The sequence below is a fragment of the Trematomus bernacchii genome, unplaced genomic scaffold, assembly GCF_902827165.1.
Source record: "Trematomus bernacchii unplaced genomic scaffold, fTreBer1.1, whole genome shotgun sequence".
Taxonomy (NCBI): Eukaryota; Metazoa; Chordata; class Actinopteri; order Perciformes; family Nototheniidae; genus Trematomus; species Trematomus bernacchii.
Window position 1 is genome coordinate 28139033 of NW_022987739.1, and position 144179 is coordinate 28283211.

Below are 144179 nucleotides of genomic sequence, written 5' to 3' on the forward strand. Positions count from 1 at the left end.
TATTTCCCTCAAAGAAAAAAACAAACATGCCCTGTTGTCTCAAGAAACAAAGTGCAAAAGGAAACATCCATTGAAACTCAGTTTGCTCTGTGATGCTAGTTCAAGCCAGATACTTGGCATCTCATCTTGGGTGCAAGTTCATCAATGTTTGGGGTCAGGCTCTGAGCTGAGGAGACCCTCAGGATTGAGTGAAGGTGTGCGTGCAATATACCGGCGGGCCAGATCTAATAGTAATTAGAAATTATCCTGCGGGCCGAAATTAAATCCACCAAGGGCCTGATTTGGCCCCCGGGCCTTGAGTTTGACACATGTGATCTGGAGGGACCCGAGTAGCAAAGTCAAGTTGGTAAGAATGACCGAAAAGAAAAGTGACTAAAATATCAAATTTCATGCAGAATTCAATACAGTTTGTATTATAAGAAGAAGGAACAAAATCAAAACAAATGTTATTGGCAAAGTCTTGGGAAATGACAGACTGAAACACAAATAATAAAGCCAAACATGTTGCCATAATGACATTTAAAAACCTGGTTTTAAGATGAAACAATTGCCATTAAATACAACTTATTCAAGAGTTTCAACATGAGTGATAATTTAACAAGTCAAAATGTTTACCAGACATGTAAAGTGTTTTAATGCAGAGCAACGCTGCCCTCTTGTGTTGGGGTAAGACTTCATTGAATACAGGATGACCTTTTCAGTGTGTTTTATTGTCATTATAGAGCTATATCTTAAATGTAAACTTATCTCTAAAAGAATAAAGTCAGATAATACGTCCTAAAGTTTTTTGAAACAGCATCATTGTGTGTCCAAGCTCTGTGACTCTCCTCAGGAGAATAAGGACCTCTTGTTTCCTCTTAAACCCGCCTCACTGAACACTTAAACAGGTGTGAGTCTCCTTGTGATGTCCCCAAACAGTCTGAAGAGGGACATCCAATAATAGTGCACACACTGGTTGTCATGGTGAAACCCTGCAGAGGTGATGTCATCATGAACCAATCAGCACACAGAGTGGTAAAGGCAGAGGTTACACACAAGGAAGTCTGGAAAACACATCAAGTTGAGATGCAGAAATCCCTCACAAAGTTTTACTCATTTTAACATTTAATTGATTTTCCTTCTCCTATAAATGTTAAAACGTAACTTGTTTTTTACAGAAACAAACATTTAATTCAAGTGTTGTGTGCTAATGAGAGAAAAGAGCTCTTTTACACGGGCATATGGGCCACATTATGCTTCATTGGTTGTTACAGTAAAGCCAAATCAACATGGATCTAAGTCTGTATCAATAAGGGGATGTGTTTATTGGATGGGAACGCATTCTTAAATGGCATACTTTTTAATGAGAAACTAAATAAATGAACGAGGAGAGTTAAAGATTTTTTCAAGTAAATCTCAAACAAATCTAAATTCAGCTCTTTATAAAAACCTTAGATCATTTTAGAAAGCAAGTATATACATCTTAAAGATTAAATGGAGAGTTTAATTGTAAATATTTGTAGTTTTGCAGGTCAGGTCAATCATGCCATAATAATAATAGAATCATATAAGTGCATTATCAAATTAAAACAACTTTCTTATTACCTTTACAATTCATGTCAGCAAATACTACAAAGGTTTTCCTACACTTTATATCAGGGGTGTCAAACTCAATTTCATCTCGGGCCACATTAGCATCATGGTTGCACTCAAAGAGCCAGTTTTATATATAAGGCTATATAAAAATACATATAAAATAATGTATTATATTACATTATTGCCTCTGCATTGGATGATTATCGGATAGGGTAATAACTTCCTAATTAACTACGTCTGAAAGCAGAAGTCTAGGGCAAACAATTGCAAGTCTCTTCAGTGAGAATGTCACAAAATGATTTAAAAAGAAAAGTGACATTTTGAGAAAGAAATTACATTTTGAAAATATTCTGAGAAAAAAGTCAAATTTGAGATGCATTGTGGGACATGTAGTTTATGGGCAACGTGCTTCTGTAAATCGGCATGTAACCGTATAATAAGCATATTATATTATTTGCAAGCTCTTGTGGGGCCACAGAAAATGAAGTCACGGGCCAGATTTGGCCCCTGGGCCTTGAGTTTGACACCCCTGCTTTATATGATGAGGATGTTGTTCACTTCAGGAACACATGGCAGCAGATGGTGCTATAGTGAAACAGGTTGAAAAAAGGCTTCTAAAACGGCTCAACAACTCAATAACATGATTATTTAAAGCAGCACAAACCAAAACCTCCACAATTCGAACCAACGTGATATAAAACTGTGTCCTTTCTGCAATCTTTTTTTATTTTGCAGTGAGAATTTCAGATATTTCCCTAACCCCATAAGGGTATTTCCCCAAGCTGCTGTCTTGATACCCAACATAACAACCAGCAGCATGTTTTCCCATGGCTCCCCGGCTCCACGCTGCTGCCTGAGAGGCGGACGCAGCGTGGGACACGTCGCCTCACGTCGCCCCTCTCTCAGTGCCAGCACTAGTGGCTTTAATCCTCCGTGGCGTACCTGGCAGATCGCTCTGGCGACACCGGCTCACGGCGCTGCTGGCTGCCCGGCCCGCACACCAGCATCCCCTCTAATCCTCCCCCAACCCCCGCCTCCACGGCCCAGAGCCCGGAGGCTGAGGGGGAGAGCAGGGCACTGGAGGTGAAGCAGGATGTCAGTCACTGCTGGGCATCTCCTGACACTGGAACTATACTCCACTTATAAAGCATACAAGTGTCTTTGTGTGTGCTCCTTCTCTTCTGGGGTTGTCTGACGTCTTCCTCATCTTCTGTGGGCCGACTCATTTGACCTTTACCTTATTCTTACTCTTTTTTTAACCAATATCATATTCTGTATTTTATTTACTTGCAATATTTTATCAGTTTTATTGTTGTTGCACTGTTGGAGGAGCCTGTGACCTAAGAATGTCATTGTCATAGCAACACTGTAGCTATGCACACATGACAATAAAAGCCTTGAATCCTTGAAATATTGGTTTTGGCTATCAACAAATCTCTTGTTTTTGTATTGTCCTTTCTTTTGTTAGTACTACTTCTTATTTTTCTATTTGTGTTCTACTTTTCTGTTGTTGTGGTTGCTCTTCTTCTTCTGCTTCTTCTGCAATGTAAAGGGATACCTCATCGTTAAAATGAACATTGTACATCTATTATTCACCTTGAATTCTTGAAGAAAAATACGTTTTCTTTGGTGCAAAATGGGAATGTTTATTAACAGAAAAGCTATACCAAAACATCATTTACACACTCACACAACTTGTGTCTTATGTATCCAGTCATATGCTCAGTACTTCCCAAATAATTTTCTCTGAAACATTACTATTTAAAACACTTTCATCAAAACCACTACCATCCAAAGCTTGCACAGGTTCATGCACGAGACAGCAATGGCTGATTTACTGAGTTTTCTGCCATTTTTTTAGATTCACCGTTGACATTTTTCTTCAAGAATTCAAGGGAAAATGCAGCTAGTAATTGTTAAAATATACAAATACGCAACATGTAGATATGAAGAACTCCATTGAAACACCATAAGCAAACCACCACAGAGAGTTGATGTGATAAGCGGTTATCTGTAAACCCCTCCTCTGCTCCTCTTCCTCGTCTTCTTCCTCCGTTCATCATAATTTCCCCCCGGCGAGGTCAAAGGTCATGTGTTGGAGAGGGGCCTGGGGTGAGTGGTGTGAATGGAGAGCCTGGGGACAGTCTCCGCTGGTTAGGGATTAAGTTGCTGCCGTGTGGAGAAAGGCGGAGGCGTCGCAGAGTCACACAGAGACACTCATCAACGCACATATTTTCTTGTGGAAGGAAAAACTCTGGTGGAGTAATGATAAGCTCCTGGAATCACAGACTGGGGCGCACGTGCCGAGAAAGGTATTAGTATCATTGTTCAGGACGTTTGACCGACATGCATCACTCGGTTAACTCCTGACCCAAACAAATGTGAAATATCTGCTTTTTCTCACGCCTACAATGTTTGATTTAACTGTGAATGCTGGTTGGTCACATTATTGTTAAAGTCATAACATGTATTTATCTCACTTAGCAGGACCTTAATATATCATACTGTCTACAAAAGGATGTTGAATTCAGAATGTTTTCATTTTAAGTTTGCAATTGGAATTTAAAATTGAATTTTGAATTTGGAAATGGAATTTGGAATTGGGATTTGGATTTGGATTTGGGAAATGGAATTTGGAAATGGAATTTGAAATTGGCATTGGAATTGGGATTGGAATTGGGATTGGGATTTGGATTTGGATTTGGGATTGGGATTGGGATTTGGATTTGGATTTGGATTTGGGATTTGGGATTTGATTTGGATTTGGATTTGGATTTGGGATTGGGATTGGGATTGGGATTGGAATTGGAATTGGGATTGGGATTGGAATTGGAATTGGGATTGGGATTGGGATTTGGAATTGGAATTGCGATTGGGATTTGGATTTGGATTTGGATTTGGATTTGGGAAATGGAATTTGGAAATGGAATTTGAAATTGGCATTGGAATTGGGATTGGAATTGGGATTGGGATTTGGATTTGGATTTGGGAAATGGAATTGGGATTTGGATTTGGATTTGGAATTGGAATTGGAATTGGGATTGGAATTGGGATTGGAATTGGGATTGGGATTTGGGAAATGGGAAATGGGAAATGGAATTTGAAATTGGAATTGGAATTTGGAATTGGAATTTGTTTTGTGCACTTACTTATAAAGACTAGAGGCTTGACTTGGCAGAGCAGCTCTATGATGTACTACAGCAGTTTCTTCCTCATCATTTTCAGGTCATCTTGTCCTGGCTGTAACAGGTGGCAGCTGATCAAACTGCGGCACAAACTGGCAGCTCAAAGGGAAAGAGGATGATCTTTGATGTGCAGAGGCCTCCATCCTGACCTCCGTCCTGACCCCTCAGCATCGGCAGCTTGCTTTGCACTCGATCCAGGAATCAGCCACAGAGAGCACAAATCATTATTTCTACTTCACAACCATGAACCTTCCTTCAAAGGCCTCCCAGCCGACCAAGATGAAAGCTGCTGTTTGATTGTCTTTGGTCAGTTACCGTGACTTCTCATCTCCTCCATCCCAGTCCTTAAAAACCCAAATTCCTGTGTCCGGAGTTGTTTAAAAGAATGTGGCGACTCCGTTTAATGAAGCCGAGCCAGGGCTGCACTAATTAGTCAAGTCCAGTAATGGCTGGAATCCCCCTTTGGACAAAAGCAGCCAAATACCTGATGGCTACCAATCGTGTTCTCTTCTTCATGGGAAAAAATGCTCACGATTTATTTTGCCGACTGCCATGTCCCCAATTAAGAGGGACAGTTGAGGGGAGATCACTGTAGCAGCATTGGTTTTAGGTGAAATACAGGGCATTTACTTCACATCATTCTTTATATCTTGCAAGTCATGCAAAAGTTTTCCAATATACTGCATTTTTATATACAAAGCCATGTTAGGGAAACTTCCATCCTACATCTGCTCCCTGATCTCACGGCGAATTGTAAGTGGCTACTGCCTGAGATCGCATGCTGTGGTTTTATTAAATGTGCCAACTGCTAGGACTGTCTTAGGGAAGATAGCATTTAGATGCGCAGCTCCACTGTCCTGGAATAGTCTGCAATTGAAATGGAAACTGAGCAATCTGGTGCCACTAAATGTTTTTAAAGCTCGGTTGGATGCTACTCAATCGGAAGCTGTTGGTACCTGTGCATGTGGATAGTTATGTAAATTGTAATTCCTGTAATGATGCTGTATGATGTCCTTTTGTTGTTCTGTTTATGTTTTTAATGTTTCATGTGGAACCTACTTGAGCAGGTCTCCCTTGAAAAAGAGATCAGTGATCTCAATGGGATACACCTGGATAAATAAAGGTTTGAAATGAAATGAAATTCTCTTTCTGCAAAATAAAGAGCTAATAAAAGATAATCTGCACACTCAACAGGTGTGTCTGAGGTTGGGCTCCAGACACACATTTCCCCCCAACCTGAAGTGAATATACAGTCCCAAAATATCGTCTTTGTGCTTTGTTATCATCTATATCTGTTAAAAGCATAATAAAAACACCTGGAAAATGTTAAGGAAATACGTTTTAATTTGCTTGCCCTAGGAAACAGTCACAAGGATTGATTTCAACACAATCCATATTTGAGTTAACTGTCATCTTTATTGTTCTAATATTGTTATAAAAAAAAAACGTCAACAATAAATGCTGCAGCCCATAATCTGTTGATGAAATGCTTTCTGATGTCCACATTCCTCAGAGTGATACCAATTATAAATGCTGACGCAGCAGTTTGAGGCTCTGGGCAGAAATGTCTTTGATCATCGACACAAAAGGACACATGACTTGAAAGGATGTCTTCCTCTTTCTCTCTCTGTGTGTGTTGGTGTTTTAAAGATTTTAAAAGTTTTTCCTATCTTTCGCAAAATGATTTTATAGCCCCTAAACGAAAACAAAATGATAATGCAACCGATGTTATATTGATAGTTTGATGCGATAAGATATCACAATTACCCAATTTATTTAAAATGGAGTTGACTGCCTCAGTTTTCATCGTTTTTCTAGATGTGTTGTCACCTGCATTCTGAGAATTGTTCCAAAGCCCATTCCCTTAAAGGTATACAAAACACTAGTTTGTCAATACCATTCAGTGATATCCAACAAACCAGATTTTTTTTTTGTCCAGGTCTTGATCGATGATTTGAAATGTTTTCGTCCTGCTCACAACGTTTTAATAAAATAAATATTTCTCCAGCATCAGTTCCCAAAACAACGGGTGACTTACAGAGAATCCACTGAATTGATTGTCTGACTGATATAAAAATGTGAGGTTTTCCAAACACAGATATCTTGATGAACTCCACACACCTGACTTTATTATTGGCGGGAATCTGCTCCTATCTGGAATGAACAGTTTCCACGCTATAATTAAAATATCAGAAACTTCCACTCATGCGTGCTGTGCTATGTGCGCCTGAGTGGGAGTTTTGTCCTTCCTCCCTCTGCCCGGTTGGGATTTGCTGCTCAGTGACCTGCCTCCCTCCGCCTGGCTCCTTATAGCCCCGGGGAGCAGGAACCAGGACGAGTGGTACGGACATCGCCGACGGAGACCGCAAACACGGTTCCCCTTTAAACACGGTCTTATGACTACAGCCTCACAGAGAGGGGACCAGCAGAGAGACGGAGAGCCTGGGACCACTGACGACCGTTTCACTGAACACTGACCGGGGACAGGGACTGACAGCCGGGGAAACACAGGACACACCTGCTGAGGCTGCATGAGAACAGCTGGAGTTACCCGGATATTACTCACCTGTGCGCAGGTAGGAACCGCACCTGTCTGTGTTTTGACTTAGCTGAGACACCAACGGGAAATCATCACGATTCTATTTCTTCTGAGGAGGAACAATGATCTCTCAATTGTGCATTAAATTAACCTAAGGTGGACCTAATGTAATGGGAGACTACCCCTTCTATCCATAAGAGCTGCCATAAAGTGTTTTTTGATATTTTATTGGCTATTTTGAGCCTATTTTTGGTAATGTTTTGTTTCTCTGTGGTCATTTTTGAGTCCTTTAGGGTTTAGGATAGTCTACTTGTGATAATGCTGTGTCTATTTGGGGTAATCTTGATCACTTTGTCTCTTTTTATGCTGTTTTATGCCATTGTGTGGTCATTTTGAGGCTTTTATTCTGTATATTTTTGTGCTCAATTGCATGCTTTTGCTGTTGTTTTTTGGTTCTCTGCTCATTTTAGGGTCCTTTTTGGTAATATTGTGCATCTTTATGGTCATTTTGAGTCTTGTTTGGTAATGTTGTGTCTCTTTGTGGTCATTTTGCATTATGTTTGGTAGTTTTGAGTCGCTAGTCGACCTGACTACCTAGTTCTGGGGATATTTTGCAGTTGATGTGCAGTGGGCCCTTGGCAATTTGGGCCCCCTGTAGGCCCTTTCTTTAATCTATCAATGATTAGTAGGCTACTGATTATTATATTTCCTATTACTTATGCAGCTCAGTAAGAAGTATTTAGATCATTTACTTAAGTAAGAGCAAGATTCGTATAAAACAAGGTTAAAAATGACATCAGAAGTGAAGAAATGTTAACCTCAGTCAAAGTCTCTCATAATAGTGATGCAATACATTGTGTTGAATTGTAATGCATTCCATTAAACAAGCATTCTTTTGTAAAGTGATACCACAATATCATCACACTATACTGAGAGTTGGTATTTGCCTGCTGCTTGACCTCCCTGACCTCAGTACTTATTGGCCTTCTTTTTGTCCTACAGGATTACGTTTTTCGGCCCCTTGTTGCAGCCCGTGGACTCTCCCCCCCCCCCCTCCCCCTTCCCTCCTGCAGCTCTGAGGACATGTGTCGCCCGCTGCTGGCTTCCCTCGTCATTTGCTTCTGGTTGGTGGAGAGGAGCCGGTGCAGCAGCAGCCTTCAGGACGGCATGGGAGAGCTGCACAACCGCTTCTCCGTCAGCCTCTACCAGACGCTCACCGAGACGGAGAACATCTCCAACCTCATCGTGTCTCCAGTGAGCGTGTCCCTGTCTCTGGGGCTGCTGCAGCTCGGGGCCCGGGGAAACACCCTGGCTCAGCTGGAGGGGGCCCTCGGATACAGTGTGAAGGGTAAGGAGTGTTAGAAAAATATCACTCGTCACCGGCTAGAGCTTCAATATCAGGATCCATGTATTTCTGATCCTCTCCAGAATGGAAGTAGTCATCACATACAGAGCATCAACTAGTTCCTGAACAGTGTCCTTCACATGCTGATATCCAAGAGAGGGAGTTACACAGTCACAAGATGGAGGAATAGAAAGCAGTATTCAATGTTTACTTCAGATTAGCTCCACGTCAGAAATGATCATGCTTGTCATATGTCTATCTCCATAGAGGCTGAATCATCATGTTAATCACATAGCTATCATATGCCTAAAACAGTCCTGATGCTCTTCTAGGTAATCATACATCCTGTCATGTACACAGCTACAGTTGGGATACCTTTGTTATCATGTTACTCTCATATTAGAAGAGTACATTCAGTATTTTCCCAACACGGAGCATCCCAGATTTTGTATATGCAGATGAAGGTGGAGTTAGTGGGAGCAGTGAGGTTGTTAGTGGACCTCAGTGCTGTTGGTACCAGGAGGTGTGGAGCGGTGCTGCTGCTGCCTCAGAGCACAGTGGTGACTGGAGCCATAATACCTGCCTCCACACCAACTCTAATCTCATTAAACTACTCCTGCAGCTCGGCCCGGGGTCGAGAGGTCAGCGCGTTTAATTACTAACAAAATGAGAGTTGGAGCTGCTGTTTGTTTTACCTTCATGATGTGATGATGCATGTCACATATCCAGGGATGATGATGAGCATCATAATTAGTTTTTGCATAATCCTGCAGTGAAATGCTGCGAATTCAGTTGCAGAAAATCCGTTTTGGAGTTATTTTCTGAAGTGGTGTGAATTATATTTCTTTAAATGATCAATTGATCAAAGCAGATGATTGCTGGATACAAAGACTTCTTAAGAGTTTGCAGTACTTGAGTGGTTTGCAGCTCTGTTGCACAAGAGCCATTATTGTGCAGAAAGCTTTTAATATAGAGAAGTAGCCCTGTAGAAAGAAACGCCTCCTTTGGACTGCTTTGTTTACTTCCGTAACATAGTGACATCACTAGGTAACACTCTCACTTCTATTGGCTAGCGCTCCAACACATTGTACGATAGGCTAATCGGCGGGACATCTCTCAGCGGTTGACCAAACCCAACAGAGTCGGCCAGCTAACCAATCAGAGCAGACTGGGCTCTGGTTTCAGACAGAGGGTGAAAAGAGGCGCTGCAGCACAGAAAAATAAAGAGCTTTTTGAACATTAAAGCATGGAGACATGTCCCAGTAGAGACACTACATACTGATATGAACCTGAACCCTTCTCATGAATGTCCTACAGCTTGTAGTGAAACCCCACGTCTGACCTGTTCTCTTCTCTTCCTGCAGATGCCACTGTTCAAAACTTCCTGTTGCATTCGCACAGCGACATGAGGAACAACAGCCAGGGGATCTGGCTGCAGCAGACCTGCACGCTGTTCGTACAGAGCGGCGTCCAGCTCCTCTCTGAGTTCACTAAACATGCAGCTGTGTGGGCTAACACCAGCGTGGTGAGGGCCAACTTCAGCCAGCCCAACCCCAGGCAGCAGGAGAGAGCGGGGAACAACCACGGTAAGAAACTAGCTTCATAAAAACTGTTAGAGTAACATCTATATTTATATCTTTGTATTAAAAATGAAAGGAATTAGCATGTGTAATATCAAATGTTTGCTTGGAGTGAATCCACAAAGGATTATTATCCGGTCTCCAGCTTCATAGTAAAAGTATTCATACTGCAGTGTAGAAATACTCAAGTCCTGCATAAACTACTTTTTCTTTTACTTTGCATTTGGCTGTTAACTTGAAGTTTTTTCTGCCTAATTCACAAAACTGTCACATTACAGGGAAGTGTGTTAAAGGCAGATACACATACCATAAACAACGTTTTTGTTCAGCTTCTTCTTATAATCATTTTATGACACTATGAGAAACATGTGGGGAAGGGGACAGAAACAAAATATGCTGTTTTTTTTGTTTCCAATAAGATTGTAATCCCTGATTTTCAGAAATGTAACAGTAATCTGATTACATCTTTTTTAATGTCAATGTAAGGCAATACAGTCACTTGTTTTGCGTATCTTGATTTCATAATCATGTTACTTGTAATCAGTTACCCCCAAAGCCTTATCCAACAATCAGGGGACTTCTAGCTTCTTAGAGATGCATTGAAAGCTACAAACCTTCACATTAAGGTTGTTCTTCCGTTGCTCCCTCCAGACGAGCCCCTCCAGTCGGGCAGCAGCAGCGGGGAGCTGTCGGGGTCCGGCGAGGCCCAGGCGGAGGCTCTGTGGTGGGGTCACCGGCTGCAGATGGCCCTCGTGAACACCGTGGCGTTCAGGGGCGTCTGGCAGAAACAGTTTCTGTTCACCAACACTCAGAACCTGCCCTTCACCCTCCCTGACGGCAGCGCCATCAAAGTGCCCATGATGTACCAGGCCACAGAGGTCAGCTTCGGTAAGAATCAATCCATTAAAAGAGAGGAAATATTTCCTTTTTTTTTCTGTCATTCAACATCAACACAACTGTTATCTTAAAGGTCACCTATTGTGCAAAATCCTCTTCTTCATGTCTCTTCTACATCAACATGTGTCCCCTCTGTGTCAACATGTGTCCCCTCTGTGTAAAGAGACTCTGAAAGTTTCAGGAAAAAAGATTCTCTCTCTCTTTGTCCTGATCCATTTATATAAAAACCTGTCTGAAAATGAGCGGATCAGATTTTGGCCACTTTATGATTTATATTGGCTTTACCTTATCACCTGAATCTCCTCCTAGAGCACCATTGTGTTCTTTTTAAACAAATATCTCTCAGAGGGGCGTGGGGAGGGGCTCCTTATTTTCATCTAAAGTAACAGACAGAGAATCAGCACTTTTGAAACAGGGCTGAAACAGAGGGGATTATGGGATGCTGCAATGATCTGTTTGGTGTTTGGAGCCAAACACTTCAGAGACATGTTTTGTATATATCTGAGACCTATAATATATTGATGTAAAACAGTATAATAGGGGACCTTTAAAGTGAATTCCCAGTAAATAGATGTGTATTATAGATATCGTTCTCATTTTATATCATTGTATTTGTCATATCTTTGGATTTTGGGCGATTTATTAGGTAGAGAGTGATAAATCTGAAGGTGTGTGTCCCCCCCACCCCCCTCCTCAGGTCAGTTCAGGACGGCCTCAGATCACCGCTACACCGTGCTGGAGCTGCCGTACCTGGGCCGCTCGCTCAGCCTGCAGGTGGCGCTGCCGAGCGAGAGGAAGACCCCGCTGTCCTGCATCGAGTCGCAGCTCACCGCCCGGCAGCTGGCATCATGGGAAACTGGCCTGCGCAGAACCAAGATGGACGTCTTCCTCCCCAGGTTCGGATCATGCACCCTGATACACACTCAATCTATCTTCGATCTGTCACATACTTATGTATATATAATACCTTGCTTTATATCTTGTTATTGTTAATTTGTAAATTCAACATGTATATTTTCTACTTTCTTGTTTATTTATTGTCTTCTAATTTTTATTGTACAATGCCATGTCTTTTTATGCTGCTGCAACACAAACATTTCCCAAATTGGGATCAATAAAGTACTTCTCATCTCATCTTATCTTATCTAGGCTACAATTCAATTAAGTATTTTACCAACAGTGTGGTAAGCCAATACAAAAAGTTAAATGACATTTATAAATATGGTCATTTTATAGATTTTTTTTTGGTCTTGTTTATTATTTATTTTAGATTGTTCTGCATTGGGTACATTTAGGTACATTTTACTGACGATACACACTTAGTTTTCTTGAGTAACATTTCCAATGCAGGAATTCTACTTGTAAAATATATTTTTTTGAGTGTGATATAAGTACTTTTAATTAAAGGGGACCTATCATGCAAAATGCACTTTTGTACGTCTTTTATACATGAATATGTGTCCCCGGTGTTCCAGGGAACTCACCAAGTGTCAGAAAACACAACCCTCTCTATTTTCCTCCATACCCAAATCTCTAAAAAAGGGGCTGCAACGGATCTGATAAAAACTGATCCAGATTTGAACACTGTCCTGACATCAGGACAGTGGCGCTACGGCTATTGGGCCAATTCCACCAATCAGGAGGAGACAGCCACGGCCATTGCCGTTCGAAAGCGCTGGAGACGCTGTAGTACATATGCCAGGCCTCTAGGTGGTGCTGTTCTCACAGAATCAGCCCTTGCAAAAACAGATCTAAAAAATGTCAAATTGAGCGAAATGAGGCATGGCTAAAATGCATGATCTGTTTGGTATTTTGAAAAAAAAAAAGTATAAATATGCCTTATATAGGTATGGTCCTACACTATATTATTCAAATATAGCATGATAGGTCCACTTTAAGTAAAGGATGGTTATACTTCTCCCTTCATAATTTCAGATGTATTAACATGTTTCTGTCTGGTGTTCACAGGTTCAGGATGCAGAACAAGTTCAACCTGAGGTCGGTTCTTCCCGCCATGGGCATCAGCGACGCCTTCAACCCAACAGCAGCGGACTTCTCTGAAATATCAGGTCAGTACATCAACTCATGTACTCAAAGGAAAAGTACGGCATGAAAAAACCCTCCTAGTAAATGACTCGTATTAGCAGCAAAATATACCAAATACCTCAAAATGTACTCGGGTCACACAGGAAATACTGACAGCTTTTTTTTCTTCCTGCAGCGGAGGAAAGTCTTTATGTTTCTGATGCTTTCCATGAAGTGAGGATAGAAGTCACAGAAGACGGGACGAAGGCAGCTGCAGCTACAGGTGAGAAATTCCCTGCAAAATAATGAGACAAATGTCGTCTTAACACGATTCTACTGGCCTGTAACCATACCTTTTTTAACAGATTAGGTTATGGGATGGTGCGTTATTTTCATTTCTTCTCCTTGCAGCTATGGTGCTTCTCAAGAGATCCCGTGCTCCTGTCTTCAAAGCGGACCGGCCGTTCCTATTTCTGATTCGACAAGTCAACACAGGTATGGATTACATTTTGTAAATACATCAAACTGTTTCCCTCTGCAGTTCGCTACTTAAAATAACACAGAACGTTTTGCATGTTTTAACTCTAAAGGCCCCACGTATAGGATTTGAATATTTCAGATCTGGCGCCCCCTAGTTGTTAAATCAAAAACTACACTGCCACAGGGACTGAATGCAACAATGTGCAATCATTTATACGGTCTGATTTTCTTTCAAAGAAAAACCACAAAGGAGTACTTTACACTTAAAACTATTACAAATTACATCAACTACTTTTTATATGAATTATTTACTTGAAGTTACTTTAAATTCTTGAAGAACACATTGCTTTTCTCGCATGCCTTCATGCTAAATGAGGAATCAAAACACAGAAAAGTCTTAATGAACTTATGAAAAGTAAATGGTGGCTGGGTTTATTAAAAAAATCTGTGAAATGACACGTCTCATTCAGTATGATCCAAGTTTCATTTATCCAGTTGTGTGCTTACTACTCCCTCTCTGTGGGAGAGAAACTCCCTCTGAAGGGAACTTTGGGATTTTAGCCTTTGCAGACCATTTACATGCACAAAAAAACAACTCATTACACAAAAGGGAAACCCCCCAAAAGCATAGTAGGGCCTCTTTTACAATCACAAATATTCTTCACAAAGTGTCTTTTAGGAAGACGAAGATTCTTTAAAGTGAATAAATGCAAACCGTTGTTTTCTGTTTCAGGATCCATCTTGTTTATGGGCCGAGTGATGAACCCAGCGGACCAAACACCCTAAGAATCTCACACACACCCCCCATTTCACTACTGGTATTTATTTGTGGACCAACGGGAGGGTCCACGCCACGGACACTTCAGGAAGAGGGATAATATTTTTGTACATGTCTGTAAATAAAATTTTAATACATGTTTTTACGCCGAGGGTGTTTTGGTCCTTTCTTCCGTCATCAGGGTATATGCAGGAATCCTGAAGTCAAATGTAATACCTTTTAAGACCCTTTCCATACATTTTAAGACCTCATCGCCACTTGGAGTTCTAACCGGTTACATTGGCGACACACTTTACCTCACATTTACTATATACAGTATTGATTGTCCTTCCTCCTTATCTTCCAACCATTTGGACGCAGACTTGCATTTCCCCATAACGATGTTGTTTAACAACCGGCGTAAACGGACATTCGCGCGCTATCAAGCAGTGAGCGCGCGATGTCCTGTTCAGATGACGTCAAATCCAACGGGATGCCATAAATAAACTACACAGAATCACACTACACACCTACGCAATGATTACATTCAGGCAGACTGTAGAATACAACCTCTTTGGACAATTTATATACTTATTGAAAACAAGCTACAAAATGTAATACCTTGGAAAATGCCCTTTAATACTTTTTAATAGCCTTTATTTTCGCTAAATAGATTTATCAACTTTTAATACTTTTTAAGACCCCGCGGACACCCTGGTTATTGTGAATTTAAAAAAAGGCTTTTTTTCTGGTGACAAACGTGGAAACAAAAACACAGAGTCGCATATTTACAGAACACTTTATTTACATGGCCCTTCACAGTGTAAAATAGAAACTTTATTCATGGAAATACTTACAAAAAGGCCATTTTCCACTGAACATTCTCTTTAAATAGTACTCTAGGGTTATTTACATCTTTACAGTGTATTCAAAATACTCTTTTGGTAGCGGCCGCTTCACAAACAAAGACAAGTATGGCAGATTTGGTCCCTGTCCGAGGAGGGAGGGAACAGAAGAGGGCTGCCCTCAGAATCAGGAAATCAACCCTTGAGCTCTTAATACAGATTATTTGTGTATATTTGAGAAAATTGGACAAAGAATTCTCGAAAAACTTCTAAATTCATTTTAAATTACCATAAATAAACATTCTCAAATGTACACAAGTGCATTCACGGTTAAGTGCCAAGAAGTTGATTTGAGATTCATGGCGGGTGGGGGTGGGGGTGGGGGTGGGGGGGGTTAAGTTATTTGGCAGCGACCAGCACGTTGGGAAAAGCTGGCATCCGAGACCTCGCTTCATCAACACTCAGGAAACAGTTTCAGGTTTTAAATTAAGATAAAAATGGAGAGGGGGGGAAACTAGCTCCAATGTTATTGCTGATTAGGGTGCGTTAGTGTTAGTTCCTGAGCTTTTTGTCCCTGTATTTCAACATTTGTAACCAATGATGTCGGATCATTGAAAGTGATTTTAACTTTGTGTTGATCTCATAAAACCTGTATTGCAAAAAACACTTTTTTTTTTAAGTTTCCAGACACAATTCCTTAAGTTACTGCTCAATAATATCAATTGTCAGTCTGGTAAGTAGTTGACAAATTCATTACTTGAGTCGAGTCATACTGCTATAAGAGCATCGCATTGGAGTGCTTCAGTTAGTGGAGTGTAGAAAGTTCATTTTCAAACAAACAGAACAACAAGACTCATCCCTCCCACAAACCAACCGTCCTAACAAGAAGAGGAAAAATTAGCAAATGAATGTTTTTATGAGCATCTCCGCCGGATCCCGTTTGACCCTGAGTTACCGACACACAACCTGAACCCTTCCTACACAATCACATCATCATAAATAAAAGTCAACATCTGCTCTTCTGCAGAAAAGTCCTGCACTGCCCTCGTTTAATCCATCTCCTCCGCTCTTTTTAAAAATGAGGAACATCTAAAATGGGCTGACTCAGGATGGGTTCAGAGATCAGACAACATCCTCAAATGTTCTGCAGGCCGGAAACCTCACTTGAGTAGACCAACACTTCACCTGTAGCGATAAAATGCTTCCTCATTCCCCCAGAAAAATGTTCAATGCATCCTCCAGGGTCAACACTGACTTTGGGTCAAACTGTGCAAACGTACGCGACCGGAGCTGGATGCCTCGTCTTGTCTCGTCTCCGTTGGGGAAGTGGAGGGTTCATCATCAGAGAGTTCATCATCAGAGAGTTCATCATCAGAGAGTTCAGTTTTGGGAATGAGTCGGTCTCAGAGTGTGTCCACATGGTTCATGTTCATGGATCTGGTGTGGATCTCTTCCAGGAAGTTCTCCAGCTGCTCGATGAGAACGCGCTTCTTGAACCTGAAGTGAGGAACAAACGGTTATAGGGTATATGCAGGAATCCTGAAGTCAGATGTAATACCTTTTAAGACCTTTTTTAAAGACCCTTTCCATACATTTTAAGACCTCATCGCCACTTGGAGTTTTAACCGGTTACCTTGGCGACACACTTTACCTCACATTTACTATATACAGTATGGATTGTCCTTCCTCCTTATCTTCCAACCATTTGGACGCAGACTACAAAATGTAATACCTTGGAAAATGCCGTTTAATACTTTTTAATAGCCTTAATTTTCGCTAATTTGATTTATCAACTTGTAATACTTTTGAAGACCCCGCGAAGACCCTGGGTTACAAATAAAATGTTAATCTCTGAATTCTGAAGCAATTAAGATTATTCACAGGTCAGTCTATTTGACAATTCAGAGAGAAATTGATACTTTGAGTTTGTTTTTTATTATTTAATCTAATTTTCAGAGTGAAGAAATTAAAGTGAAATAAACAAACAAGGATACAGAACTAGAATAGAGAGATTTAGGATCTACAGTTGAAGCACAAGTCTCTAATGGCGCATTTCCACTACAGCGCGGAGCACGGTTTAAGCGTGCCGCGCTAGTTCCAGCTAGCGGGTACTTTTTCAGTTTTCTGGCTCTCCAAAATCATGGTTCTTTCCGGGCCAACAACCGGGCTGAGTTTGCTAAACTAGAGAGAGAATCGCTGGCAAGGGGGCTACAACTACAACAAGATGAACATATTTGACCGTGATTTAATTGTAATACACGTTTCAAAATGATGCCGAAGTAACAACATACTGATACCGGTTAGTAAAAACCATGAATTAATGCTTTGACAAGTCTGCAGACAGACGGCAGGCGAAAAACCTTTTAAAATGCGTGTTTTCTAAATGGAGATTGGCTAAGCTAACGCAGTATATGCTCCGACCGTCCACACTCACAACAACGGCCTACAGACATAAATAAAGCAGCGACTGTATTCACCATGACACAGACAGTCTGTGGTTTGTGCTTGTTTAACTTTTGTCGAGTTTCTGAACAGATATGAGGAGCTGTGAGCTCTGAGTGCTAACAGCTAACGGCTGTGTTGGTTTTGTGGTTCGCATTGAAGATGACATCACGGCTCCGCCTACACTGCGTTACTATAGTTACTGCCCCAGCTACTAAACTGTAATGGAAACGCAGCATAAAGTGAGCCTGGCCTACCAAGGCCTAACTATACCGTACTAAGCCGTGCGAGGCCCTGCAGTGGAAATGCGCCATAAGTGTAACAGCGAGTCTGAGGAGGTTCAAAGTCTACCTGGCTGCCTCTTTGATGATGTTTTGGAGGAAGATGAGCCGGGTGTCCAGAGTTCCCTGGATCTGCTTCAGGAGGAGGAAGATCTTATCGTAGTCTGCAAAGGAAAGAGAAAACATTAGAATCGTCTCTTAATTATTGCAGTGTTTTCCCGGAGTCCTGAAGGATATCATTTATTGAACAAATCTAAGGTGCTTTAGCGTTTATTGTCTTTATTCACATATGTGTCACAATGTATGAGAACAATCATCCCCAATAAGACAATAAACTGTTCCTTTTATTTGAGCACCCCTCCACAGATTTAGCTCGTCTACGTACGTCTGCCGGGTTTCCTGATCTCCTTGTAGATGAGCGTCCTCAGCTCGTTGTTGACCTTGGTGGTCTCGATGTGAATGTGCTTCTTCAGAGCGGTGGGCGACAGGTATCGCGGCGGCTGGTCGTCGTCCATCATCACCAGCTCCGCTCCGTCCTCTTCGTCCAGCACCAGATCCCCTTCCCCGGGCTCTCCGTTCTCCTCCTCATCCCCGTGCTGGAGCTCCTGGATCTCCTCGTTCTCCTCGTTCTCCTCGTGCTCCTCGTTCTCCTCGTGTTCCTCGTGCTCCTCTTGTTCCTCTGAGGCCGGCGTGTGGTTCTCCTGGAGGCCGGCGGGCCCCGAGGGAAGGTCCGCCTCCGAGTCCGAGCTCTCGTCTGAGCTGTAGTGGTTCTGATTCAGGTGGTTGATGATCAGTTCCGGTTCAGAAGCTCCGTCACTCATGTCCACGTCTGCAGGGTCGGAGAATATAACATGTGTTTAGCACAAAACATTCATTGAGGTGGGATGATGAGAGACTTTTGCTGAAAACGACAAGTTTGTTTGAAAAGTGCCTGTTTTAAGAATCCATCACCATTTTCATTTTTTGCACAATACACATACAACCACTTTTCTGGAAACCTTAAAAGACATTAGTGATACTGTATCATTTACAGATTCTTTATACCGCGATATGAAACATTTAGATTTGCCTTGCTGCTGCAACGTCATCTACAAATAAATCATCTTGCCTTGTTGTGTAGGCTGGTGTTCTGTGTTAGTTGAAAATGCTTTAATCAATCCTACCTGTTGGTCGGGGGCTGGCAGGCGGTGTTACGGGGGGGGTGTAGGCTCTGCCGAGGCGCAGCAGAGGAGACATGCAGCGCCGCCTCTTCGGCCCGCCGCCCGTCATGTTGCTGCTGTCTCCGGGTCGCTTCCCTTTGTTCTGAGGGCCCGTCACGAACTCATCCGCCTCGTCGATCATCATGCCCTGAGAGGGGGGGGGGGAGGGGGTGAGGGGTCAGTTTACATGTTCCTCAAATTATAATTTGTTCCGTTACTTAGATTAGATTCCTTTAGTGTCACGACACAGAGTACAGCGAAATTCCAAGCATTCCCGATGGTGTGATCACACATAACAGACAGTATGAGTATCATTCTGACAATACAAGCTAAAACTTTTCATATATTAAGTGACTATAAATTGGACCTATGATACATTGAACAGTACGCTTACAAAACAATACGAGAACAATACGGTCAAGGCAGTACAAAATGTAAACAAGTCAATAAGTAAGTTATTGTATTTATCAGTGCAGTTGATAATTACAAAACTAGAAATAATGATGTGTTCTATAAAAACGGTGTGAGGTAGAATATAAGGTGCAGTTGGATGTAAACATGTACTTGTGTGAGAAGTACATGTTTCTGTACACACAAACTGGAAGATTGACAATCAAGTTGACTTTGAAGATCTGAGTTGAACTATATTTTAGTGCTGATGTTTTACCTTCTTGTCCAGTTTGAAGGGGTTTCCGAAGGTGTGCTGGCGCTTGGGCTGCTCGGGGTCTGCGTCTCGGAGCGGCTGAGGAGCGGCTTTCAGGAAGTCCTGGTAGTTTCCCATCTGGGCGATCGGCACGCTGTGGAGCTGGTCTGGACATTCACAAAGAGAAAGAGAGAAATGTAGACTTTTTGCTTTTGAGGGGAGAAACAACAAGTAATATATAACAATATTTTACCCAAAACAATTCAACATGAAACTTTTCCAGTTGATGACTTGCATTAGGACACGTTTTATTAGATTATTTTCACAAAATGCTCTGCAAAATGTAGTATAATTAACACCTAAACAGTGCATTTTGGATGTTTTCTATTCACTTGTCTGACATTATGTGGAATCAAACTAGCTCAAACTCATTAAAACTCAACCACTGCATTAAAAATGTTTTTGCGTGTAGTGTCTCGCCTTAAAGAGTAATTTGACACTAGCTGAAAATGTCCTTTCTTGACATTCAGTGAGATGTTGAACTTTTCTTGCTGACATCAGATTTGGGTGTGGTAACAAAGAGTACTGGAGCAGTATAATGACACATCGGTTCAGTGAGTGTGAGAATGAGAGTGACTAACCTGAGTCGTGCCCTCGGAGCGTGCACACGGTGGTGTTCAGCAGGTTCCTCCTCATGCGGCTCAGCTGGTCCAGCAGGTGGCTGCGCGGGATGTCGTACGGGTTCCTGAAGCTCTGCGGCTTCAAACCCTGAGGAGAACAACATTGTTTCCTCAGAAAAAAAGGCTTTATTTGCAGTAGAAACATTCTTTAAAGGTCCTCTATTATACTGTTCTTCATCAATATATTAAAGGTCTCAGATATATACAGAACATGTCTCTGAAGTGTTTGGCTCCAAACACCAAACAGATCATTGCAGCATTACCCATAATCCCCTCTGTTTCAAAAGTGTTGATTCTCTGTCTGTTACTTTAGATGAAAATAAGGAGCCCCTCCCCACGCCCCTCTGAGAGAGATTTGGTTAAAAAGAACACAATGGTGCTCTAGGAGGAGATTCAGGTGAGAAGGGGGGGGGGGGGGGGGTTACCTTGGTTGGTGATTGGCTAATGGTTACACAAGCCAAAACATCGTTATGACATCATAAAGTGGCCAAAATCTGATCAGCTCATTTTCAGACAGGTTTTTATAGAAATGGATCAGGACAAAAAGAGAGAGAATCTTTTTTCCTGAAACTTTCAGAATCTCTTTCCACAGAGGGGACACATGTTGATGTAGAAGAGACATGAAGAAGAGGATTTTGCATAATAGGTGACCATTAAAATAACTTAAACTTTACCTTGTTGAGCAGCGCCAGCTCGAAGCCCTGGAACTCTTTTCTGTTGAGCTCCAGGGGCATCGGCGGCCCCTCCCCAGAGAGGCTCTGCAGCTGCTGGATGAAGTCCCTGCGCTGGGCCTGAGACACGCCGCCGCCCCCCCGCCAGCGCACCTTCATGCCGGCCTCCGGAGGCTGCTTCTTACCGATCAGCGCAATCAGCCGGTCGTACTCGATTTTCGACTGGAAGTGTGAGAAAATGAGTTATATGACTGGGTGCATTTTGAACGCAGTGTCCTAATTATTGAATAAACTAAATAAAACATGGCACACTAGGGTTGGGTATCCTTTTGGATATAGAGACGATATAGAATCTTTGGTACCCATACCAAAAGTTGATCAAGTGTATAATGTTATCTATAATTTGATACATTTCTCGATTTTTGAACATAATGCAATCATAGTGACAGTGATGTCAATAGTGTATAGAGATACTCTATACATATACATCCTTCACTGTCAATATCTTTTACCATTTTACCATCCAATTTATATTTAATGTGCAATGCCTTGTTTACATGCTGCTGTGACAGCTTTTTAATATGAATTAAAGGTTATTTAATTATCATAATAATTACTATACAACTAGGCATACAAGTAACAAACTTAAAGTGCACCTATCATGCTATTCTTAGGCAATAGCATAGGTCTCAGATATATAAAAATATATAAAAAAACATGTCTATGAAGTGTTTTGCTCAAAATACCAAACAGATCACCCATTCTAGCCATGCCTCATATCCCTCTATTTCACTTCCTGTTTCAAAAGTGCTGATTTGGGGTATAAAGCTTTAAAAAAAAAAAAGATAATTGATAAATAAAACAGGAGGGGGCTGAGCTCATGGGGGACCCGGCAGCTACTGTCTAAACTAAATACTGCCGTGATGAAACGCCATATCATGGATTATCAAGGATTATTTCTGAAACAGTATGGAGCTCAAAGGCTTTCTCTCTCGCCGGTTATACCACAAGGTGAGTTCCTTTTTATTTCCTGCTTCTTCACACACATGCTCTCCAGTACAGGTTAGCTCTGAGTGTTAGCGATGCTAATGTAAACACAGACCAAATTACGTCCAAAACAGTCAGGCATTGTTTCTGATAGCAATGTTTCTGATAGGGCCGTGGGTGTAAAGACAGCCTACATTTCCTATATTACGTCATATCGGACGCAAATCTGGATCAGCTCTGTTGTAGCCCCGTTTTTAGAGATTTGGGTACGGAGGAAAAGAGACAGGGTTTTATTTTCTGACGCTGCGTGAGTTCCCTGACACACCGGGGACACATATTTATGTATAAAAGACATCAAAAAGTGCATTTTGCATGATAGGTCCCCTTTAAGCTCCAATTGAAAACTCTCTATATATATGTTGTAAAAATATGTAACCAAAAATAATAATCTGACTTGTTACTCGACTATTTGCCTCAAAAATGTGTTATTGTCAAGTTAAAAACTGAATAGTTAAAAAAGGACCTGTATTTCATAAAAACATATTTAAATAGGAGTAAATAATGCATTCCCTGACTATTTGAAGCTTTTCATTCTGGTGCACTGCTGAGTAATTATGCCAGCAGGACAGTTTATGTTAAACTAAAATGTAAAACAGGATAACAGACACAGACTGACTTGATGTGCCCAAAGGTAGCGAGACACAACATCCTGACTCCTCACCTGCTGGCTGAGCTTCTTCAGGTAGGAGACCACGCTGTAGCTCAGGCCGTACTCCATGTTGTCGGCCAGAAGGTTCGGAGCTCCCATAATCCTCAGGGCTTTCCTCAGGGACTGTGGAGAGAGAATAACAGCCATGAGACCAGTTCAGCAGCTTTTAGCATCAATTCAATATTAAAATAAATCTTAAAGAGCTGGAGAACGAGGAGCTGAAGTCCACTGACCCCGATGTAATATGGAGGCATGGTCTTCAGGTAGTTCTCGAAGGACTGTCGCCATTTGATGGTCGGCTTGAACTTGTGCACTTTGATCAAGTCATCTGCAAGAAAGAAATCCAAGACATGAAAATGATTTTATCCCGAAAAAGTACTTTAGACGAGGCTACACATTGTACAAGAGAGTGACTTCACATTACTCTATATCAGTGTTCATTTCATCAACGAAAACTATGACGAAAAATGTTCGTCAACGACCTTTTTTTTACATGACTAAGACGAGACGATGACGAGCTAAAAATAGATTCTTGATAATAAAAACTATGACGAAATGTATATTTAGTTTAAATGTCTATCGGACAATCAAAATGCAGGGGATTTTCCCCCAAGTGTCCGTCTTGTCTGTCAAAATGCATCTTAATAATAATAATAATAATAATAATAATAATAGCTTGCATTTATATAGCGCCTTTCAAGGGACCCAAGGTCGCTTTACAAGTAATAGGGCAAAAACAAACATAACAAAACGTCAGACAGACAAAACAACAGATCGATTAGGGGCCGAAAGCCTTGGCAAACAGATGGGACTTGAGGGCCCTTTTGAAGGCGTCGAGTGTGGGGATGTTGGGATCTTACGTTTCTAACTTGCAATATCATTATTTCCGCTCTCTTCACTCCAGAAGAGCGATCTCCATCTCTCTCTCTGTGTGCGGGGGGCGGGGCATCACTCTCTCTCTCTCTCTCTCTGTGCGGGGGCGGGGCCTCACTTTCTCTCTGTGTGTGGGGGGCGGGGCATCACTCTCTCTCTCTCTGTGTGCGGGGGGCGGGGCCTCTCTCTCTCTCTCTCTGTGTGCGGGGGGCGGGGCTTCTTTCTCTCTGTGTGCGGAGGGCGGGGCCTAACAGACACGCTGCAGCGGCGTGCACACACATTTTTAAGAGTAGTAGTAGTACCGTTAAAAACCTTAGCGATACCCATCCCTAGATATTACACAAGTAAAGTGTTAAGAGGGAAATGTTGCTTTACGAATTTCAACACTTGATGCTGTCACATTGATTCCAATTTCAGATTCCTGTATTTGCCTAACTGAATTAGTTTAAAGAGAGAAAACATTTTGAAGGATAAAAAGGACTAAAATGTGACTAAAACTAATAACCATTTTCGTCTAAAGACTAAATCAAAAATAGCTGCCAAAATGAACACTGCTCTATATCTCCGAATCCTGCCCCAAATAACAATGAATTGAAAAAGGTGCTTAAAGAGGCCGCGTGATGCTTTTTGGGTGCTGTGTTGGCGAGTAGTATCTAACGGTGTTGTAATTTAGAACAGAGCTAACAGTGATAATCTGGGGAGGGCTCTCAAAAACCGAGAGAGAAATAAAATAAAACATTTTAACCAATGATGGCAAAAACATAACGAAATATCTCCTTTCCTAATTGGAAACATAGACAGTATTATATAGGCGTTTCACTGCATGGTAAAGCGGTGAAAACATTCTAAATATAGCATTAAAAGATATTGTAATTCCTTTTCAAACTAGGGGTATGCTGACCACCTTCTGCTTTAGGTAAAACATGGACTATGGATAAGTGCCTCATGAAACCCCACCTGCTTTATATAGCAGCACATATGACCATGTTTATTTAGAGGAGCGGAGGAATGCATGACACAAAAAGCAAATGGTGCTACTTTACTTCCTCATAGATGTTACGATCACAATGGGGTATTATCAGCAAGTGTTGACAGCGACAGTGTAAATGATGGAAGGAAACAAATTGTGACGTGGATCCGTCGGTCTTACCCAGCAGTGGCAGCAGCACGGGGTAATTATAGGGCATCACAAACAGGTTGACACAGTTCAGAGCCGTGCTGGCCTTCAAGTATCCGCAGGGTTGGCCCAGGTCACTGTACTTGGCACTGTTACACACAAACACCTAGAATACACAAGAGAAAATCACTGAAATGTGTGGAAACATTGTTTGTTATTGAAATGCTCTACTTTCTGGTCCCTGCTTCATGTGCAATATACCCTCGTGCAATTCACGTTTAATGTTTTCTCTTAATTTGCTATTTGCTTTTTTACTTATTGTTTTTTTATTAATAATAAGAAGATTGAAGATTCAACTTATTGTCATTACGTAGTACAGGTACTATGTAACGAAACGGTTTCTCTGCATTTGACCCATCCTAGTGTTAGGAGCAGTGGGCTGCCATTATGTACGGCGCCCGGGGAGCAGTGTAGGGACCGGTGCCTTGCTCAGGGACACCTTGGTAGCACTTGGTCTTTCCGGGACGTGAACTGGTGACCTTCCAGTTGCCAAGCCAAGTCCCTATGGACTTCGGCACCATGCCTTAACATGTGCATACTTGGTTATTTTTTTAATATGCAAGTCTATTCTCTTCACTTCATCTGCACTATACTTCTGCTGTTGTAATAATGTACATTTCCCGGGACAAATAAAGGAATTCTGATTCTGATAACAGCAGGACCCGTTCCAAAGGTTTATGGATCTCAACTTTAATGTTTCAGTTGTTTCCCAGAAGCATTATTATGTTGTGGAGTGTTTGTGCTGGTGTTTACCTGCCAGCAGGTGTGCGGGGACTTCCTCTCCAGGATGAACTGAGTGAGAGGCGACGGCTCCAGCTCGTATTTGTCGAACGGCACCTTATCGATCACCATGGGCTCCGAGTCCAGGCAGGAGAAACGGACGTGAGGGTGCGCAGAGCGGGGGGGCTGGAAGATCAAAATGTCAAAGATGCATGGTCAAACCTTCCTTTTTATTATTTATTGCTATGCTTTGTTGATTCCCTTCACAAGTGTCTTACAGAAAAGAAAACACCACACAACCAGTATCTAACCTAGCTGAAGATCTGGAGCCATAGATTATCCAACTTGAAGTGGACCTATCATGCTATATTTGAATAATATAGTGTAGGACCATACCTATATAAGGCATATTTATACTTTTTTTTTCTTCAAAATACCAAACAGATCATGCATTTTAGCCATGCCTCATTTTGCTCAATTTGACATTTTTTAGATCTGTTTTAGCAAGGGCTGATTCTGTGAGAACAGCACCATCTACAGGCCTGGCATATGTACTACAGCGTCTCCAGCGCTTTCGAACGGCAATGCCGTGGTTGTCTCCTCCTGATTGGTGGAGTTGGCCCAATAGCCGTAGCGCCACTGTCCTGACGTCAGGACGGTGTTCAAATCTGGATCAGTTTTTATCAAATCTGTTGCAACCCCTTTTTTAGAGATTTGGGTATGGAGGAAAATAGAGAGGGTTGTGTTTTCTGACACTTGGTGAGTTCCCTGGAACACCGGGGACACATATTCATGTATAAAAGACGTACAAAAGTGCATTTTGCATGATAGGTCCCCTTTAATGAAAAAAATAATATCGTCAAACTGATAACATTCTTTTTAATCCATATTATTTGGGTCAGGGAGGTTTCTTACCAGCGTGGGGGAGTTCTGGTCCGGCCAGAAGGCCTCGGGGATGGGCCAGTGACCGATGGGGACCCCGGTTTTTGGATTGGGTCGTACGTAGATCAGCTTGTGGCAACAGTGCCAAGGCTGCAGACCGGACTTCGATATCGCCTCCACCGGAGCGTCTACACAAACACACACAAAAATGAATACTTTTTGTTATTGGATAAAAACTAGTCAAAATGTACCTATAAACAAACACACATGTGATCTGGGCATTTTTTGCAATACATTTAGTGACTTTAGAAAACTCATACTTATATTATATACTCTTGTTAATAAAAATGTAAGTCAGTAGTTTTGATGATGTCTTTAAAGACACACACACACACACACACACACACACACACACACACACACACACACACACACACACACACACACACACACACACACACACACACACACACACACACACACACACACACACACACACACACACACACACACACACACACACACACACACACACACACACACACACACACACACACACACACACACACACACACACACACACACACACACACACACACACACACACACACACACACACACACACACACACACACACACACACACACACACACACACACACACACCAGAATGATTTTATAATGTATAAGTTAATGATGGACCTTATAGCAGCAACAGAAACCCAGAAGAAAGGAACACAAGTAGTACACATGAGAATATACACAGGGATATTAAGCATAAAATAAACATGTATTAACAGTATGAACAGAATTAACAAAAATAACACAAGTTAAACTCTGAAAAGGTGAATGTACCTTATCAGAGTTTTACTTGTGTTATTTCTATTCATACCGTTAATACATGTTTAGAACTGTGTGTGTAAAAAGCAGTAATCAACTGTGGACTGTCAGTGACAATGGAGCTGTGTCATGTTCTGCATTCAGCCCCACTGACTGCTGCACACTGAAGCTTTGGTGTGCTCTGCTCTCACTGTGAGTGTGAGTGTGAGTGTGAGTGTGTAAAATACTGTATGAAAGTGGGGGTTTTAACAGTGACATCCACGAGCAGCGGAAATAGAGTCAGGGATAAAATGTCATGAAATCACACGGAGGGGTTTCTCACCCTCTAAAGGCGGAGGGTCCGGCCCCGTCTTCTCAAAGTTGATCACCACTCCGCTCTGGATCTTCTGCACCAGAGACTCCAGACACTGATTCAACATCCGCTGGGAGAACACGCTGTAGGAACGCCCTGCAACACACACACACACACACACACACACATTATTTATGTATACACAGTATGTAAAGACATTATGTTATAAAACTGCATTATTTATGTAAAAAATGCAAAGCATGTTCGCTTCATTGTGGGATAAAAACGCATTTAGTAATAATTGAGCTATAATCAGACTTCCTGTTTTTATAAGTATTCAGACAGTGTACAAACATTTAAGAGTATGCTGAAGACTTCCCTTTAATTAAAGCATAACAGTAAGACCTGATTTCGGATAACTGTTTGTTTTACATTTTATGGTATTATATTTCATGAGTTTATTGTATATTTCCTCCTATTTATTTCCTTTATTATATCTTTTAGCACTGTCCTTCATGTGTGTTGCTCTGTAAAGCCCACTGAGACAAATGTGTTTTGCGATATTGGGCTTATCTAAATAAACGTTTATTTAATTTCATTTGAAAAGTGCTATATAAATAAAGTCACTTCAACCTCTTTTCAGACCCACCATATCCAGATCAAATGACTCTCTTCAAGCTACATGAAGCTCAGCGCAAGTTCTTTCAGGAAGACTGGTATACATTAGGGCTGAACGATTAATCGATTTTTGAAATGATGCAATTATCAAATCGATATTTATTTTTTTGTCAGTCATCCACACCAATCAGAAGTGCTGTGCTCCACATGTACCAGCCATTGTTAACCAATCAGAAGTGGCCCATGATAGAAGGTGATAGACAGATTGATCCAATCACCTGCCAAGTATTTTTGAAAGTGCCTGCCCTTTTCCAAATGGCTTCCAATGGAGCTTTCCTAGATGCTTTGGTGAAACAAACCATCTGAGTCAGGTTAGTAATGCTCCATCACATGTTCTACATCTATTACAGGGTGAATCTTTAACTGAAGCTTGACTTTAAAGCAACCCAACGGAAGTTTCATGTAAGTTTAGTTCTTTCACTCGTAGCTCGGGCTGCGGGGGTGCTAGAGACGGGAGCACGTTGATACGACCTTCCTAGCCGGAGATATGGCCGCATTTTACAATAAACTTCAATTGGGTCGCTTAAAAACAAATATCGCAAATCGAATCACAATATCTGTCAGAAAAATCGCAATTAGATTATTTCCCCAAATCGTGCAGCCCTAGTATACATTCACTCTGCAGCTGCTTATAATCAGCTCATCACAGGCTTTCTTTTTAACCCATTACATTTCACCTCAATCTCCAGCAGCCAATCACCGTGCTGCAGCCACACTTTAAAATGGTTCTCCTCTCTCCTGCAGTCAGCTGTGATTTCAGGTGTTCATGCTGCCGACCACCTCCTCCCCATCCACCTCCTCCAGATCCACCTCCTCCCCATCCACCTCCTTTCATCACATCCAGTGCCAGGAGAGCTAATCCAAAGACCTCATCACATCCCTTCTTCATCCCAGCTCCTCATCAAATCCAGATCTTCAGCATCATCACCAGTGTCTAGATGCTGGGGGGGGGGTTCCCTATATGTGACCCGCTCTATCGAAATCAGTCGGAAGTCGCAACGGCTAATTTCAAAATAAACGTGGATTTGCGTAAAAAAATAGTTTTTCGGGGTTCGAGTGTTTTGTTTGATTTGAAGCTTGTAACGGGGAAGATGACACCATCTCACTCTCACTTCGCAATCTTGCTCTTCCACAGCGCAGCTCCCCTCCCTCCCGCTGAAATTATGAATGTAAGGCGTATAGTAATCATAGATAACACAGCAGGGTCCGTTACAGTTTGTTTTTCATCTGATTTCAAATAACGTTGAAGCTTGTAAACGGCATAATTACAAGCGGAGAACGGAGTAACTTAACGTCCACAGCAGGCATAACAACAGCCGGTGTTTCTCGTGAGTGTTTTTCACACACACAACACACACACACACACACACACACACACACACACACACACACACACACACACACAACACCACACACACACACCACCACACACCACACAACACACACACCACACACACACACACACACACACACACACACACACCACACACAACACACATCACACACACACACACACACACACACACACACACACACACACACACACAGCACACACAACACACAACACACACACACACACACACACACACACACACACACACACACACACACACACACACACACACACACACAACACACACACACACACAACTACTTTGATCATTTGCTAATAATCAATCAGATCTTTTTCTCAACATGATGACTCGGTGACAGTCATTATATAATGTGACATATTTTGCTTAATACTTGGACAACAACAACAATCCTGATATCATTAGAAAGCTAGGAATCTCCTCTTTCCAACAATGTATACAACTCAAAATGTGTCTTCAGGTCAATGCGACTGATTTCGATAGAGCAGGTCACATATGCTCACGGCTGCATTTCCCCCTTTAGATATACGGTTTCAGGATCGGGGTCTAATCGCCAAAGACTTAACATTTATAATTTGGCATGTGTCAATAAATGTTCTTTAAACAAAATGAAGTCTCTCCTGATTGAAATGCTCCACCTCCTTCACCAGCGAGTTGAGCATGTTGCGTTCAGAGGATTTAACAGAAAACAGCTGGATGGGGTTACGGCTGAATCACACAGTAAATGAGCCATAAAAAAACAAATATTGAGTCATAAGAGTCTGAAGGCTCTGTGGAGCTGAGGGGAACACAGAGCTGTATGATCATTATCTGTGTGTTTGTTACAGTGAGCGAACACTTCCACAACATGTGGGCGAAGTTATTACACATCGTTTAGAGTTTTCAGTTGAAAATGTAAAGAACTCAAGTTTTAACCTCTTAAGCACGGCGGTCCCCCCATTGGACCCCTCCCACCGTTTTGTTTTCGAGATAATGTCTCAGGGCTTCTTAACATTTATGAAACTATTAATGTGTAGCACCAGATTAACGGGAAGAATCTCAGCTAACTGAAGATATGAACCATTTTTACCAAAACAAAACACAAGTCTCATAAGAAGCGTCTAAATGACCCCTGAGCGAAAAAATTCTAACGCACTGCGGCACACAATTCAAGATAAAGATACCCTTATTACTTATCGTAGCTGCACATACAATATAGCCTATTAAAGCTGAGACTCCACTGATTATTTAGGTATAGTATCATCACTGAGCGATCCTAAATTGCGACGGGGGAAGCAAACACAGACATCACAACACGTACCTTTACGGAGCTTTTACGGCAGATCGTCTCACCGTAGCTGTCAATTAGGTCAAAAGACGTGTTCAATGGCATTAAAACGAAAAAAAAAAAATCTACAACTGTTGATCCATAGGTTGATAATGTACCTGTGCCTTTGAAGAAATTATTTATAATCCATAATTCCATTTTTTATGTAAAAATCGGAGCGGAAAAGTTAGCTGCTAATGGTAGCCACCAGAGTGTATGCAGCTTCCGGTTTTGGTAACGCGTCACTCTCACTCCTTATTTGTTAACGTTTTGGTGTGTATATAACTTTCCCTCGATTCCATTGGCTCTAGCGGTTATAAAGAGATTTCATTCATCAAAATCGAGCAAGGGGGGCCAGAGATAGGTCAAATCCACCCAAATGACTCCAGAAGTGGGGGGTTTTGGCTAAATCTCTCTAATGTCGCATTTCCACTACACGGCCTCGCTCGGCCTCGCTCGGTATGGCTGGGCCTCGTTAGGACTGGCTCACTTTATGGCGCATTTCCATTACAGTTTAGGAACTGGGGCAGTATCTATAGTAACGCAGTGTAGGCGGAGCCGTGACGTGATCTTCAGAGGACCCCAGAAAAACAACACAGCCGTTAGCTGTTAGCACTCAGAGCTCACAGCTCCTCATATATGTTCAGAAACTAGACAAAAGTTAAACAAGTACAAACCACAGACTGCCTGTGTCATGGTGAATACAGTCGCTGCTTTATTTATGTCTGTATAGGCCGTTGTTGTGAGTGTGGACGGTTGGAGGATATACTGCGTTAGCTTAGCCAATCTCCATTTAGAAAACAAGCATTTTAAAAGGTTTTTCGCCTGCCGTCTGTCTGCAGACTTGACAAAGCATTAATTCATGGTTTTTACTAACCGGTATCAGTATGTTGTTACTTCGGCATCATTTTGAAACGTGTATTACAATTAAATCACGGTCAAATATGTCCATCTTGTTGTAGTTGTTGCCCCCTTGCCAGCGCTCCTCTCTCTAGTTTAGCATACTCAGCCCGACTCAGCCTCGTTGTCTCTGGCCCTGGCCCCACGATTTTATGAGGCCAGAAAAACTGTGAATTAGGACCCGCCGGCCGGTACTAGGCCAAGTGGAAACGCAACCAAAGACGGGCCGCTGACGTCACAGCCCTCTTAAACCGGGCTGCGGGCTGTAGTGGAAACGCGCCATAAAAAGGTCAAATTTCACTTGTTTTGCATCAATCTTGATACAGGGTACTTATTATATGTTGTACTTTGGATTCCTACAGCTTTTAGTCTACTAACCCATCATCCAAGGGTAGTTTTCACTATCTGTAAAAAATAATATTTGGACGGACACTATAATTTACAGTTTTTTACTATGTAAAATCTGAATTTTCTTTAAAATAAAAAACATCTATATTGATTCTGACTTTTCTAAATCCAACTCACATGTTTATCATTACTTTGAGAAAAAAGATGATTAATTTAACCCTTTTAGAAGGGAAGATATGGTCATTTGTTCTGGGAATGTCATTTTCGAGCCTGAGACCTGAAAAACAGGCTCAGGGCTTAAGAGGTTAAAACACAGTTGACGAAGTCTCGATATGGAAAGCTCCAAGATGAATATCTGCATCATTTGCATTTACTCTGTGAATATGTGAACATTTGCATAAATGAGGTGCGGCAGTGGCTCAGTCAGTAGGGGCTTGGACTGGGAGCTGTAGGGTCACCGGTTCAAGTCCCCGACCAGACCTAAAATATGGAGTGTGGACTGCTACTTGGAGAGGTCCCAGTTCACCTCCTGCCCTGCTGTGGTGCCCTTGAGCAAGGCACCGGACACCCCCCTTCCCCCCTCACTCCCATTGCTCCCTGGGCGCTGTACAATAGCTGCCCACTGCTCCTAGTACTAGACTCCTGGTACTAGGATGGGTTAAAAGCAGAGAACACATTTCACTGTGTGCTGTGTGCTCTGCATGTGGGACCATTAAATTCTAATTCTAATTCTTCTAAATATAAAGTGTAGAGTGAGGTGACTTATTATGTGGCTAATGGTGCAGTGACGTGTAAAATGTATTTACAAGCTATGACATTGTAGATAATAATGATGCAAAGAAAGGTATTTGATCGCTACTCGCTGGTGGAATAAAATACAATAAAAAAAGTTCCCGGTGAGACAAAACAACTCGGATAATATAACAATAATAATGGATTTTTTTTAACATAAAGGCAGGTCAACAGTTCCTTTAAAGTGTCATGAATGAATGCCAAGAAATACTTTGACACTTATCTTGTAAGAAGAACCACCATTTAATCCAATCAGGACTTCCAAGAGACATTATTTATATAAAGAACAGCCTTAATGATCTGCATGCTTAAAAGATACAAGTTTCGAGAATCAAAGCAAGGTATTTTTCAACTTACAAAGAAAAATCTGAAGTAAAACCTAACCTTGAATGCATCAAACATCTATTAAACTAACCACTTCATATTCCAGGGTAAGAAAGATGATACCCTTTGAATGACTTTAGATATGTTCAAGTGCTCTCACTAACTCTGTATTCTTTATGTGGCTGTGTCCGTCCTTTACACTCGAGATATATTACGTGCATGCAAATATAAACATTTGCATGAATGCAGCTCTCAAGCTCTGATGAATCTGCTTCAGCTGATCTGTCTCAGCATCAGTCACAGGGCAGTGAAGGTCACATGAGCCACGACCATGAATCACACACGCCTCCTTCGTCTCACAAAGCTACAACTGATTAGACAAATTCAACCTTCTGGACATTTACTGCCTCTTACTTCACCTCCAATGACCTTGTTATGCACCCATTCACTCAGCCATTCACTCAGGCGCCGTTTACACGAGGAGAAAACTGCTTGTATCTGCATAGTTTCGCGTGCGTATAGCCCTATTATTTACACAAGGCCGATAGAAACTGACCCCACAAACGATAACGGGTCCCAAGGTGGATAGATTTGCAAACGAAACGCTCTGGGGGGTCAACCGAGTCCGTGTAATCACCTCTATACGAATATTTCCTGAAAAAATAACGATAGCCCCGCCTCTCCCGCTCACTGCTGTAGCATGGCTGTGTTAATTAAACCAAGGGGTTCTTGAATTAAATAATATTATAAAAGGCAAACCAGAATTGTTAACGCCCAATATACTCCTTAAACAAAATAAACAGAGTCAGATTTCATGCATTGATCCATTATATTGACAAAGGAGGATCTCACCCGGTGTTTGTAGAGAATATCTCTCTGAGCGAGTCCTCTCCACGGAGACATGCTCCTCCTCCTGTCAGTAGCTACTGCTAGTGCTACTGCTACTGACCATGCTACAGATATTAGTGCAAAAATATACAGCTCCTCTACCACAACCATCAGCAACAAGTGGACATGGAGAATTACATGAACTACATGTTGCTAAATCCACGGCGGGGCGTAAACAGAAGGGTAGCCATGGCAACATTGCTGCGGGGCTGCTGCGGAGTCTTCTTCACTGCTTTTGGTGTATTTTGTGGCGGAAGTTACAGCGCCACTTACAGTCCCGGCATATGTACTACAGCGTTTCCAGCGGCCTCGTTTGAACAGACACGTTAAATGAAACTAATGCATGTGAACGGAAGACTTTTTTGAATACGCATACTGTGCATAAACGCAAACGTTCCCGTGTGAGCGGGGCCTCAGTCATTCACTCAGCCATTCACTCAGTCATTTCTAAAGGCTGTGGCTTTGCGTCATCAGCAGTAATCAACTGTGGACTGTCAGTGACAATGGAGCTGTGTCATGTTCTGCATTCAGCCCCACTGACTGCTGCACACTGAAGCTTTGGTGTGCTCTGCTCTCACTGTGAGTGTGAGTGTGAGTGTGTGTGTGAGTGTGTGTGTGTGTGTGTGTGTGTGTGGTGTGTGTTTAAATCTTAACCTGCCATCAGTATCATTCTGGTGTGTTCTTCCTGCCAGCTGCTTTCACAACCAGGCAGCATGAGGACAGGAGACAGGAGGTGTTAGAAGTCTCCTTCTATAAGCAGTAACCTTTAAAAATGGCAACCAGATATCAGCTTTTGTATGGAACTCAAAATATGTTTTATTTAAGCCACCCTATATTACCAGTAAATACGATTGTATGCAGTATTAAGTTAGCTCTATAAGGAAAATGTGACATAAAATAAAATCTTGTGATACTTGTGATGTGATCAAACTCTGTATATAAACATCTTTCACTGTCATTATGTATATTTTTTGTTGAATATTCCCCCCACCCGCCCCCTTTTTTTTTTTATAAAACAGAACCATGGTTGATTGAAGTACAACCAGGGTATGTGCAGGAATCCTGAAGTCAGATGTAAGACCTTTTAAGACCTTTTTTAAGACCCTTTCCATACATTTTAAGACCTCACCGCCACTTGGAGTTCTAACCGGTTACATTGGCGACACACATTACCTCACATTTACTATATACAGTATTGATTGTCCTTCCTCCTTATCTTCCAACCATTTGGACGCAGACTTGCATTTCCCCATAACGATGTTGTTTAACAACCGGCGTAAACGGACCTTCGCGCGCTATCAAGCAGTGAGCGTGCGATGTCCTGTTCAGATGACGTTAAATCCAACGGGATGCCATAAATAAACTACACAGAATCACACTACACACCTACGCAATGATTACATTCAGGCACACTGTAGAATACAACCTCTTTGGACCATTTATATACTTATTGAAAACAAGCTACAAAATGTAATACCTTGGAAAATGCCCTTTAATACTTTTTAATAGCCTTCATTTTCGCTAAATTGATTAATCAACTTTTAATACTTTTTAAGACCCCGCGGACACCCTGAATGTTATTTAAAACTAGAAGGTAGGGCTGTGCGATTATGGCAAAAATCATAATCACGATTATTTGGGTCAATAATTGATATCACGATTATTAAATACGATTATTCATTGACTTTAAAACAAATACAAATAATAATTTGAACAGTATCTTTTTAACTGTTGATTACCCTGAACGTATAATTCAACTAAAAAACCAATACAAAAATAAATAAAATAAATGATACATTTAAATAAATAATATCAAAATAAATACAACAAATATTTTGGAGCGCACTTCCACAAGCTACTAAACATATATAAATATGATAAATACAAATAAATGAGACCAAAATTAAATTAGATCAAATATGTTGCAGTGCACTGTCACAACCTAGCAAAGCAAAATAATAGTTTTTTTCGATTATGTTGTTTTCGTAATTGTGGCAGGCCAAAATCATAATTGCGATTAAAATACGATTAATTGCACAGCCCTACTAGAAGGTACAATCGTGGACTAAGGGGGAACATTTGAGTTCTCTAACCTAAATCAACAGTTACTCCTGAAGGGCTCTTGAGAGAAGCTCTGCACCTCTTCAGCTCCATCAGACCTGCTCAGTGATTAGATAAGAGCTCGCTGTGTTTGTACGAGCGTCTCCGCCTGTAAACACGAGCTACTCTGAATGCTGAGTGAGGAACAGCTGCCGAGGATCCTTCACTACGTTTGTTCTCTCAGAATTTTTTTTTATCCAGATCCATTATTCTCCTCATTCATTGTATTTATAGAGATGAATCATCAAATGTGCTTTTATATCTGCTGTTGCTCAGACTTGCTCCACTGGGCTCTGCTAGAGAACTGCCCAGAGAATGATGTCTATGATGTTTTCTATTTACAAATAATTAGCTGTCCTTTGTGAACAAGTAATTTAATATTCTGGCGTACACATGATCAACAAATATTTCCTAAGCTGTCATCTCTTTATGTAAGCCAGCTGTCTGATGGTTGAAACAGACGCTGGGTTTCCCCCGGTCTCATGCAGCCTGAGAGGAAACTGCCACAGGGAATTACATTTAAGAACAATTTAAAGTGCATTTTCTTCTGCTATCCAGATCTGTTTGACGTTAACGAGCGAGGACTGGTAAAGATTCATCAAAAAAACGTTTTAAGACTTTACAAAGCCATCCCATTTGCCCATATCCTGGCATTTGTATGACTTTTGAAGGATTTAGCAAGTAGTTTTAACACAAAGTATAGCCGTTTTTTCATATTATTGATTACAATGCCTTTTAAGACTGAGTTGACTCTCTGCCAGGCTTACGCATATTTTTTAAATGCAATTTTAAGATGTTTAATAAACTAAACCAGGTATGTTGTGTGTGTTTAAACTAGCAAGAGAGAAAAGAGAGAGTGTGTGTTCATACAAAATAAGTAACTATGGATTTATAAAACTGCTAATCTGTGACCACAACCTGCAAATCATCTTTGTTCACGGCACAGGACGGTTTCTCAACAACTGTTCATCTGAGAAATCGCACACTTTGCAGGCATGATGTCGTTTTAATACAAATGATAGTCTTTTATTAATATTATTGAATGCAATGCCTTCGCCAGACTGAGTTGGCTCTCTGCCAGGCTTACGCATATTTTTTAAATGCAATTTTAAGATGTTTAATAAACTAAACCAGGTAAGCTGTGTGTGTTTAAACTAGCAAGTGCAACTAAGGGAGAAAAGAGAGTGTGTGTTCATACAAAATTAGTTGCTATGAATTGAATAAACTGCTAATCTGCATCAACTGTTCATCTGAGCGACTGCACACTTTGCACACTCAGTTAGCAAGCTCAGTGTCGAATGCAAACATTTTTGCACGAGTGGTTATGACCTCCTGAAGCCGAGCAATCAGTGCATCTTCCACTGCAAATGTTAACCAAAAACAGGGTTCTTACACCTTTTCCAAAGTCAAATTCAAGCACTTTTCAAGCATTTTCAAGGTGCATTTTCAAGCTTTTCAAGCATCTTACAGCTGTTGTAAATTACATATTTATATACACATACTTATACTCAAATGATTATTTCCCTGCCTCACATTAAATCTGATGTTCTTTATGCTATAAACAACCAAATGTGTGTTTCATAATAGCATTCTACATGAGGATGAACAATTAAAATTTTTAGAAAAGAAAACTAAGTTTAATATTTCAAAATGAGACCCATCTGTACGTAGACTGGGCATCCCATATAACCTGGCTGAGCCAATATAAAACAATCAGCCAAATAACTTTTCAATACTATTTTTGAGGTACTTTTAGGTTGGCAGTAAACACAAGTCAGAGGTAAATGGTTTACTTTTACCCCACTACATGTATTTAATACCTTTAGTTACTTCACAGATGTGGATGAATGATGTGAAATATAATCAAGTGTTAAATCAGACTTTAGTTCCACCTGGAGTAAATTCACAAGCTACTCTGCAGTATACAAAGTCATTCAAACTAGCTGCACCTTTACCAGCTTTGAGAACACTTTAATGATCAATCATTATAAAACATATCATATACAATTATTAGGGATGCTCCGATCGCCAATTTTGGAGCCGATCGCCGGAATCAGCTTGTTCCAGAGGTAGATAAAATAGCTAAGTGTGTTAGGTCTAACTCTTAATGTGTGTTCTGCTCCGCTCACCGGTCCGTCACAGCGGGTGGAGCTGCAGGATTTCTGCTTCACACACACGTTGCATACCGCTATTTTATTGTCATTTTCGGACACTTAAAATACTGCCAGACTAGTGAAGCCATTTTGGCGAGCTTGTTTTGCCGCGCACAGAGAAAAGTGTCATGTATTTTACATGCAACGATAGCCTAATCTAAAATGCTCTACTCTGGCGTACCTTTCGTGTGGTGTGTGGCTCGTCAGCGCAGACTCTCGCATCGTTATTGTTGCACACTTTGCAGGAGGCTACTCTTGGGCTTCGCTTGACCCTCGTCTTAGCCATGGCTTGTATTTGTCTTCTGCTAGCCAACGCTCGTTGAAACGGCAACCTCCTGGCATACTGTCATCTATCACTCTCATCAGAATGCCCAGGTCACACACGTAACAAACACACTTGCCGGTCACGCGCATTGCGCGGGAAGGTAAGAGCGGAGCTGTTTTATGTAAAAGCGAAGCAATTAAGCGCGCTCCGACTTCTTTAAATCTAAAAAGCGAAGTAAAGCATTTACAATTTCAAGCACTTTATCCCAAATTCAAGCACCATTCCCAAAATTCAAGCACTTTTCAAACCTTGAAAACACCTCGTACAATTTCAAGCATTTTCAAGGATTTCCAGCACCCGTACGCACCCTGCAAAAAGCATCTCCTACGCTAGTCCACCTACCTCCAGTGACCTCACACATGGGGGTGATGGGGGAGTCGTCGGGCGGGACCCCCCCCTGGGGCTCGGGCTCCACTGAGGCGTGGCCGGGGATCCTCAGCACCAGAGCGAACAGACGCTGGTCCCAGCGGAACGGCTCCTTGGTCAGCTCACTTCCTGGGAGGGGGGTGGTGAGGGGCAGGTGGAGCTGGAGGAGGAAGGAGAATGTGGATTCATGTATATATTTAATATGTGTATATATAACTATAGAGAGGCGAAGTGGATGTACAGGTCTGTAAAGTTCTTAACAAATAATCTGAGGGGAATTTCTTGTTTATTTTTAACTTGTGATGTGTCATTTTGAAAAGCATTTTATTATTATGATAATGTTCCTTTTAATTCATTTCTTATTTTATGATAATGTTCCTTTTAATTCATTTCTTATTTTAAAGTAACTTAAAGGTAGGGTAGGGAATTTTGGAGAAGCCAGCTCGAGTGCGCTAGAATTTGAAAATACACAACCGGAAAAAAACTCCCCCTTCCTTCAGACTTCCTTACAGAGCCCCTCCTCCAACACACACGAACGCGCACATGACCAATGAGGGCACGAGATAAGTTAGTGCACAGATGGAAGGCTGACAGGCAGGTAGGCCATCCAGTTATTTTAGCCGGGCCGGCTCAGATGATTGGTCGTGGTTTTTACAGCGCCACGGCTTCCACAGATGACAGTTTTTAATGTATTTATTGTCAAAGCATTTAATATATTCATTGCTATCGGGATGTTAAGAGCATTCCATGGAATATAACAAAAAGTGTTTATGAAATAAATTACATACCCCACCTTTAACTGTATATCATTTTATTTGTATCTTTGATTTGATCTTTAATTGTATTCATCTCTAATCTGTGTGAATCTTTTCTGTCCTGTTTTTCATCCTTAACCTGTGTTGCTGTTAAACTACTGAATTCCCCACAGGGATTATTGCACATAGCTCAACAACATGCCGTTTGCATCCAACCAGACATTGCAAAGAGTAGATAAAGTGCACGAGTTGACCTTATATTCACATATTAATTACAGTGTCAAATTGCAAATGTGAGGAAGTTGAAGTTTGTATAAATATGAACTTACACAAGGTACAAGGTGTTTTGGTTACAGTTGTAATAAATCTTAAACACAGAAGTATAAATATGTGCACAAAGCAGTGTAAGGTTGCTCAGTGTGACAATGAAACATGACTAAATATAGCGTGGAGCATACCGAGAGAATAAAATATGATCTGCTGCACATACACGTTAAAATGTGACTTTACTATTTATAATGAGGTGGCTCTCCCTTTATTAACACCGGCTTGTTTTGACTGAACATGCTTTTGTTCTTGCTGGACTCTTGCTGGTTGTATCTTCATGGTTGATTGCACTTATGTAAAGCCTAATTGGATCAATTGTAAACTAAATTAAATGTAATTGTAACGAAATAGAGAATCAATGAGGCATCAGCTTTTGGTAACTACAACTGAACATATTGTTGCCATTTATAGCCATCTTATAATATGACTAGATAAGATACTTAGATTATTTAAGATGTGTTTATTATGGGCTGCGTGTTTTACAAGGTAAAAAGTGGTTGAGGGGGGGCAGTTACTTCGATATAAAATAATATGTATGTGATGTAACTAAAGCTATGAAACGCTGACTCATACAATCCAAAACAAAAGTTGCCACTGAAGGAAACCTGGCAACTGTTGATGAGCAGGATGTGTTTGGGGAATATTGACGAGTCCTAGTGCGTGTCCTTATTTATTAGGTATTTAATTAGCTAAGAAACAGATCCTCCCATCTGATTATCTAACATTTATACAGCAGAACTTGGGAGAAAATGTGCCATTACAACATGAAATTGTTATAGCAAGTCTGGGTTGCAATCATGAATACAAGAAGATCCAGAGATTTGTAATTATACATCAATTAACTTTTGTAGTAGGTGACTGCTTAAATGTTACTGTTATAATATCTTATGTTGTCATAGCGTGATCCCTTTACAGACATCCAACATTTTCCCTTTCAGACATGTCTTACGCATCCTGGACTTTTAAATAACTACCAAAAGAGCAGCAATTACAGTCAGACTTGCCCACCGAACGCCACTGTGATGAATCCAGGCTGAAAGCAAGTTACAGAGGCTATAAATTAGACTGTGGCAGCAGAATCAAGGACTAACATTGTATGTGTTTGACGCCACCCAAAGATTTACTTCTGAAGCTACAAATCTGACTACATGAGACCTCTCCATCTCACAGGGAGGAGCAGCACAACATACACAACATGGATGATCACTTACAGATGGAGAGGCAGAAATAAATAAACAATAAAAGGCAAGAAGATCTACTGAGTCGCTGGGAGGACAGCTGAAACCACTAAAGAAATCATAGTGTTCATAGCCCTTAAAACTAAACGCAAACACGACTGATCTTTGTAGTTCTTACTTATTTAGAATGAAATTAACTGACAGGGCATCAGGGTAGTTGATTTATCTTTTGGCATTTTGAGACATGGATTAATTGCCTTAAGTCATTTATCAAGCGAAAATGTTATAAGATTTGATTGTTCCAGCTTTTCTTAAATGTGAGGAATTTCTGATTTTCTTATATTAGTTTTTAATCCATTACCTTTGGAGCTTCTAACAGTTTCAGGCAAGTTGGATATAAGACTTTTTGTTTAAAGGGGCCCTATAATGCTAATTTTACCGTTCATATTAGTATTTAGTGTCTCTACTGTGAGATGTCTCTAGGGGTGCATACCGGTTACTGGCGGCTACGGTATACTTTTTTTAAGACCGGTATAAAAAATACCCTTTTTTAAGGGTCTTAAAAAAGGGTATTTTTTAAGACCCTTTCCATACATTTTAAGACCACTGCCAGACTGAATGGTGGGGTCTGTAACCACTGCAAGAAGTTTATTTCTGGGAAAGGCGGCAACACAGTGCCGCCGAAGTACTGTTCCAATGTCCAGCATACTTGGAATTCTACCGAGCCCAGCGTACTTCGTTAGGAGAAATTTTGAGGCTGCACATGTATAGACTCCGCGGTCTTAAAATCCCCACAATGCTTTGCGCACAGACCAATTTCCCCAAATCTGTGGCGGAAGATGTAAGGCGGGGCCTCTCATATGACGCACACATGCACACTTGCTAGCCTGTTCCACTCGTTGTTTTCCGAATGCCAGGAAGTATTCTTGCCTCGCTTTTGAAGCAAGACGCTCGGAAGACATGTGCTACCAAGCAAGCGTACTCGCGATTGAGAAACACCCTCTGTCTGAAACCAGAGCCCAGTCTGCTCTGATTGGTCAACCGCTTAGAGATGTCCCGCCCCTTAGCCTATCACGAACAATGTGTTGGAGCACTAGCCAATAGAAGTGCGAGTGTTACATAGGGATGTCATTAACTTTTGAAAGTAAAGGGAGAACCCCAAAACGCACAATTGGGCCTCTTTAACCTTAATTGTTTTGGATGAGTCGATGTATGTTACTGCGAGGGGGTTGATATGAAATAGTCCGAATAGAATTGATTTATAGGGGTGATTTATGCATTAGCTATAACTTATAAGTTGTTCTGTGAATGTAATGTTAGCCTCCACAAAGACATGGAGGGTTTGATCAAGAAATGGATGCTTGTGTTAATTAAACATTGCTGTGTGATCAGACTCCAGATGTTTGCTGACCTCGTCTTGGACTCCTCCGCCGCTCGTCAACTTGTTTCCGTCGGTGATGGCGATAATGATGGCGGGTTCGAGGAAAAAAGGATTCCTTCCCTGCGGAGACAAAAAAAAGAGCCATTCACAATTAATTTAACTACTAAACCACATCAAGGTTCAAGGCTTTTATTGGTCATGCGTACATAGCTACAGTCAAGGGTGTAACTTTGGCTTGAGAAGTGGGGGGGACACAAAACAGGGGGTCCTCCGCAATTAAACATTTTCCCGATTTAATTTAAGAGATTTATGGATACAGCTCTCAACACTCATGAAACAGAACTGTATAGCTATTTCAATAATCAAAAAACCATTAGAATATGATCACAACCAATAACACATATTTGATAAATGCATATTTTACTAATCACTCTCCTTTTAAACTGTGTTTTTGATTTTTTTACTGACCTATAGTACCACATTGGGATGATTTCTTAACTTATTTTTTACAACTAGGCCTAAATAGATGGAGATATTTGTTTACATGTATGACCATTCCCTTTGAGACCCACTGAGATACTTAGACTAAAGTTTACAATCTAATCCCTCAGAGAGTCCTTTACCTCCCTGAGCTGACGTTATCTCAGCCTCTCAGTCCGACAGGAGAGCTCTCCCTCTCCTTACTGTTGAAACAGCTTCTAATCTCCGTTAGCTCCGAGCTAGCACCAGATGCTAACAACAACCCCCGTAACTCTCTCTGTCTCTGTCTCTGTCTCTGTCTCTCTCTCTGTCTCTCTCTGTCTCTCTATCTCTCTGTCTCTCTGTCTCTCTCTCTGTCTCTCTCTCTGTCTCTCTATCTCTCTCTCTGTCTCTCTCTCTCTCTCTCTCTGTCTCTGTCTCTCTCTGTCTATCTCTCTCTCTCTCTCTGTCTATCTCCGTCTCTCTCTGTCTCTCTCTCTCTCTGTCTATCTCCGTCTCTCTCTGTCTCTCTCTGTCTCTCTATCTCTCTCTCTCTCTCTATCTCTCTCTCTCTCTCTCTCTCTCTGTCTCTCTCTCTGTCTGTCTCTCTCTGTCTGTCTCTCTATCTCTCTCTGTCTGTCTGTCTCTCTGTCTCTGTCTCTCTCTCTGTCTCTCTCTGTCTATCTCTCTCTCTGTCTGTCTCTGTCTATATCTCTCTCTCTGTCTCTGTCTATATCTCTCTCTCTGTCTCTGTCTCTCTGTCTATATCTCTCTCTCACAAAATGTGCTCGTGCCACACACACAGACGCTCCTCCGTGACGATGACCGCTTGCGTAAAAAAATAAATAAACACATTTGAAAAGTGGGGGGGACACAAACGGGATTTTGAATAGTGGGGGGGGACATGTCCCCACTGTCCCCAGTGGAAATTACGCCCATGGCTACAGTGTAGTTATGACAATGAAAATCTTAGGTCACAGGCTCCTCCAACAGTGCAACACAATAAAACAGCAAGTTAATACAAAAAGAAAAATAGTAAAAAAGTGAAATAGTGGAATAAGAGTCTAAAATGATCAGAAAAAGAGTTTGAGTGTGGAGCAAGATTCCTATTAGCACTTGTATTTATACAGTGTTTACAGTATTTATAGCACTTGTAAGGCATGAATGAGCGCAGATTAGGGCTGCTCAAATAATCACGATTACGATTATGGCTTGCAACGATTACGAAAACAACGTAATCGAAATAAAACGATTATTTTTTTATTATTATTATTACTTTTTAAATTTTTTTTTTTTTTGGGGTTTTCAGTTGAATTATACTTAAAGTTCAGGGTAATCAACTGTTAAAAACATACTGTTCAAATTTTTTTTCTCCAATAAATTGATGTTTTCAAAGTAAATGGATAATCGTTTTTAATAATCGTGATATCAATTATTGACCCAAATAATCGAGATTATGATTTTTGCCATAATTGAGCAGCCCTAGCGCAGATAGCGTATAATTATATAACTTACAGGGGAGCTATTTAAAGTGAGCGGCTGGGTGAAATAGAGAACTTTAACTCAAGGGAATTATGAGCAGAAATAGTACCGTCTTCAGCACAGAGTCATTTCAAGTATTAGTGTTCCCTTTATTCCTCCTCTAATGGCAGAGTATATTACCTGAGGATCTGTGTGAGGCACGTCACAATATTTAACGACACTCATAGGATAAAGGTCATATAAAAGTGGAGCAGCTCTGCATTTATCAAATTTGTGATTGTAAGTTAGATTCCAGATGTAATGCTGCTTCGAAGCTTAATCAAGACCTACAAACTAAAATGTATTTTATTTACATTTCTTTATTAGTTCTCATTCCCTTTTGCTTTTCTATGTTACACATGCATTACTAATATACTTTTATAAACACTTTATATTCATCCCTCTGTGTTTTTTTTTGTCTTGTCATTTTTTAGCACAACAATATCCTTCGGGATTAACAAGGGGCTATTTTTATTTTAACATACGTGGTAATTGGAGCTCCAGTCATCTGTAGCTGACTTCATATAGTTGTGTATAGTGAGCTGAAGCTAACTCCATCTAAAACAGCACAGTTAGCCGCTAACACATCCCCGGATTGATGGAGATCCATTTCAATCCTGATCATCACCCACACTGACATCTCCACTCATATCTCCTCACTCTCCTTGTTTCCTTTCCTCTCCTCTACTTCCCTTCTCTCTGGATGAAACTGATCAGAGTCAGGATTAGCTCAGCTCTCCCCTCTCCTTTCCTTTCCTCTCATCTCCTCTCTCCTTCCCTTCTCTCTGGATGAAACTGATCATTGTCAGGATTAGCTCAGCTCTCCTCTCTCATTTCCTCTCTCCTTCCCTTCTCTCTGGATGAAATTGATCATTGTCAGGATTAGCTCAGCTCTCCTCTCTCCTTTCCTTTCCTTTCCTTTCCTCTCCTTTCCTCTCCTTTCCTCTCCTTCCCTTCTCTCTGGATGAAACTGATCAGTGTCAGGATTAGCTCAGCTCTCCTCTCCTCTCTCATCTCCTCTCTCCTTTCCTTTCCTCTGGATGAAACTGATAATTGTCAGGATTAGCTCAGCTCTCCTCTCCTCTCTCATCTCCTCTCTCCTTTCCTTTCCTCTGGATGAAACTGATCATTGTCAGGATTAGCTCAGCTCTCCTCTCTCATTTCCTCTCATCTCCTCTCTCCTTCCCTTCTCTCTGGATGAAACTGATCATTGTCAGGATTAGCTCAGCTCTCCTCTCTCCTTTCCTTTCCTTTCCTTTCCTCTCCTCTCCTTCCCTTCTCTCTGGATGAAACTGATCAGTGTCAGGATTAGCTCAGCTCTCCTCTCCTCTCTCCTCTCTCATCTCCTCTCTCCTTCCCTTCTCTCTGGATGAAACTGATCATTGTCAGGATTAGCTCAGCTCTCCTCTCTCCTTTCCTTTCCTTTCCTTTCCTCTCCTCTCCTTCCCTTCTCTCTGGATGAAACTGATCAGTGTCAGGATTAGCTCCGCCTCCTCCCTCCTCCTCCCAGGGGAGAGTCCTCTCAGATGCCTGGCAACCTGCAGGGCTCTTTGTTAGCGAGGAGAGACGCACTCCAGGGAAATATTAACTCCCCTTTGTCTCCTCCCTCTCTAGCTCTCTGCAACACTGAACGTCTTAGAGCACTTACCTACAGAGGGGTAAGGTAACTAAGTATATTAACTTGAGTACTGTAAAATGTTTAGGTACTTATTCCAAAAATGTTTATTTCAGTGGTGGAAGAAGTACTCAAGAATTTGCATCACAATATACCTAAAGTACAGAAAGTACCATTTCTCGCAGATGGCGGCGCGTGGTAGAATAAATGTACTTCATTACACAACTGTTACATTTGATGCTACTCATACTCCTTTTACTTTCCTACAATTATCTTAAAGCTTCGGCTACTTTGCAGATTCATATTACTTATACAAAATGTAAATGAACTAATAAGTTATGATACATAAATATAAGTCAAATTAAAAAAAAATTAAAAAATAAGCTTTACCAGCTGCAACATTAAAGAGATGTATTAACTATATACAATAAATAATTAGTACTTTAACCCTATACTTAAAGTATATTTCCATGCTTATACGTTTGTAGTTTGACTCAAGTTAGATTTTTAATGACTTTAACTTGTAACAGTATTTATTTTCTACACTCAGTGGTATGAGTACTTTCACTTAGGTAAAATATCTGAGTACTTCTCTCATCCCTGCCCATAATATGAACTAAGTTGACTTTTCTATATGAATTAAATTAGTAAAATTAGTTATTATATGGGGCACTTCAAACACAAAGTCAGTCATTCACTTTGATTCAAAGCTGTGAAAGTAAATCGAGAAAGAAAAGCCCATCAGAGGAAGTGTGTGTACTCCTCAGAGCGCTGATGAAACCTCTGACAGTTTCCACTGCTCAAAGAAAACGAGCCGGCAGCCTCTCCGTGTAAACTTCAATCATTTTTACATCGTCCGGGTTCAGAGGAAATTTGGTTTATCACTTGCATCCGCACCTCATGTCCTGCTTTAAACTCTAATCTATCTATCACTCTCAACAGTAGACCACTGCTCATAAAGTAAACTAATTGAAAAACCCTATCAAGAAATCTAAAACAGAAAGTGTTGGCATGCAGCCATGTAGCATTAAAGCAATGAATCATTATCACTGAAAATTAAGTGTTGATTTCTATAGTTTTATATTATTGAAAACGGAATAAATGTGGGTTTTGTTGGCCGGAAAATAAGAAATATTAAGATGATCATCACGTTTGGACACTGTGATGCTATTATTTCATTATTGTTGATTATCATAAAGACTTAAAAAGACTGATTCTTCGATAATAGAAATGTCTTTTCGATTCCGACCTCGAGTAATAGTAATTATCATGTGCTTGCCTCTCTTAAATATGTAACTTTTTGCCTTTTGTCTGCACTTCCCCTTTGCTGTAACATTGTACATTTCCCCGCTGTGGGGTGAATAAAAGACTTCTGATTACACAACCTATTTTAAAAGGACATAATAAGCTTAATACAATAGTTGCTGGTCACTACAATATCGGCAATGATGTCAAGGATAGAGGGAAAGAACGCCATGCTCGCTGAAACTGAATTTCAGTTTTAGAAAAAAGAGGACCACGAGAGGTCATTCAATTATATAAAAACTGTTAGATCCAACTGTCATTAGAGGTGAGTGCTGACGGCTGCAGGACACCGTAACCTTGACCTCAGCATGAGCGGTTTGTGTTCACAGGCTGAATGGCTTCTGATAGCTTGACATCTACATTTGACTTCCCTGATAGTGTCTGACAGACAGTGTGCATGCTGTACGTATGCGTTACCTTAAATGGACACTCAGGAAACGCTGGTTAAGCATTTAGTATTCCTCTTCAGACTCACTTCAACATGCTGACATACAGTCAGACTGGGTATAGGAAAGACTGTTTTATAGTGTATGGAGAAGTGAATTTGGTTACAATAGAAGTTTCAATACATTTTGCAGAAGCTTGCTGGACTACATTCATATGCATAGTGGTTTAAATAGTTCACTTTTTGTTTGTTTTGGGAGTAGAGTAGTATTGTCATTTTATATTTTCATTGCTTCTCTCCTATTATTGAACCAATGTAATGGCTTTATCAAGAAACATATGTATGGCCATTGTTTACAGCAATGTCCAAGAGATACACACTTCTAAAGAAACTGCCATTTCGAGACTGTTTTAGTTAAAGATTGTGTAATTCAGTTATTACAGAACAGTCAATGGTCTCTTTTTTTTTTTAAATATATTTTCTTTTTAATATTTGGTTTATGTATGACATTTAATGACTTAATTGTGCCACGGTTCCCTTTTTGAATTATATTTCTGTGTCAAATGTACTTAGTTTTATCGTATCGAGTAGTTAGAACTACTATTTCTAAAAAGGTAATAGTCAACCAAAGTAGACTTTTTCTATAGGGTAGCTTTTCTATATTGCAATTTCTTCCAGTGTGTTTCAATTTGTAGCTTCTTTTCGAAGTTGACATTAACAATGACTATTCCATCAGAAAACGGCAACTAGCATATCCGGACGTTGGACAGAAGAGAAGCAAACCTCACAGGGTGATGCGAAACATCTCCTGCAAGCCGTTTCCTGTTGCTTTCTATTGAGTTTAAAATGGAATAAATCCTGTCTTGTCCTTTTTTGTTATAGAGAGGCGAAGTCCCTCCCTTTCCGGGGGACCCCCATGGGACCTTATTTCGGAAAAATTATGTATTGAAGTCAATGGCGAGAGAAAGATTATCTTTCGATCCCGTTTGAATTGTGCCACGAATTACACATATGATGTTTGTCTATTTAAAAGATAATTTTGCAAGTCAAAAAAATAAAAATGTGTCGTAAAACTGTGAAGTAACACTTTTTTTGGTGTGAAACCGCTCAATGAACTACATCTCCCGTCTCGCACCACACACCAAGACGGCCGTCACGTTGGCACATTTCACTTCTTTCTTTCAGAATGAGGCGGAAAGTATTAAAAGAGGTGAAAATCACTCCAAGTCTGGGCATGTTGAGAGCTGTACATACACACAAGGGGAGTTAGTCGGTTCGTAAGAGCCAGCATGCGGGACCGGGATTCTGGGAGTTGTAGTCTTTCTAGTTGCGTATTTTTCATAGTCTTATATTTCAACAGTTTTATGACAAACTGTGACTTTTTTGACATGGAAATTATTATTTAAGATTGACAAACATCATATGTGTAATTCGTGGCACAATTCAAACGGGATCGAAAGATAATCTTTCTCTCTCCATTGACTTCAATACATACTTTTTCCGAAATAAGGTCCCATGGGTCGGAAGTAGAAGGGCGGGACTTCACCTCTCTATAAACGAAATATAAGAAAGAAGTCACCTGTAGAAGATCAGTCATTAGGCTCAAACTGTAAACATAATTGCTCCATATTTATCCATCATGCTCTCTCTCTCTCTCTCTCACGCAGCTTTACTTTCAACATCGTCCTCTAAACTGGAGGTTTGACAACAGAGATTTAAGCTGCTGATGTTGTTAGGCGGCACTGTTTGGAGCTGGGCCAGTAATATTGAATTAGTTACAGACTCAACAAATATTCATTTTCCATAGTCAGTCCCAATTAAATGCAAGTGGATGTCGGCTTCCAGCTGGGAATCAGACCAACTGTGTCGTTCAGCTGCAGCAGAGACTTGTTTCTGATTCACAAATAAAAAATGAGAAGTGCAACACGATGGAAAGAACATCTATGGCGTCAAGTAAAGAGTGCATTGTTGTCATTTTAAAGTATTTTCCTGTGAAATATATCCTGTTGTTTGCCGTTGACTTGAAAAAGCCTAGTGGAAAAATGGAAAGCTCATCAGTACATTTAAGTAAAATGCCTTTTACACAAAAAGCTTAGGAATTTTAGGAATTTAAACACAAATCAAGTTGTGGCCAGTAAAAAAAAAATCTTTCTTTAGTTTAAGTCTACAATGCATAATTAAAACAAAAGCTCTAAAAATTAACTTCACCTTTCTGAAGGTTTTATTGTTCAGTTTTGTTTAAAACCCTTCAGAGAGTTACTGATTCACCTTGTTGTCATGTCAGAAGCTGTACTCTAACTGTGAGGCATTTCAAATATTTACTCCACCCCATGTGTTTCCATGGCTTAAACTTCACTTCTCAAAACAATGAAATGCAATTTAACAAACTCCTTGAGATTAAGGTTGTTATAACACCTCTCTGAAACACAAATTTGATTATAAATCCTTAAAAAAAAAGTTGAATTTGAAGTAGATCTATTGTTCCTTATTGCCGTATTGATTAACCTGTCAAGCATTTTCTCGTATAATTTATAAAATGTTCGAAGATACTGAAAAATGTTCATCCAAGTTTTTCAATGTCCAAGGTCAGGTCTTCAAATGTCTTGTTTGTCAGTTCAAAACCCACAAATATTCAGTTTGATATTATAATAAATATCAGTGAAAAGGTATTTAAAAAGGCTGAAAACTGCATTTTGTGTGTGTGGAAAAGTACTTATTACAGATTACCCAAAAAGTTACTGGTGTGAGCTCTATGTGTTTGACAGAATTAGTTTTAGCTTGTAAAATAACAACTTGAGAACATCTGTGCAGCCTTTAACTGTTAATCCCTTTAAAGCTGTAGGAGATCTTTTAATTTTAAATACATATCGCACTTCCAGGGTTGCTCACAACTAATCCCTCCATCTAAAAATATAGCATCAAGCTTATGAAGTAGTAGAGTACCGTGGCACTGTGCAACACAAACTAAGATCAATCAATAACAGCTGCTGAGGTGATAAATAAGTCTTGTCATTTCTTTGTTTCTGTTATGTTTGTGTCATGAGCATATGACTGAAAGTGTGTGGGGTCACAGTATGCAGGTAGTTGATGCTTGTAAGACTGGGGATAGGCGAAGGGGAGTAGGAGGTCTGTGGTAGGGGGCATAGTGTCATAATATTTTTAACCTTGGCTTCCTGTCTGCCTATTCAGTGCTACATACCTGTCCATAGTTGTCTATCCCAGTCACTAATCTATTGAGATTGAGTAAATCAAAAGCGGTCCTCAATGACTGGCCAATAGCTGTGAGTCCGGCTGCTTGCAGATTCCTCAACTCTGTCATGAAGGTGGCATGGCTCTCTTTCCATCCAGCCTTAAAGAAAATATATAGAGAAAACATGTAGGTTAATAACACGCACAAAGCTATAATAAAACACCACTGTTGTGACCACTAGACAACTTATGCAGAAGTTGTTTTGTTATGATTCAGGACTGATAAATATGTATATAGGTTTTTTTTCTCTATTTGCTCAAAATAATTATTTGACAGCACTGCAGCCCAGATCCGTTTCTAGGAGGCTACTCATCCGGATAGGGATAATAAATTACAATGTGTGCAAAGTGGCAATTTGGTCTAAACAAGTAAAAGTAAGCTAGTCTCCCCCCCCTCCCTCTCGATATCCTCCTCCCTCCTCTCCCCCCCCAGATATCACCTCGCTGTATAAATAACACCCAGAGTTCCTTGCTGCTCACATTGAAACAAAATGTCGGCCATGTTTTAAAAGGGGTATGAAAGCTCCTCCTGAAGATTTTTTCCTCTACACACAATTGATGTAGTGATCACAACGTGGTGGTGGAGCCAAAGGAAAGGGGGGAGACAGGACAGTGCAATCTGCGCCAATGTAAAGCCGGACAAAACAAACTCTACCTTTATCCCGAAGGGGACGTCTTCAAAATTTACCAACATGTACCGGTCCCCTCGGCTGGCCGGATCTCTGCCCCTGAGCTGTGGAAATAGTAGAGAATTAGCCGAGTTTGCAACAGTACAATGAGGATGTCGTGGGGATCTCCCAATATGGTATACAGTACCTTCATAAAAGTCTCAACAGCGCCTTTTGCTATGTCCAGAAAGGTAGTGCCCAGATGGGTGCGCTGGTTCATTGAAGCGGACGTGTCTATCAGAAAAAGTAACACGGGCATTGTGATGGTAATGACACGTTCTGCATGGACTTGGTGTCAGTACAACCGGCCAAAACGCAAAAAAAATCTTTTGTTCTCCTACCCGCCTGTATCACCTCTCAGCTAGCTAGCTGGCTAGCTGGCATGCTAACTGTCTGTCTCACACATTCTTCTCAAAAAAAGTGTAAGAATAGTGAGGGTAGAAGCCCTTTCCGGGCTAACTAAACTAAAAACCTCAAACCCTAGGGGCAGGTTATTGATTCACGAGGGATTTTGATAATTTTAACAATATTTTGCGAATATTTCTAAGTTTCATAGTAACAAAGTTCCCCCCTCATAGTGTGTCCCTGCTTCTCCCTACACTGAATGCGCTGTGTCTCAGCAACTGGTTTTATCATTAGCTCCTCGCTATACCACGCCCCCTAAACGGTCTGTCAGCATCACATGGAATATTACTCGCTTCTCATTGGCCGTGGGAAGCCTCTCATTACCATATCCAAATAAGGCCAGAGCTGAGCGTCTCGTGCGCATGCTTGCCTGTCTGAGAGGAATGCGAGGAAAATATTCTGTACATGCAAATATGTGTGTCAAAGAACTATGTGGCGACGCACTCTGTTGTTGAAGCCTTGAACTAAGTTATTTGAGCACATTATAACAATGTCTGTCCTGAGAGATGATTACATAATCCATATGTACTTCATCCTATGCACGGGCGTGGGCTACTGTGAAAGACAACCCCTAAAGAGGAAACTCAAGATAGACAATAATATGGAAATGAAAACTGTGAAATATTAACCCAGTGATGCACACAGGGTGTACAGAAAGTACTTATTCACACTATTTGTTGCTTTGCAGCTTGTTTTCATGCGATAAACAAGTAAAGACAGCCCTTCTTTGAGAAAAACAATGTGAAGGAAGAAAGGTTTAGCTGAAGAGTCGCTGCAAGGGATTGACATGCGCAAGCACGCACACACCCTACAGCTGTAAAATGGCTATACTTTGCATACATGCATTTATATATCGCTTTTCCTGGTGCTCAAAGACGCTTTATGAATAGGGATTAAATAAGTGAGATTTATTAAAGTAGTAGTCAGATTTCTGTTATCGCATCCCATCAGTTTTGGCTTTCACTAACATGTCTTTACTTCACAAAATATATCTCAAAATACCACACACACTCAGGAATTCTTCAATTGATCTCCAACAGGCTCCACATCATCCGAGCTGATTATAAGCTTCACTCTAATGTCACATGACACTCAGCACGATTTTGCAATAACATTTACATAATGAAGCTCCTTGGAAAATATTATCGCTTCCGCAAAAATAAGAGGAAACCATCCGGTGGCAGTCGATAACAAAGAGGAGGAAGGTCTATTGCCTCTTGTTTGGCTGAGTTCTCGAATGCAACACCCACACACTCACACACACATACACACACACACACACACACACACACACACACACACACACACACACACACACACACACACACACATGCACATGCAACATGCACACACACACACACACACACACACACACACACACACACACACACACACACACACACACACACACACACACACACACACACACACACACACACACACAGCCCCCCGTTCATTATCCGGTGTGACACAAACAGGTTTTTCAGAATAAGAATAATTATGGAGAAAGTGTAATGGGATTTGGTGGGGAAAAATGTACACAACTTGTATGAACATGTATCACCATTTTGTTTCCATGTATTTGCAAGATTTACAAGTATGTTCCACTTTAAAAATATCCAAACTGTCAAACAGTGCTAAATATTGGCAAATGGTTTGTGACAAAAATATATATATATTTTTTTTATATTGGGAGGGATGAAACCCTCTTTAATGGTCACACATGCAGAGCACACAGCACACACAGTGAAATGTGTTCTCTGCATTTAACCCATCCTAGTACCAGGAGTCTAGTACTAGGAGCAGTGAGCAGCTATTGCACAGCGCCCGGGGAGCAATGGGAGTGGGGGGTTGTCTGGTGCCTTGCTCAAGGGCACCACAGCAGGGCAGGAGGTGAACTGGGACCTCTCCAAGTAGCAGTCCACACTCCATATTTTAGGTCTGTTCGGGGGACTTGGACCGGCGACCCTACAGCTCCCAGTGCAAGCCCTTACTGACTGAGCCACTGCCATCTTAAATAGGGAATGGTTGTAATTCTTTCTTTTATTTGACTAATTTATGACAAAATAAGATATACTGTGCTAAAAGTAAAACGTTCTGTAAACTTAGTAAACAAATGCTGAATCCTACAGCAAACACCTTTTAAACCTTTTATTTGGAAATCCCAAAAAATCCAGACAAAATCTGACCGGAAATAATTGTCATCATGTTTCACAACTTTCTGTAAACAGCCTAGAAGAGCTAAACGTTACACTTTGTTGTAACGTTTAAATGTAATAGTTCAATAATTCATATACTTTATCTATACAAATAAGGTCATCATTACATCTAAGATTGTCAGTCAGGATTTTACTATGAAAGTCATAACCAGAAGTGTGATGTTTTATTGTGAAGGGGACTTGATTACTGTGTGGGTCCTTCAGTGAAATGTATAAAGCTACCAAGAGTAGCTTAAAATAGACTTCAAGTTGTTTACCTTCAGCATAAAAGCAAGCTGCATATATCATATTCACCTTATTGAGTAACTTGTTTACAGTTTATTTTTCAGTCTATATCTATATATATTGTGTTATAAATGTTTAACAGTAGAGGTTTAATTTCCATGGTGGGAGTCATGTTTGAATAAAGACTTTTGTGCAACAGTGTGTTGTTCTGTTTTAATATAATGTGTTGGTAATGACATGGCTGTTGTTTATATTAGAAATAGTAAGTGTTAGGCGGGTTACTTACTTACTAAAATACAATTGGTAATAGACTACTGCTTACCCTGTAAACATGTTTTAGTAATGCAACTATTACATTATTATTCAAAGAGATGTTTCCTATGAATTTTTGATTACTTTCATAACTTACATACACTTAAATCATGAAGTGCACTCAACACAACAGTGATTGAGGCTGAGACTTTTTTCTAACAACTGCTTCTCTGTTATTTTTGTATATACTAATTTAAAAACAACTTCAACTTCATTATCTAGAAGGCTTTATCATTCCATTTACAATTTAAAGGGTGTCCTTACTGTTTGGTAGAGCACTTGAAGAAGTGAAGTCATATTTAAGTAAAGTTAATTATTCTTTCTTCTTTATATTGTATTCTTCTAGAAGCCTTCGATATAAATGCTTTTATTTTGACATCAAACCAGAAGTTTTATTTTGTTGACCGGAAGTGCTTGCTGCCTGCCTGTAGGCGGATGTGTTGTGTTTGTTGTCAGCTGACAGGCAGCATCCGTCACAACACCGCGCTGCTCGCTGACAGCTAGCTAGCAGCTATTAGCAGCTATTAGCCGGGGCTCTGCGGGTATGTTTCCCGGAGTCTGGACCGTAGACGGAGGTTTGTGTACTACCGACTCATGGCGGCCGAAATACTGCCCCAACCGCAGGCTCGGAAGCCGTGTCTGCTGAGCAAAATCGAGGCTTTCCAAGATGTGGTTAGCACGGCGGTCATCATTCCCAAAGAAGACGGCGTTATCAGCGTGTCGGAGGACAGGTACATTAAGCTTATAAGCTGCACTGCGGCTGGACCACAACATAACATTAACATCCTCCATTAAAATCGTCATTATGTTGTTGTTTTTTACCCAACAACAGTGTCTATGCTCAGAGGTGGGAAGTAACTAAGTAGATTTACTCAAGTACAGCTTAAGTAGCCTACAATGTTATGCTACTTTGTATTTCTACTCCACTACAATTCAGAGGTAAATTGTGTACTTTTACTCCACTACATCTATTTAGTACCTTTAGTTACTTTGCAGATTTTGATTAATGATGTGAAACATAATCAACATTTAAATCTGACTTTAGTTACACTTGGAGTAAATTCACAAGCTACCCTGCAGTATACAAAGTCATTAAAACTAGCTGCACCTTTACCAGCTTTGATAACACTCTAATGATCAATCATTATAAAACATATCATATATATTATTCTGAAATGGACCAATCTGCACAATGACTACTTTTACTTTTGGTACTTTAAGTATATTTTGCTGCCAATACTTTTGTAGTTTTACTTGAGTAACATTTTGAATGCAGGACTTTTACTTGTAACAGAGTATTCCTACACTTGTACTTCTACTTTTACTAAAGACAAGATCTGAATGCTTTCCACCTCTAAAAATAACATTACAATCAAGATTCATAAACGTCATTTCATGTTTTTTACCCAACAACAACGTTTTCTCTCCAGTCGGTCATTGATTAAGCTCGCGCCGCAGCCGTTTGGCTTAATCATTTCAAAAAGCCGTTTGTAGCAGAAACAGACCAACGGTTTATGGGTAAAGACGAAAACACAGCGTAACGTTTCTATAAAAATATCAGCTGACAGTCAATCTTTTTAATATACTTTCTATCTATTGGCTTTTTTCCTTAAACATGCATTTTGTTCAGAATATAAACTCATATTTGTACACAGTGGAAGCTAATCACAACAAAGGAACAAACAAAAAAGCTGAAATACAAATTGAGAGAAAAATAAATAAATAAGCTACAAATAAAACAAAAATCGAAGCAGTAACTTATTTATCGTTGGAATAAGAGCACTTTCGTTTTCCCCCTCGCTCTCCCAGTTTTAAAGTTGCCTCTGGCTGTATCTGTGGCTTCTTTGGCTGCCAAGTGTGTTTATCCAGTATACTGACATCTGCATGAGGGTGTGTGTGATCCCCTGCATGTTCAAAGGTCGCATTTCCTATAATGACTGTGCAATCTCAATGAATGTACCAATTACACCTAGGATACTTTTGAATACTTATAGTAGCTCTTAAAATCAGAACCAGGTTTATTTAAGTCGTCTTATGCCTTAGTATTTTGGTGCAAACCGGTCACAATAGTAAGAGGAAAACAGGTACTGCAATTGATATAAAGGAAGTTAAATAAAATGTAAAACTTTTTGTTGATATTTATTAGTAGTTTACATGCAAAGATGGCAGACAGTGGGTCAGATTGCACATAAGGAACCCAATGCAGGAATTTAAACACCATAAGCAGGCCCCACTGTTCTGAGAGCATAAAATACAGATTTGTTTGAACTTAATAACGATCTTATTCATGTAGTGGTACGTTTATATACTATTAAAATATTCCTAGAATTCGATTTTCGTCAGTCCAAAACCCAAAGATGTTCACTTTAATATGATATAGAATTACAGGAAATCTCCTTCTGCATGTAAAATGACTAACCGTTGCACTCTCCATTACACCTCAGATGCCATCAGAGCTCTTGTAATGTGGCTCTAATGTTGTGGTTTCTCCCACAGGACGATCCGGGTATGGCTGAAGAGAGACAGCGGGCAGTACTGGCCCAGTGTCTACCACACAATGACCAGTAAGTATCCTTTCCTATATCTTCCCCTTCACATATTTGGGTTTACCACTAAAACTTATTTTCGACTTCTGTTTTGAGGAACTATTTTAAACAAAGGTTTGAACAAGCCGATCAATTGCTCAGTGTAATTCCTCAGAGAGTGGAGAAATATTAAAACAGCAAAGGGACAGTGCTGATGAAAGGTTGTTAATAGAAGTAGAAGAAGCAAATATATAACAAAGTTAGGTAACTTCACAACCATGGTAAAGAGGAGTAGCAGTTTAATAAAAAAGGAGTTAACTAGCAGCCATGAAGTAGCACATGATCAGTGTGATTGCACATGATCATGATTGCACAACATTGGTACATGAATATGTATGAGTACGTCACTTTAGTCCACAGAGTTGTCCAGATCCTGTTAAAAAATAAGACCCCTAAAAGCTGAGATACCGATTCCCAAAGTAGACAAAGCACAACCATGTTTTTATTTTCAAAAATACTGAAAATGTAGTCTTATTCAAAGGGGACTGTGTCGGCCTTATCCCACGTATCTCTGGAACTAATGATCAGAATGTCACCAGATTTGGATTAAATCTTGATGCCATCTCTACAGAGGCATAGCATACAATAAAGCAAACATTTCATCAATATCTGTGTTAATTTGTGCAAAATATACACTTAAACACATGAATATTAGGTGGGAATTAAAAAGAAAAATCGGGAGTTTGTTGCTCTTCTATCATAGCGTGGAGTTTACTGTAATAAGATTAAGCGTCGGAACTCATGTACGATCATGAACTCTCCTCTCTTCCTCCGTCTCTGACAACGTTTGTCCTCCAGTTGTGCAACTCAAGGAAATCCCATGCCGCCATCAGCAAGATCTGAAGCTTACAAAAGCATGACCAGAGGCTGCAGATACTCAGACCTTTAGTTAGATCATATACAAACTGAATTTGCAAATGATAACACAATAACTTCTTACAGGATTTACTGATATAGTGACATCTTTATGAGGCAAAACTGAGTGTTAATCGTACCTGACATAACATTGTATATCATAGAGGTAGAAATACTTAATTATAGCATTTCTTTCATACATAATTAGTGCATAATTGTATCTTTGAGTTGATTTGTAACATATTTTTCATGGTTTGTTGAAACTCCTACTTTGGAACTACGTTTTTTTTGCCCCCCGAAGCCTCAGTCAACACATTTGGGAAATTGCAACACAACAATATTTTCCAAAGTTGTAAAAAGGTCAACAAAATAACTCTTATTTATCTGCAGTGTATTGATTTTGTGGGTTATTTTTACACACACCATATCTGATGGAAGCTATTAGCTATAATCTGGCATAATTCATCTCTTCTCTGTTCTGAGATTAATGTATTTGTATGCATGCACAGAATCAGCCCCCTGCAAAAACAGTGCTGGAGAACAACACATAGAGCGAAATGAGGCATGGCTTAAAATCATGATCTGTTTGGTATTTTGAAAACAGAAACCTATAAATATACCTTATGGCCCTACAATATATCATTTAAATATAGCATGATAGGTCCACTTTAAGTTGGTGTGACGTTGAAGCAGCGACCCTGCTGTAGTTCCTTTATAGCATAACGTTAGCATTTTTGCTTCTGGGGACTAGATTTCTGATTAGAAAATGATAAAAGTAGGGTAGACATGTGGAGATTATCCGGCTGAACAAAACGTGATCCGTCTCTTAAATGTGTCTCAACCACAGACCTTATTTCCAGCTATTTTCTAAAATCCTATGGAGAAATCTCATTGCTTTTTTGTCGAAGGAACTGGAAGGAGTTTACTTCCGGGTTTTAGGACGCGTCACTGCGGCACTCTATTCTCTTAACTCTATTAAACAACTGGTAAATAATTAAAAATAATTAAGCCCTAATTTGGACTGGAAAAACGTACTAAAATAAAATAAATATGGTAAACTATTCTTCTTGTTTGTGTCCAGCGTCGTGCTCCTGCATGTCCTTTAACCCAGAGACCAGGAGGCTGTCATTGGGCATGGACACCGGCAGTATCCAAGTGAGTCCAACCCTTCTCACTTATATAACTGAATATTGTGTGGATGTGTGGGTGTGTGGGTGTGGGTGGGTGTTAAAAACGTCTCTTTTTAATTTCCTCTTTAAGATGTGTAGAGAGTTTTATTTTATGTCATTGGTCGGTCTTTTTTAAGATGCAGCATTTGTTTTTACTGTCCAGCTTATTTAGTTGTTTGAGGGTTTCACAGTGGGAGTTGTTTATTTTGGAACAAGTTGTCCCGAAACAAATTCAGACAGTAACACTGCAGAACATTTTCAAGGTTTTGAGTCTCAGTACAACCTTGTGTTAACAAGTTGTGTAGTAAGAGGAAGGCCTGCAGCTTTTTTATTTACCTAAGCAATTTGCATTTACATCTGTAGAACAGATGTTTATCTTTCTGCAGGAGGGAGGCCTACGCTTCAAATATGATCACTTTTTAGGAACATTTTAGTCTCTCTGTAACTACGTACTTACTGGAATTTGAACACAGGAACTTAATTTGTTGCCATTTATAGATTTATTTGGAAACCTTGGTCATTGAACTCAGTCACTGTGAACATTTCTTTCCACTTCCTGTCTTTTAGGAGTTCATCCTGTCAGAAGACTACAATAAGATGACCCCAGCAAGCACTTACCAGGGTGAGACAGGAAGTGTGTGTGTGTGTGTGTGTGATTGTTTGACCGTGGGTGAGCACTAGCCAAAAGAAGCGTGAGTGTTACAGTGATGTCACTTTGTGAATTGATAGAAACTTCCTTCTGGAGTGAACTTTGGGATTTAAGCCTTTTTAGACCATACACATACAAAAATCTATATCACACACTACTGGAGAGGGAACACCTCTTAAAGCATAATAGGGCCTCTCCAAATGCTTATTTTCTGAACACTGTTTACCAAGATACTCTGGATAGGTCCCTGCACTGTGGTTGTGAAAATAAATCGTGTGTGTGTGTGTGTAGCCCATCAGGGCAGAGTCTCAGTGGTGCTGTTTGTGTTGGAGATGGAGTGGCTCCTGAGCACCGGCCAGGATAAAAACTTCAACTGGCACTGCTCTGAGAGCGGCCAGCAGCTGGGGACGTACCGCACCGCCGCCTGGGTGTCAGGACTCCAGTATCCTTTAATAACCCTCCTGTTTGTTGTCTTGATTTGTCCGCTACTTGGCCTCACACTCAATAAACCTGACAGCTTATCTTAAAGGGAGATGAATGGATTCAACCAAGTGGGAGCCATCTTTGTTGCTCCTGACTGCGAATAATCTCCAGCTTTTATTTATTATAAAACAGTCTATTTTAAGGGCCACAGCAACATTACACAGAGCAATTTGAGCTTAGCTTCCTGTTAGCGTTGTGGCTAACAATAGGCATCAGACATGCTGTTGTCATGGAAACAGTGTGAATAGGTTTCAGTAATGGCCAGATGAAAGGCTCCGCGGCGACACGGATCCATACCAATGAGCTGTGAGGTCATCACTCTGCAAATCTTTACAGCGGGGGAGCACTTTTATTCTAGCTACAACACAAAACACTAATTTGGTGTCTCCCCGGGAACCGAACTTACAAAAATACATCATGAATTGCTCTAATGTCTGCATTTATAGACTACTGATGATGAACACAAGAAACCATGAATTACACATTTAAATGAGTTCATTTTAACCCATGACGGGTGTCACATGAACTTTAAATGTTCTGGAAAGTTCCTTATACAGCTTTAGCCTTGTTTTTATCAAGTGACACACACTGAACAGTCTGGTGGGTCATGGTCCAGGTCATGTGATTTTGTGTTCCCATGACAACGTGTCCAAGATGTCCATGTGCCAGACTAACACATGTGACAGAACAAGCTACATTTCAAAAGCTTTTTTTGTTTGTTGCTAAAGGTAAAATTCAAGCCATTTAAGAATTAAAATGCTTACATAACATGTCCTTTATTACATTTAACCTGTTGTGGAAACATTTCTTGATCAAATTGATATGAAACAAATGAGACAAACATCGCTGTGACACTGATGTCACATCGGGACTTTAACCCTAAACTTTCACAGTAAACCCAAAGTGACATATATGCACAATTAGAAATATTATTATGATCTGCTCAGTTAATTTAGCTGATTCAATTATATTGAGTTGATTCAAAGAATGTTCAAACTAAGTTAAACCAATAATTAAGTTATATATAAGAGTTATTTTACCATTAAAGCCCAATGTGACATATATGTCACATTTCAGATATTTGACACTAAGGGTGGGTTCTTGTCAGAAATGTGTTCTAGGTGGTCTATTTAGTCTCAATTATGTTCCCCTTAATTTCCCCAAAAGTAGAAATGGGTCCGGGTTCTAAGAACAGTAACTGCTTTAATCAAAAATCAGAATCAGGTTAGTTGCCAAGTATTTTTACACATACTAGAATAGTATTTACACCACTGCATACATATTTATTTAGTCAATATTACGTTTTTTAAATGAGGCAAATATATAACTATTATAAAAACTTTAAAAAAAACAATTACAAAAATTTATAATTTGAGTGAGAACATACCTGAAAAATAAAATGTGTAGTCTAATTTTCTAAGTGTTTTGTGAAGTTGTTTACCGCCTCAAAATGAATATACATTGAAAAACAAATAAAATCAAGGCATGGGTTTGCATTTGACTTCTAACAGTTTCTGACTAAATAATGAACGGATTAACGATCTCAGATTCCCAGAGAGATAAAGATCATTTCTGTTATTAGATGTGCAGAAGGATTTAGGTTTGATATGACGTAGGTTATTTCTTGTTCTTCTTCACTTCGGACAGTGTTGTATTGATTTTGGTCCGTAGTGACTTAACCAGGTCAGAGGAGGACTTTGAATAAATGGCCAGTGAAAGAGCGAAGAGTCCTCCACTTCCACTTCCACTACCAAGGGCTAGGACTTTACATGATATAGTTTACACACAGATACAACCAGTGGTGTAGTGGTCGTTGGACGCGGGGGATCGCCGCCCCCCCCCCACTTATTTGGAGCACTCACTTTTTTGAAGCATGATTTTTTTTTGAATAGTCTAAGTTTATAAATTGTTTATGTAACTTATGTGCCGGTGACGTGTCCATGGTTTTGAGTCTGTGCTTTTTGCAGTACAGTAACTAAAGTAGGACTAAGCATACCGGTAGTTTCTGTAGACCTGCTGTCTGCCCGTTTTGTGAGTGCACTGCACACTTGTGGCATTGTTTGGGATGACTAGGGTGACCAGGTGTCATGCTTTGTGCTGGACTGCACAGGCGACAGAGGTCCACAGTGTACCCACCCATTGACAGTTCAGTTCACGAGCATCGACATTGCGTCCACCCAGTAAAAAAATCCCCACTACACCACTGGATACAACTATTATTTTTACTGTGCATATTTTGCAGTGGGTTCTTGTGGGTGATTGTTGTCCAAAAACAGATAAAGAGCCAACTTAATGCATCAATAGTTTTAGACCTTAACTCTATCCCAGGTTTGATGTGGAGACCAGACACGCCTTCGTGGGAGATCAGTCCGGTCAGGTGACCATCCTGAAGCTGGAGCAGGACAGCTGCAGCCTGGTCACCACCTTCAAGGGACACACAGGTACACACACACACACACACACACACACACACACACACACACACACACACACATACACACACACACACACACACACACACACACACACACACACACACACACACACACACACGCTGAAGCTATAAATCAATTAGTCGATCACTTTACTGATTCTCTCCATCATTGCCTCTGCCAAGGAGCTGAATAAGCAGAATCACGACTCTATTTTCTTGAGAGTTGGTGGAAGGGTGTATCATGGGACAAAAAATAACCCCTGTACATTTTGCAACAGATCTGAATCACAGGGCGGATACACACAATAACTTTCACTTTAATTAACTCTGTGAGATGGGGCATGTGAACTGCATTCATGTGGTGTTGAAACAATCTTAAAGATGAGTTCCCGACTGGAACATTCACTTGAACGGCCACCCAAATTGAAAAAACAGATATCAACATGGTTTTTAAATTATCTGAGCAATAACACAGCTTCTTTGTAGCATCCATGTTGTTTCCTCTTCATGATAGAAACATCTTTCCAACTTGCGAAATGGGATTTGTAAAGCACCTAGGCTCGCAATAAATTCACCAGGGTTTTAAACAAAGACGTGTTCATGACTGTTTGGAAATATCAGAAGCGCAGTAAAAAGAGGCGGCATGCAAAGGAGAAACAGTCAGCATGATGGCCATACATTCCTGTCTCCGTCCAAAGAGGTTATTCAGCTCAGTTTGTCAGAATAATTGAACAACTTCTGGCCTGATTTCATAAAACTTGGTGGAAGGGTGTTTCCTGAGCCAAGTCACAACCCATTGAGTTTTGCAGCAGATCCTAGTCACAAGGCAGATACACGAAATATGTTTTACTTTTGTTAACATTGTGAGCTAGGGAACTAGTGCTGCATTCATGTGGTGTACACATAATCGTAAGATGTGTTCCTGACTAGTACAATTCATAAAAACGCCCTCTCAAGTCAGAACAACATCTCTGAGACAGATATCAAGGGTGTAGCACAAAGACTCTTAGTTTCAGATGAGTTCAGGACTTAAAATAATATGTCCAGTATAGTGATAGGAGTTTTATCAACACTCAACATTTTGGCCCATAGTACATAAAATAAGTTAATGAACAAGTCTTCTGAGAAGTGTGTGTGTGTGTGTGTGTGTGTGTGTGTGTGTGTGTGTGTGTGTGTGTGTGTGTGTGTGTGTGTGTGTGTGTGTGGTGTGTGTGTGTGTGTGTGTGTGTGTGTGTGTGTGTGTGTGTGTGTGTTTGTGTGTGCGTGTGTGTGTGTGATGTGTGTTGTGTGTGTGTGTGTGTGTGTGTGTGTGTGTGTGTGTGGTGTGTGTGTGTTGTGTGTGTGTGTCGTGTGTGTGTGTGTGGTGCTGTGTGTGCTGTGTGTGTGTGTGTAGTGTGTGTGGTGACTGTGTGGTGGTGTGTGTGTGTGTGTGTGTGTGTGTGTGATGTGTGTGTGTGTGTGTGTGTGTGTGTGTGTGTGTGTGCTGTGTGTGTGTGTGTGGTGTGTGTTGGTCTCTCCAGGTAATGTGACGGCGCTGGTTGGGACCCGGTCCAGAGGGTGCTGTTCTCCGGCAGCTCAGACCACTCCATCATCATGTGGGACATCGGGGGGCCGCAAAGGCACCGCCATCGAGCTGCAAGGACACAAGTAGGAAACACAAACATTCACTCCGATCTGAATAAGGGTTGTTGCAATATACTAGTATTGCTGACAACCCTTATTGAATAAATACAACAGTAGTATTGTGGCCCATCATAAATCAGCTTTTCTTAATGTCTTTCATTTTTGTAAAGCACTTGAATTGCCTTGTGTTGATGAAGGTGCTATATAAATAAACTTGCCTTGCACGCTGGTCTGTATTCATTTCATTTCAAACCTTTATTTATCCAGGTTGTATCCCATTGAGATCATTGATCTCTTTTTCAAGGGAGACCTGCTCAAGTAGGTTCCACATGAAACATTAAAAACATAAACAGAACAACAAAAGGACATAGAACAACAAAAGGACATATAAGGACTGTATAACTATCGCTTATCAGCTACATTGTGAACAAAACATTGAGGGGGAAATCAACAGAAGGAAAGCTAGTAAAGGTTAGCTGTTAGCTGCCAGTGTGTAGCACAGTCCTAGCTTGCTAAAATAAAGCTAAAAGCTAACAGAGATTATATTGAGAATTGAAATGTGTAAGTTATTAAGTTGTTTTAACCACTAACCATAACTAAAATCTCCAAACAAATCTTTGTAATTTGTACCTGATTTGTCATTGTATGTGTGTTTTTCCACAGTGACAAGGTTCAGGGCTTGTGCTACGCCTCACACACTCGTCAGCTCATCTCCTGCAGCTCAGACGGAGGCATCGTCATCTGGAACATGGACGTGACACGACAAGAGGTGAGAGAGAGAGAGAGGCAGCAGAGTGCGACATGAACACACACTCAATCTGGGAACTGTGACAGTGTGAAGAAAAGAAAATATGGGAATGTGACACGTGTGAGCTGTGTTTTCATGCCTTTTGCACACGTCCTTGTACTGTCAGAGAGATAAGCGTAGGGCTGCAACTAACAAGTAATTTAATTGTCTATATCCACCAGTTACTTTCTAGATTAATCGATAGACTGTTCTATAAAATGTTAGAAATAGACAAAATATCCGTTCTAGTTTCACAAAGTCTAAGGTGATGTCTTTACATTTCTTATTTTGTCCTAACAGAAATATATTCTGTCTGATATGATACAAAACATAACTTTTTGGGGACTTAAAATACATCTTCCTTTGTATTGGGAATCCTAATTTGAAAAGTGCAGATGAGAGATGCATCGTTATTAAAGTGTGTGTGTTTGACAGACCCCAGAGTGGCTGGACAGCGACTCGTGTCAGAAGTGTGAGCAGCCTTTCTTCTGGAACTTCAAACAGATGTGGGACAGTAAGAAGATCGGCTTGCGACAGGTGTTGTACAATCACATTACTTTACAAAGCTTTTATATTTATAAATCCTCAGACACAAAGCACATCATGATTCACTCATTAGAAGCTCCATTAAACAATTGTTTTGTCTAAACTATATTTCATCGAGAAGTTCACTTGTTCACTGTGTCATGTATGTATGTCACATGGTCAATCCAAATAACAAAAATGATCATTTGGACGTACATGAAAATGAAGGATCCATAAGGATGTCAACCGCTTTGAGGTGCAACGGGTCATTACTGTTACTTTGCTTAATGTTGATGACGTCCTCCTCCGTCCTCAGCACCACTACAGGAAATGCGTCCAGGCGGTGTCACATTGACAATCCACAATTACAAAAACTAAAATGTGAACGTTCATGAAACTGAAGGATGTCCAAAGCCCTTAGGTGCTGCAAAAAAATGATAAAGTTGGCATCAGACAGCACAACGGCTCGTTATCCAGATGTTACTTTGCCTCATGTTGAAGTCCTCCTGTGTTCTCAGCACCACTGCAGGAAGTGCGGCCAGGCGGTGTGCGGCAAATGTTCGTCCAAGCGCTCCACCATCCCCCTCATGGGCTTTGAGTTCGAGGTGCGTGTGTGTGACAGCTGCCACGAGTCCATCACCGACGAGGAGTGAGTAACAATCGGCCTCTGTTGTTGTTGTCCTCCACTGAACCTTTGTGTACTCTGTGAAGTAACCGTGGTCCCTGTTGTGTCTTCCAGCCGAGCGCCCACAGCCACCTTCCACGACAGCAAGCACAGCGTTGTTTACATGCACTACGAGCCCACCACCGGGACCCTGCTCACCTCAGGCAGCGACAAGGTCGTCAAGGTCTGTACGGGAACACACGGTTTATCATGAGTCTCTGATAGGACATGCGAGCACACACAGTGACACTCAGTAAGACACAGTAACACACAGTAAGACACAGTAACACACAGTAACACACAGTGACACACAGTGACACACAGTAACACACAGTAACACACAGTGACACACAGTAACACACAGTAACACACAGTAACACACAGTAACACACAGTAACACACAGTGACACACAGTAACACACAGTAACACACAGTGACACACAGTAACACACAATGACACACAGTAACACACAGTGACACACAGTGACACACAGTAACACACAATGACACGCAGTAACACGCAGTGACACACAGTGACACACAGTGACACACAGTGACACACAGTAACACACAGTGACACACAGTGACACACAGTGGAGTCAGACGTTATCAGAGCGAGTTTTACATCTTAGTTTGTTGTCCTGTTCTGTCTAAGATACATTAACCATTGTTAGTGTCATTATTCTGGTATGATTGCTCACATCCAATTTATTTAGTTTGGCTATTCAAATGATGTGAATGATGTGGCCAAAAGAATCAGAAATGGGTTAATTGACAAGTAGGATGTCAGATAAGAGCTGTATTGGTACTTAAATAAACACATAAACTACACAAATACACACTTTTTATATAATCATATTTTTTTTATTTAAAGTCACATCAATATATATTTATATAAGAAAAATTAGGAGAAATTCCTGGATGTGAATAATGGTCTAATTTTGTAGGCAGTAGGTTTTGAGTCTGCAGGAATGTCTCTCCAGAAGCCCGTTGAATCTGAGGAACAACCATGTGTGTGTTTCTCTGCAGCTGTGGGACATGTCTCCTGTGGTGTCCTGAGGTCAGCTGACGCTCTGTCCACCAAACTGTGAAGGCTTCACGGCAGCAGTTGCACTTGGAAGAGAAAGAGAGGAACAGTCTCCATGTCACCTGGATAATATTTAACTTTGAGCAGCGGCTGTCCACAGGGAGGACTCTGGGAACAGCACGGAGCGGACTGAAGGTTACAGACGGTGGTGGGTGTTTGTTTGTGTGGGGGGATCCCTATCTGTGTGTATGTGTGTGTGTTTGTATTATATCAGTGTGTGTGGGAGGGCTTTTGACTTTACAAGGACTTGAAAATCCTTAATTTTCATGCATCCTGATTTCAAACCTGAAGTGAAACATTTCTGCACTTTGTCAGCGGGTACCGTAAAACCTTAACGTCTTTATGTTAAGGAGGTAACTGAATTGAACATGAAGTCACAACCTTCAACTCACTCATTCACTGTTAGCAGGCTGTAAGAGGAAGCTGTTGCATCACTTCTACACCGACATGCACGACCTACAGGAAGTAAAGAAAGTAGCAGCAGACAATTTCTTTGCTTTCAAATTCACCAAATCCGGCTATGACCGCTTTTATCCATCTGCAAAGTCACTAAGAGACCGGTCATGAAGGACAGAGAACACATAGTGACACTTTGAGGACATGAGCATTAAAAAGTGGTCATATAATACTGTAGATATGCTAATGGCGCTATTTACAGTCATCCTGCAGCTCTTAAAGGAATATTTCACCACAAAAAATATCATTTTGTTTATCAACTCACCCGTGTTCTCCTGAACTATTGAAGAAAACATTTCTGACATGCTTACACAGGGAACGAAGAATCTAAACTGTTGAAGTAAAAACTATATCAAATCAGTTGTTTACGAGCTCTCATTCATCTAACCCAAGTCTCACTATACCCTAAATAAATCAATATCATGCGCAACGAAATAATCTCTCACTTTAATGTTGAAGTAGTTGATATCACGCTAACTATCAATATCATGCGCACCCAAATATTCTCTCACCTTAATGTTGAAGTAGTTGATATCACGCTAACTTGTAAAATGTGGGGAAAAGTATATAAGTTGATATCATTTGATGAAAAGTATGGAGTCTTATACAGCTGCCTAAAAAGTTTTAATAGGTTTGGACATTACAGTAGATATTGATTTATTTGTATTGTGGACCCTTGTCATGATGCTGTGCAGACCTGTGAAGTTTTGTAATCCGTGCGTTAACCATCAGACTGCTTGTGTGTTTTATGAGATTATTTATTATTCTACGTGTTGGTCTAAATGTTTCTGACACATATCATCAAGTTAATGAGTGGCTTCACATTCATACATGTATCAGGACTGAAAGGAAGTTAATGAACGTTTGATTTTGTTTCTTATCGTCACTGTGACTTCTTGTATGTCACTGCACTGGAATCAAACATTTCACAAATCGCTGCTGTGAAGAGAAGATTTGTCTGTGATTATCAAGTTTGTGCTTTAACCGTCTCATGGTAACTAAGTTGATTCATAATAACGTTTAAACCCCGCTGAATATTTCCCAAAGATGTTGGATATTAAGATTGAAAATAAAGTTGTGTTTGAAGAGGCCCTCTTATAGTTTGTGTGCATGTAAATGGTCTGCTAAGGATAAAATCCCTTGTGCTACCATTGGCTAGCGCTCCAACACATTATACGTGATTGGCTAAGGGGCGGGACATCTCTAAGACCCCATTTACACGGGAACGCAAATGAACCGAATTCGATATCAAAAAAGTCTTCCGTTCACACGGATACGGCTCAATAAACGTATCCCTTCACACGAGACCGCTCGACCCGCTGGAGACGCTGTAGTACATATGCCGCGCCACGAAATACACCAAAAGCAGCGAAGAAGACCCCCGAGCATGGTTGCCTGGTTGCCCTTCTGTTTATTCTCCGCAGTGGATTTAGCAACATGTAGTTCATGTAGTTCTCCATGTCCACTTGTTGCTGATGGTTGTGGTAGAGGAGCTGTAGATTTTGCACTAACATCTGTAGCATGGTCAGCTACTGACCATGCTACAGCAGGGAGCAGCAGAGGTGGGGAGAGGCGGGGCTATGGCTTCATCGTTATCAGGAAATGATCGTATAGGGCGTACACACTGAGCCGTTTGGCCCCCCAGAGCGTTCCGTCCACAGATCTATCCACCTTGGGACCCGTTATCGTTTGCGGGGTCCATTTCCCCGGTTCCGTTACAGCCTCGTGTGAACGAACGGGCTATACGCGAGAGAAAAGTAGCGGAAACAACCCGTTTCGTTCTCGTGTAAACAGCGCCTAAGTTGTTGACCAATCACAACAGAGCCAGCCGGCTAACCAATCAGAGCAGACTGGGTTTCAGACAGAGGGTGAAAAGAGGTGCTGCAGCACAGGCAGTATGAGAAACATAAAGAGCTTTTTGAACATTAAAGCTTGGAGACATGACACATTAGAGACACTACATACTGATATGGACCTGAGAATGAGCATCAAAGGGCCCCTTTAACACAACAGGAGTGAACAATGACTCGCTGTGAGCTTGTGGAAGACCTTCAAACCACATCAGTGTTTTCCTGAGGTTTCAGCTCTTTAAAATCATGTAGAATTCCTTCTTTTTGCAGCCCCGTTAAAAATGCATGATGTACAGTTGAAGTTTTTGCCAGAAGCTGTTGGTTTCCAACTAAATACTTGTTACTATTCACTAAAACTGTTGTTAAGCTGTTACTGCCTGGAATAGTTGTTAAAAATACTGAAACACAATAGCTTGTTTTGCTAAATAAATCCTTGTGTTCATGTAAAGTGTATGATTTAAATGGATGATTTGCATACAAGTTTAAAGATTAAGAATACTTAAACTTCTGTTGCAGTAAAAATGAATTCATCCAGGGCCAGTGGTGTATTGTTCTGTTGCAGGAAAGATACATGATGTTTGTGTGTTTCTGTACGTTGATGTAACCATGTATGAATAAATGACTAATTAAAAGAGCGGGTGCACCTTCTCGACAAATTGCGAGACCATTTATTGTCTTGTTTTTACAATACCCTCGGTACTACTTTACTCTAACTCTAACACTGAAGGTATTAGATAAGTTTAGACCCTGTTGGGCATCACACATTTTAAGACATCACACACGGATGGAAACAAGAGAGAAACCGTATAAATATATTTAATTTACAAATAACAATTTTGCATTAATACATGTATGTGTAGGCTGATAAATATCTCCCAGTAGACTCGATGAATGCAGTATCAAAGGTTTTATATTTAGTGTATTTAAAGATCTATATTTTCCTTCAGGTTTGATTCAGTAGATTCATCTCCCAACAACAACACTCTTCCTTCCAAAAAACAACTTGACTTGAGTGTGTTTTGTTCTTCAAGCAGCTTTAACAAATGTATCAAATAAACATCCTGTACATTGCAAAATAACAATTATGTAAACATTGGTAATTATTAAGGAGTGCTTGGTTTAATAAGTGCGTTTACAGAGATATTAAGGTTTGAACTTGAGGGCGAACTCGTCCAGCGCCGCCTGCAGCTTCTCCTCGTCCTGAGGGGATGAGCGGGAGGAGGCCAGAGGGAGGTGCGTTGCCACCGCTTTACGATCTGCAGAACACATCACGGATAAACATCAGACAAAAAGAGAGATGCTAAAGCATAGAAATGTGTTACACTTTCTCTCAAATGTACATGTTTAAAGTAATGCTAGTCGCCATAACGAAAACATGGTTACGCCAAGTACCACCTACCTTAGCAGACTCGTTCAATGTGATGCACGAGGTTTTTGTTATGGAAAAATTAACATTTGCTCTAAGACTCAAGACAGACACATTTGACAAGTGTTGGAAGGGATGGATTGAGTTTGTAAACCCGTATAGATCAGACTTCAACTAAAACCTATATGGAATGTAACCCCCCCTGGTTCTCTGCTACACACAGTTTTGAATGTTGTTGTGTCTCCGTCTCTTCATGTCCGTTTGTCTGTATGCGTGACTTGCATTATTTGTTTTGTGAAATTTCAAAAAGAAATGTAAGATGGTCAGTTAGCTGATTGCACAAATCAAGATAAAACTATAAGCTTTCTTTCTGTGCTTATGTGCCCTTGTTTGTTTTTCTTTTATTGCCACCACCTTGTTAGGGATTGCAGATTAATTTAGCCTTAAAAAGGTAGGGTAGGTAAGAATGGAGAAACCAGCTCGAGTGCGCTAGAATTTGAAAGTACGCAGCCGGAAAAAATCTGCCCCTTCCTTCAGACTTCCTTACAGAGCCCCTCCTCCAACACACGTGCACATGACCAATGAGGGCACGAGATAAGTTTGTGCCCCGATGGAAGGCTGACAGGCAGGTAGGCCATCCAGTTATTTTAGCCGGGCCGGCTCAGATGATTGGTCGTGCTTTTTACAGCGCCACAGCTTCCACAGATGACATTTTTTTTATGTATTTATTGTCAAAGCATTTAATATATTCATTGCTATCGGGATGTTAAGAGCATTCCATGGAATATAACAAAAAGTGTTTCTGAAGTGAATTACATACCCCACCTTTAACGGTTAATGTTGGCACTTTTACATGATAGACTCATGTTCAGTAATGTGCATTGTCCCTTTTCCCCCTCATGCTCCGAAGAGCTGCAGAGTTATAAATAAGGTCTGTGTTTAATACACATTTTAAAGAGGCCATAATGTGCTTTTGGGGGTTTTCCCTTTCCTGTAGTGTTATATAGGTTTTAGTGCATGTAAATGGTCTGCAAAGGCTAAAATCCCCGTGTTCCCTCCAGTAGGTCTTTCTCTCCCACGCACTAAGACAGGGCCGCCCATAGCCTCTATTATCCAATCAAAAGTTGTGAAAGCAAAAAGATGACAAACAGGTTTTAGTTTCTGACCCTGGAAGAACAGTCCGCTCGGCTGCTTGATGGCGGCCGCAGACACAGAGAGCCACACGGCCGTGTCCCCTCCCATCGCCTCCGTCCGCAGTTTGTTCTGCATCTTAGCGTGGAACGAAGGCATGGACGTCTGGACAGCTACAGAGGAAGGAAATAAATCACAGAAGCAACGTTTTTTGGGGGATAATCAGAGGTGGGAAGTAGTGGAGTACAAATACTTTGTTACTGTACTTAAGTACATTTTTCTGGTATCAGTACTTTACTCCACTACTTATTTTTCTGACCACTTTTTACTTTGACTTCTTACATTTTTAACACAAATACCTGTACTTTCTACTTCTTACATGTTGAACACAAATACCTGTACTTTCTACTTCTTACATGTTGAACACAAATACCTGTACTTTCTACTTCTTACATGTTGAACACAAATACCTGTACTTTCTACTTCTTACATTTTGAACCCAAATACCTGTACTTTCTACTTCTTACATTTTGAACACAAATACCTGTACTTTCTACTTCTTACATTTTGAACACAAACACCTGTACTTTCTACTTCTTACATGTTGAACACAAACACCTGTACTTTCTACTTCTTACATTTTCCAAACAGGCTGGTTCCTTTAGTTTGAATGTGTGTTTGGTGGCGTGATCATTATTATTTAGAGTCATTGCGTGCCTATTGATTTGAACACGATCCGTGTATCCATCATTTCCTGGTCTTCTCTAAAGAAGAGGGACCAATGAAAACGTTGTCATGTTGCCGTTGTTCAGCATGGAAACATTCATTAGCTAACAATGACATTATTGTTCTATTAATATAAAGGGAGCTCAGGTACTCTTTAAAACAGCTGGTAGTTATGGGTACTTTTTACTTAAGTACATTTCAAAGACCATACTTCTTTACTTTTGCTTGAGTAAAGAAGTTTAATCAGTACTTCTACTTTTACCAGAGTATTTTTAAACACGAGTATCTGTACTTCTACTTGAGTAAAGGGTGTGTGTACTTGTGGCATTTCTGGTGTCAGGTAATAAATTCAGATCGTTTTTAGATGTAGACTAGGGCTGCAACATAAATAGGATCAGGATTTCGACATGCACGTTAAACACATTGCATGATTTGCTATAATGCTAGCAGGGATTTATTGTATGTCTATGTCTCAAAGAAGGTATAGCTGCCATTTGTTCTCAACATGTTAATCTAATATCCTTTCCCTACCTGGAGTGTCGGCCCAGCCGGGGTGCATGCAGGAGAAGTGGATCTCTTTGTGCTGGGACGCCCATCTGTCTGTCAGGATCACCTGCTGTCTCTGTCAGAGCATCAACACAAAAACACTTCAGCAGACACAACACACACGCCGCAGTCATATCGTGTTCTAACTCCATCTCCTTTACCTTGTTCTGGGCATAGACAGTGGTACCGTCAAACGTCCCCTTCTCAAACTGCAGGTCGTCCACGTTCAGCTTCTGTGTGAGCATCCCGCCCGACGACACCGTGACCTTTGAAGAAGAGCAAATATTAATTTCTAATTTTAAAGCTTACCTATTATGCAAAATCCACTTTCTCCTGTCTCTTCTACATCAACATGTGTCGCCTCTTCTTCATGTCTCTTCTACATCAACATGTGTCCCCTCTTCTTCATGTCTCTTCTACATCAACATGTGTCCCCTCTTCTTCATGTCTCTTCTACATCAACATGTGTCCCCTCTTCTTCATGTCTCTTCTACATCAACATGTGTCCCCTCTTCTTCATGTCTCTTCTACATCAACATGTGTCCCCTCTTCTTCATGTCTCTTCTACATCAACATGTGTCCCCTCTTCTTCATGTCTCTTCTACATCAACATGTGTCCCCTCTTCTTCATGTCTTTTCTACATCAACATGTGTCCCCTCTTCTTCATGTCTCTTCTACATCAACATGTGTCCCCTCTTCTTCATGTCTCTTCTACATCAACATGTGTCCCCTCTTCTTCTTGTCTCTTCTACATCAACATGTGTCCCCTCTTCTGCATGTCTCTTCTACATCAACATGTGTCCCCTCTTCTTCATGTCTCTTCTACATCAACATGTGTCCCCTCTGTGTAAAGAGACTCTGAAAGTTTCAGGAACAAAGATTCTCTCTCTTTTTGTCCTGATCCATTTCTATAAAAACCTGTCTAAAAATGAGCTGATCAGATTTTGGCCACTTTATGATGTCATAACGATGTTTTGGCTTGTGTAACCATTAGCCAATCACTCACCAACCAAGGTAACCCCCCCCCCCCCCCCCCCCCTTATCACCTGAATCTCCTCCTAGAGCACCATTGTGTTATTTTTAACCAAATATCTCTCAGAGGGGCGTGGGGAGGGGCTCCTTATTTTCATCTAAAGTAACAGAGAATCAGCACTTTTGAAACAGAGGGGATTATGGGATGCTGCAATGATCTGTTTGGTGTTTCAGCCAATCAGAGACATGTTTTGTATATATCTGAGACCTATTATATATTGATGAAAAACAGTATAATAGGGGACCTTTAATAAAGAATAACAATTAGTGCATGAGGTCTTTGAATTCTGGTATACTGAAAATATTTGATTATCCAGTGTACTTTCTTGTATTCTTCTTGTACTATTCTGATAGTAACAAACAATCTTTGACTTTCCCAAATGCATTTGTTTTTCATAATTTGATATGACATGAGGGTTTTGTGTAAAGTTTAAATTCAACCCACCACTCTCGGGTCTTCCACCTTCTTGAGTGCAGGTATCAACGCCGTGGTGAGGATGTAGGTACCTGAAAATTAAAATAAACACAGAAGACATTTTAGCAACACTTCTTTGCAACATCTGCTAAATCCAAACTAAATGATCAAAAACTCTAAATACTTGTTGAAATGTTTGATTTTATTATTTTATTATTCAATTTTGATCTGCCGAAGCATTATTTAGACTTTTACTTCCTGGAATAATTTAATTTGGCAGAGCACATTATTCCAGGGGAGAGAAACTTTGGGATTTTAGCCTCTGCAGACCATTTACATGCACACAAACCTGTATGACACACTACAGGAAAGGGAAAACTCCAATAAGCTTAATAAGGAGGTTTTAAAAACACTCTCACTTTATTTACCCAGTGTATTTGTGGCGAAGTTCTTCTCCAAACCCTCCTCAGTTAACTCTCTCTGGTTCACCATACAGCCGGCGTTGTTGATCTAGTTAACACAATAAAAGATTACATTATAAACAAGAGTGTGTGTGTGTGTGTGTGTGTGTGTGTGTGTGTGTGTGTGTGTGTGTCACAGGTAAACACACACTGACCTACAGGACACCAGAACCTACCAGAACATGCACCGTGTTGCTCTGGGAGAAGTTCTGGGCGAACTCCCAGACCTCTCTGGCGCTGGACATGTCGACAATGTGGACGTGAACGTTCTGGGAATAAAAAGAAAAGTGTGTTTTATGTTTCCTCTGTCAACGGATTTAGATAAGGAGCATCTTCTCTTTGATTTGATTTATTTTGAATGTGTAAAACAGTAATACAAAAAATAATAATTATAATGAAATTTAACATGAGAATTATTAGTGTCAAATTGATATACAAAGATATTACTGATTCTAAATGAACAAATGATTTACTTAATTACACATCCGAAAAGGGGTGGGATGAAGTTTACACTTATTTAATCCCACCCCTTCTCCCAAAAACTAAATTATCATATATTTTTTTTCTTCTTAAAGAAAAACATTTGTTATTAAAAAACAAACAAACAAAACAAAAACATTAGGCTGGTCCTTAGTGCCATGTACATTTCCGAATTCATTTATTTTAAGCTCCAACCACCGGAATTCGTTCTATTAGTCAAGAAAACTCTCCTGGTGAATTCTTTCCTCAATCTGACAACATGTACCCCTCCCTCAACATGTACCCCTCCCTCATCAACCTGGGCTGCCACACCAGCAGCCATGGTGCTGCAACTGAGGCTACACTTCAAGGTTGATGAGAGAGGGGTACATGATGAGAGAGGGGTACATGTTGAGGGAGGGGTACATGTTGAGGGAGGGGTACATGTTGAGGGAGGGGTACATGTTGAGGGAGGGGTACATGTTGAGGGAGGGGTACATGTTGAGGGAGGGGTACATGTTGTCAGATTGAGGAAAAAATTCACCAGGAGAGTTTTCTTGACTAATAGAATGAATTCTGGGGGATGGAGCTTAGACTTTCCGACTTTCGATTTTAAGGACCACCCTAAAAAAAACACAACAAATAAATAAACAAACAAATACATAAAAGAGGTAAATGGTAATCAAGAAAAGATAAAATAACAAACCAAATAAATCGGTAAACCGTAAACCGTCTTCTTTTATCCTCCTTTAGGTCAGACAGATTTCTCACCTGATTTTTACTCCGTTCCACAATTTCCTCTTTGGCTGCTTCTGCTCGCCCCTCGTTTCGACAAACCATGTGAATTGTTCCTCCTGCGGACTCAAAAATAAAAACACACATGAGTGGACAAACCAGCAGCAACGTGAGAACAGACAAAAACCCTATTAAAGTCACGATGCTCTGATTAAAACCCAGCTGCTACTATATCCGCAAATATTTTCATTGTTATTTCATCTGTCAATCATTTCTCTGATGATAGTTTTGTCTTTAAAATCTCTGAAAAGAGTGAAAATCCCAGTCCTTCAAAGTAAATAATTATATATACATTGTTTTGTGTTAAAGCGGGGAAATATATATTTGAGAAGAACTGCATTTTCTGCCATTTATGTATGAAGAATTACTTCACCAGTTAATCAATAGAATATATAAATATGAGTCTATAGTGTATTCATATTATTCTGTCTCTTATTTATATGATAGTGTCTATATGTTAACTTCCTCTATAGTGCATATACCCATATATACTGTCCATACTGCATATACTTTTTTAACATCTGTCATATATATTATTTTATTATACCATAAAACACTTCTTCATTTGCACTTCTGGATGGATTCTAACTGCATTTCATTGTCTCAGTACTCGGATAATAAAACAATTACTAATTTACTGCATTACTGATAGCTGGAAGCATAAAAGTTTGAAGTCGCCTGACAACGTTTTTGGTTGGTTAGAGCCACTTAAACACTCACCTCTGCTGGCTATTTCCTGCGCCGTGGCTTTACCGATCCCACTGTTAGCTCCTGTGATCATGAAGGACCTCCCACTCAGGTTCACATCCAGGTCTGCAGCAACAAAATGCTTCGCTGCAGCTTCATAGCCACTCCTAATAGGAAGAGAACATTAAAGGTCTCCTATTATACTGTTTTTCATCAATATATGACAGGTCTCAGATATATACAGAACATGTCTCTGAAGTGTTTGGCTCCAAACACCAAACAGATCATTGCAGCATCCCATAATCCCCTCTGTTTCAGCCCTGTTTCAAAAGTGCTGATTCTGTGTCTGTTACTTTAGATGAAAATAAGGAGCCACTCCCCACGCCCCTCTGAGAGAGATTTGGTTAAAAAGAACACAATAGGCGCTTTCACACCGGAGTACTTTTCCTGTTAGTTCCGATAGTTCCTGGGATTTTGCGTTCACACCAAAAAGAGAAATTAGTTCATGAGAACTTTCCCCCCCTTTTCAGTCCCTGCTAGAGAGCAGGTACTTTCCTGGAGAGAAAAAAAGTTCCCATTTCTGATTGGCTGGGCGGATTGCAAACCACGCCCCGAAAAACTCCCAAAAGGTTTGTGAAGCCGCCATTTTATTATCCTCGCTACTTAGTGGGAACTAAGTACGGCAAAGTACTTGGTGTGAAAGCGCCTAATGGTTCGTTATGACATAAAGTGGCCAAAATGTGATCAGCTCATTTTCAGACAGGTTTTTATATAAATGGATCAGGACAAAAAGAGAGAGAATCTTTTTTCCTGAAACTTTCAGAGTCTCTTTACACAGAGGGGACACATGTTTATGTATAAAAGACATGACAAAGTGGATTTTGCACAATAGGTGACCTTTAAAAAGAAGACATATTGGCACCAACAATACCACATTCAAGGCTTTTATTATCATTTGTGCATAGCTACAGTGTAGTTATGACAATGAAAATCGGAGGTCACAGGCTCCTCCAACAGTGCAACACAATAAAACAGATAATAGTGCAAGTAAATACAATAACATAGAATATAAGTAGTGCCATAAGAGTCTATATACAAGTGATTAATAATATTATTTCATACTGAAGAGGAGATATTACAACTCTGGTCAGATATTTCCATCAGTAAAGATATTTAAAATAAGTGAAAGGATATTTGGATAGAGCTGGAACAACAAGTGAAATATTAATCGTTTGTCTTTTTGAGATATCATGGATCAAGCTCAAATGTTCAATCAATTTGCTTTTTGGTTTAATATGCAAGTATTTTAATAATAAATGGCGTATTGTACATTTCATATCTTAGGGTTTGGAATTGGTCAGATAAAACTAGCAATATAAAGACATCCCTTTTGACCCTGGGAAAGTGTGAAGCACATTATCATTTGGGAATGTATGTTTATAAGGAGTTTTAATTAATTTGAATGGAATAAAAAGGCACAATATTTACCGCTGTAATGTAATGTAGAAGTAGTATAAAGAAGCACAATTGGAAAAACCCAAGTAGAGTACAATCATGTCAGAATGGTACTTGAGTAAATTTACTTTGTTACATTCCACCACTGATATTGTGTAAATACTGCTGGTTAAACATTAACTTTAACATACTATACAACAGCACATGATCTGAATGTCATTACCAGCAAGGCAGCATGCATGGTTTAACCTAGGAAGGATTACATTTGCGCAAATCATGAAAACTACAATGCATTTGACTGTTTAAATAGCGATACAGGTGATAATCCCCACTTACTTTGTGTACTCCTGGAGCCCTTTCACAAACCACACGGCGTTCCTGTAAAACGACATAATTTCTTAACACAATTGTGACTCAGTTTGTGTTTAAAAGTGTTCAGTTAAAGGCAGTGTAGTACGTGAGCAAAGTCCAATGTTTGTTTCATAAAGAGGGAGTTATGTAGCATGGACGTTATGTAGTAAGAGGGCGGGGAGTCACGTGATTGAGATCCGGAAGTGTGTGTTTAATAACCAAGACCCTAGGAAGTGCGCCGGACTCTGAGGAAAATATTCGTGTCCAAACGGCGGTACTACAATTTCCGTATCAGTCCGTGACGTCACTGGATCCAGAAAGACATTTCCCCATTGACTAACATGGGGAAAGAGACGTCTGTAAATCAGCGGATACTTTTTTTTAAACTAAATAAACTACCCAGTATGAACTATTGTATAGCCCTTATTATAATCATTAAGTCCTTAAAGTTGTAAAATGCACTAAAAGCCGAATCTAGATATATTTTCTCTCTCCATTCATTCTAGTGAGCCGAGAGCGGCAGCTCGGGGGCGGGGCTTAAGGGGCAACTCAACTGCGCATGCTCTAGCCAGGCATGACGGGTAATCTGTGACGTTTCGCTCTCTCAAAAGTTGGGCCATTTTGCCTTCATGCGCCAATGAGCAGCTCTCATAGGAAAGAACGAGACCCCGCCTCCCATGTGTTAGCGCCCCTAGTGGACATCTTGGTGTATTACTGAGGACGGAACATGACATAGTATAAATGTATGAAGAAATGTTTGAATAAATCCGGAAATAAATAAATAAATACAGGAATAAATAAATGTGGTAATACATAAAGCAATAAATACACGTGGAAATAAAAACAGAAATAAAATAATAAAATAATAATAAATGTGGAAATAAATACATAAATCAATACAAGAAAACATAAATACAAACATATGAATAATATATATATATATATATATATATATATATATATATATATATATATATATATATATATATATATATAAAAGTTGAGAAAATGAAACATACATTAATGTTCTGTTTTTATTTTCAACTTATTTTTATTTATTCATTTATTTATTTATTACCATATTTATGCCGCATTTATTTATCCTTGTATTTATTTATTATTTTATCATTTTATTCCTGTATTTATTTCCGTATTTATTCATACATTTATTTATGTATTTATTTATTTATTTATGCTCATTTCATGTTCCGTCCTCCATATTCTAGCGCCTCTAGTGGTGGACATGTATTACTACACAGTCAATGGCGTTTTGCCGTCAACAACCCGGAAACATGGCGAAACCACGGGAGGGTTTCTTTGAGTTTAACGCTTTAATGTTACGTTTATATTACATATTTTTCAAGCGGAATAGGAGGAGAGCTACATACACACACCGACATGTGGCACTTTATCAAAGTGTAAATACTTTAATGTTTTACTCAACTAAAATTACCAGTTGTCAGGATGGCCGAGTGGTCTAAGGCGCCAGACTCAAGGTACAACCTTCCATTGTAATGGGTATTCTGGTCTCCGAATGGAGGCGTGGGTTCAAATCCCACTTCTGACAGACTTTTTTTCTCGCCATTACTGAGTCTGATTGTACATTTCGTTTTGGATATTTTAGTTCGTATTTTGTATTATGCCTTCTTGAGACAAGCAAAAAACGGTTAAATAGTAAACAACTAAACATGTAACATGGATTTTATGTCAAAATATGATATTGTTGTATAATATCACTCTTGTAGGATGTAGAGAACCAATACATTACTATCAATACATGCATAAATGCATACAGGAATAAATAAATACATGCATGAATAAAAAAGCGTGCATGTTGAAAATAAATAAATACATGGACAGATACAAGGAATAAAGCAGCAACCTCTACTTCTGACAAACCTTTTTCGCACCACTGCTGTGTTTTATTTGTCAAACCACTGCATGACAGATTGTACATTTCGATTTTGTATTATGCCATTTTGATACCAGCAAAAACCGGTTAAATAGTAAACTTCAGTCCCACGCCTTTATCACATGGCAATACTTATGTTGATGTATAATGTTGTATAATGTTCTTTGTATGCTATGACGTTTGTATTTTGTTTTTCTCTTTGCTTTTGTTTGCTTTGTACAGCCCTTTGAGGCATTTCTTGTGATTTGGGGCGATAATGCATTTTGATTTGATTTGATTTAAACAACTAAACATGTAACAAAGATTTTATGTCAAAATATGATATTGTTTTATAATACCACTCTTGTAGGATGTAGAGAACCAATACATTACTATCAATACATGTATAAATGCACACAGGAATACATAAATACAGAAAGGAAAACATGAATTAAAGAATAAATAAATGCTGAGAAACATACATAAAGGAATAAATGCATGAATAAAAAATGGGTCTGAATCGGATATTAGCACTTTCCTATTGTGAATTAAAACATTTTTATTGAGATGTATTATAAATGTTCCCTATTTCATTTTGTCTGTCATAAAAGCATAAACAACTTCTTCAATTAACTTTAATAATGACTGTAAACCATTTTAGTTAAATGTCATAACCCAAACAGGACAACTGTCACACGTGTGTGTTATTCACTGCTGTCATTTTACCTGCAGGGCACAGGTGTATAAGGTGTGTGTCACATGATTGATCGTGTCTGACCCCGGAAGAGCATGAGTTTTGACCGCCGTAGCGCGAGGTTGTGAGTAGTACAGCTCAGTTTGTTTGGCAATGAATTGAATGTTGATGGATATGAACTATACTTTATTATGCACAACAATATACAATAAATTGATTGTATTTTGCTGCACCTGATAACGAGCCTACCGATTCTTCATTGAAACAACAACTTAAACGGTATCTGAAAACTCACCTGTTTGGACTGCATCTTTGCTCAAAATAAAATCTCTTCTGTTAAGAGTATAGCACTTACAAAGGATTTAGCTTGAGGGGAAGTTAATGCAGCAGCACTTCATCTGGCTGGGTTTATAGATTGGAAATGCACCTGCAGGTTTCTTGCTTTTGACGTTGTTTCTTCATGGTTGAATGCACTTATTGTAAGATTGTAAGTCACTTTGGATAAAAGCGTCAGCTAGATGTAATGTAATCTATTTTATCCACACAGTTTCTGGCTCTGGTTTTCAAAGTCCTGTCTCCATAGAAGAGGGAGCACTGCCCTCTGGTGGTGATACACGACAATTAAAAACCAGACAGTCGATGTGAATTTGTATCTTCCCTAATGTGAATTCATATTTATGTTTAAATTAAATGTATGATTGATGCAACACAATTATTATTTTTTAATAATTTGGCTCAGTTTGTGGGGATTATGATTAATCTTGGAAAACATAAAAAGTGAAAAAAAGATTATTATACTATTATTGTCTATTAAGGCTGACTTGGTACATACCATTATTATTATTGTACTTGAGTGTTGTTCCTGTATACAGTTATGCAATAGCCCACGGCCTGAAGTGAGCTATTGCTTTTATAAAACGTGTGGCAATATGAAAGAAAAATACACACTCTAATTTAAATAGTTTTTATTAGTAAATAATTATGTACAAAATAAAATAGTCCCTTTCGGCTGCCATTTAAGCAAGATCCGCCCAAACGATGGTCTGTTCTGAAAGGGGGAACTAAGCCAAGGACTTTGAATCAGTTTCTATGGGGGCGGTTTTGCTCAGTGTATTGATTTTGGTTGTACTTTATTCAAACTTGTCTGTACTTGAAATGATCATATTTCAAATCTTTCTCATGGCTTCCTCTTGCCCGTAGTTTAGGCTCCGAGCTCGAGTAAAAGAGGCTGGATTGTATTTTAGCTGTAGAAGAAGGCTGCGTTATCAGCGGTGTTTAAGCAGCTATAAATAGCGTGTGTGCCGATTCAAATTTCGTTTACGGCCATACCACCCTGAACACGCCCGATCTCGTCCGATCTCGGAAGCTAAGCAGGGTCGGGCCGGGTCAGTACTTGGATGGGAGACCGCCTGGGAATACCCGGTGCCGTAAGCTTTTGCTTTTCTTCCTTGCTCGGCAGAGTTCCCTGCACGTTCTTTTGAGGGTAAGCCAATCTTCATCCAATCGTGATATTCCATTTCCATTGTGAGATTGGACCTAAGTCACAGCATCACAGTGGACAGGGCCACTCACGGCACTGCTTCTCTCCGAACCCGCCCCCTACACCCTGTTGATTGACAGTGGTCCTTTTTGTTGTTTGACTTTGAAATAGTTATTAAAATATCAATATTTGAGCAAATTGTCTATTAGAGCAATAGTTAACTTTGCATTGTCCTCAGTCTGTTTACAACCGTGTCAATTGAACGGGCAGCGCCGTCTGCTGACGCAGGAATAAAGTCAAAGCTTACGGCACCGGGTATTCCCAGGCGGTCTCCCATCCAAGTACTGGCAACCCTCCACCTTCTCAGCTACAGGTAAAATACAATGTATCCTCTTTTACTCGTGTAAATCACCTGTTTGGAGCCCCATGTTTGCTGGCACATTACACGGACATTTAGCAAAACCCAGAAAGTTGCCCATTACATCTTGAATCATGACTTTTATCAACAATGCATTCATATCAAATACAGCGTCTTGGTGTGAATGCTTGTTTGGTGTTTGGCTGAAAGTTCAATTCAAGGTTTTTTTTGTTGCAAAGTGCTGGAATCGGCTGCCATTTAAGCAAGATCCGCCCAAACGATGGTCTGTTCTGAAAGGGGGAACTAAGCCAAGGACTTTGAATCAGTTTCTATGGGGGCGGTTTTGCTCAGTGTATTGATTTTGGTTGTACTTTATTCAAACTTGTCTGTACTTGAAATGATCATATTTCAAATCTTTCTCATGGCTTCCTCTTGCCCGTAGTTTAGGCTCCGAGCTCGAGTAAAAGAGGATGGATTGTATTTTAGCTGTAGAAGAAGGCTGCGTTATCAGCGGTGTTTAAGCAGCTATAAATAGCGTGTGTGCCGATTCAAATTTCGTTTACGGCCATACCACCCTGAACACGCCCGATCTCGTCCGATCTCGGAAGCTAAGCAGGGTCGGGCCGGGTCAGTACTTGGATGGGAGACCGCCTGGGAATACCCGGTGCCGTAAGCTTTTGCTTTTCTTCCTTGCTCGGCAGAGTTCCCTGCACGTTCTTTTGAGGGTAAGCCAATCTTCATCCAATCGTGATATTCCATTTCCATTGTGAGATTGGACCTAAGTCACAATGGACAGGGCCACTCACGGCACTGCTTCTCTCCGAACCCGCCCCCTACACCCTGTTGATTGACAGTGGTCCTTTTTGTTGTTTGACTTTGAAATAGTTATTAAAATATCAATATTCTTGCAAATTGTCTATTAGAGCAATAGTTAACTTTGCATTGTCCTCAGTCTGTTTACAACCGTGTCAATTGAACGGGCAGCGCCAGTCTGCTGACGCAGGAATAAAGTCAAAGCTTACGGCACCGGGTATTCCCAGGCGGTCTCCCATCCAAGTACTGGCAACCCTCCACCTTCTCAGCTACAGGTAAAATACAATGTATCCTCTTTTACTCGTGTAAATCACCTGTTTGGAGCCCCATGTTTGCTGGCACATTACACGGACATTTAGCAAAACCCAGAAAGTTGCCCATTACATCTTGAATCATGACTTTTATCAACAATGCATTCATATCAAATACAGCGTCTTGGTGTGAATGCTTGTTTGGTGTTTGGCTGAAAGTTCAATTCAAGGTTTTTTTTGTTGCAAAGTGCTGGAATCGGCTGCCATTTAAGCAAGATCCGCCCAAACGATGGTCTGTTCTGAAAGGGGGAACTAAGCCAAGGACTTTGAATCAGTTTCTATGGGGGCGGTTTTGCTCAGTGTATTGATTTTGGTTGTACTTTATTCAAACTTGTCTGTACTTGAAATGATCATATTTCAAATCTTTCTCATGGCTTTCTCTTGCCCGTAGTTTAGGCTCCGAGCTCGAGTAAAAGAGGCTGGATTGTATTTTAGCTGTAGAAGAAGGCTGCGTTATCAGCGGTGTTTAAGCAGCTATAAATAGCGTGTGTGCCGATTCAAATTTCGTTTACGGCCATACCACCCTGAACACGCCCGATCTCGTCCGATCTCGGAAGCTAAGCAGGGTCGGGCCGGGTCAGTACTTGGATGGGAGACCGCCTGGGAATACCCGGTGCCGTAAGCTTTTGCTTTTCTTCCTTGCTCGGCAGAGTTCCCTGCACGTTCTTTTGAGGGTAAGCCAATCTTCATCCAATCGTGATATTCCATTTCCATTGTGAGATTGGACCTAAGTCACAATGGACAGGGCCACTCACGGCACTGCTTCTCTCCGAACCCGCCCCCTACACCCTGTTGATTGACAGTGGTCCTTTTTGTTGTTTGACTTTGAAATAGTTATTAAAATATCAATATTCTTGCAAATTGTCTATTAGAGCAATAGTTAACTTTGCATTGTCCTCAGTCTGTTTACAACCGTGTCAATTGAACGGGCAGCGCCGTCTGCTGACGCAGGAATAAAGTCAAAGCTTACGGCACCGGGTATTCCCAGGCGGTCTCCCATCCAAGTACTGGCAACCCTCCACCTTCTCAGCTACAGCTAACATACAATGTATCCTCTTTTACTCGTGTAAATCACCTGTTTGGAGCCCCATGTTTGCTGGCACATTACGCGGACATTTAGCAAAACCCAGAAAGTTGCCCATTACATCTTGAATCATGACTTTTATCAACAATGCATTCATATCAAATACAGCGTCTTGGTGTGAATGCTTGTTTGGTGTTTGGCTGAAAGTTCAATTCAAGGTTTTTTTTGTTGCAAAGTGCTGGAATCGGCTGCCATTTAAGCAAGATCCGCCCAAACGATGGTCTGTTCTGAAAGGGGGAACTAAGCCAAGGACTTTGAATCAGTTTCTATGGGGGCGGTTTTGCTCAGTGTATTGATTTTGGTTGTACTTTATTCAAACTTGTCTGTACTTGAAATGATCATATTTCAAATCTTTCTCATGGCTTTCCTCTTGCCCGTAGTTTAGGCTCCGAGCTCGAGTAAAAGAGGCTGGATTGTATTTTAGCTGTAGAAGAAGGCTGCGTTATCAGCGGTGTTTAAGCAGCTATAAATAGCGTGTGTGCCGATTCAAATTTCGTTTACGGCCATACCACCCTGAACACGCCCGATCTCGTCCGATCTCGGAAGCTAAGCAGGGTCGGGCCGGGTCAGTACTTGGATGGGAGACCGCCTGGGAATACCCGGTGCCGTAAGCTTTTGCTTTTCTTCCTTGCTCGGCAGAGTTCCCTGCACGTTCTTTTGAGGGTAAGCCAATCTTCATCCAATCGTGATATTCCATTTCCATTGTGAGATTGGACCTAAGTCACAATGGACAGGGCCACTCACGGCACTGCTTCTCTCCGAACCCGCCCCCTACACCCTGTTGATTGACAGTGGTCCTTTTTGTTGTTTGACTTTGAAATAGTTATTAAAATATCAATATTCTTGCAAATTGTCTATTAGAGCAATAGTTAACTTTGCATTGTCCTCAGTCTGTTTACAACCGTGTCAATTGAACGGGCAGCGCCATCTGCTGACGCAGGAATAAAGTCAAAGCTTACGGCACCGGGTATTCCCAGGCGGTCTCCCATCCAAGTACTGGCAACCCTCCACCTTCTCAGCTACAGGTAAAATACAATGTATCCTCTTTTACTCGTGTAAATCACCTGTTTGGAGCCCCATGTTTGCTGGCACATTACGCGGACATTTAGCAAAACCCAGAAAGTTGCCCATTACATCTTGAATCATGACTTTTATCAACAATGCATTCATATCAAATACAGCGTCTTGGTGTGAATGCTTGTTTGGTGTTTGGCTGAAAGTTCAATTCAAGGTTTTTTTTGTTGCAAAGTGCTGGAATCGGCTGCCATTTAAGCAAGATCCGCCCAAACGATGGTCTGTTCTGAAAGGGGGAACTAAGCCAAGGACTTTGAATCAGTTTCTATGGGGGCGGTTTTGCTCAGTGTATTGATTTTGGTTGTACTTTATTCAAACTTGTCTGTACTTGAAATGATCATATTTCAAATCTTTCTCATGGCTTTCTCTTGCCCGTAGTTTAGGCTCCGAGCTCGAGTAAAAGAGGCTGGATTGTATTTTAGCTGTAGAAGAAGGCTGCGTTATCAGTGGTGTTTAAGCAGCTATAAATAGCGTGTGTGCCGATTCAAATTTCGTTTACGGCCATACCACCCTGAACACGCCCGATCTCGTCCGATCTCGGAAGCTAAGCAGGGTCGGGCCGGGTCAGTACTTGGATGGGAGACCGCCTGGGAATACCCGGTGCCGTAAGCTTTTGCTTTTCTTCCTTGCTCGGCAGAGTTCCCTGCACGTTCTTTTGAGGGTAAGCCAATCTTCATCCAATCGTGATATTCCATTTCCATTGTGAGATTGGACTTAAGTCACAATGGACAGGGCCACTCACGGCACTGCTTCTCTCCGAACCCGCCCCCTACACCCTGTTGATTGACAGTGGTCCTTTTTGTTGTTTGACTTTGAAATAGTTATTAAAATATCAATATTTGAGCAAATTGTCTATTAGAGCAATAGTTAACTTTGCATTGTCCTCAGTCTGTTTACAGTCGTGCCAATTGAACGGGCAGCGCCGTCTGCTGACGCAGGAATAAAGTCAAAGCTTACGGCACCGGGTATTCCCAGGCGGTCTCCCATCCAAGTACTGGCAACCCTCCACCTTCTCAGCTACAGGTAAAATACAATGTATCCTCTTTTACTCGTGTAAATCACCTGTTTGGAGCCCCATGTTTGCTGGCACATTACGCGGACATTTAGCAAAACCCAGAAAGTTGCCCATTACATCTTGAATCATGACTTTTATCAACAATGCATTCATATCAAATACAGCGTTTTGGTGTGAATGCTTGTTTGGTGTTTGGCTGAAAGTTCAATTCAAGGTTTTTTTTGTTGCAAAGTGCTGGAATCGGCTGCCATTTAAGCAAGATCCGCCCAAACGATGGTCTGTTCTGAAAGGGGGAACTAAGCCAAGGACTTTGAATCAGTTTCTATGGGGGCGGTTTTGCTCAGTGTATTGATTTTGGTTGTACTTTATTCAAACTTGTCTGTACTTGAAATGATCATATTTCAAATCTTTCTCATGGCTTTCTCTTGCCCGTAGTTTAGGCTCCAAGCTCGAGTAAAAGAGGATGGATTGTATTTTAGCTGTAGAAGAAGGCTGCGTTATCAGCGGTGTTTAAGCAGCTATAAATAGCGTGTGTGCCGATTCAAATTTCGTTTACGGCCATACCACCCTGAACACGCCCGATCTCGTCCGATCTCGGAAGCTAAGCAGGGTCGGGCCGGGTCAGTACTTGGATGGGAGACCGCCTGGGAATACCCGGTGCCGTAAGCTTTTGCTTTTCTTCCTTGCTCGGCAGAGTTCCCTGCACGTTCTTTTGAGGGTAAGCCAATCTTCATCCAATCGTGATATTCCATTTCCATTGTGAGATTGGACCTAAGTCACAATGGACAGGGCCACTCACGGCACTGCTTCTCTCCGAACCCGCCCCCTACACCCTGTTGATTGACAGTGGTCCTTTTTGTTGTTTGACTTTGAAATAGTTATTAAAATATCAATATTTGAGCAAATTGTCTATTAGAGCAATAGTTAACTTTGCATTGTCCTCAGTCTGTTTACAACCGTGTCAATTGAACGGGCAGCGCCGTCTGCTGACGCAGGAATAAAGTCAAAGCTTACGGCACCGGGTATTCCCAGGCGGTCTCCCATCCAAGTACTGGCAACCCTCCACCTTCTCAGCTACAGGTAAAATACAATGTATCCTCTTTTACTCGTGTAAATCACCTGTTTGGAGCCCCATGTTTGCTGGCACATTACGCGGACATTTAGCAAAACCCAGAAAGTTGCCCATTACATCTTGAATCATGACTTTTATCAACAATGCATTCATATCAAATACAGCGTCTTGGTGTGAATGCTTGTTTGGTGTTTGGCTGAAAGTTCAATTCAAGGTTTTTTTTTGTTGCAAAGTGCTGGAATCGGCTGCCATTTAAGCAAGATCCGCCCAAACGATGGTCTGTTCTGAAAGGGGGAACTAAGCCAAGGACTTTGAATCAGTTTCTATGGGGGCGGTTTTGCTCAGTGTATTGATTTTGGTTGTACTTTATTCAAACTTGTCTGTACTTGAAATGATCATATTTCAAATCTTTCTCATGGCTTTCTCTTGCCCGTAGTTTAGGCTCCGAGCTCGAGTAAAAGAGGCTGGATTGTATTTTAGCTGTAGAAGAAGGCTGCGTTATCAGCGGTGTTTAAGCAGCTATAAATAGCGTGTGTGCCGATTCAAATTTCGTTTACGGCCATACCACCCTGAACACGCCCGATCTCGTCCGATCTCGGAAGCTAAGCAGGGTCGGGCCGGGTCAGTACTTGGATGGGAGACCGCCTGGGAATACCCGGTGCCGTAAGCTTTTGCTTTTCTTCCTTGCTCGGCAGAGTTCCCTGCACGTTCTTTTGAGGGTAAGCCAATCTTCATCCAATCGTGATATTCCATTTCCATTGTGAGATTGGACCTAAGTCACAATGGACAGGGCCACTCACGGCACTGCTTCTCTCCGAACCCGCCCCCTACACCCTGTTGATTGACAGTGGTCCTTTTTGTTGTTTGACTTTGAAATAGTTATTAAAATATCAATATTCTTGCAAATTGTCTATTAGAGCAATAGTTAACTTTGCATTGTCCTCAGTCTGTTTACAACCGTGTCAATTGAACGGGCAGCGCCATCTGCTGACGCAGGAATAAAGTCAAAGCTTACGGCACCGGGTATTCCCAGGCGGTCTCCCATCCAAGTACTGGCAACCCTCCACCTTCTCAGCTACAGGTAAAATACAATGTATCCTCTTTTACTCGTGTAAATCACCTGTTTGGAGCCCCATGTTTGCTGGCACATTACGCGGACATTTAGCAAAACCCAGAAAGTTGCCCATTACATCTTGAATCATGACTTTTATCAACAATGCATTCATATCAAATACAGCGTCTTGGTGTGAATGCTTGTTTGGTGTTTGGCTGAAAGTTCAATTCAAGGTTTTTTTTTGTTGCAAAGTGCTGGAATCGGCTGCCATTTAAGCAAGATCCGCCCAAACGATGGTCTGTTCTGAAAGGGGGAACTAAGCCAAGGACTTTGAATCAGTTTCTATGGGGGCGGTTTTGCTCAGTGTATTGATTTTGGTTGTACTTTATTCAAACTTGTCTGTACTTGAAATGATCATATTTCAAATCTTTCTCATGGCTTTCTCTTGCCCGTAGTTTAGGCTCCGAGCTCGAGTAAAAGAGGCTGGATTGTATTTTAGCTGTAGAAGAAGGCTGCGTTATCAGCGGTGTTTAAGCAGCTATAAATAGCGTGTGTGCCGATTCAAATTTCGTTTACGGCCATACCACCCTGAACACGCCCGATCTCGTCCGATCTCGGAAGCTAAGCAGGGTCGGGCCGGGTCAGTACTTGGATGGGAGACCGCCTGGGAATACCCGGTGCCGTAAGCTTTTGCTTTTCTTCCTTGCTCGGCAGAGTTCCCTGCACGTTCTTTTGAGGGTAAGCCAATCTTCATCCAATCGTGATATTCCATTTCCATTGTGAGATTGGACCTAAGTCACAATGGACAGGGCCACTCACGGCACTGCTTCTCTCCGAACCCGCCCCCTACACCCTGTTGATTGACAGTGGTCCTTTTTGTTGTTTGACTTTGAAATAGTTATTAAAATATCAATATTTGAGCAAATTGTCTATTAGAGCAATAGTTAACTTTGCATTGTCCTCAGTCTGTTTACAACCGTGTCAATTGAACGGGCAGCGCCATCTGCTGACGCAGGAATAAAGTCAAAGCTTACGGCACCGGGTATTCCCAGGCGGTCTCCCATCCAAGTACTGGCAACCCTCCACCTTCTCAGCTACAGGTAAAATACAATGTATCCTCTTTTACTCGTGTAAATCACCTGTTTGGAGCCCCATGTTTGCTGGCACATTACACGGACATTTAGCAAAACCCAGAAAGTTGCCCATTACATCTTGAATCATGACTTTTATCAACAATGCATTCATATCAAATACAGCGTCTTGGTGTGAATGCTTGTTTGGTGTTTGGCTGAAAGTTCAATTCAAGGTTTTTTTTTGTTGCAAAGTGCTGGAATCGGCTGCCATTTAAGCAAGATCCGCCCAAACGATGGTCTGTTCTGAAAGGGGGAACTAAGCCAAGGACTTTGAATCAGTTTCTATGGGGGCGGTTTTGCTCAGTATATTGATTTTGGTTGTACTTTATTCAAACTTGTCTGTACTTGAAATGATCATATTTCAAATCTTTCTCATGGCTTCCTCTTGCCCGTAGTTTAGGCTCCGAGCTCGAGTAAAAGAGGATGGATTGTATTTTAGCTGTAGAAGAAGGCTGCGTTATCAGCGGTGTTTAAGCAGCTATAAATAGCGTGTGTGCCGATTCAAATTTCGTTTACGGCCATACCACCCTGAACACGCCCGATCTCGTCCGATCTCGGAAGCTAAGCAGGGTCGGGCCGGGTCAGTACTTGGATGGGAGACCGCCTGGGAATACCCGGTGCCGTAAGCTTTTGCTTTTCTTCCTTGCTCGGCAGAGTTCCCTGCACGTTCTTTTGAGGGTAAGCCAATCTTCATCCAATCGTGATATTCCATTTCCATTGTGAGATTGGACCTAAGTCACAATGGACAGGGCCACTCACGGCACTGCTTCTCTCCGAACCCGCCCCCTACACCCTGTTGATTGACAGTGGTCCTTTTTGTTGTTTGACTTTGAAATAGTTATTAAAATATCAATATTTGAGCAAATTGTCTATTAGAGCAATAGTTAACTTTGCATTGTCCTCAGTCTGTTTACAACCGTGTCAATTGAACGGGCAGCGCCATCTGCTGACGCAGGAATAAAGTCAAAGCTTACGGCACCGGGTATTCCCAGGCGGTCTCCCATCCAAGTACTGGCAACCCTCCACCTTCTCAGCTACAGCTAACATACAATGTATCCTCTTTTACTCGTGTAAATCACCTGTTTGGAGCCCCATGTTTGCTGGCACATTACGCGGACATTTAGCAAAACCCAGAAAGTTGCCCATTACATCTTGAATCATGACTTTTATCAACAATGCATTCATATCAAATACAGCGTCTTGGTGTGAATGCTTGTTTGGTGTTTGGCTGAAAGTTCAATTCAAGGTTTTTTTTTGTTGCAAAGTGCTGGAATCGGCTGCCATTTAAGCAAGATCCGCCCAAACGATGGTCTGTTCTGAAAGGGGGAACTAAGCCAAGGACTTTGAATCAGTTTCTATGGGGGCGGTTTTGCTCAGTGTATTGATTTTGGTTGTACTTTATTCAAACTTGTCTGTACTTGAAATGATCATATTTCAAATCTTTCTCATGGCTTTCTCTTGCCCGTAGTTTAGGCTCCGAGCTCGAGTAAAAGAGGCTGGATTGTATTTTAGCTGTAGAAGAAGGCTGCGTTATCAGCGGTGTTTAAGCAGCTATAAATAGCGTGTGTGCCGATTCAAATTTCGTTTACGGCCATACCACCCTGAACACGCCCGATCTCGTCCGATCTCGGAAGCTAAGCAGGGTCGGGCCGGGTCAGTACTTGGATGGGAGACCGCCTGGGAATACCCGGTGCCGTAAGCTTTTGCTTTTCTTCCTTGCTCGGCAGAGTTCCCTGCACGTTCTTTTGAGGGTAAGCCAATCTTCATCCAATCGTGATATTCCATTTCCATTGTGAGATTGGACCTAAGTCACAATGGACAGGGCCACTCACGGCACTGCTTCTCTCCGAACCCGCCCCCTACACCCTGTTGATTGACAGTGGTCCTTTTTGTTGTTTGACTTTGAAATAGTTATTAAAATATCAATATTCTTGCAAATTGTCTATTAGAGCAATAGTTAACTTTGCATTGTCCTCAGTCTGTTTACAACCGTGTCAATTGAACGGGCAGCGCCATCTGCTGACGCAGGAATAAAGTCAAAGCTTACGGCACCGGGTATTCCCAGGCGGTCTCCCATCCAAGTACTGGCAACCCTCCACCTTCTCAGCTACAGGTAAAATACAATGTATCCTCTTTTACTCGTGTAAATCACCTGTTTGGAGCCCCATGTTTGCTGGCACATTACGCGGACATTTAGCAAAACCCAGAAAGTTGCCCATTACATCTTGAATCATGACTTTTATCAACAATGCATTCATATCAAATACAGCGTCTTGGTGTGAATGCTTGTTTGGTGTTTGGCTGAAAGTTCAATTCAAGGTTTTTTTTGTTGCAAAGTGCTGGAATCGGCTGCCATTTAAGCAAGATCCGCCCAAACGATGGTCTGTTCTGAAAGGGGGAACTAAGCCAAGGACTTTGAATCAGTTTCTATGGGGGCGGTTTTGCTCAGTGTATTGATTTTGGTTGTACTTTATTCAAACTTGTCTGTACTTGAAATGATCATATTTCAAATCTTTCTCATGGCTTCCTCTTGCCCGTAGTTTAGGCTCCAAGCTCGAGTAAAAGAGGATGGATTGTATTTTAGCTGTAGAAGAAGGCTGCGTTATCAGCGGTGTTTAAGCAGCTATAAATAGCGTGTGTGCCGATTCAAATTTCGTTTACGGCCATACCACCCTGAACACGCCCGATCTCGTCCGATCTCGGAAGCTAAGCAGGGTCGGGCCGGGTCAGTACTTGGATGGGAGACCGCCTGGGAATACCCGGTGCCGTAAGCTTTTGCTTTTCTTCCTTGCTCGGCAGAGTTCCCTGCACGTTCTTTTGAGGGTAAGCCAATCTTCATCCAATCGTGATATTCCATTTCCATTGTGAGATTGGACCTAAGTCACAATGGACAGGGCCACTCACGGCACTGCTTCTCTCCGAACCCGCCCCCTACACCCTGTTGATTGACAGTGGTCCTTTTTGTTGTTTGACCTTTTTGTTGTTTGACTTTGAAATAGTTATTAAAATATCAATATTTGAGCAAATTGTCTATTAGAGCAATAGTTAACTTTTCATTGTCCTCAGCAGTGGCGGCCGGTCCATAGGGGCGCTAGGGGCGCCGCCCCACCTCTTCCCATATTGAAAAAAAAAAAAAAAAAAAAAAAATTAAAATTAAAAAAAAAAAAAAAATATATGTTTAAAAAAATATATATATTTTTATTTTTATTTTTAATGAACAAGGTAAATATTATATAATTGGTATCAGTAAAATGTATAATCTACAATAAAATCTCGTTTAAAATTGTGTTACGATGTCTAAAGTTACTGATAAGTCACATGTTTCCTGCCTGGCCTTGCCCATGCACCTTCTCTCGTCTGGGCGCTAAGAGAGGAGCCTTCAACCAGTGCAGCAGCAGCCACTAGCAGCTGACTGTTGCTATCTGTAACGTGTAAACTATGCCGCGAAAATATAATTTCAGCCAATCAGCGTCGTCAAAGATGACGGTCACCGGGCGCCAATGTCAGCGCCCAGTGCAGTCTGTGAGTAGTTTGGACAGTGACTCGTATCCGGTTGACGCAGTAGTAGTTGATGAGGATGGCTTCGTGTGCAGGTGGAGTCTCCGGACCTCGGTCCCCGCCTAATTCTGTTCAAGAGCTAATCTCCAATCCTTTCGAAAGGAGAAGTTTGGCAGATAAATTGTTGCTTAAAGACCTTGGACCGGACCAACCCGATTTGAATATATCGCAGCAATCTCGTGAAAAAGACAACATTTATACACGAGGCTTCACAAGTAGCTGGTACACAAGAAAGGCTTGGCTAGCTGGATGCAAACAGGTAAATGCTGTCTTTTGTTTCCCATGCTTGGATATCACTTTATATGTAGAGAGGAGGTTTCCCATGGTTGTTAGAAGTTTATTAATAAGTGGGCATTTATCACAGAAGTGATTGTTCTGTCTCCACGTTTGTTGCATTGTCTGTGATGTATTTTCCAACGGTTATAGCTCCTGTTCTGTCCCAGCAACACTACACGGTTTGCAGCTCCACCACATTTTTGGTTTATCTTCGGTGTCGCTTAAAATCTGCTTCCCATCGGACTAAAACCTCCACGTAATCTGAAGACAGATACTTGAAGTTATTTAAACCTTTTGCAAACTTTATGTTCTTTCTTGCTCTAGCCTTGCCAGTTACATTGTACATAACACATATATTATCATTATGCTAACTGGTTGTTCGTGTTAGACGATGTAGCTTTTTCATTTCTGAGTTATTGCTATATGTAAATAAGCCTGTTTGTAAATAATCCTCAGAGAAACAAAGAAAAAACACAATTTATGACATTTTGTGCTGTGGTTATTTTTTTTTAAATTGCATTTATTCACAGTTCAGTTTGAAATGCTGTAGTGACTTGTATTGAACCACTTAAATATTTATAATTAATGCTACTGAAAAGATGCTATTAATTTTATATCTCACATGCAGTTCACTGTAAAGCTACTTGGTGAAGGTGTTGGTTCATAAAACATGAACAGTTTTAAGAAAGAAAAAAACAGACCAGTTCTGAGAACACAAATTCCTGGTAAAGTAGTAGATGTTCAGGTTGATAAATAATATTTTCCACACTGAAGATTATGGAGGTATTGATCAGTCTTCTCATATTTTTAAGCCTCGATTTCTCCTTTCCCCCCCCCCTCTAACATCACCAGAAGTCATCATTTAAGGGGTCATTTCTCGAAAAAAATTTCCGGGGGGAAACCCCCCGGACCCCCCGGGTAGGTCACTTACGGTACGTCAAGAGCCCCACCAAAAAAAAAGACCACCGGCCGCCACTGGTCCTCAGTCTGTTTACAGCCGTGTCAATTGAACGGGCAGCGCCGTCTGCTGACGAAAGGTATAAAGTCAAAGCTTACGGCACCGGGTATTCCCAGGCGGTCTCCCATCCAAGTACTGGCAACCCTCCACCTTCTCAGCTACAGCTAAAATACAATGGATCCTCTTTTACTCGTGTAAATCACCTGTTTGGAGCCCCATGTTTGCTGGCACATTACGCAGACATTTAGCAAACCCCAGAAAGTTGCCCATTACATCTTGAATCATGACTTTTGTCAACAATGCATTCATATAAAATACAGCGTCTTGGTGTGAATGCTTGTTTGGTGTTTGGCTGAAAGTTCAATTCAAGGTTTTTGAATTCCGGCTGGATTGTATTTTAGCTGTAGAAGAAGGCTGCGTTATCAGCGGTGTTTAAGCAGCTATAAATAGCGTGTGTGCCGATTCAAATTTCGTTTACGGCCATACCACCCTGAGCACGCCCGATGACGCAGGTGTGAGAGCGAGAGAGAATTGTTTGGAGGAGAACCGGGTAGAAAGGTGGAATAGCGGAGGATTTCGCGGAAGTGTTTGTGCTGCAGAACCCCCCAAACAGCATAGCTGTCGGGGGGGGACCATTCCCGTGTATTTACGAGGTCGGAGACGTTCCACGTGCATTGTGGAATGCGGGCGTCACGCAGCTGGAATGAGGAAGTAGAAATGATGAACGAAACAGCGGTGGAAAACATTGAAACAGCGGTGGAAAACATTGAAACAGCGGTGGAAAGGAAGGTAGCGAATTGCAAGAGAAAGAGAAGACGAAGACAGCTGTGGATGAAAAAGTTGTCAAAGAAGCAAGTGAAAAGGGTCTGAAGACAAAAGAGGTGGCGGGTCCCGCTAATCACGGCACAGCTGTGATGAAAGCAGCGGGAGCTAACGAGAGGAGCAGGGGCGAAGCAGCAAAGATACACATTGAAAGAGTGAAGTTGGACGGAGGGAAAGTAGGTGATATGACAGAGAAAGTGAAGATGAAGACACCGATGGAGACAGAATTTGAAAAAAACACAAGAGAAGAGGGTCCAAAGAGTAAAGAGGTGGTGGGACTGGCTATCTCCGTTGGAGCAACTGCTGCAGCTGTGAAAGCTAAAATGCGTAGCAGAGAAGGAAAATAACCTGGAGAAGAGGTGATAGCAGGGAGGAAAGCAGACGGGAAGACGAAGCACTGCACGGAGGAGAAGGGAGAAGTGATGAAAGGAGACGGAGGTAGCGGCGGTGGGGTGACAGCGGGAGAGGAGAAGACGGGAAGAGATGGCACGGGGGAGAAGGAGGGTAACACTGATGGAGCTGTTGGAGTACATGGTGGTGATGGGGCTGACGAGGGAAACAGCGAAGGAACAAGAAAGGACAAAAAGGAAGAAGAAGGAAAAGAAAGGAAGAGGAGGATATCGGCGGGTGAGCTATATTTGCAAGAGCTAACTGTGAAAGTTTCTGTGGAAGGTGGAGTCAAAAAACTGACGGTGATGGACATGCTGGTGGGAATACAGGAGATGTGTGGGGTGCAGGGAGAAAGGGGGGAGGGAATACGAGATTACTATGAAAACGAGGGAGGGGATGGAGAATCTTTTGGAGGGTGTGAGGGTCAGGGGTGTACTGGTGAGTGCGAGGGAGCTGCTACGGAATGAAGTGACTGTTTCCTTCATGAACATTGCAGTGTATGTTGAGGATGATGCTATCCTATTGAAACTGAACAACTGGGGAGTGAAGCCTGCCTCGAGAATAATAAGGCGATGTATACCAAGGACTAAAATCGCAGATGGTACCAGACACCTGAGGGTGGTGTTCAGCGGGGATGTACACTCACTCCCGTACTCTACAAAGTTTGAAGTTGCGGGGGGGGAGGAGTATTTCAACGTTAAGCATGATGGGCAGAGGCAGGTTTGTAGGAACTGTCTACAGCCGGGCCACATTTTCAGGGAGTGCCCGGATGTTATGTGTTTCAGGTGTAGAGAAGTGGGGCACTTAGCAAGGAACTGTGAGGAGGGGAGGGGGAGAAGAGAGGAGGAGGAGGTGCAAGCACCCCAGAGAGAGAAAGGGGGAGCAGAGGTGGAGGTACAGGCCCCCCTCCCTCAAACTGGAAACGATGGGGTCAGGGTGGAGGAGGTGCAGGGAATGGAGGGGATTGTTAACATAGGAGAGGAGCAAGGTGGGGAGGGGGAAGGGAGGGTGGAGAAGGAAGAGGTGAGAGAGGAGGGTAAGAGGGAGGAATTGAAAAGACCCAATGATGGGCAGCTGAGTGGGTCGGGAGAGGAAGAGAGAGAGGAAGGAGAGGGGGGGGGGAGAGGAAACGGTGACGCTGTCAAAATCTGCAAGGAGGAAAAAGAAGAAGGCAGAGACTAAGATGGGAAAAGAAAAAGGGAAGGAAGAGGAGGAGGATAGGAGACGTAGAGATGTGGAGAGAAAAGCAGAGGGGGGGATGGAAGAGGGGGGGGGGGAGAGCAGGTCGGGGAGAAGGGAACTGTGGTGGAGGGGAAAGGAATAGCGGATTCAGTGGGAGAAAAAAAGGGAGAGGGGGGAGGGACGTGCCGGGTGCCTGAAGAGGGCATGAGGAGTAGGTCAGAGTCGCCAGTAGGTCAGACCAGGAGCTGGAGCAACAGAAGTGGATTGAGGAGCAGGGGGGGGAGGGAAACAAGAATGATGCTGTACAGCCTTTTGATATTGGTGATGGTGACAATAGCTTCACTCAATGGCCATGGGCTGAAGCACAAGGACAGGAGGGAAAGAGCAATAATGTTGTGTGCTGCTGATATAATTTGCTTACAGGAGACCCACTGGGATGAAAGGTGTGTGGAGGATGTAAAGAAGGGATGGAGGGGAGAGGTGTATGTAAGTAACGGGGGAATGAATGCAGGGGGAGTGGCGATTTTGGTGAAAGAAGGGGTGGTGGAGAAGGTGAAGAAAGTAGAGGGTGATAAAGAGGGGAGAATGGTTGGCGTGGTTTTTGAATACATGGGGGGAAATGTTTAGACTAATTAATATCTATGCACCGAATGAGGAAAAAGGAAGAAAGGTGTTTTTTGAGGGGTTAGAAGGGGGGTGTGGGGGGAACAGTATGATTGTTGGGGACTTCAATGTGTGGTGTGGGAGGATGGATGTGTCTGTGGGGATGAGTTTTAGAAGTGACTCCTCACGGGACACACTAAGGAAAGTCATGGGGGCGAATGGGATGTGTGATGTGTGGAGGGTGAGGAATGTGAATGAGAGGGTGTTTTCTAGGAAACAAGTGGTGGGGGGGGTGCTGAAACAGAGTAGGATAGACCTCTTACTGTGTAAGGGGGAGATAGGAGGGCTGATTGAGGGTATCAAATATAGAATGGTGGCAATGAGCGATCATGCCATACTGGGGTTGGGTGAAGGGTGCAAGGGGAGGGGAGGGGGGATATGGTGCTTAAATGCAATGTTAGTGAAAGAGGTAGGATATAGAAATGAGGTGAACAAATGCATATTGAAGCAGGGAAGTATGGGGAAGATGGAAGCGGCAGTATGGTGGGAGGGTTTTAAGAAGGATATTAAAGAGATGAGTATAAAGTATAGCTGCGAAAGAAGCAAAAAAGAAAGAGTGAGAGAAAGGAAGGTAAGAAGGGAGCTGGAGAAAGAGGAAGGGAGGATCAATAAAATGGCAGGGAGGGGTTTAGAGGGATACGTTAGGTTAAAAGAGGAATTAGGAGAGATAGAGAGAGAGAGATGTATGGGGGCAATAATAAGGAGCAGGGCAAAATATTTGGTAGAGGGGGAGAAGTGTACTGGCTTCTTCCTCGGAATGGAGAAGAGGAAGCAAGGGAAGAGCTATATAGCACGGATAGAAGGGGAGGGGGGGGAAATAATAACAGATTTGGTGGGAATAGCCAAAAGGGTTGAGGAGTTTTATGGGGATCTGTACAAAGAGGAGGGGATGGACAGCGAGAGCTTGGAGGCAACGATAGGGAGTATGGAAAGGAGCTTGAGTGAGGAAGGGAAGGAATTATGTGAGGGAGGGATAGGGAAAGGAGAGATAGAATTAGCGATAAAGGGGTTGGGGCGAAACAAAAGCCCAGGGCTGGATGGCCTGACAGCCGAGTTTTACGTGGAATTCTGGGAAGTCCTGGTGCCGCTGCTCCATGCTTTGTTTGAGCAGCTGGAAGGGAGGGAGGAATTGCCGGCTGATATGTCAACAGGGGTGATAACTATTTTGTACAAAAAGGGGTGTAGAGATAAACTGGGGAATTATAGGCCACTTATGGCGCATTTCCACTACACGGTCGGCCTCGGCCACACTCGGTACGGCTCGGTACGGCTTGGCCGCGTTGGGCCTTAACAGGGCCGACTCACTTCATGCTGCGCTTCCATTACAGTTTAGGAACTGGGGTAGTTACTATAGTAACGTAGTGTAGGCGGAGCCGTGACGTCATCTTCAATGAGAAATCCAGAAACACAACACAGCCGTTAGCTGTGAGCACTCGGAGCTCACAGCTCCTTATATATGTTCAGAAACTCGACAAAAGTTAAACAAGTACACACCACAGACTGCCTGTGTCATGGTGAATACAGTCGCTGCTTTATTTATGTCTGTATAGGCCGTTGTTGTGAGTGTGGACGGTCGGGGCATATACTGCGTTAGGTTAGCCAATCTCCATCTAGAAAAACACGAATTTTAAAAGGTTTTTCGCCTGCCGTCTGTCTGCAGACTTGACAAAGCATTAATTCATGGTTTTTACTAACCGGTATCAGTATGTTGTTACTTCGGCATCATTTTGAAACGTGTATTACAATTAAATCACGGTCAAATATGTCCATCTTGTTGTAGTTCTAGCCCTCTTGCCAGCGCTCCTCTCTCTAGTTTAGCATACTCAGCCCGACTCAGCCCTGTTTGTTGGCCCCGATAGAACCACAATTTTCTAGGGCCAGAAAAGAGGGGAAAAAGTGGCCCCGCGCCGTGCCGCGCCGGAACGAGGCCTAGTGGAAGCACAACCAAAAAAGGGGACGGCACGACACGGCACGCTTAAAGCGAGCTACGCGCTGCAATGGAAATGCGCCATTAGTATGCTGAACACAGATTATAAAATCCTAGCACGGGTGTTTTCAAATAGGATCAAGAGGGTGATAGGGACGGTGGTGGGTGATACACAGGCATATAGTATACCGGGGAAGGATATAAGTGACACGGTGAGCAGCATAAGGGATGTGTTTGGACATATGAAGGAGGGGGTAGGTGGGGTGGTAGTCATCCTAGACCTGAACAAAGCCTTTGACAGGGTTAACCATGCGTATTTGTTCAGGGTATTGGAGAGAGCGGGGTTTAGTAAAGGATTAGTGGGTTGGATAAGGAGGATATATGCGGGGGCTTTGAGTTGCGTTCGGGTTAATGGGGTGATCACAAATGTATTTAAGTTGGGGAGATCAGTCCGGCAAGGATGCCCTCTCTCAGCAATGTTGTATGCGCTCTCTGCAGAGCCGCTTGCAGCATTGCTGATGAGGAATACAAGCATTAGGGGAGTGGAGGTGCCAGGTGGGGAGAGAGTCTGGTATTTCAATATGCAGATGATACCACGATTACAGTGAAGGATATGGAGAGTGTCAAGAGGATTTTTGAGAGTTTAAGGGTATATGGTGGGGCATCTGGGGCAAAGGTGAACGTAGAGAAGTCAGAGTTCATGGTATGGGGAGGGAGGAAAGAAGGGGGGATAGAGACGGGGCTGAAGGAGAATAAAGAATACTTTAGAGTGCTGGGGATACATTTGGGGGTAAAGGAGAGAGAGGGTAGGGATACACAGTATGAGGGGATTATAGAGGGAATTGGGAAGACATTGAGGTTCTGGAAGGGGAGGAAGTTGAAATTAAGGGGGAAAGTGACGGTGGTCAATGGGCTCATAATGAGCAAATTGGTGTACACAATGAAAGTACTAGATGTGCCAGAGTGGGTAATCAAGGAGATAGGGAAGTTAACGAGTGATTTTATTTTGGAGGGAAAGGGGATCAGGATTGCAAAAGAGGTTTTAGAGAATGATTACAAGGATGGGGGACTGAAATTAGTTAATTTAGAGAGGAAAATAAAGGCGACAAGAATTAGGACGATGGGGAAGTACCTCAATAAGGAGAATGGATTCTTATGGAAGACTTTCTTGAGAGGGGCCCTGGAGAAGTGTGGGGGATGTGGGGACAGTGCGGTGTTTATGAAGATAAGGTCGGGGGATATGAGTAGGGTGAGTGAATTTTATAAAGAAGTGGTGAGTGCGTGGGGGGATTTTCTGCATAAGGTGAAGTATGAGTGTAGGGAAGTGAAGCAGGTATGGAAGCAGCCCATTTTTTTGAACCCAAGGATTAGGAAAGAGGGGGGCAGCTTATTTAATCTGCCAATGTGGAGGGCTGGGTTCAGGGTGATAAGAGACCTGGTGTATGAGTTTGTCCCGGGGTTTATGAGATCTCAGGTGGTGGTGGATGAGGTGACGGGGAGAGAAATGGTGATGGGAGTCTGGTACAGCTGAGAGGGTGATGGAAAGCATTAAGGAGGGGATGCCGAGTGAATGGAGAAGAATGATAGAGGGTGAGACTGGGGGGGGAGGAAGAAGTGAGAGTGAGGTGATGCTATATGTGGGCGAAGGAGGGAAGATGTGTGAGGTGGGGAAACTGAATGCCAACGCCATCTATAGGAGCTTGGCAAAAGGGAAAACAAGGAGGCCGGCGGCTGAAAAGGTGTGGGTGAAGGTGATCAATGGGTTAGAGGTGGAAGGGATATGGGGGAATTTAAGGGTGAAGGGGAATAATGTTGAATGTGAGGATTTTGATTATCTGTTGAGACACAACAGAATATTCAATAATCTGATCATTAGTATGTTTGATGAGGAAGTGAGGAGGGAGTGTGATGTGTGCGGAGTGGGGGTTGAGAACTGTATGCATGAATTTGTTGAATGTGGTGAGTTGAATGGTTTCTTTGTGAGAATGAAATAATTGATTGAGAGATGCTGGGGGGGGGGGGGGGTTCTAAGGGAAATGGAGTGGAAGGAATTGTGGCTGTTTGGATGGAGAAGGAAGATGGATGGCTGTAATGTGGGTCTCCTGAATTTCGTGTTGAGTCATGCAAGGTATGCGGTGAAGGTTAGACGAAATATTGCACATTATGAGGGGAGAAAGGTTGGTGTATGGGGGATAATGGAAAGGGGGGTGAGGAGGGACATTGGATTGTTGTTCGTACACATGGAGAGGGATACTTTCATGGGGGACTATGTGGTAGGGTGTACATTCATTGATGTGAAGGAAGGGATTTTGAGGTTTGATTTTGGAGAGAGGGATGATGTGGTGGGGAAGGCAGTGTTTGAAACTGTCTGTTGATAATGTTTTGTGTTCTTTCATTTGTATTTGGTTTTGTTTGTTGTTTTTCTGTCTGTTTGTTTGGGTTTTGATTTTGATTCATTGAGAGAAGCCCAATGTGAGGGGAAGTGTGTTGAAACATGACGTGTTTTTTCTAATAAAATAAAGATAAAAAAAAAAATTAAAAAAAAAAACACGCCCGATCTCGTCCGATCTCGGAAGCTAAGCAGGGTCGGGCCGGGTCAGTACTTGGATGGGAGACCGCCTGGGAATACCCGGTGCCGTAAGCTTTTGCTTTTCTTCCTTGCTCGGCAGAGTTCCCTGCACGTTCTTTTGAGGGCAAGCCAATCTTCATCCAATCATGATATTCCATTTCCATTGTGAGATTGGACCTAAGTCCAGGCATCACAGTGGACAGGGCCACTCACGGCACTGCTTCTCTCCGAACCCGCCCCCTACACCCTGTTGATTGACAGTGGTCCTTTTTGTTGTTTGACTTTGAAATAGTTATTAAAATATCAATATTCTTGCAAATTGTCTATTAGAGCAATAGTTAACTTTGCATTGTCCTCAGTCTGTTTACAGCCGTGTCAATTGAACGGGCAGCGCCGTCTGCTGACGAAGGAATAAAGTCAAAGCTTACGGCACCGGGTATTCCCAGGCGGTCTCCCATCCAAGTACTGGCAACCCTCCACCTTCTCAGCTACAGGTAAAATACAATGTATCCTCTTTTACTCGTGTAAATCACCTGTTTGGAGCCCCATGTTTGCTGGCAGATTACGCGGACATTTAGCAAAACCCAGAAAGTTGCCCATTACATCTTGAATCATGTCTTTTATCAACAATGCATTCATATAAAATACAGCGTCTTGGTGTGAATGCTTGTTTGGTGTTTGGCTGAAAGTTCAATTCAAGGTTTTTTTTTGTTGCAAAGTGCTGGAATCGGCTGCCATTTAACCCTTAGATGCATAAGTGGGTCTTTTTTTGACCCGGTGAGGTGGTTTTCTTGAAGTATCTTGTTGAATTATGAAATGTAATATATGAATTCTGTTTATTTAGTACTCTTATACTAATCACTTCCTGTATTCCCGTGATAAAAGGGACATGCGCAATAAAACGTGTCACTTCCGTTTGAAGCACAGCTGATGGTGTACGTGTGTATTTATTCCTCTGTCACGTTAAACTATGTTCACGGTATTCCTGCCCTAAGATCATGGCATCGCTAACAGGTTATGGGCCCAGGAGGGACCATGGAAGCCGGTGGAACCGTTTGTGTTTCGACGGAGATGAGAAGAACTACGAGTTATGGGAGACAAAGTTTTTGGGTCACCTGCGACTGCTAGGATTGAAGGCTGCCATCCTAGAGGAGCCAGGTGTAGAGGATGAGGCTGATGATGAGAAAAACGAAGAAGCCTATGCGGAATTGATCCAGGTACTGGACGATAAAAGCCTTTCACTGATCATGAGAGAAGCAGCGGACAACGGAAGAAAAGCGTTACAAATACTGAGGGACCACTACGCTGGGAAAGGGAAACCACGGGTGATCAGCCTCTACACTGAACTAACGTCGCTGCAGAAAGCCGCTAATGAGAGCGTCACTGACTATATTATTCGTGCCGAAACGGCAATTACAGCACTGAGAAATGCTGAAGAGACTCTTAGCGACGGGCTGCTGATAGCCATGATTTTAAAGGGACTGCCAATCTGTTTTAGGCCGTTTGCCATCCACATTACACAAGGGGATGAGAAGCTAACTTTTGGTGAGTTCAAAACAAAGTTGAGGAGCTATGAAAGCACAGAAAAATACAATGCCAACTTGAGTGAGGAATCTGATAATATTATGAAAGCGAGTGGCTGGGTGAAGTGGAGAGATGGCCCCAATATCACCTGCTACAACTGCGGTCAGAAAGGACACCGGGCTCGTGAGTGTCGAAGTGCGAGTAGCAGCAACAGCAAAGACCAGAGACGGTGGTGCAGTTTTTGCAAAAATTCCACACATATAGATGCAAACTGCAGACGCAAAGAGAGAGACAATGCTAAACAAGCAACTGACGTTGAGGACCACTCATTTGTTTTTAAAGTACGTGACAGTCCAGTAACCAGAGTTACACATAAAGGGCTGATGGTCGACACCGGAGCAACGTCACACATAATAACGAACATCGACAAGTTTAAAAGGTTCGATGAGACTTTTCAACCGAAAGACCACTTTGTTGAATTGGCTGACGGGACAAGAACAAGTGGTGTCGCTTTGAAGAAAGGAGAGGCGGAGGTCTGCCTGCAAGACACGGAGGGACGACGAGTGACAGCGATGCTGAAGGACGCGCTCTATATACCGTCCTATCCACAAGACATTTTCTCTGTTAAAGCAGCGACAGCCAACGGAGCATCAGTGAACTTTCGTCAGGGTTGTAACCAGCTGATTCACCAGAGAGGTAAAATATTTGACATCAAGGAATATGATAGACTTTATTTTTTAAACACTGTGGACTGTGAAGCTGAGGACGATGCATGTTATGGATGTTATGACATTCAAACATGGCATGAAATACTTGGTCACTGTAACTATGATGATGTGTCACAACTGGAAAAAGTCACTGAGGGGATGAAAATTAAGGGTGGGATTGATAAATCTAACCTTAACTGTGAAGTGTGTACTCGAGGTAAATTTGCTCAGAGTAGGAACAGACAACCAGATGCAAGAGCTAAAGCAGCGCTCAATCTTGTGCACACTGATTTAGCAGGTCCCATTGAGCCAGAGGCTAAGGAGGGATTCAGATACACATTGGCTTTTACAGATGACTTTTCAGGGGCAGTATTTGTGTATTTCCTAAAAGCTAAAAGTGATACTTTCAAAGCCACAGAGAAATTCATTGCTGATGTCGCACCTTATGGTAAAATCAAATGTATAAGGTCTGATAACGGTACAGAATTCACCGGGACAAACTTTCAATCGCTCCTTAGACAACATGCAATACGACATGAAACTTCAGCACCTTACTCACCCCATCAAAATGGGACAGCTGAGAGAAACTGGAGAACACTTTTTGAAATGGCAAGATGCATGCTTCTTGAGAGCAATTTACCAAAGAAGCTATGGACATATGCCGTCATGACTGCAGCTGTAATACGTAACAGATGTTACAACAGACGTGTAGGACAGACACCTTATTATATGCTGACAGGACGTAAGCCGAACCTCTCGAAAATGCATATATTTGGATCTGTATGCTATGCATACAAGCAGGAAAAGAAAAAGTTAGACTCGAGGTGTGAGAAGGGTATTTTTGTAGGGTATGATAAAAACAGCCCAGCATACCTAGTCTACAACCCAGACACTGGTAGTGTTCGAAAACACAGGCAAGTGAAGTTTGTCACAAAAAGTATAGTCGAGCGACATACACAGACTGATTTTGAGGCAAGTGATGACGATTTTTATGAGAAAAGGTTTGTATCCACCAAGCCAGAAACCCAGGGGACTGACTCGTGTCCAAAAGAGACACAGGAGGCTCGAACTGAGACAGATGACACAAACACTCAGACAGGAAAGGGAGCAGAAGGTCAAAATAGAAGCTATCCCCAAAGAGAAAGGAGACGACCTCAGTATTTAGAGGACTATGAATGTAAAGTACAGTGTGACGACCAGAACAGAGTTCCCGTTAGCCGGTAATTACCGGACAATGACCGGTAAAATATGCTGAAGTCCGGCAAATCTAAATCTCTCCGGTCAAAATGTCCGGTCAAAATAATTTTCCCTTAGCGCAATACCGCATCAGTTGCGCCACTTATGTGACAGACAAGAATAGTATGTGACAGACAAAAGAGTATGTGACAGACAAAAATTGTCAATTCTAATGTCTAACACTTAATGTGGAGAAAGAGATGTCCTGTATGGGTTGATTGTGCGTTGATCTGTTGGTAATGCCTCGGGGTTCCGGTGGGCATGTAAACAAATGCATAATGCTGCGCTATACTTTGTGGCCTCATCCGGTTGCATAGCGACGCTTATTGTTTAGGTGTCTTTTAACAAGCAGGTAGTCATATCATTAGCTAGAACTAGCTAGATCTGATCGATATGGACATAAATGCGAGTAAAGTCTAATCTGACAGGAGAGAGAGATCGGCTGCTGCTGACGAGTCGACACGCAGCTCTGCATGATCCCCTGCAGCGGCGAGCAGAGCAAAACACACTTCAGGTTAGAAAATCACACGTAGCTATTTTAATTACCTCTCAAACTACCTAAACTAGTTATAGATATGTTTAGTTTTACTGTCGGGTCACTCATTACTGGATCCGCGAGCTGCATGATACTGACGGGCTGTCAGGAGAAGGAGAGAGCGCTCCGTTTATTATTCCCGCGTTTTTGTAAATTACTGTACACTTTTGAATAATGTAGTTAATCTACTATAATTAGTTTGTTTAATGTCGAATCATATCAATTTGTTTTAAAGCTCAATAAATAACAAAGAAGACCTTTAACCGGCACTTATCTAATTTTGTCCGGAAGATTTCAACTTTAACGGACATGTTGACCGGCAAAAAAATATTCTAACGGGAACTCTGGACCAGAAGTATGTAAATATTGACTACTGCTACAGAGTAATGTGTAATGTACCAAACACCTTTAAAGAGGCCATGAATTCAGCAGAGTCAAAACTCTGGACTGATGCTATGCAGGAGGAAATGAATTCTCTTAAGGAAAATGACACATTCACATTGACCACACTACCAGAGGGCAAAAATGCAGTGGGGGGTAGATGGGTCTATACAATCAAAGAAAACACAGAAAAGACTGAGATATATAAAGCCAGATATGTTGCAAAGGGATATAGTCAAGTGGCAGGAATAGACTATAAGGAGACATTTTCCCCGACTGCAAACATGACATCAGTACGAAGCTTGATGCAATTGGCAGCTCAACATGACTTACACCTACATCAGATGGATGTTAAAACTGCATATTTACACGCTCCAATTGATTGTGAGCTCTATGTACAGCAACCTGAAGGTTTTGAGGTCAAGTCAGACACAGATGAAAAGCTAGTCTGCAAGCTGAATAAATCACTGTATGGGTTAAAACAATCTGGAAGAAACTGGAATAAAATGTTGCATGATCATCTCTGTGAGAACGGTTTTGCACAAAACCCAGCTGATCACTGTGTCTACAGTAAAGGAATAGAAAATGAGAGGATCATTCTGATTATTTGGGTGGATGACTTAGTTATCGCAGCTAATGATATTCACACAATTAATACTGTGAAAGAAATGTTGAGCACAAAATTCAAAATGAAGGATCTTGGGAAACTTAAACATTTCCTAGGCATTGACTTTACTCAGGAAAAAGGAGAAATAAAGATGGGTCAAAAGAAATTCATTACAAAAATACTGGAAAAGTTTGGTATGAATGACTGTAAGCCAAGGTCCACCCCATGTGAACAGAAACACAACTTTGATGATGATGGTGAAGCTGTTGATGCAACACAATATCGTGAAGTGGTAGGCAGCTTAATATATTTAATGACATCTACACGGCCTGATCTAAGTTGGATAGTCAGTAAACTGTCACAGCATTTTTCAGAGCCAAAAGAACAACACTGGTTAACTGCTAAACATGTATTGAGGTACTTAAAGGGCACAATTAATCAGGAGCTATGTTTTAAACAACAAGATGAAAAACTGAAACTTGTTGCATACTGTGATGCGGATTGGGCAACAGACCAAAATGACAGACGGAGTATAACAGGGTACTGTTTTAGTCTAACTAGCAATGGGCCTGTTATTTCTTGGAGATCAAAGAAACAGCAAACCGTAGCTTTGTCGACATGTGAGGCAGAGTACATGGCACTGGCTGCCACAGCACAAGAGAGTTTGTATCTTGTGCAGCTAATAGAGAGCATGGATAGTGAGGGTCAATATACTCCTGTGAAAATCTTTGAAGATAACCAGGGTGCAATTGCTCTATCCAAGAACCCAGTATGTCGTCAACGATGTAAACATGTGGATGTCAAGTATCATTTTGTTCGAACTGTACTGAGTGATAACATGATAACCATTGACTATTGCCCTACAGCTGATATGATTGCTGATATTTTCACTAAGCCTGCAACAAAGGTTAAAAGTGAGAAATTTGTAAAGTATTTGTTTGGAATGTAAATAACCCCAGAAGTTTCAAACACTGTGTTATTGTGAAGGTGTATAAGGTGTTTACATTTGAATTCATGTTGAGAAATTGTGCAGTATAAGAGTAAGTGGGGGTGTTGAATTATGAAATGTAATATATGAATTCTGTTTATTTAGTACTCTTATACTAATCACTTCCTGTATTCCCGTGATAAAAGGGACATGCGCAATAAAACGTGTCACTTCCGTTTGAAGCACAGCTGATGGTGTACGTGTGTATTTATTCCTCTGTCACGTTAAACTATGTTCACGGTATTCCTGCCCCTAAGATCATGGCATCGCTTTTAATAAAAAATGTTTATCATTTCATATTCCAGCTATTCCTCAAAAAACATGTTTTGGATATCATGCCATTCAAATTTGAAATTTATATTTTATACATTTTAAGAAATTGTAGTTTTTGTATTACTACCCCAATCTTCCATAAGTGGGTCTTTTTTGACCCGGTGAGGTGGTTTTCTTTTAAAATTATAAATAGTGAAAAATTAAATATAAAGTATTTCTAGTGTGAACCAAAATATAATACTAAATATTATACAAGAGATTTTTCTTAACCAAAAATGGCATAAAAACACATATTATTCTAATATGGGTCGTTTTTGAACCACTTATGGAAGAGTGTAGGGTCCAGTCACTCGTGCATATAAGGGTTAAGTAAGATCCGCTCAAACGATGGTCTGTTCTGAAAGGGGGAACTAAGCTAAGGACTTTTAATCAGTTTCTATGGCTAAAAGAGTTCACTGAACAGACCAGGAGGGTCAGAGCAGGAGGAAGAGGAGCAGATGAAGACATTAGTGAAGAAGAAGAAATGTATGTGAGGAATAAAGATGAAGTGTCAGAAAGAGGGACAGAGGCAGGGATCAGGAGGCAGATGAGACTCCAGCTGGACCACATGGTATGTTCTTATTCTCCTTACATATTCCATTACAGCAGCACAATCTAGCGGCTCTTAGTATTGACACAAATTGAAATGTGTTGCTGCACAGGTCACCTTTAGGTCTCTTAATAGATGGGTGATGTAATTTGTGTAAGTATAACTAAGTACTTTTACTGTACTTACAGTAAACAGAGTTCTAGGGTATCATGAGTATTTTCTGCTGTTTTATACTATATGTTAGTTTGTTTGTCTAAGTGAACACCTTGTTTCTCTTGTGCATTAAAAACACTTGTGTTAGGGCATGATTTAACAATAAATAGGTTATATATATATATATACAAAATACCACGTACTGTCCGCCACCCCATGTAAAATGTTCTAGAACCACCACTGTTTAGCAACCAGGTGTATATTGCACAGTTTTTAACGGCATATATATATATTAGGGCTGTCAGTCGATTAAAATATTTAATCGCGATTAATCGCATGATTGTCCATAGTTAATCGCAAATTAATCGCACATTTTTTATCTGTTCTAAATGTACCTTAGAGGGATATTTTTCAAGTTTTTAATACTGTTATCAACATATGAGTGGACAAATATGCTTTATATGTTTGTTTATTATCATTTGAATAATGACAAATATTCTCATGAATATTAAACACAACAACCTGAACATTACAAATATTCGCCTCAATTCAACCTGGAACCTCTCTCATACAATAATACTCTGTGTGTGTGTGTGTGTGTGTGTGTGTGTGTGTGTGTGTGTGTGTGTGTGTGTGTGTGTGTACGCACTGTGATGGATCGTTGAAGCTATGTGCAGCTCAAGGCATATATGCTCGAATGGGAGCTGCCTGGACGCTGCATTCATGTTGCGCGTACTGAGTGTGCTGACTTTTCGTACAATGTCCCACTGGCTGGCTACCTGCATAAAGTCAAGTGCTCGGCGCAGTTGTCGGCGAAATGTCATTGAAACAGCTCCTTATATCCGTTAGCGCAGCTAGCTAGCACCAGATGCTAACAACAACATCAACACGTAAGGTGTGCCTCGCTCGCGCGAGTCGCGCCACACATACACACTCCCTCCCGGTCCTCCCGATGGCCAGTCCGGGCCTGCCGGTGAGCGTGGAAGTGTGGTCTGCCACAAGCGGGCGGCAGGAGCGAGGCTGTCAGCATCAGCTTGTAGATGGTATTTTACACTCGATGCGCTCTGAAACTACGGCGGCCGAGGACAAAAAATACACATGCGTTAATCGCGTTAAAATAATTAGTGGCGTTAATTTTTTTTTTGCGTTAACGCGTTATTAACACGTTAACTTGACAGCCCTAATATATATATATATATATATATATACAGGGTTGGGTGAAGTGTTTTTTCTACTGTTAATGCACTGTGCTCATGTCGGGTGATGCGCTCCCTAGAGCCCTCCTGTGGGGAAACGTGAAACTGCACTTAAATCACGTTGTGCTTTTAAAGCCATTTAAAATAGTTGTTCTCACTTTTAAAATAGTTTCTGCCCTAGAAATGATTTTTAATCAGTATTACCATTATTTAGGGGCTGCATGAACACGTATTTGAGCATCCCTGCACACTTTTCCTCCTTCCGCCTTGCTAGAGGTGAAATCTCTATTTCAGCCCTGATTCTGGCACATCTTGTAAATTAGTTAAATTTAGCCCTGTGTTTTTATTTAAGTGGCTGTTCATTGTTTGTTATATAAAGCAGATTGAATTATATCCTATGGACGCTGATGTGTGGATGTTGTGTCCTTTTGATAACTTTGTTGAGCTTGTTTTTAGCTGCATGTCTTTTTCTATCTCACTGAACAAAGTCCCTGGGTGTGAACTGGTTCAGCTGATAAGGCTGGTTATGAATCAGAGGGAGGAGCTGCAGACAGGTGAAGGTGTGAAAGTCCAAGTATGAAGGCAGACTGCCAGACGCCATTTTACAGCTCGACACGAGGAGAACAACAGGGTGAGTGTTAACACCAGAAGCTGCTCTTTAACACATTCATTATTTACTCTGTTTTAGTGGATGTCAGAAAATAACTTCTTGGTTAAAAATATGCGTCCATTGAGACTTCTGCAAGTGTTGTAAACTTTTATTATTTTTTCTGTTTCCTCATTTGTGTGTGTGTGTATATCTCTCTCAGACTGGAGAAGATGAGTGATCTAAAAGATGAGGAAGAGGACAAATCTTCAGTCTCCAGCGGTCTGTCTCTGAAGAGTGAGCGGTCTATGCGTCTTCCTCTAGTCTTCAGTAATGAACCTGGACCCTCAGACACAAAGTAAGAGTTTCTACTGTAAACTGACCTGAAGAGGATCCAGTTTGTTGGTATCTGATAATCTAAACTGTTTAATGACACCCAGTAGAGTACAAGGTTCAAGGTTCTTTATTGTCAAACTGACATAGCTACAGAGTAATTATGTCGTTGAAAATCTTATGTCACAGGCTTCTCCAACAATGCAACATAATAATAATACAGATAGTAAAAGTAATACAAAAAGAAAAATAGTTCTAAAATAAAGTGAGTATGTGGAATAGTGCAGTACGAGTCTATGTACAAGTTATACAAGTTATTGGAATGATATATATTAGATAGTAGATATATATTACTAAGTAGCAGATGAATGTTTTGAAATTGTTTCAGCAGTTCAATTGTTTAACATTAACAAAGTTGAATTGATCTCTTGCTTCTTGTCATCATCAGAGATAGTAAATCATCTACTAGTGAAATCATCCTCACACTCTACATGTTGGACTTTGTGTTAAATTAAGCAAATAAAATGCAAATATGTAAAACGTTTCACACTCGAATGAATTTTAACAACAGAAACTCACAATCACGATAACATCTTTAATAAGGTGAACAGTCATAGATCAAAAGCTGCTCTTTAAATAAACTAATGATGTTTAAAACATGTGTTGTTTCCACAGACAGAGAGCAGAGTCTACGGTCTCCATGTGGTCTCTGAAGAGTGACTGGTCTAAAGAGTGGACTCCATACTTCAGTAATGAACCTGGACCCTCAGACACAAAGTAAGAGTTTCTCCTGTAAACTGACCTGAAGAGGATCCAGTTTTGATGTAATCTAATATATTAAACTGTTCTTTAATGAAATCATGTGAGCAGTTTGTAAAGGGAAAACGCAGCAGAGTAAGCTAACATTATCTAAGGATATTTCAATATGCAATTATATTATCATTGTATCTGTGTATAAAATGGTTTTAAATAGCAACACTATTGATAAATACTGATTTAAAAACTATATATATTTTCCAAAACAGTATTTACAAAATTGGGCATGTCTATGCAGTGGCGTTTTTATATGTACAAAAGTGGTGTGGCACAAAAAACTTAGATGTCTATATATAAGCTTCTGCAGTGACGTGCAGTGAGGTTCATGGCTGGTGAGGCACTGGCACTGACTCTTCAGGTTTACAAATATTATATTTTGACCTAAACCAAAATATAATATTATTTTCAAAAGCTTTTTTTGTCTGATGCTTCGATTAATTTTAAACAGACAGTTCAACAAAAGGATACCCAAAAAATGTAATTTTATCATTTAAATATTGAATTGTTCTCTCTTAGTAAGATCCCATTTTCAACAAAAGTGCGGTCTTACCTTGACTTGAAGATGAAGTCCATTTGCAAAACGTGCATTTATCTAACCGGTACGTTTTTTTTTGCCACACACATTAAATAGGAAAATACTTTGAGCATGCGCAGTGTAGTTTTTACAGTCACCATTCACTTACGGCCCCTACACACGGCGGCGTGCGTTGACGCTTGGCAGTGGGCGTGTCTTGAGCTTGGGGAGTTTACGCGAGCAACGCGACCAACAACCAATCACATGAATCTCTCCTGTCAATTGCATAAAAGGTTTTACATGTCACACTTTATATGATGAACATTTATGACATTAATGTCTATGGAGCTATTTTACGTAACATTCCATGCTGGCTAAATACTGTCTATGCCTGCTAGCTGTCCATTCAAACGAAGTACACTGGATATAAACTCCCCAAACAGGCGAAAACCTACCAGTTTCACCCACTGTCTCTGCCACCTCCCTCCATGCCTGGCTCTTCCGGTTTGTATCCCGGTAGGTGAACAGAAACTGATCAAAAAGCACCGGGTGATTCCCTACCGCTACGATTATTTTCTCCTCCATTTTTTGGCAAATGAGGAAATGAACTGCGGTCTGGCTCTCCCAGCATACACGCGGTTTGATTGGCTAGCGCTTGTACTGGCAGATTTGCATAAGCGGGATTTGATTGGCTGACGCCTCCGTCGAAGCTTCAAAAGTAGAACATTGCTCTACTTTTGCAGCAAGCACCGCGAGTACTTGTGCCCCACCTGCCCCTAATGACCAGTCGCCACTGTGTCTATGATATGTCTTTTTAAGATGTTTATTAATAATAGTGATAACCTTGTGAGCTGGTTGTGTTTAGCATTAGCAGATAAAACAGAGTTTTGTGAAATCACATAATAATAATGGAATTTATAAAGCGCCTTTCAAGGGATCCAAGGTCGCTGTACATGGTGGACAGACAAAACAAAACAGACAATGAGGAGCAAGCAAAACAAACAAAAAAATAAATAATAATAAAACAAAGGAAGCCGGGGGACCAGGAAAGGGCTAGGGTCCGAAGGCCATGGTGAACAGGTGCGTTTTCAGTGAGGATTTGAAGATGTCGAGTGAGGCAGCGATCTCAGGAGGAAGTGCATTCCAGAGGGTGGGGGCCGCAACACTGAACGCCCTGTCACCCACAGTACGAAGGCGAGAGTCGGGGATGGAGAGCAGGCCCGTGTCTGAGGACCGCAGACTCCGAGAGGGGGTGTAGGGATGTAGGAGGTCCGATAAGTACTGGGGGGAGAGGGCATGGAGGGACTTGTACGTGAGGAGGAGTGTTTTGTACTGAATCCGGGACTTGACCGGCAGCCAGTGGAGGTGGATGAGGGTGGGGGTGATATGTTGCCATGGCTTAGTGTGGGTGAGAAGCCTGGCGGCAGAGTTCTGGACATATTGGAGCCTGGCCAGGGTTTTGCTGGGAACCCCGGACAGGACTCCATTGCAGTAGTCCAGACGGGATCTGATGAAGGCGTGTATGAGTGTTTCTGCCACAGAGTCAGAGAGTGAGGGGCGGCGACATGTAGAGTCAATACAAAGACCCAGATCCGTGCTGACAACACGAAGGAAGTGAAGATGTTAAATTCATGTCACCTGCGTATTCGTGCAGCGTGACACATTTCATCTTGAGTGTAAAGTGTATGACGCTCTGTTACAAAAACGTGTCAGTGTTGAGATTGTGCTCCTGGGGTCTCTGACGGTCTGAGGGGAATCAGAGAGGAGAACAGAGCTCGACAGCAGCTCATATTAAATCAGGGTTATTCATGTTCCTGTATAAACCAGAGACTGTCTGTGGTGCTAACAATATAGTGACTGCTGTACTTATGACTTCATGAAGTTACTCTGAGTGTTGATGGAGCAGCTAATGTTAGCCTAGCTTTCATCAAACCGGTTTCATTCAGCAAAAAAAACATTTAAAAAATGTTATGCTCGTTGTGTTGGAGACAGACCTGACAAAGCATTAACTCAGGACAAATCAGTATCATTCTGTTGTTACTTAGGCATCCTTTCCATATGTTTATTTCCATGAATTCACAGCAGATTCTATGCAAGTTGTGTTTATAGTGTACCAGGATAATACAGCTGTGTGTGTAGATACAGGGAACATGTGCTCCTCTGGGGGATGAATCCAGACAGGATGCTCTCTGGTTTTATGATCATGTGAATTGTAAGCTATCTACCTGATCACAAGGGTATATATTATATAGACCTTTTTTTAAATATCAAACTAGAATGTGCCCCCTTGTTGTACCTTTGGTGAGAATCAGCCCCTCTGAAGTAAAGTGCTATAAAGGATGTGTTCCTCTCCACAGAGGGAGGAAGAAGAGTCCTGTTCCTGTGGAGGAGCAGCTGTCCAGCTGTGCTCTGTGTCAGGACGTCCTGAAGGATCCAGTCTCTACCAGCTGTGGACACTGGTTCTGCAGACAGTGCATCACCTCATACTGGGAGCAGCACCCTCCATCAGGAGACCCCTCCTGTCCCCAGTGTGGAGAAAGATCCAGAACCAGAGCTGGCCTGCAGACAGCCAGTCAGACCAGCTCTGTACGAGGTAAGAGGCCGAACTCATGCAGCGTCTTATTCCTCTTCCTGGTTCATTTGTTTTTTTTATTAGGTATTCTGTTGAAGAACATAGACATTAAAATGCTTATAAAACATTTAACCTGTTTTACCCCGGTACCGGGGGGAAAAACGCGTCATCTGCAGGAAACAGCGTCTGAGGGCTTCTTAATATTTAATAAACTATGAATGTTTTATATCCATGTAACGGGAAGAAACTCAGCTAACTGATCTTTTTTTTTTTTTTCAAAAAAACCCACAAAGCAAACGCTCAGCCTTTGAATTAGCCACGAGCGAAAAAATGCATTACTGCACAGAAACTCACTCATAACACCCCTATTACTTATCTTAACTGCACATCCAACATATCGACTAGCATCGTGAGATGACACAGAATCGATTGGTACATACATTATCACTCTATGATAAGAACTCATGAAGATATTGACAAGAACAGACATCAAAACATGTGGCGCGAGGTAGCTAAAAACGGCAAAATGGCTTACCTTGGTCGTTGTCAAAAGTGGTCTTCAATGGCATTAAAACGATAAAAACGCTGCTGAAGTTAATCCATAGGTTAATCCAATGTGTCTGTGTCCCTTTGAAATGATTTCTGATAATCCATCAGCAATAAAACTGCTTTTCCGTTTCCAGATGTCAGAGCGAGAGATAGGTTCACTCTGATGCAAAACTGTGTGCGCATAGCTCTCATTTCTCAATGGTAACGTTGGTGTGTATGTGGAAATTCCCCTTCGATTCTATTGGCTCTAACGGTCAGAAAGAGATGTCAATCATCAAAATCGACCAATGGGTTCCAGAGAAACGGTAAAAACGCCCATTTCCACCCAAATGACCCCAGAGGTGGAGTTTCTTTTGCTAAACCTCTCTAAAAAGGTCAAATGTCACTTGTTTTGCATCAATCTTGATACAGGGTACTTATTATATGTTGTACTTTGGATTCCTAAAGCTTTTAGTCTACTAACCCATCATCTAAGGGTGATTTTCACTATAAGTAAAAAAGAATTTTTGGACGGACACTATAATTTACATTTCTTTACTATGTTCAATCTGAATTTTCTTTAAAACAAAAAACATATATATTGATTCTGACTTTTCTACATCCAACTCACAGGTGTATCATTACTTTGAGAACAAAGATTATTAATTTAACCCTTTTAGAAGGGAAGATATGGTCATTTGTTCTGGGAATGTCATTTTCGAGCCTTAGACCTGAAAAACAGGCTCAGGGCTTAACAGGTTAAACTCAGTCTGTTTTTATTAGTTTTATTGTTATATTCTCAAAAGCATTTTCTGATTCTCTCCCGTTTCCTTCTCTTCCAGCAGATAGTGGTCTGCAGGAGGTTTTAGATGAACATAGGCTCAGTCTGAGGAGGAGATGTGAACGTGTGACTGAAGGAACTGATGAAAGTGAAACCCTCCTCAACAGGATCTTCACTGAGCTCTACATCACACAAGGTCAGAGTGAAGAGGTTAATACCCAACATGAGGTGAGGCAGCTGGAGACAGCTTCCAAGAAAAAGACCCTCCATGACACTCCAATCAAGTGCCAGGACATCTTTAAAGCCTTACCTGACCAACAGACTCTCATCAGAGCGGTCCTGACCAACGGAGTCGCTGGAGTTGGAAAAACCTTCTCAGTGCAGAAGTTCACTCTGGACTGGGCCGAGGGTTTGGGAAACCAAGATGTCAGTCTGGTGATCCCGCTCTCCTTCAGGGAGCTGAACCTGATCAAAGGTGAGCAGTACAGTCTTCTCAGGCTGCTCCATGTTTTCCATCCAACCTTACAGAAGGTCACAGCAGAGCAGCTGGCTGTCTGCAAAGTGCTGCTCATCTTTGACGGCCTGGATGAAAGCAGACTTTCTCTGGACTTCAGAAACAATGAGGTTGTGTCTGATGTCTCACAGAAGTCCTCAGTCAACGTGCTGCTGACAAACCTCATCAGGGGGAAGCTGCTTCCCTCGGCTCTCGTCTGGATAACTTCCAGACCTGCAGCGGCCAATCAGATCCCTCCTGAGTGTGTGGACCGGGTAACAGAAGTACGAGGCTTCACTGACGCCCAGAAGGAGGAGTACTTCAGGAGGAGATCGAGTGATGAAGAACTGTCCAGCAGAATCATCTCTCACATCAAGAGCTCCAGGAGCCTCCACATCATGTGTCTGATCCCAGTCTTCTGCTGGATCACTGCTGCAGTTCTGGACCACATGTTGACTACAGACCATGGAGGAGAGCTGCCCCAGACCCTCACTGACATGTACTCACACTTCCTGCTGGTCCAGACCAAGAGGAAGAAGCAGAAGTATGAAGAGGGACATGAGACGAGTCCACAGCAGCTGACGGAGGCTGACAGGGAGGTTCTTCTGAAGCTGGGGAGGCTGGCGTTTGAACATCTGGAGAAAGGACACATCATGTTCTACCAAGAAGACCTGCAGCGCTGTGGTCTTGGTGTCACCGAGGCCTTGGTGCACTCAGGAGTTTGTACAGAGATCTTCAAAAGAGAGAGAGTGATCTTCGAGGAAACAGTCTACTGCTTTGTTCATCTGAGCATTCAGGAGTTTCTGGCTGCAGTCTACATGTTCCACTGCTACACCAACAGAGACACAGAGGTACTGAAGGACTTCCTGCAGGGAGACTGGCCCTATGTGAACAGTAACAGCAGTGATCAGGAGTACCCATCCCTGCCTGTCTTCCTAAAGGGAGCCATGGAGAAATCCCTCAGAAGTGAAAATGGCCACCTGGACCTGTTTGTCCGCTTTCTCCACGGCCTCTCTCTGGAGTCCAATCAGAGACTCTTAGGAGGCCTGCTGGGTCGCACAGAGAACAGTCCAGAAATCATCCAGAGAGCCATCAACAACCTGAAGGAGATGAACAGTGATAATATCTCTCCTGACAGGAGCATCAACATCTTCCACTGTCTGACAGAGATGAAGGACCTCTCAGTACATCAGGAGATCACAGAGTTCCTGAAGTCAGAGAACAGATCAGAGAAGGAACTCTCTGAGATCCACTGCTCTGCTCTGGCCTACATGCTGCAGATGTCAGAGGAGGTTCTGGATGAGTTGGACCTGAACAAGTACAAAACATCAGAGGAGGGAAAATGGAGACTGATTCCAGCTGTGAGGAACTGCAGGAAGGCCAAGTAAGTCCAGATGTGATTAACTTTATAAACTAATGTGGATCAGAAGTTTAATTATTCAAATAAACACTATAACATTTCTGCTGTTTAAATACTGAGAGAGCAAAATAAACCAACACTGTTCTTCTATTTATTTATAATAATAGTTAAACTGAAGCGTTTCTCTCTTCATATTGAGTGATGGAGGCGACATGTCAAACACATGAAGGACTCTAGAGGTTTCTCAGCATGTGATCACACCACACAGCAGGACTTACAGTTATCTGTTATTATTACTTTCTAGTAGTTTCTTTATCATTAAACACACACACGTTTTTATCACAATGTGTTAGAGTTTAAAATCAGATCTATATCATATCCCACCAATACCAGAGTTATGTCTTAATACTCATATAGTGAGAACATCTGATGGTATTCAGTTTAGAATATTGAAACTTTATTGGTTTGTTAACTGTGTTTGTGTGCACAATACATTTCCAGATGCTCAGAGAAGCCAAAACATCCATCATTCACATCTAAATATTAACTAACATTTAAATATGTACATCTCTAATATTGTCAAGTGATTTATTTAATTTCTGTTTCTTTGGTAACAGTCAGTGACAGCAGGAGCACAGACCTGTGATCAGATCACACTGACAACACATTACACTCTATTATCATATATTATTATATATAAAATGGACTAACAGCAAATCTCAATCAGAACATATGTCAAATATTTTTTTCATCAAATGCTTGAGGTCATTATGTTTCCTCTTTTTTAACACATGTTGTAATATATGTGTTATTATAGACTTGCTGCCTGTGAACTCTCAGAGACTCACTGTGAAGTCGTGGCCTCAGCTCTGAAGTCTGACCCCTCCCATCTGAGAGATCTGGACCTGAGTTGGAACACTCTGAAGGATTCAGGAGTGGAGCTGCTGGGTTCTGGACTAAAGAGTCCAAACTGCAGACTGGAGGCTCTCAGGTCAGTTCACTGACTGAACTTCATCTGTTTGTGTTTATCATTTTCTGAATTTGAAAAAAATTCATTAAAATTATTTTTCCATTTTTGCTAAAGACTGAATATTGATCAGAATAACAAAGAGAAGGTGAATGTGTGAGGGAGAGAGTTTGAGCTTCCACAGACTCACTCTGTGCTCCATGAGTCAGTGGAGATGCTGTCAGTACTCATGAGCTGTGAGGGAGATGACGGAGTTGTTAAACATCTGATCAAAGTTAAAGTTCCAGATTATCAATGGATTGTTTCTACATCATCTCTGAGATTAAAGGTCTCATGCAAAAGTCACTTCCTGATGTCTTTTCTACATCACCATGTGTCCCCGGTGTGTCCCTATGTGTCCCCGGTGTCAGGAGACTCACAAAGTGTCAGGAAACAAAACCCTCTCTCTTTTCCTCCGCACCCACATCTCTAAAAACGGGGGAACAACGGAGCTGATCCAGATTTGCTGCGTCATGACGGCATTACTAAATTGTGGGCGGGCTTTACACCAACGGGCCAATCAGAAACGTTGCTGTCAGAAACAATGAGACGTGTTCTGGAAGTAATATGGTCTGTGTTCACATTAGCATGCTAACACTCAGAGCTAACCTGTACTGGAGAGAGCATGTGTGAAGAAGCAGGAAATAAGAAGGAACTCACCTTGTGGTAAACCTGAGAGAGAGAAAGAGTTTGAGCTCCATACTGTTTCAGAGAGAATCCTTGATGTGGTTTGGAACATGATATGGAGTTTCATCATGGCAGCATTTAGCTGAGTTTCTGCTGGTAGAATTCTGATCAGGCATTAGCTCCACCTCCTTTTTTTCTTTGTTCAAGCTAAGGACCCGAACCTGCTCTTCTCTAACAGCTGGAACAGAGGGATATGAGGGATTTCTAAAATGCATGATCTGTTTGGTATTTTGAGCAAAACACATGATAGACATGTTTTTTATATATTTGTATATATCTGAGACCCATAATATATGCCTAAAAACAGCACGATAGGAGACCTTTAAAACCCTGTTTAACTCTGAACAGATTATTAAACCTGGAGTTATTTCAAACAGGAACATTGTTTTCTAAAGTTACATCATGTTTTCTTTATTCAGACTGTGGGGCTGCAGGTTGTCAGAGATCAGCTGTTCTGCTCTGGCCTCAGCTCTGAAGTCCAACATCCATCTGAGATATCTGGACCTGAGTCACAATGCTCTGAAGGATTCAGGAGTGGAGCTGCTGAGAGATCTTCTGGAGAGTCCAGACTGCAGACTGCAGACTCTCAGGTCAGTTCACTGACTCTCTGTTACTGCTGGAGATCTCATGTTTCATTAGTTATTCAACCTGATTCTTCTACATAATTAACTTACATCCATTAAGTTGTAAATGTTCTTTTATTCATACTTTCATTTGTAGGTACTAAAGTAAGAACTGCAGAGATACATGCTGACTGATTCTTAAAGGAACTGTAATAGATGTTAGTTGTTAAAAGTAAATCTATGTTTTTAATATTTAGTAAACGATAACATCTGAATAAAGTTCATCTGAAGTAATATTAGTTTCACAGGATAAAGTTGACTTTCTGAAGAAGACATATGTTTTTGTTCCCATTCATTTCAATGTTGAGTAACACATCTGATTATAAACTGATTTGTATCCTCATCATGTTTTCTTTATTCAGACTGGAGCGCTGCAGGTTGTCAGAGATCAGCTGTTCTGCTCTGGCCTCAGCTCTGAAGTCCAACATCCATCTGAGAGTTCTGAACCTGTGGGACAACGATCTGAAGGATTCAGAGAAGCTGCTGAGAGATCTTCTGGAGAGTCCAGACTGCAGACTGGAGACTCTCAGGTCAGTAAGGGGTCTCTGCTGGTTCAGCAGTATTGTATGAACCACATGGAGGTGTTTCTCTCACTGGGGAAACAGATCAGTGATGTTACCCACTGACTGCAGGCTCTTTCATTCTTCCATCAACTATAGAAGGCCAGCTGAACATGCAAAGCCACACTTTAGTAATCAACTCTCTAACAGACATATGGGGTTTTACAGAAGAGTGGGAAAGGTTAAGAAAAAAGCCCAATAACTTATTGTTATAACAAGCGTGAAATAAACCCTTCATATTTCCTGTAATTATAATCAATCTGAAGCTCCTGTTTAAAGGAATGAGCTGCTGACAGAATAAAGTGAACCCTCTGGAGAGCTGTGAGCTGTTTTGTTTCTTAAAGCATCCTCAAGTAACAAGCATCCTTTACCTTCATTTGATTGAGTTTTCTGACTTTTAACTGAACTTATGAGGCAACATACCTCTAGAGAGCGGCCCAGACCTTTTATATATTTTTCTGTATGTGGCCCTCGGGGGTAAAAGAGTTTGAACCCCCCTGTTCTAGACCAATGACTGGTTACTTCCTGTCATGCAGCCGAGAGCTGTGGCAGTCGTAGTGTTTGCAGAGAAGATATGATGGGATGTAAAGCATGAGATCAGGACTCTGAAGCTGACTCAAAGAACTAACACTTATTTTAAACTGGATCTTAAACTGTTGGATTGTGTTCATCCCTACAGGATCGGAAAATGGGATGATGAGCCGATCAGAGCCAAGATCCAGAAGACCTGTGAGTACTGAAACCATATCCTCCATTCATCAAGATATGAAACTCTTTAATGGAGCGTGACCTCAGAGGAAAACAACACTCTTCTTTCTCTCTTCATCATTTTAGCTGTTTCTCTTTGTTTTATTATCATCATTATTCTCTCTCTCTCTCCTTCTCCTCTCAGGTGACAGGAAGTGAAGACACACAGAAAGGTGAGAGGTCGTACCGTGTGAAGTTTATTTATTGAGGTTTCAACACGTTTTTCTGGTGTTCCAGACAAATCTGCAAGCTCAGGTTTTCTTTGTTCTCAGTTTATTCATCACGGGGCGAGTTTGAGACGTAAAGAGGAGCGTGGAGGCATTTTGGAAAATAAAGAAGAAGGCTGCAGCTGATGAGAGACTTCCTGTTGGCTCTCCTCAATATTAAATGAACAAAAACAATCAATTGTACTTAAAGCTTTTCTTAAGAAGAAAGATGTGTTGCACATACACCTGCTGCTACCTACCACCACCTCCCACCCATCCCGGCACCAAAGAGGAGACTCCATCGACCCCAGATACCCCAACTCACTCTTCTTCAGGTTAGCTTGGAGCCCCGCCTTTACCTGCCCCAACATCTCACTTTGAACGATGAAGTCATCCGGATATCTGCATACTGAGAGTGGGACGCAGGACCCGGTCAATGAGCTGCTGGAAGGGGGTCCACTGGACTGGAGGGGCGCTTGGATCTGGTGATGCCTTGCTCTTCCTGAAAGGGGAGGACACCTATCTGCCATAGTTTCTCCACCTGACGACTGAGTTCGGCATCGGGGGTTCCAGTTGGGGTGAAGAGACTCTGGGGGGCATCCGATGGCTCCAGAATAGGGGGGGCCCTTGGAGTGTCCAACCTAATGATGATGATAATAATAATAATAATAATAATAATAATAATGCATTTTATTTGTAAAGCCCCTTTACCATTCCACAAGTGAAAGTCTGTCGGAGGTGAATGTGTCTTTGAGGAGGAATGTTTTCTTGGGATTGTAAGAGGGTTATATCTCAAAGGTCACTGAGGCTCCATTTCAGAATAATATATATGATATGTTTTATAATGATTGATCATTAAAGTGTTCTCAAAGCTGGTAAAGGTGCAGCTAGTTTGAATGACTTTGTATACTGCAGGGTAGCTTGTGAATTTACTCCAGGTGGAACTAAAGTCTGATTTAAAGGGCCCATGTCATGCTTTTCTGATTATTAACCGTCCCCTTGTGTGTTATGAAGGTTTTTATGCATGTAAACGGTCTGCAGAGTCAAAAACCCTCAAAGTACACCCTGTAGGGAGTAAAACTGTGGAAAATTGCACAGTATAAATCTATTTTATTATATTTTAGCAAGCCCAATGGCCTTGGAAGAGCTGCTAAGGAAAAGGAAAGACATCTGGAGACTTTGGAGAGACAGCTAACGGACAAACTCAAGGAACTGAAAGACACTCCCTGATAGGCCGTATGCTGTGTAGCCTTACCTTGAATGATTCAGTGCAGTGTTCTGTGCAGGTTTTTGGTTTTGCTTTTTCAACTCAAGGAGCTAAAAGACTGATTGAAAGTTGATTTGATTTGCATAATTTCTGATTGCTGATTCAATGTGAAGGAAAATGTATCTTTGAGTTTATACAGTATATGTGTGCATATAATGCACCCTTTGGCCTAACCTGGGAGAGCCTTATGTTTACTGCCAACCTAAGGACCTCACACATGTTAATAAAGAATGTATTGAAAAGTTATTTGGCGGATTGTTGTATATTGGCTCAGCCAGGTTATATGGGATGCCCAGTCTACTTACAGATGGGTCACTCATTTTGAAATATTACACTTAGTTTTCTTTTTCTTTAAAGGTAAGTTTGAGAAACCGGCTCGAGATCGCTAAAATTTGAAAATACACAACCGGAGAAAATCTGCCACTTCCTTATAGAGCCCCTCCTCCAACACACACGAACGCGCACATGACCAATGAGGGCACGAGATGGAAGGCTGACAGGCAGGTAGGCCATCCAGTTATTTTAGCCGGGCCGGCTAAAATGATTGGTCGTGCTTTTTACAGCGCCACGGCTTCCACAGATGAAATTTTTTAATGGATTTTTTGTCAAAACACTTTAGATATTCATTGCTATCGGGATGTTAAGAGCATTCCATGGAATATAACAAAAAGTGTATCTCGAGCCGGTTTCTCAAACTTACCTACCCTACCTTTAATTTATCATCCTCATGTAGAATGCTATCACGAAACACACATTTGGTTGTTTATAGCATAAAGAACATCTGATTTAATGTGAGGTAGGGAAATAATAATTTGAGGATAAGTATGTGTATATAAATATGTAATTTACAACAGCTGTAAGATGCTTGAAAATGCACCTGGAAAATGCTTGAAAAGTGCTTGAATTTGACTTTGGAAAAGGTGTAAGAACCCTGTATATGATGTATTGAAATGTATTATAAATGTTCCCTATTTCATGTAATCTGTCATAATTAATGGTAGTTGTAACCGGAAGTACGTCAAAGACAATGATCAAGATGAAGATGAACATCAAATATGAGGAAATAAAATCGAGTGGGCAGATGAAATAAAGATGAAATACTCAAATTCTGTTGTGAACCAGAACCCAGTTTCTCTTTTACGTGTCCAGATTTTGAAAAACCAAACCGATCATTACAACAAAAAAATGTTTTGGTGAGTTTTCGAGCAAGGTTTTCACAGCAGGGCCTTTGTATCGCTTGTTGCCTTGGAGACAAGAAATTGTTGTCATGTCCAAAAGTGGCCACAAGGTGTCAGTGTTGCACAATAACAAATACTAAAACAACCAAAGCACCAGTCAAATTGTACAGGCTCATACAAGCTTATAATATATCCATTTATTTAATGCCAGTTTTAAGATATATATTTGAATAGTAGATCTTTATTAAAAGCCAACAATATAAGATGCTTTATATTTTATTGCAAAAGAAAGAAATTTACATTTTCAAATCTGCAAGTAACAAAGAAAAACTGAAATTATAATTGTTTTAATTCATTAATAAGATTAAAAACATGAGGTTGAGTGTTTAAATATAAACATATTCAGTTTTCTGTCAGATATTTATATGTATAGCCTATGATGTAATAAGTTATCTTTGCACTTTAATGTTGTATAACTTGGTGTCATAGTTAAAGTCTTAAAGTACTAAAATTGACCTGTGTTACTGGAAGAGAGTTACGCTACTGGTTGTGTCATTGAGGTCAACCATGAGATTACCTTAATCCCATTGAATGGACTACATTACTTTCTCAAACCTCTGTCTGAACACACTGGTGACTGACAGCGGGAGGACGTGGCCTTGCAAAGGGACGAATGATTTGGGGTTGGAGGGTTACTTTAAAAATGTTTTCTGTTGCAATTACTAGTAACCTGTAAGAAAATGTAATCAGTATCCTAATCGGAGTATCAAAATATAAAATCAATGTATCCTGATTACTTTTTGTTACTTTTGGAGTACCTCAATAACAAATGCAATGCAAATAATACAAGAGAAAATATCAACTCATAGGATGTTTTTTTACTTAAAGGTGGGGTAGGTAATTTTGGAGAAACCAGCTCGAGTGTGCTAGAATTTGAAAATACACAACTGGAAAAAATCTGCCACTTCCTTACAGAGCCCCTCCTCCAACACACACGAACGCGCACATGACCAATGAGGGCACGAGATAAGTTTGTGCACAGATGGAAGGCTGACAGGCAGGTAGGCCATCCAGTTACTTTAGCCGGGCCGGCTAAAATGATTGGTCGTGCTTTTTACACCGCCACGGCTTCCACAGATGACATTTTTTTATGTATTTATTGTCAAAGCATTTAATATATTCATTGCTATCGGGATGTTAAGAGCATTCCATTGAATATAACAAAAAGTGTTTCTGAAATAAATTACATACCCCACTTTTAAGTGTATTATGTTAGACAACAGAACAATGTAACCTTAGAAAAGAAGAAACCAAGATATTTAGGATCATTTATTTATAGGAAAACCTGCCTTTCATGAAGCATATTCAGGCAGTAGCCAACAATGAAACACATGAGTATACTACAGTTTAAAAAAGCAGAAATCAAATCTGAGCTGACAGAAAATGCTCCGTTTTAGTTTAACACACACAGTTAAGCTCACACACTTCCTGAATATGCTTCATAAAAGGCAGGTTTTCTAATGAATAAGAAGTCATTTTTAAAGGGGACCTATCATGCAAAATGCACTTTTGTACGTCTTTTATACATGAATATGTGTCCCCGGTGTGTCAGGGAACTCACCAAGTGTCAGAAAACACAACCCTCTCTCTTTTCCTCCATACCCAAATCTCTAAAAACGGGGCTGCAACGGATCCGATACAGACTGATACAGATTTGAAAATTCTCTGACGTCAGGAACGAGGAGCTATATGGCCAACTCTCCACCTATCAGGGGAATGGGGGGTTGGGCCACGGCCGGCCATTGCCGCTCGAAAGCGCTGGAGACGCTGTAGTACATATGCCAGGCCTGTAAGTGGCGCTGTAGTCTGCCACAAAAGCAGCGAAGAAGACTTCCCGCGCATGGTTACCATGGTTGCCCTTCTGTTTATTCTCCGCTGTGGCTCTTTTTCTCCCTCCCCGAGGCAAGCGTTTGCTCCTTCTGCTGCTGTAATTCAATGCAATCCCTCCCCGTCGAGGCAAGCACTGTAATTCTCTCCGGTTAGTCCACCAGCAGATGACAAACACCCACCTCTCCGCCTCTTCCAAGGAACGAGGGGACCGTGCGGCAGAGTTTCAGTTAGATTTTTTTTCGCTGGTCAACATGTCCGTTAAAGTTTAAATCTTCCGGACAAAATTAGAAAAGTGCCGGTCAAAGGTCTTCTTTGTTATTTATTGAGCTTTAAAACAAATTAATAATGACTCTATATAATCATATAAGAATAAAACACGGAGGACGGAGCCTCTCTTTTTCTCCCCCTCTTCTGAGAGCCCAGCAGCTGATCTCCCTCTCCTGCAGGGGGGCGTGGTCAGCTGCAGCTCATTTGTATTAAAGCTACGTCACAGAATCAGCCCTTGCAAAAACAGGGCTGGAAAAGAGCAAATAGAGCGAAATGAGGCATGGCTAAAATGCATGATCTGTTTGGTATTTTGAAAAAAAAACTTCACAGACATGTTTTATATAGGTATGGCCCTACAATATATTATTCAAATATAGCATGATAGGTCCACTTTAAGTAAGATACGCCCAAACGATGGTCTGTTCTGAAAGGGGGAACTAAGCTGAGGACTTTTAATCAGTTTCTATGGCGGTTTTGCTCAGTGTATTGATTTTGGTTGTACTGTACTTCAAATTATCATATTTCAAATCTTCAAAGAGCTATCTCTTATATTTAGTGGAGGAAAACAATTATGACATCACTTACGCGACTCTGGGATTTGTAGTCTTTCTAGTTGCGTATTTTTCATAGTCTTATATTTCAACAGTTTTATGACAAACTCTGACTTTTTTGACATGGAAATGATTTGTTAAGATTGACAAACATCATATGTGTAATTCATGGCACAATTCAAACGGGATCGAAAGATACGTTTTCTCTCCCCATTGACTTCAATACATAATTTTTATAATAATCCCATATATAATATATAATAATATAAGGTCCCATGGGGCGGAAGTAGAAGGGCGGGACTTCGCCTCGTTAAGAGAGCTGAGAGCGGGAGATAATCTAACGCGGTCATATTTGGCCAGACTTGAAGACTCCGATTTTTCAAAAGACCTCCGTGTTACATGTAACATGGCGAACAGTGGGACAACTTCTGCCTTGACCTGTCTATCCACTAGTGATATTATCACCACGGTAGTATAATATGGGATAGAAGTAACTGAACTGGAAGCTAGGAAATTCAGAGGCAAGTGAACTTTACCTTCATTCATGACTAGTCAAGTAGCTAACATTTAGCTAACCAGGGCTAATGCTTTTCATGAAAAGACCGCGGAGATGGTATGTAACGCTAGCTAGCTCAATAGTCCCTGGAGAACAACAGAATACTGCCGGTTAAATGTTCGTGAATGTATTGGTCATAATGCAACCGTGTGTGAAGCTAACTAACGTTACCTAGCTAACTGAACATAGTTAGCCTAGCTAACTAGCAGAGCGCAGACGCTAGTCCGGTGTGAACGCAGCATTACGTTATTTCAAAGACATAAGTGAGCGCGCGATGGAGGCGTTGTGACGGTTGTCTGCCTACTTTGCTGGATGGGTGATTAGCATGGTGGCTTTCACTAAAGCTCACAGACACGGGGCTATTGACCAACATTAATCTGTTCATTGTGGAAAAGGCACTCATATTTATTTTCTTCTGCTTAAATAAAGGAGAGATTGTTAATTTCCGAGACAACGTTAGTTAGCCATAGCTCAATATTAGCTACAGCTGTGCTAGTGTAGTGATTACTTGACATGATCACATGCAGACATGTAACGTTATGCGGGAAGCAGCCGTGTGCGAAGCTACCAGAAGTTCTGATTCGGAACCGGTTTTTCTTCCCCCCCCCCAGTGTGTTTTTTTAATAAGTGTGTGGTTGCGTTCTAGTCACTTTGCTCAGCGCTACTGCTTGTTACAACTTGTATTTGCCGTACTTAAATTGTTAGCTCAGGTTAATCTCGCCCCCCTCCTACGTAAATGTGACGTATGGGGTTCTTGCTTTTAGACCGATGCTTATCAGGCTCTAGCTCCGAACCGGCCCTGGAACCGCGTTGGTGTGAAAGGGGCATTGGCTAGCCATCCATGTAGCTAGCAGAGCGTTAGCCATAGCTTACAGCTGTGCTAGTGTATGTTGATTACATGATGTGACTGTGATGCAAGGAGGTAGAAGGTTATTTTTTTTGTGTGTGCACAAAATGCCGGTGGCATCAGCTATTATCAACTCAAATGTATTGCTGACTAGAACTGGCACTGCTAACAATGAGATCGCCTAGCCCCTTGGATTTGACTTGAATGTGGAACGACATAATGTCAGCATGGATTAGGAATGATTACATTCTGAAAAGTGTTTTGAGATTTGCTAACATAATTTGTCTCTTCAGATAATGATGTGGACGGGGAAGCAATTTCCTATGACCTGACCGATGGTCGCATACCTCTTTGAAGGTTCCTTCAAAAAGCAAGCAAAATTCCTACAATTTACACGCCAGCTGAAGGAGCCAGAGCCAACTACAACGAGGAAATGAACCGCATCCACAACATTGAAAACCTGCAGCACCGCTTCAGAGAGGAATTTCTCCCCATTCTACCCAAGGTCCTGGCCCTTGCAAAAGGAAAATTCCCTCTGGAGAAGATATATCTGCAGGCAAGAGAAGAGTCACTGAGCGAAGATCTACCAGGTAATGCTGTCTGTGTACAGGTGTCACTGCGTCGTAGGGCTGCTCGATTATGGCAAAAATCGTAATCACGATTATTAAATACGATTTATTCATTGACTTTAAAAAATATATATTTTGAACAGTATGTTTTAACAGTTGATTACCCTGTAATGTAACTTAATAATACAAAAAAAACATTTATATCTACATTTAAATAAATAATATCAAAATAATAAATACCAATACAGAAGATAAACAAATATTTTGGAACGCACTTAAAGGTGGGGTAGGTAATTTTGGAGAAACCGGCTCGAGATCGCTAGATTTTGAAAATACACAGCCGGAAGAAATCTGCTACTTCCTTACAGAGCTTCCACAGATGAAATTTTTTTATGTTTTTTTTTTTCAAAGCACTTAAGATATTCATTGCTATCGGGATGTTAAGAGCATTCCATGGAATATAACAAAAAGTGTATCTCGAGCCGGTTTCTCAAACTTACCTACCCCACCTTTAACATATATAAATATGATAACTAATGTCACTCACAACCTGTAATGTTTAATTATACTGCTACACGCAGTACTCTTATTTTGGTAACCCCTCACCTGGAAACAGGAAGTAGTTAAGAGGCTCCGGCTTGACGAGGTTAGTAAAAGTTGACTGTACGCTAGAGATCGGAGAATAAAGACACAGCAACTAAAGCTTCCCTTGTAACGTGTTTATATGGATTTATTCAACAGACTGCAAGTCACAACACAACCTGGCCGAGAGGGCTTTTAGGGAGGGGGGGGGCAGGATGTGTAACTTAAGACACATTGAGAGCATCATTGCGAAAGGGAATGCAGCAAAATAATCGTTTTAATCGAGATTAAAATACGATTAATTGCACAGCCCTACTGCGTCCTAGCTTCCACCCTCACTTGCCCACGTGGGGTACGATCTCATCCTCTGACTTACAAACTCTTGTGACCACCTCAAACACCACCAACTACGCCACTGAAATGCTAGTATTCGATGGTGCGGGTGGGCAGTATTTATACTGAGGAGTGAGTTTAATCAATTCAACTCACTTACATCTGCACACATTGTATCTTTTACTTTTATTTTATTTCCCTGCTCCATTTAGGTCATTTTCACAATTGTATAGGTCCGATCCACCTTCTCACCACATTGCCACAATAGACAGAGAATCAGACAACACTACAATTTTAGACATCTGTGTTGATCTGTGTCTTCCTCTCTTCTAGCCATGGACTTCAAAGCCGGGCTTGTTCTCCTGCCAATTATTTTCAAGGAAAAGGTGGAGCATCATGTTACTTTGGAAGAGGTAAGCCACTGTCACACAGGGGGGAAATGTGCCTCATTCATATAAATGAAGGAGCAACCGATGTGCATTTGTTTGCAAATGTTCATGTCATGTTGAGTTCCAGTTGAACTTGACACATGATTTTCCGTGTCTCTTTCAGGCACCACTGTACATACTTGGGTTATACTAATTTACTTTCCATTTTGTGTTTAGCCTGGCACACCTTACCCGACCACCCAACTGACGCACACCGACTGGAAGTCAGCCTTCACAAGAAGAGGGCCCAGTGTGGTCAAAACGGATGGGTTTGAGTTGTGCAGGGCCAGTGATTTGGAAGAGGGAGTCATCGCAGCCTGGCCTACCCACCAAACCGTAAGAACACCTTGACAGCGCTGCATCCTGTAAATATCTGAGGAGGGGGATAAGCCGCTCTCGACCACTGTTATCAGAATTCTTAACCAGTTATACTAATGCCTCGCCTACATCAATGTCCCAAGTGCTCTCGAAGAACATTCACACTAATGAAATTAGTACAGCATGTTGGATTTATACATGCTCATGAGTCTAATTTGAACATAACTTGTGGATTGAATGATTGTCAAAGTACATTTTCAGAAGACACATGTACAGAAAACACAAGCACTCCATTTTGCCCTCTGATGACGAAGAGCATGAGCCCCCTATGGACCTTGAAAATTAAGATGCCGCTGCAGAAAATGATCCCTCCACAAATGGCATGGCCGAACAGCCTCCCTCCTTGAATGAACTGTTGACATCGTTTAGTGAGAACCTTGTTGGTTTTATTCTAAAATGTAGAGAAAAAAATAATCTTCCACTACAGGAGGAAGTCCTTGATGATGTCAATTTTTTTGTTTTGTTTTTTTTAAGGAAAACTGATGCATTCATAGCCTACCACCTTAACAAACGTGGCTTTAACATGTCAGAAAACCCTGAAATTCAAAATGTTTTACAATCTAAGGATTTTTTTGAAGAATCATCAAATGTGATTAGGTCTAAATACAAGCTGAAAGAGCATTGCAAGTCAAAACTCGATATGACTGAACCTGTTCAGTACACTTTAAGAGGTTCTTCAGGACACAAACTGGGCAGCTACTCCTATGTTCCTCTTAGTCAAGTGCTGTGTAAATATTGCTCCCACGAGGATGTTTGGGAAGAAATACAGTCTTACAATAACCAACAAAAAAATGAAGGTGTTTTAAGTGACTATTCCGATGGGGTCTACTTTGCAGAGCATCCATTCTTTATGCATCATCCGAATTCCTTACGACTACATTTTTATGAGGATGAGTTTGAAGTAGTGAACCCTTTATGTTCTAAACGTAACAAACACAAATTGTGTGCCTTTTTATTATTCAATCGGTAATATGGACGGGCGCTATCGGTCTCAATTGAAGAATATTCATTTAGCTTTACTTGTGCGTTATTCATATGTAAAACAATGTGGTTGGGATGTCATATTGAAACCAATGCTTGATGATCTCAAAGATCTAGCAACTAATGGGTTCACTGTATCTGTTAGTGGGATTGAGTATAGAGTTAATGCAGCATGAAATGAAAGAAAAGTTTACAGAGGAAAGTTTTGTTTTAAGAACAGCAGCTTACGGCACCGGGTATTCTCAGGCTGTCTCCCATCCAAGTACTGACCCGGCCCGACCCTGCTTAGCTTCCGAGATCGGGCGTGTTTTTTTTTTATTTTTTTATTTTTAATCTTTTATTATAAAAATCACATATTTACACTTTATCATGTCATGGCCTGGCTCTTGGCCATAACAAAAAGTGTGGAAAGAACAAGAATATATATATATATACATATATACTCCCCTTCCATCCCATAAGAACTCACTTATTATTTTATCTATTTCTTTCAGCACCCTCTCAGGAACATCCAAAACGTTCAATACATAGATAAGTTTGCTCATTATTAGCCCGTTCACTGCTATAATTTTCCCTCTCAATTTTAGCTTCCTTCTTTTCCAAAAGGTCAGCGTTTTCCTTATGCTCTCTGTGATTCTTTCATACTGAATATCCCTGCCCTCCCTGTCCTTTATCCCTAAATTTATCCCCAGCACTCTGAAATATTCCTCGTTTTCTTTTAGCCCCAAATCTATTCTTCCTACGGTCACCCCTCCTAGAACCATGTACTCTGATTTTTCTACATTGACCTTTGCCCCTGACGCTCCTCCGTATACTTCTAAGCTTTCAAGAATCCCCTTTATGCTCTCCATGTCCTTCACTGTTATTGTGGTGTCGTCAGCATACTGATATAACAGACTCATCCCTCCTCCTGGTACTTCTCCTTATTTTTCTGTAACAAAGCTGCAAGCGGCTCTGCTGATAACGCATAAAGCATGGCAGAGAGAGGGCACCCTTGCCGGACTGACCTCCCCAATTTGAATACATTTGTAATTATCCCATTAACTTTAACACAACTGACCGCCCCTGCATATATCCTCTTTATCCACCCAACTAGCCCCTTCCCGAAACCCGCTCTCTAACACCTTAAATAAATATGAGTGGTTCACCCTGTCAAACGCTTTATTTAGATCTAAACTAACAACTATCCCACCTTTCCCCCCCCTTCATGTGCGCAATAGTGTCCCTTAAGGCCCTGACACACCAACCCGATTTTGGGAGTCAGAGGCAGTCGGGTATTCGCGGTGCCCTACTCAGGTTGGTGTGTCCCGCACCGTCGTCTCTTCACGGCAAATGTTCACACCTCCCGCGGCCAGTTGGCCAAAGAAATCACTCTGATTGGCTGTTCAGCTTAGCGAATCAGTGCATGAGAAGCGAAGCGGAAGTGAGGGACCAAAACAAACGATTAAGAAGGCAGACATCACATGGAAATGTAAAATGTGCAAGAAGTGGCCATTACAGTGTTTCCCCTACCATTGTCTTGAAATTCAAGGTGTTTACAAAAAAATTATTTTTCTTTTTTTCAATTTCTTTAAAAAAAAAAATGAACCAAATTGCAACTAATCTATATCTACAGTCACTCTTCACATTGAACATGTGCTCTTTTATTAAATAAACTAAACGCTTTCATTTTAAGTTATGAGTTTAGTGTTTTTGACCCTAAGCCACAGCTCCTCTCTCTGCTCCAGAGGATTTAAAAAAAAAATATATCCCGCTCAGGCAGCACCCCCCCAAAGCAGTAAACCTAGGGGAAACACTGCATTATTCAGATGGGTGTTTCTGTCTGCCCCTCTATTCTTTCTCCCATAATCCTCCACAATCGGCCTAGAAGTATTTTAACGTTGTAGCTGTTCAAGATGGTCATTTTAAAATGTGTTAAAAATATACTGTTAGTAGTTAAACCAATAATAATGTACGGCTGCAACTGACAGTTATGCAGGCGCATTTTCTTTTTTTTTTATTAACGCTGTGTGATTAAAAGAATAAACACAAATAGCAGGATAGGCAATACAAAACTTGATTTCGTACATTGATACTACAGCCATTGATAACACAGCATTAGACATATTTGGCAAACTCTTTTTTTTATAGCTATTTCTTATCCCACTGAAAAGGCACTGCACCGACACCGTTAAAATATTGGCATAGTCAGGGATGCAAACTTGTCACCTTTTGGTGAAATTCGCCGTTTTGAATTCAAAATAGGTCGTTTGTGTGACTCATGTAGATCTGCAATAAAAATATTTTTGGAGTCTGGGACCCGGAGTAATCTGCGGCCACGAGCTGTTATGTGCCACATTACTGTATATTATAAAAATGCTTGCCATGTAGGCTGTGTTTATTGGAGATGGAAATGCTTTAGTTAGTGTTGTAGATGAGATTCTTCCCGTTCCAATGCTGTATGGGATGTATTGATTTGATACAAGCAAGCCAGTGTTTCATGTCATGGTCCGGACCCACCGGTGGGCCCCATCAAGTTCAGCATTCACTGCACTCACTGTGATGAATATAAAATAAGACACTGATACTGTTTTCCTCAATGAACATTTATTGAAAGAGAAATATACCATAACAGAACAAGTGTGTGTGTGTGTGTGTGTGTGTGTGGGTGTGTTCACGCACATAGTTGGCAATGCAAAATTGTGGAATGTCACCTCAGGCTCCTCTCCCTCAGGCGCCTCTCCCTCAGGTGCCTCTCCCTCAGGTGCCTCTTCCTGGTCTGTTGTAGGCTCATAGTCTGGATCGCTGTTGTCTTCCATTTCTGAGACATCTTCCTCCATCTCCTCTTCCTCCTCACGTCTCCCCCTCCCTACCTCACAGTTCCTGGCTAAGTGTCCCACCTCTCTGCACCTGAAACACATGACATCCGGGCATTCCCTAAAAATGTGGCCAGTCTGTAGGCAGTTCCTACATACTTAACTCTGCCCATTGTGCTTTACATTGAAGTACTCCTCCCCCCCTGCAACTTCAAACTTCGTCGAATACGGGAGTGAGTGCACATCCCCACTAAACACCACCCTCAGGTGTCTGGTGCCGTCTGCGACCCTCGTCCCTGGCACACATCGCCTTATTATTTTCGAGGCAGGCTCCACTCCCCAGTTGAACAGTTTCAAAAGGATCACATCATCAACATACACAGGAATGTTCATGAAAGAAACAGTCACTTCATTCTTTAGCAGCTCCCTCGCACTCACCAATACACCCCTGACCCTCACACCCTCCAACAGACTCTTCATCCCCTCCCTCGATTTCATCGTGATCTCATATTCCCTCCCCCCTCCCCCCCTTCTCCCTACATCCCAAAATTGTCCCACACAGCTCCTGAATTCCCACCAGCATGTCCATCACCGTCAGTTTTTTAACTCCACCTTCCACAGAAACTTTTACAGTTAGTTCTTGTAAATAGAGCTCACCCGCCGATTTTCTCTTAGGACCCTCTTCTCTTGCATTTTTGACAGTTTCTGCATCCATAGCTGTCTTCGTCATCATTTTCTCTTTTAAAACACCACCTTTCTTTCCACTTTCCTCCGCTTTTTCAGTGTTTTTCTCCGCTGTTTCGCTCATCTGCTCCACTTCCGCATTCCTGCGGCCCGCATTCCTTAATTCACGTTGCTCCTCTTTGATGTTTCCACCTTCTCCGACATCGTAACCAAACGGGAATCGTTCCCCCCTACAGCAATGCTGTTTAGGGGGGATTGCAGCTCAGAAAATCCCACGAAATAGTCCAATAATCCACTTTTCTGCCGTGTATTCTCCCAAACAAACGCTCCTCGTATTCACATACGCGACACTAGCGGCTCAGGGTGGTATGGCCGTAAACGAAATTTGAATCGGCACACACGCTATTTATAGCTGCTTAAACACCGCTGATAACGCAGCCTTCTTCTACAGCTAAAATACAATCCAGCCTCTTTTACTCGAGCTCGGAGCCTAAACTACGGGCAAGAGAAAGCCATGAGAAAGATTTGAAATATGATCATTTCAAGTACAGACAAGTTTGAATAAAGTACAACCAAAATCAATACACTGAGCAAAACCGCCCCCATAGAAACTGATTCAAAGTCCTTGGCTTAGTTCCCCCTTTCAGAACAGACCATCGTTTGGGCGGATCTTACTTAAATGGCGGCCGATTCCAGCACTTTGCAACAAAAAAAAGCTTGAATTGAACTTTCAGCCAAACACCAAACAAGCATTCACACCAAGACGCTGTATTTTATATGAATGCATTGTTGACAAAAGTCATGATTCAAGATGTAATGGGCAACTTTCTGGGTTTTGCAAAATGTCCGCCTAATGTGCCAGCAAACATGGGGCTCCAAACAGGTGATTTACACGAGTAAAAGAGGATACATTGTATTTTAGCTGTAGCTGAGAAGGTGGAGGGTTGCCAGTACTTGGATGGGAGACCGCCTGGGAATACCCGGTGCCGTAAGCTTTGACTTTATTCCTTCGTCAGCAGACGGCGCTGCCCGTTCAATTGACACGGCTGTAAACAGACTGAGGACAATGAAAAGTTAACTATTGCTCTAATAGACAATTTGCTCAAATATTGATATTTTAATAACTATTTCAAAGTCAAACAACAAAAAGGACCACTGTCAATCAACAGGGTGTAGGGGGCGGGTTCGGAGAGAAGCAGTGCCGTGAGTGGCTCTGTCCATTGTGATGCCTGGATTTAGGTCCAATCTCACAATGGAAATGGAATATCATGATTGGATGAAGATTGGCTTGCCCTCAAAAGAACGTGCAGGGAACTCTGCCGAGCAAGGAAGAAAAGCAAAAGCTTACGGCACCGGGTATTCCCAGGCGGTCTCCCATCCAAGTACTGACCCGGCCCGACCCTGATTAGCTTCCGAGATCGGGCGTTTTTTAATTTTTTTTTAATCTTTTATTATAAAATACATATTACACTTTATCACATTTTCTTTTTACAACAAGGATCCCCTTTTACAGGAATCCATCATTATCCAAAACCAAAACAATAAAACATTCTCTTTATTGCATCTCAAAATTGAATTTTAACTTCCCTTCCTCTTCTATCAATGAACATCCCTCCACATATTCTCCCACAAACTCCTCTTTTCCCATTTGTATGTACAACAGTTTGATGTCTCTCTTCATAGTCTTCACCATCAGGTCCCAGACACTGACTACTTTTCCCTCATAATGAGCCACATTCCTCCTTAGCTTTACTGCATATCTGGCGTGGCTCAATACAAGGTTCAGCAGGTTAACATTTACATTATGGCCACACATTTTCCCCCTCCATCCAAACAACCACAGTTCCTTCCAGTCCATATTCTTTATTTCCTTTTCATCCCAGCATCTGTATAACATCTCTTTCATTCTTTCGAAGAAACCCCTCAATTCACTACATTCCACAAACTCATGCATACAGTTCTCTACACCCACTTTACACACATCACATTCCCTCTTCACTCCACTGTCAAACATGCTCACAATTAAGTTGTTATAAACTCTATTGTGTCTTAACATAAAATCAAAATTCTCACACTCAGGGCTATTTCCCTTTACCCTTAAGTTCCACCATATTTTCCTCACATCCATCTCACACATTACTTTCTCCCACACTTTCTCAGCGGCTGGCCTCCTTACACACTCTTTCCTCATCATCTCATAGATGCCTTTCGTTTTCATTTTCCCCAGGGTGATCCTTTTTCCCCCCGTGCCTACATAAAGTTCAACCCCGCTCTCGTCTTTTCCCGCCTGCTCCCACAACCATCCTTCTCCATTCATCCGGCATCCCCTCTTTTATACTGTCCATCACATTCTCAGCGGTCCTCAAACCCATCACCAAATCTCTCTCCCTCACTTCATCCACAATTACCCGAGACCTCATAAACCCAGGAACATACTCGTAAACCAAATCCTTCACCAGTCTAAATCCCGCCCTCCACATTGGCAAATTGAAGATAGAGCCTTTCTCACCCTTAATCTTAGGATTGAGGAAGATTGGCTGCTGCCACACTTGCCTTACATTCCCGCAGTCATACCCCACATTTACCAAAAACTCTCCCCATGCACTCAAAACCTCCTTTTGAAAATCACTCATTCCGATCATCCTCCCTTTCCCCATCTTCATAAAAATCACACTTTCACCACACCCGCCACACTTACTCAGAGCATCCCTTTAGAAAGACCTTCCATAGGTTGTCATTCTTGACGCTCAGGTATCTTATCATCATTATTCGTATTACTTTTGTCTTCCTGTCTAAGTTAATTAGCTTCAATCCCCCATCTTTATATCCATTCTCCAAAACCTTTGCTATCTTCACTCCCCTTCCATCCCATAAGAACTCACTTATTTTGTCTATTTCTTTCAGCACCCTCTCAGGAACATCCAGAACGTTCAATACATAAATTAGTTTGCTCATCATTATTAGCCCGTTCACTACTATAATTTTCCCTCTCAATTTTAGCTTCCTTCTTCTCCAAAAGGTCAGCGTTTTCCTTATGCTCTCTATTATTCCTTCAAACTGAATATCCCTGCCCTCCCTGTCCTTTATCCCTAAATTTATCCCCAGCACTTTAAAATAATCCTTATTTAATAATCTATTCTCCCTACGTTCACCCTCCCTAGCACCATATACTCTGACTTTTCTATGTTTACCTTTGCCCCTGACGCCCCACCATATATCTCTAAACTATCAAAAATCCCTCTCATACACTCTTCATCCCTCACCGTTACTGTCGTATCATCTGCGTACTGAAACAGCAGACTCATCTTTCCTTCTGGCACCTCTATTCCTCTTATGTCTTTATTTTTCTGCAACAAAGCTGCAAGCGGCTCTGCTGACAAAGCATAGAGCATGGCAGAGAGAGGGCACCCTTGCCGGACTGACCTTCCTAATCTGAATACATTTGTTATCACCCCATTAACTTTAACACAACTTGCCGCCCCTGCATATATCCTTTTAATCCACCCTATTAGCCCTTTCCCAAAACCCGCTCTCTCTAAAACCCTAAATAAAGAGTGGTAGAGTGGTTCACTCTATCAAAGCTTTATTAAGATCTAAGCTGACGACTATTCCACCCTTCCCTCCCTTCATGTGCTCAATAGTGTCCCTTAACCTGTTTCACGCCTTCCCCCCGGTACCGGGCGGATAAACGCGTCATTTGCAGGAAACAACGTCTAAGGAATCTTAATATTGAATAAAACTATGAATGTGTTATATCCATGTAACGGGAAGAAACTCAGCTAACTGATCTTTTTAATTTTTTTTTTTCAAAAAAAACCCACAATGCTAGCACTCAGCCTCTGAATTAGCCTCGATCGAAAAAACGGGACCTACAAAGGCACTTAAACTCACTCATAACTCCCTTATTACTTATCCTAGATGCACAGCCAACCACTCGTTTTTGGTGTCCTGGAGACACTGAATCTACCGGTGCCCACCTCAACACTCAGTGATAAACATTCGCGACGCTATCAACGAAAGCGTACATCATCACATGTGGAGCTAAGAAGCTAAACACGTAAATATGGCTTACCTTGGTCAAAAGTGGTCTTCAATGGCATTAAAACGATAAAAAAACGATGCTGCAGTTAATCCATAGGTTCATCCTATGTGTCTGTGCCTTCTTTGAAATTATTTCTGATAATCCATAAGCAATACAACTGCGTTTTAGTTTCCAAACTCCAGAAGGAGACATTCCTCCAGTTTGGTTTCGTTTTCCACACGCGAAGCGCCCACATTTTTTCTTTACAGCTTGTGTGGGTGTTGTCCTCCCCCTTCGATTCTATTGGCTCTAACGGTCACAAGGGTATGTCAACCAACCAAATCGAGCAAGGGGGGCCAGAGATAGGTCAAATCCACCCAAATGACCCCAGATGGCCCAGTTTTTTGGCTAAATCTCTCTAAAAAGGTCAAATTTCACTTGTTTTGCATCAATCTTGATACAGGGTACTTATTATATGTTGTACTTTGGATTCCTAAAGCTTTTAGTCTACTAACCCATCATCCAAGGGTAGTTTTCACTATCTGTTTTCACTATAATTTTTGGACGGACACTATAATTTACAGTTTTTTACTATGTAAAATCTGAATTTTCTTTAAAATAAAAAACATTTATATTGATTCTGACACTTCTACATCCAACTCACAGGTTTATCATTACTTTGAGAAAAAAGATTATTAATTTAACCCTTTTAGAAGGGAAGATATGGTCATTTGTTCTGGGAATGTCATTTTCGAGCCCGAGACCTGAAAAACAGGCTCAGAGTGGAACAGGTTAAGCTACTCACCGTGTCACTAATGTCCCTCCCTGGTATGCTATATGCCTGTGTGCACCCCACTACTGTCCCAATCACCCTCTTAATTCTGTTCGACAACACCCGTGCCAGAATTTTGTAGTCTGTATTTAACATGCTCAGTGGCCTATAGTTTTCCAACTTATCTCAATTTCCCTCCTTAATACTTTCCATCACTCTCTCAGCTGTACCAGCTCCCATCACCATTTCTCTCCCCGTCACCTCATCCACCACCACCTGAGACCTCATGAACCCCGGGACAAACTCGTACACTAGGTCACCCTAAACCCAGCCCTCCACATTGGCAGGTTAAATATGCTGCCCCCCTCTTCCTTAATCCTTGGGTTCAAAAAAATGGGCTGCTTCCATACCTGCTTCACTTCCCTACACTCATACTTCACCTTATGCAGAAAATCCCCCCAGGCACTCACCACTTCTTTATAGAAGTCACTCACCCTACTCATATCCCCCAACCTTATCTTCATAAACACCGCACTGTCACCACATCCCCCACACTTCTCCAGGGCCTCTCTCAAGAAAGTCTTCCATAGGAATCCGTTCTCCTTATTGAGGTACTTCCCCATCGTTCTGATTCTCATCGCCCTTATTTTCCTCTACAAATTTACTAATTTCAGTCCCCCATCCTTGTAATCATTCTCTAAAACCTCTTTTGCAATCCTGACCCCCTTTCCCTCCCAAATAAAATCACTCGTTATCTTACCTATCTCCTTAATTACCCACTCTGGCACATCTAATACTTTCATGGTGTACACCAGTTTGCTCATTATGAGCCCATTGACCACCGTAACTTTCCCCCTTAGTTTCAGCTTCCTCCCCTTCCAGAACCTCAATGTCTTCCTAATACCCTCTATAATCCCCTCATACTGTGTGTCCTTGCCCTCTCTCTCCTTTACCCCCAAGTTTATCCCCAGCACTCTAAAGTATTCTTTATTCTCCTTCAGCCCTGTCTCTATCCCCCCTTCTTTCCTCCCTCCCCATACCATGAACTCTGACTTCTCTACGTTCACCTTTGCCCCAGAAGCCCCTCCATATACTTTTAAACTCTCAAAGATCCCTTTGATACTCTCCATATTTTTCACTGTAATCGTGGTATCATCTGCATATTGAAATACCAGACTCTCTCCCCCACCTGGCACCTCCACTCCCCTAATGCTTGTGTTCTTCATCAGCAATGCTGCAAGTGGCTCTGCTGAGAGCGCATACAACATTGCTGAGAGAGGGCATCCTTGCCGGACTGATCTCCCCAACTTAAAGACATTTGTGATCACCCCATTAACCCGAACGCAACTCAAAGCCCCCGCATATATCCTCCTTATCCAACCCACTAATCCTTTTCCAAACCCCGCTGTCTCCAATACCCTGAACAAATACTCATGGTTAACCCTGTCAAAGGCTTTGTTCAGGTCTGGGCTGACTACCACCCCACCTACCCCCTCCTTCATATGTCCAAACACATCTCTTATGCTGCTCACCGTGTCACTTATATCCCTCCCTGGTATGCTATATGCCTGTGTATCACCCACCACCGTCCCTATCACCTTCTTAATCCTATTTGACAACACCCGTGCTAGGATTTTATAATCTGTGTTCAGCATACTAAGTGGCCTATAATTCCCCAGTTTATCTCTACACCCCTTTTTGAACAAAATAGTTATCACCCCTGTTGACATATCAGCCGGCAATTCCTCCCTCCCTTCCAGCTGCTCAAACAAAGCATGGAGCAGCGGCACCAGGATCTCCCAGAATTCCACATAAAACTCGGCTGTCAGGCCATCCAGCCCTGGGCTTTTGTTTCGCCCCAATCCCTTTATCGCTAATTCTATCTCTCCTTTTCCTATCCCTTCCTCACATAATTCCCTCCCTTCCTCACTCAAACTCATTTCCATGCTCTCTATCGTTGCCTCCAAGCTCTCACTGTCCATC

The 144179-nt window shown here is 41.4% G+C and overlaps 4 protein-coding genes and 12 non-coding genes across 16 annotated transcripts; 14 read left to right on the forward strand and 2 right to left on the reverse strand.

Moving 5' to 3' along the window:
* The first annotated feature begins 7089 nt into the window (after positions 1-7089).
* serpine3 (serpin peptidase inhibitor, clade E (nexin, plasminogen activator inhibitor type 1), member 3) lies at positions 7090-14540 on the forward strand. Its single transcript, XM_034146515.1, has 9 exons — positions 7090-7336; positions 8302-8647; positions 10009-10230; positions 10876-11112; positions 11819-12017; positions 13090-13190; positions 13343-13429; positions 13558-13641; positions 14360-14540. Exons 1-9 carry the CDS (start codon positions 7292-7294, stop codon positions 14410-14412), a joined length of 1374 nt encoding a protein of 457 aa, XP_034002406.1. The 5' UTR covers positions 7090-7291; the 3' UTR covers positions 14413-14540.
* A 1066-nt stretch (positions 14541-15606) lies between these two features.
* On the reverse strand, positions 15607-52621 carry ints6 (integrator complex subunit 6). Its single transcript, XM_034146502.1, has 18 exons — positions 52168-52621; positions 52007-52084; positions 51302-51451; positions 42848-42937; positions 39153-39336; positions 27654-27779; positions 26526-26680; positions 25644-25796; positions 24864-24996; positions 23074-23168; positions 22853-22963; positions 21148-21366; positions 20435-20561; positions 19818-19960; positions 19115-19298; positions 18337-18780; positions 18022-18115; positions 15607-16725 (listed from the first exon to the last, which is right to left on the reverse strand). The coding sequence occupies exons 1-18, from the start codon at positions 52276-52278 to the stop codon at positions 16632-16634; spliced, it is 2691 nt and encodes an 896-aa protein (XP_034002393.1). The 5' UTR covers positions 52279-52621; the 3' UTR covers positions 15607-16631.
* A 3021-nt stretch (positions 52622-55642) lies between these two features.
* On the forward strand, positions 55643-69588 carry wdfy2 (WD repeat and FYVE domain containing 2). The gene is given in 14 exon segments (XM_034146516.1): positions 55643-55911; positions 57677-57744; positions 59702-59775; positions 60357-60411; positions 60730-60880; positions 63250-63362; positions 64876-64890; positions 64893-64960; positions 64962-65002; positions 65642-65747; positions 66201-66302; positions 66809-66939; positions 67030-67138; positions 67984-69588. Coding segments are annotated over 14 exon segments (1200 nt in total). The 5' UTR covers positions 55643-55774; the 3' UTR covers positions 68014-69588.
* A 1558-nt stretch (positions 69589-71146) lies between these two features.
* Positions 71147-79946, reverse strand: dhrs12 (dehydrogenase/reductase (SDR family) member 12). Its single transcript, XM_034146533.1, has 10 exons — positions 79758-79946; positions 78000-78133; positions 77256-77338; positions 76202-76294; positions 75993-76074; positions 75595-75656; positions 74278-74382; positions 74102-74192; positions 72880-73017; positions 71147-71603 (listed from the first exon to the last, which is right to left on the reverse strand). The coding sequence occupies exons 1-10, from the start codon at positions 79811-79813 to the stop codon at positions 71491-71493; spliced, it is 957 nt and encodes a 318-aa protein (XP_034002424.1). The 5' UTR covers positions 79814-79946; the 3' UTR covers positions 71147-71490.
* A 1284-nt stretch (positions 79947-81230) lies between these two features.
* Positions 81231-81339, forward strand: trnal-caa. Its single transcript has 2 exons — positions 81231-81268; positions 81294-81339. It is a non-coding gene; the product is annotated as a tRNA-Leu (tRNA).
* A 2333-nt stretch (positions 81340-83672) lies between these two features.
* Positions 83673-83791, forward strand: LOC117496250. The gene has a single exon (XR_004557253.1). It is a non-coding gene; the product is annotated as a 5S ribosomal RNA (ribosomal RNA).
* A 961-nt stretch (positions 83792-84752) lies between these two features.
* LOC117496260 lies at positions 84753-84871 on the forward strand. Its single transcript, XR_004557260.1, has one exon. It is a non-coding gene; the product is annotated as a 5S ribosomal RNA (ribosomal RNA).
* Positions 84872-85825: 954 nt separating this feature from the next.
* Positions 85826-85944, forward strand: LOC117496270. Its single transcript, XR_004557270.1, has one exon. It is a non-coding gene; the product is annotated as a 5S ribosomal RNA (ribosomal RNA).
* A 954-nt stretch (positions 85945-86898) lies between these two features.
* On the forward strand, positions 86899-87017 carry LOC117496273. The gene has a single exon (XR_004557273.1). It is a non-coding gene; the product is annotated as a 5S ribosomal RNA (ribosomal RNA).
* A 953-nt stretch (positions 87018-87970) lies between these two features.
* On the forward strand, positions 87971-88089 carry LOC117496274. The gene has a single exon (XR_004557274.1). It is a non-coding gene; the product is annotated as a 5S ribosomal RNA (ribosomal RNA).
* Positions 88090-89042: 953 nt separating this feature from the next.
* Positions 89043-89161, forward strand: LOC117496251. The gene has a single exon (XR_004557254.1). It is a non-coding gene; the product is annotated as a 5S ribosomal RNA (ribosomal RNA).
* A 954-nt stretch (positions 89162-90115) lies between these two features.
* On the forward strand, positions 90116-90234 carry LOC117496252. The gene has a single exon (XR_004557255.1). It is a non-coding gene; the product is annotated as a 5S ribosomal RNA (ribosomal RNA).
* A 954-nt stretch (positions 90235-91188) lies between these two features.
* LOC117496254 lies at positions 91189-91307 on the forward strand. The gene has a single exon (XR_004557256.1). It is a non-coding gene; the product is annotated as a 5S ribosomal RNA (ribosomal RNA).
* A 954-nt stretch (positions 91308-92261) lies between these two features.
* LOC117496255 lies at positions 92262-92380 on the forward strand. Its single transcript, XR_004557257.1, has one exon. It is a non-coding gene; the product is annotated as a 5S ribosomal RNA (ribosomal RNA).
* Positions 92381-93334: 954 nt separating this feature from the next.
* Positions 93335-93453, forward strand: LOC117496256. Its single transcript, XR_004557258.1, has one exon. It is a non-coding gene; the product is annotated as a 5S ribosomal RNA (ribosomal RNA).
* A 953-nt stretch (positions 93454-94406) lies between these two features.
* LOC117496257 lies at positions 94407-94525 on the forward strand. The gene has a single exon (XR_004557259.1). It is a non-coding gene; the product is annotated as a 5S ribosomal RNA (ribosomal RNA).
* Positions 94526-144179: the final 49654 nt, after the last annotated feature.

What these genes read in the sequence shown, in the direction of transcription:
- ints6 (XM_034146502.1), bottom strand. Translation starts at nt 52,278, where the DNA reads ATGCCCGTGTTACTTTTTCTGATAGACACGTCCGCTTCAATGAACCAG. An exon ending in CTGTTGAGACTTTTATGAAG is followed by an intron (nt 52,085 to 52,167) that starts GTACTGTATACC and finishes CTATTTCCACAG; the next exon opens with CTCAGGGGCAGAGATCCGGC. An exon ending in ATCATCAAAGAGGCAGCCAG is followed by an intron (nt 16,726 to 18,021) that starts GTAGACTTTGAA and finishes TCCTCACTTCAG; the next exon opens with GTTCAAGAAGCGCGTTCTCA.
- dhrs12 (XM_034146533.1), bottom strand. Translation starts at nt 79,813, where the DNA reads ATGTCGTTTTACAGGAACGCCGTGTGGTTTGTGAAAGGGCTCCAGGAG. An exon ending in GCAGGAAATAGCCAGCAGAG is followed by an intron (nt 77,339 to 77,999) that starts GTGAGTGTTTAA and finishes TTGAGTCCGCAG; the next exon opens with GAGGAACAATTCACATGGTT. An exon ending in GAGCGGACTGTTCTTCCAGG is followed by an intron (nt 71,604 to 72,879) that starts GTCAGAAACTAA and finishes TGTGTTCTGCAG; the next exon opens with ATCGTAAAGCGGTGGCAACG.
- serpine3 (XM_034146515.1), top strand. Translation starts at nt 7,292, where the DNA reads ATGAGAACAGCTGGAGTTACCCGGATATTACTCACCTGTGCGCAG. An exon ending in GAAGGCAGCTGCAGCTACAG is followed by an intron (nt 13,430 to 13,557) that starts GTGAGAAATTCC and finishes TTCTCCTTGCAG; the next exon opens with CTATGGTGCTTCTCAAGAGA. An exon ending in GATTCGACAAGTCAACACAG is followed by an intron (nt 13,642 to 14,359) that starts GTATGGATTACA and finishes TTTCTGTTTCAG; the next exon opens with GATCCATCTTGTTTATGGGC.